At 37.5% G+C, this 107,265-nt stretch overlaps 5 protein-coding genes across 9 annotated transcripts in view; 3 read left to right on the forward strand and 2 right to left on the reverse strand.

Moving 5' to 3' along the window:
• The window catches only part of LOC115427074 (uncharacterized), an 18,479-nt gene extending 5,647 nt beyond the window's left edge, over positions 1-12,832 (reverse strand). The window contains exons 1-4 of the mRNA XM_030145461.1: positions 12,408-12,832; positions 2,750-2,794; positions 2,330-2,374; positions 2,069-2,216 (exon numbers count right to left, since the gene is read on the reverse strand). Of these exons, the coding sequence (XP_030001321.1) occupies positions 2,069-2,216; positions 2,330-2,374; positions 2,750-2,794; positions 12,408-12,458 (289 nt within the window). The 5' untranslated portion in view covers positions 12,459-12,832. The remainder of the gene's footprint in view (positions 1-2,068; positions 2,217-2,329; positions 2,375-2,749; positions 2,795-12,407) is intronic.
• A 32,284-nt stretch (positions 12,833-45,116) lies between these two features.
• Positions 45,117-71,793, forward strand: mxd4 (MAX dimerization protein 4). Its single transcript, XM_030142801.1, has 6 exons — positions 45,117-45,328; positions 45,927-46,026; positions 49,371-49,400; positions 63,245-63,359; positions 65,720-65,882; positions 68,374-71,793. Exons 1-6 carry the CDS (start codon positions 45,265-45,267, stop codon positions 68,535-68,537), a joined length of 636 nt encoding a protein of 211 aa, XP_029998661.1. The 5' UTR covers positions 45,117-45,264; the 3' UTR covers positions 68,538-71,793.
• Positions 71,794-75,581: 3,788 nt separating this feature from the next.
• LOC115423341 (PRELI domain-containing protein 1, mitochondrial-like) lies at positions 75,582-93,786 on the reverse strand. 5 transcript variants are annotated; one of them, XM_030140107.1, is made up of 7 exons: positions 93,621-93,785; positions 92,100-92,309; positions 89,917-90,142; positions 88,175-88,288; positions 86,248-86,326; positions 83,659-83,684; positions 75,582-77,189 (listed from the first exon to the last, which is right to left on the reverse strand). In XM_030140107.1, the coding sequence occupies exons 2-7, from the start codon at positions 92,189-92,191 to the stop codon at positions 77,154-77,156; spliced, it is 573 nt and encodes a 190-aa protein (XP_029995967.1). In that variant the 5' UTR covers positions 92,192-92,309; positions 93,621-93,785; the 3' UTR covers positions 75,582-77,153. The 5 variants fall into 5 exon arrangements, with proteins under 5 accessions (XP_029995967.1, XP_029995955.1, XP_029995947.1 ...); XM_030140095.1 differs by having other exon boundaries at positions 83,659-83,741; XM_030140087.1 differs by lacking the exon at positions 83,659-83,684 and having other exon boundaries at positions 93,621-93,784.
• A 2,356-nt stretch (positions 93,787-96,142) lies between these two features.
• ndufb6 (NADH:ubiquinone oxidoreductase subunit B) lies at positions 96,143-99,380 on the forward strand. The gene is made up of 4 exons (XM_030149423.1): positions 96,143-96,416; positions 98,656-98,748; positions 98,968-99,012; positions 99,239-99,380. Exons 1-4 carry the CDS (start codon positions 96,237-96,239, stop codon positions 99,302-99,304), a joined length of 384 nt encoding a protein of 127 aa, XP_030005283.1. The 5' UTR covers positions 96,143-96,236; the 3' UTR covers positions 99,305-99,380.
• Positions 99,381-101,419: 2,039 nt separating this feature from the next.
• toporsa (topoisomerase I binding, arginine/serine-rich a) lies at positions 101,420-105,617 on the forward strand. Its single transcript, XM_030144796.1, has 2 exons — positions 101,420-101,558; positions 102,648-105,617. The coding sequence occupies exon 2, from the start codon at positions 102,651-102,653 to the stop codon at positions 105,102-105,104; it is 2,454 nt and encodes an 817-aa protein (XP_030000656.1). The 5' UTR covers positions 101,420-101,558; positions 102,648-102,650; the 3' UTR covers positions 105,105-105,617.
• The last annotated feature ends 1,648 nt before the right edge of the window (positions 105,618-107,265 follow it).

A 107,265-nucleotide genomic window follows, 5' to 3' on the forward strand; every position in this document is an offset into this window, starting at 1 on the left:
CATAAAAATTTTGCATACTGCAAGTAAACGTCCTTTAGTATTAGCAGAAAAATGCAGCTGGTTTGGTTCATCTGACTGTTATATTACTATACATTATATTACTGTATGTATACATATAATATTAGACTAACAATACTGAATAGAGTTGGAGTAATAATACAATAATAATAATACATTGGTTTTATATAGCGCTTTCTAAGTACTCAAAGACGCAAGTAGCATGTTAATGTTAGAACCGCTGGAGTCTACTACTTTATATTCAGTTTTATTTATAGCAGGGTTCTCAAACTCATTTTCTTTCAGGGGCCACATTCAGCCTGATTTGTTCTCAAATGGACTGGACCAGTCAAATAATAGCATAATAACCTATAAATAATGACAACTCCAAATTTTTGCCTTTGTTTTAGTGCAAAAAATAACATTAAATTATGAAAATACTTACTTTATAAAGTATTAAAACAAAAAAGATGGGAATAACCTGAAAAAAAAATTATATTTCTTAAGAAAAATAAGTGCAATTTTAACAATATTATGCTTCAACTTATCATTTGTACATGTGCATTATGGATCGGATCAACAAAGACACTAAACACTTAGTAATAGGCAGAAAATAGTTAAAATTGTGCTTAATTTTCTTTAGACATTTCAGGCTGTTCATATTAGTTCTCATTTTATTGTTACAGGATAGTTTGTAAATGTAAATATTTTCATACTTTAATGTTATTTTTTGTACTAAAACAGACAAAAATTTGAAGTTGTCATTATTTATAGATATAATGTAATATTTTTTTCACATCAAACCAAGTAGAAAATAAAGTCATTATTTCTGGTAGGTTATTATGCTGTTATTTTACTGTAGATCATATTGGTCTGTATGTAGAACCTGAACTAAAATGAGTTCCACAGCCTTGACTGTGGAATTTTTGCACTTTGCAAATTCATCCCACGGGCCAGATTGGAACCTTTGCCCCCTGAGCCGCATATTTGAGACCCCTGATTTATCGGAACGTGAGATCAAATCTGAGGCCTCATCATGTTCTTATTCATGAATATCTTTTCAGATTTTGGTGTTTTCTTGAACCTTTGATGGTTGATTACATATTGGATGACCTTTACCAAAATGAAACTACAGGGTGGGGAAGCAAAATTTACAATGAACATTTAGTTGTTTTTTCTCAGCAGGCACTACGTCAATTGTTTTGAAACCAAACATATATTGATGTCATAATCATACCTAACACTATTATCCATACCTTTTCAGAAACTTTTGCCCATATGAGTAATCAGGAAAGCAAACGTCAAAGAGTGTGTGATTTACTGAATGCACTCATCACACCAAAGGAGATTTCAGAAATAGTTGGAGTGTCCATAAAGACTGTTTATAATGGAAAGAAGAGAATGACTATGAGCAAAACTATTACGAGAAAGTCTGGAAGATACTATTAAAGAAGAATGGGAGAAGTTGTCACCCAAATATTTGAGGAACACTTGCGCAAGTTTCAGGAAGCGTGTGAAGGCAGTTATTGAGAAAGAAGGAGGACACATAGAATAAAAACATTTTCTATTATGTCAATTTTCTTGTGGCAAATAAATTCTCATGACTTTCAATAAACTAATTGGTCATACACTGTCTTTCAATCCCTGCCTCAAAATATTGTAAATTTTGCTTCCCCACCCTGTACAATAGAAGTTTAACGGTGACACCTCATCAACAGCTGAAGTGACTACACACTGCTTTTTGTAAGACGTAAGAGGAAAAAAAAAAAGGCAACTACTGGTTAAATCTTTAAAAATGTCTTGGATTTCAAAGTTTTATATTTTTAACCACGGTGAGAAATCTTCATCTTTGTAACTAAAGCCGTCAGATGAGTGTAGTGGAGTGAAAAGTCCAATGTTTCCCTTTGTGATGTGTGGAGTAACAGTCAAAAGCAGCATAAAAACGGAAATTCTCAATTGCTTAAATGCAGAACTTGAGTAAATATTCTTAGTTACATTGGAGGCCTGGGTGATAAACATCCTGCTTTGCGGACAGGGACACAGCAGACAAAAAGCCAGTCGGTTGACTCACACCAGAGTTCATAATAGTAGGTACAGCAGCCTGTCTCTCCACAGCAGTGTCCTGTTTCACATAGGTATCCAGGATTGTTGTTTACCCCAGGACAGTACTTGGGACTGACTACAGGCTGGCTACCAGAACCCCCGTGATTCTTCACCACCTAGTGGACAAAACACCACACAACATCATATAAGAACAGCAAGACTTCACTGAAGAAAAATGCTATGTTTGACAGATGGCAGCATATTTTATGACACATTAAAAATCCCCCACCTTGTTAACTGTGCGGACATCTGCCTCCTTCTGAGTAACAGTCACCTAAAAGAAAAAAAAAAAAACACAAAATATCTCTTTACAATTAACACTTTGGTCATAAGCAAGAGGAAACATCTTTAATATTAAATATGTTTGACAGATGACAGAAAGATGCCAAATCTCAACACTCAGGGAGAAAAAGTGAGTTGAGCAAAGACATAAGACATGATACATGACACATAATGCTGCATGAAGAGGTCGGTATATCTATGTTGCTATGTCCAGTACATGGTTACCGCACATGAGAGGAGTGATAAATAATTGTGCGTCACCATAGCAACCATGCTGGATTGGCTTGAGGCTTTTTGTATTCATGTGGGCAATGTCTCTTACTATGTAGCGGTAACAAATCCTTAGTTGTGATTGAAAGGCTCCTACCGTAACAGTGTCCAGTCCTACGAGCCCCTGCAGGGACATGGTCATCTGGTGAAGAGGTAGAATAGTAAATGAATAATAGAGAAATCATGCAATATAGTACAAATGTAGTGAATGAACAGCACTTTAATAGTCAAGGACACATACTAGAAAAAGGGGGTAGAGGGGAAGAAATGATACTGCGTCGTCATTCTGTTAATTAGGCATGGACAAAAACAGGCCTAGTTTCACGTCTGAAGGCACTGTTGCCGTTTCAAGGAGCTAGGAAGGTCAGTGACTGTTAAACAAAACCAATTTCTCCACTGTGGGAATTGCAGACAGGTGGCACAATTCACACACACTTCCTGATAAATTTTAGAAATGTCATGTGCAAAAAGGCAGCAAACTCTATTTCAGAACCTATAAGTTGCTCATTAATTCATTCAATCTGGTTTAGATTGTACAAAACATCCAATCATAGTAAATTCCCTTTGCATTTTCTGTAAAATAACAAAAGCATCAACTATGATAGAAAAACCTACCTTTAAGCATCTAACACAGTTGCAACACAAATAAAAATCATTTAATGTTATGTGAATGTTAATTCTCACCAAATATTGAGCAGATTTCAGTATTCTGTGTTTCACGCCTCTGCACATGTCATCTGTGAAGCATGCCCACCACACATACTGTACGTAATGTGTGGGGCCTCTGTCAAAAAAAAAAAAAAAAAAAAAAAATGTGTGGAAACACCGGGGGCTCGCTTCTGTGCTGAACAGGGGTCATGAAAACCAGGACTCTTTAGTTAACAAAAGGGCTGCTGATACGTTGTCAGCAATGATGAACAATGTCAGCCCTGAACTGCACGGTGTGTCTGTGTAGATATGCAAACATTCCAGTGCATAATTTGCTATAAATACGTTCAGAATCACAACTACGACAAAATTCAACCATAAAAATCATCAGACACTGATCAGGGCTTTTACAAATAGCAATACCATTTGTCACTTCAACATAGTGTATCATTTACTACATTATGAATCACAGCATGCAGCCAAAGAAATGGGTTAAATCAGTGGTTTCCAACCTTTTTGGGCTCGTGACCCCATTTTAACATCACAAATTTCTGGTGACCCCAGATATTCAAAAGGAGCCTTTTTTATTGCTGAAATTAATTTGTTTTTGATCATCTTAAAGTTTGCTACACTACGTTGCAAATAAATGTTAATTTTAGATGACATTTAGTCTATATAACGTATATTATTTTGGACGGAGGCAGAAAAGCCAGGTGTAGTTTACTGCACAAAGTGAGAATTTTATTTTCCTTGGTCAGGATATGTACAGTCAGTCCAGCTTGGATTTACAAGGCTGACAATTAATACTGAACAAACAAGAACTCAAACTATGAATTATGAAAGAGCTGCAGCATCTGAAACCGACCATAATGAACATTTGAAAGATAAACAGAACCACAGTACCACAGTGCTTCAGTTTCAGCTTCACAGTTTGTCTTGTCTTTTATGTATTGGGATTTTTTTCTGTCAACTCACCATATCTTTTTTATTAGTAACTGTTTTATTTATTTATTTTTTGTTTTTTTTTTAAAATCAATTACTAGAAATTTCAGGCGACCTCATTTGAATTCCAGGCGACCTCATGTGGGGTCCCAACCCCAAGGTTGAAAAACACTGGTTTAAATCATATATGGATGCAGCTCATGAAAGCTATGCGTACAAGGTTAATAAGTATATCTGACATTAGGAACATGTATTCTTTAAATCCTGTCATTCATAAATAAAAGTGGTCAAAGTTCTTGTTAAATCATATAAAAAACATATACAATACAGGTACCTTTAGATCAGTGTTTTTCAACCTTGGGGTCGGGACCCCATGTGGGGTAAAAATTCTCACTTTGTGCAGTAATCTACACCTGACTTTTCTGCCTCCGTCCATAATAATATACATTATATAGACTAAATGTCGTCTAAAATTAATGTTTATTTGCAACATAGTATAGCAAACTATTACATGATCAAACACAAATTAATTTTAGCAAAAAATAAAGGTCTCTGTTTTGAATGTCTGGGGTCGCCAAAAATTTGTGATGTTAAAATGGGGTCACGAGCCATAAAAGGTTGGAAACCACCGCTTTAGATGTTGAATTATGAGAACTGTAAGAAACAATTATGGCATCATTTTGTGCTCAGCAAAAATTCTAAATACAAAATTGATGCCCGGCTAAAAAAAGTCGCACATGCAATATTTCACTGCACCTCCTTTGGTTTTGATTACAGGAGATATTCACTGGATTTAACTAAGCAAATAATTCAGATCTATCTATGGTTGAGTACTGCAGTAGTTAAAAGTGTTTCAGCTGGAACAGGTTGTTAAACTCTAACTGATACAGTGAGTAGCTTCTCATTTCTTTAACATCAAAAATATTGGCTCAGCGTGACGTTATATGAGATGTTATTCAAATGGAAAGACTGCGCCTGTACAAACCCAACAGACAGAACAGATTTGAGAGAATTTGGGGACCCTTCCTAGTACAGTGTCAGATGTGATGCTTGACTCGACTTTTCACATGGTACTTACTGTACTTTTACTGCAACTCTGTTATTTCTGTAAGTCTATTTATGTGGTTTATAACTGTCTGGCAGAGTCTACGTCTGTCTGTTTCTTTGTTGTGGCATGTTTTTGTACAGTTTTTGTAAAGTTAAAAACTGATAATAAAGTATTTTTAAAAAAAAAAACATCAAAATTATTGGACAATGCCAGGATTAATCAGGATCATCAGGTTTATGACAGAATGGTTCGTTTTCACACATGGATTAGCCTCCATAAAGTCCGGACTCTAATTTAGGATGTAAAAATTGATGCAGCGGTCCGATTCTTCATCATCAATAATCAAAACTTAATGCAACTATGGATGGAAAAGATATTATGAACCTTATGACACTACGTAGGCAATATGTAGCAAAAAATATGACACAGTGAATGTCTCCTGTAATTAAAACCAAAGGTGGTGCAGTCAAATAATTGCATGTGCGACTTCTTCTTTAGGCTGGACAGTGTATTTCTTTAGTCAGTCTTCATCACTGGGCGATCTATTTTATGAACATTCATTTAATTTTTTAACAAATAATGAACAGTGACACTTGTCTGCCGCAATTATTACATAATGGTCTCACTGCAATTCCTTGGAATAACAGTGATCATTTTAAATAATAATCCTTTCCATGCACCTGTATGACTGCAGTAGATGAACTAACAGAAGTATGAGATTTTATCATTATTTCCACTCTTTGAATGGTGCTCTTTTAATGATACCATGTTGTTGCTGCTCATTACTTTTCAACAAATTTAATGGGGAAAAAAAGAAAAGAAAAACACTTCATTTAGATTTGGTCCCTTGGCTGAATATTCAGTTAAATCATGTTGTATTGGCCCAATTTACTGTTTTAATCATGACCTTCTTTCAGCCAAAGTACATTAAGTTTGACTTTGCACCATAGTTCAATATTCAGTAATGGGATGTGTATATTTCAGTAATATCATATCTACCACGCTCAATATTTAATTAACAACAGGCGAACAGAAATAGAATTCTATCCCATTAAAGGTTGCTTCTTGTTCAAGTGCATATGTATCATTAAGCTACTATTAAACCTACACTACACTGGGGAAATAAAGTGAACAGAACAGACTGTAAAATTGACTGAAATTATTTCATTGCAAGCTAAAATTTCAAAATTGTGACAGCTCTACTTGCAAGTTTTGCTGTTTTGTCATTGTTGATAAGTGATTTATAAGTGCTTCTATGAAACTGGGTTCATTTTGGTACCTGACACTTTGCCAGTTTTTTAGAACCAATAATAAAAGAGAAAATTAGACATATTTCCCCCCAGGATATACCTAATGATGACCTCAGATAAATGCAAAAAAATTTTACTCTTGCTCTGAGCCATCCCAAAATTAAAGAATTTTTAATAAAATATCGGGGCCAAAAATGGGACCAAAATTGGGACATGAAAAGCTACCTAGGTGTCAGTGCATTTGATCTGGAAAACATGGCTGGAAATGGTCTCATATACCACTATAAATAAAGACACTGTTAAATTTGAGGATCCCAGTGGTTTTTACCCCTCGGCTGAAGGGTATTGTAATCGTTTTGTCGTCTGTCCGTCTTTCTGTCCATTCAACGACATAATCGCATTATCTGAAGAATGCTTTGACATACAGTATCTGCACCAAATTTATACTGTGGATGCATCTTGGCATGGAGCAGAAGCCTGTTGATAATATGTGACCTTGACATACTTTTTCAAGGTTAAATGGCCTTGTGCAGTTACAACATCTGAGCACGGTCAAATATAAATATGTTTGTAATAAGTTTTTCACAAAGACAATCTAATCTAATTTATAGTGCAGGAACTTTCAACAGAATCTTATACTATAGTTGGCTGAGGGGGATTAAAAGTGTGCAGCATGTTATGTTTTAATCCAGATGTCAAAGTTTTTCATGAATCTCAGTCTCATTCATGATTTTGTGTGTAACCCGTTGCGTCCACTCGCGTTACATGCGGAACCTGCACATTCAAACAAATATAAATCGCGAGTGATTTTGCAACAGCGGTCATTTTTGTGAAACACTCTGCCTTGCATAATTAGTTCAATTCCCAAAATGTACCATTGAGAGAATAAAAAGATATTAAAAAAAAATAGTAACGTGTAATTTTCGTGTCCTTTTTACCATGTTACATGTGGATTTTTGTATAAAAATAACAGAAAAAAGTGTTTTACCTGAAAAAAATGTCTTTTATCTTACTAAATATTTATTTTTAAAATAGGCCCAAAGTGCTTCCAAACTTGCTTCATAACATTAGTCTACATCTTGTTTGAAGTTTTAGCCCTGCTCTTCCTGTTTTTAGGGACCAGTTTCATAGAAGCACTCATTTAGAGTTTTACTAAAGAAAACTATTTGTGAAAAAGTTTGCTAAAATTGTGTATCTTTAGTAACACAAGGTTATAGTTTACTGGTCATATCTCCCAGCCCTCTGTACAATGAAGTTTAACCCTTTCACTCACACTTATGGACACTTATGCATCATTTCATAAACTGCAATTCATACCATTATTGTAACTTTGCTGTTCTTGATTGGTTCTTGAGTGGAAATCAATTGTTAATATTTATTTTTTTGCATATTATCTCTATGAAGTGAGTTATAACTAGTATTAGAATATGTTAAAATGTGAGAAAACATCAGATTAGCTGCATTAAACATGGTTTCATTTCACTGTTTTTCATATCACTTTATGATATTGGGTTTTAAATACATGTTTCTTTGCTTCAAGAATAAAATTCATGGTGTAGCTGAGTGGACATTTTTGTAACTCCATGAAAAACAGGTTGATTAAAAAAAAAAAAAAAATTCAATCACATTGTTTTTGTTCATGCCTAAAGAGGAATAAAAACACTCAGGAAAAAAAATCTTGATTAAGGTTCTCATGATTCATGCATGAAAGGGTTAAGTAACGCAATGTCTTTTTGTGTTTTTGTCTGTCCCCTTGTCTTTGTAATAAGATGTTAAATGTTACACAAAGGCATAACTTCAGGTGATTTATAACTGTATTATCAGGAGGGGAAACATTCTGGTGTCACTTGTGTTGAGTTCCTGTGGCATGCCCACCACACAGCATGTGGGTGTGAAGTGATCGTTCAGGCTTCCCTGGAGACCACACACTAACCACAAATGACTTCTACTCATGGGGTCCTGAATGTCTACACGCACACACACACACACGCACACACACACACACACACACACACACACACACACACACACACACACACACGCTCTTATTTTTCACAATTATTTTGATATTCAGTTATAGATTAATTTACAGATTGGTTTATGTCAGCAGGTGTTTTGATATATTACTCCACAGTTACCAGGTTTCTAATAAAGTCAGATATTTTATCTACAACACGGCAACTTTTTTCTGGGGTGACACTGGCAAAGTGAACAGCTGTTGTCTTTTTCTACTCCATGATTATTCCATGTGCTTTTAAAAATCCACAGTGACTGGATTTCTTCTGAATATCTCTCATCTACAGATTTGTGAACAGTGCTTCATTTTCATTTGATGGTGTAAACTATTTGTTGGGTTTCACTTTTATACTGTCATTTTAACCCATAAAGTCCCAGTGCTACTTCTGTGGCAGTTAAATGAATTTGTCTCTATTTCTACCATTCTTAACGGATTTATCACCAATTTATTAAAGAATATTATCCTCTGTATTTTTCTTTTTTTGGTGTAAATCATGTGTTTTCCTATATTTAATTCCCAGATCATGTAAATGTTCATGAAAACTCAGAGTAAATTAAAAGTTAACAAGTGTTCAGAGAACGCAAACCTTCGCCAAGCACCCCGAACGGTATGCATGTGTGGATCGACTATTTCTTTTTAAATTAAACAGTTTCAAGGTTGTTCCATACAGCAAAAAAAGTTGAAGCTTGGTACGAGTCATGTGTATGTCAAATTATATTAAATTCCAATCAATATTTGTTGAGTTATAATGAAAAATGTGTCGGAAATGGGATTTTCAATGTTAAATTGAAATGTCCACAGAGTCCACACTCCACAGTGGATGTGGACAATTTTGTGCCAGATACAAGATATTGTTATAAGCTATAAGTGTATCAAATTGGAGGCTAATCGGAGTCGTTTTGAATTTTTTATGAATTTTCGAAAACTGCTCAATGATGAGAGATAGGAAAATTTGAGATTTTGTGACCTTGCTGTGACCTTGAACTTTGGCCTACTTGGCCCAAAATGTAATGGGTTCATCCCAGGGCATAGGCCTATCTGTGGGTACAATTTGGTAAAGATGGTTGTAATAGTTTTCCCGTAAAGTTGCTAACAAACAAGAAAACACGCAAACAAACAAATACACAAAGCAAAGTGATCACAATACCTCCTGGCAGAGGTAATTATATCAAAACAGAGAAAAATGAAGAAAAAGTTATTTTTTCAACAAAGATATTGCTAACTGAATGTAAAAACAAGTGTGCCCATCCACTGTCATTAATCCAACTCCATACATATAACTGGTGAATCAATGTTGGAGAAGATGACGGTGTTTCCACGGTAACTATGGAGCCTCAGAATGTCCAAATGGGTCATATCTGATGCCCATAAAAAGATGACAAACTGCATTTTACATCAATTATTTACATGGATTGATAGGATTAGTGGATCAACAGGTATTAAACAGTTTAGATCTGTTGATGGTTTGTGTCATCGGTGGCTGTTTGGGTCTCTATGGGTTAAACTTGTACAAACCGCTTAAACCACACTGGTCAACGTTATACCAACACTGCATTCTTTTATGTACTGCTTTATGTTTTTATACACAGTCCCACAAAAAAACTAAACAAAAAAAAAAATCAATGGTAAGTCACTACTTGGATTTAACTAAGCAAATAGTTCAGGTAATTCCTCTTGATAATTAATGTAGTAATTAATACGTTTTAGCTACAAAAACTTATTTTACTCATGAACTGATGCAGTAGCTTCTCATTTTTTAAACATCCATCAGTTTGATAGAGGATAAAGATTTCAGTGGAAAAAGGTCATGTGGTCTGATGAGCTCAGATTGACCCTGTTCCAGAGTGATGGATGAGGTGATTACCCATCATGCCTAGTACCAACAGTACAAGCCTGTGGGGGCAGTGTTATGATCTGGGGCTGGTTCAGTTGGTCAGGTCTGGGTTCTGCAAAGTTATGTGTGTATAAAATGAGTTCAGGTCTGAATATCAGCAGATTTTTTCTTCCCTGGTGACACAGACATATGAAACATGAAGAAGATAAAACATCATTTTCACACATGGATTGGATACTCCAGAGTCCAGACCTGAACCCCACTGAGAATCTTTAGTATGTGATGGAGAAGACTTTACACAGTAGTCTAATCCTCTACCATCAACACAAGATCTTAACCAAAAAGTAATGCAACTGCAGAGACATAAATGTTGTGACATTTACTGTGACATTCCATATCCATTACCTGGTATAAACGATGCCACAGCAAATGCATCCACTTATCTCAACTTAAAGGGGTCGTATTTTGCTGAACCCACTTTTATTAGTCTTTGGTTCATTTATTTGTGTATTTGGACCCTAGCAGTTCCTAAAGTTTGAATCTGAACCCTCCAGGTGCTGCAAAGCTATCATTATATTAATTCTGGCAAAAATCAAGTGGATTTCCACAACTGGTTATAATTCCTTCTTCATTTGTTATGTCTATAACTAGTTATGTCACAACATTTACACATATAAGGTCAAGACGTCTGATGAACATTTCTCCGAGTACAACATAATCATTTGTCAGCAGCAGCGGTTGTAGTCCATACTGAAAATATGTCCAAACTTTATGCAGATTACCTAAAATGTTCAGTAATTGGTTGTACTAACAAACACAACAGTGGCTAAACAGGACAGAACAGCACAGTCAACAACCTGGAGAGGGTGGGGCGTGAAGTGGCTCATTTGCATTTAAAGGGCCAGCGCTCAAAATGACCTTTCTGGTGTCATTACTCAGAAATAGGGTTGAAGATGGATCTGTGGAGTTGAATTAATGAAGAATTCTGACCCAAGCATAGCATTTACAGTTTATGTAGACCACAGAGAAATGTTTTAAAATGCATAATTCAATTTAAAAAAGCAAAATATCACTCCTTTAAAGCAGTCTAACAAAATATTGAATGCCTATTTTTGGCTAAGCAGTGTATATATATATATATATATATATATATATATATATATATATATATATATATATATATATATATATATATATATATATCCCTGTTTGTTACATTTTGGTTGCATTAAATGTGACAGTAGACTTCCTGTATACACAGGTCTCCTTCACTACTTATAAAACACACTAGATCCAAGTAGAACCCATCAAGTTTTTTTAAATACCTTGGCTTGAATATGGAGGTTAATGCCATAGTAGTCGAATTCTGAATCAGCAGTTTAGTGTTCATCTGCTCAATAAGCAGCGTACGTCCAATTTATGAGGCTATAAAAACTCTTAATCATCCATGCATATATTTGGATTACATCCATGGTGCATTAAAACAAATCCCTTAAAGTCTTTGTGAGTTTAAGCAACACATCACCAAGACACAGACTACTGAAATCAACAATATGTATAGACATTACTTTGAGATTGAAAATCCAAGTTGACTGTATGCAGCAGTTGACTCAATTACTTTTTTTTTTTTTTTTTTTTGCCGGTGACATTTTTACAATATGAGACAAATAGCCCACATTAGAATAGCCTGTAAGTGCACTTTAAACTTGTGTGTTGCATTAACCGCAGAGACACAACGAAATAATGCGGCTGACTTTTATCAACAATAAATAGGTTTGCTGCAGTTTAACGACAGTATGATGGAAGAAATGTGTCAAAAGGCAGAACACTGACTGAAAAGACAACAATTATACGGACCGTGTTGAGGCCAGTGTTTATCAACAACAACGCAGGCCGTGGAAAGCATGTTGTTCTGCAGAGGAGCTGAAGCCCAGCTGTTGACAGCAGCCTGTGCGCGTGCATGTGCGTGCGTGTGTACGTGCGTGTGTGTGTGGAAGCTGTGCAGTAACACCGTACCTCCTCAGCCGTCAGCCCGTGGCAGAATGTCAGCGTTTTCTCCGGATCCATAGCGAGAGCTGGAGATCAAACTCAGATAATAAGAGTAATAATAATAATAATTATAATAATAATAATAATCAAAAACGCTGTGATGTTGGATGTTATTCTGCTACACCGCCGCTGTCCCACTCCATAGATACGGCGGCCTCCCCATCCGCCATTCCCCCGGACAGACGGACAGACAGACAGACAGAAGGACAGACGGTCTGACGGACGCCCCTCCCAGACTACGCGCTACACACGCCGGGATCTCAGCGCGCAGACTGCCGGTGCATCCTGAGTGTGGGCGGCGGAGTGGAGCGGGGCGGACCGGGTCTGTGCTCGGCTGTTGTGAGTCTGTTTGACTCTTTGTTTTCGCAGGAAGGGACGGAGCTCCGCATGATGTCATGCTTCTCCAGCCCCCAATGTACTTGTGTAGGAGCGCAGCGGCTTTGATTGGCCGGAGCTCCCAGCAACAGCCGCACAGAGGCTGCATCTGCGGGGCTTCAATACACACACACACACGCGCACACACGCACACACTGACACGCACACGCACACACACACGCACTCTGTTGCCTCTTCAGCCACAGATGGGCACGAAAAACACATGTGCATTTCATAGTAACAGGGGTGTCTCCATAGATTTTGGTGGAAAATCACTTTGGGCCCCATCATATCAAACCTGTAAAACAGGGGTGTCAAACATGCCGACCGAATGTGGCCCGCCAAAGGCTACAATCCTGCCCGTGGGCTGAATTTACAAAGTGCAAAAATTCCACAGTCAAGGCTGTGGAACTCAGTTTAGTTCAGGTTCCACATATAGACCAATATGATCTACAGTAAAATAATAACAGCATAATAACCTACAAAAAATAATGACTATATTTTCTTCTGGGTTGATGTGAAAAAAATTATATTACACTATGTCTATAAGTAATGACAACTTCAAATTTTTGTCCTTGTTTTAGTGCAAAAAATAACATTAAATTATGAAAATATTTACATTTACAATCTATCCTGTAACAATAAAATGTGAATAATCTGAACAAATATGAACAACCTGAAATAACTAAAGAAAATGAAGCACAATTATAACTATTTTCTGCCTGTTACTAAGTAATTAATGTCTTTGTTGATCCGATCCAAACTATACTTGTAGAAATGATAAGCTGAGGCACAATATTGTAAAAATTGCACTTATTTTTCTTAAGACATTTCAGTTTTTTCAGGTTATTTAAATTTTTTTTGTTTGGATAGTTTATAAAAGTAAGTACCTTCATAATTTAATGGGGTGTTTTTGTACTAAAACAAAGACAAAACTTTGGAGTTGTCACTATTTATAGGTTATTATGTTATTATTTTACTAGTCTGGCCCACTGGAGATCAAATCGGGCAGAAAGTGGCCCCTGAAAGAAAATGAGTTTGACGCCCCTGCTTTAAAAAATAGGACCAACGGCCTTGTATCGCACCGGTATGTTCTATCAAGAATCAATAACAAACTGAATTGGTGAGGTTGTTTAAAGAGACACTATGGAGTTTGTCAGCCTTTAAACTATATTTTCAAAGTCATTGTGGTGGTACAACAACTGACAACAGGTTCAGTTACACTCACTGCTCCAGAGCATCTGTATCACCTGCACTGGCATTAGGCAATCTGGTCTTGGGTTGTAACCCCTACACCAGGGGTGTCAAACTAATTTCAGTTCAGGGGCCACATTCAGCTAAATTTGATCCGCAGTGGGCCGAACCAGTAAAATAATAACATAATAACATATAAATAATGTCAACTCCAAACTTTTCTCTTTGTTTTAGAGTGAAAAAAAAAGTAAAATTACATTATAAAAATGTTTACATCTACAAACAATCCTTTCAAACATTCTGAATAACATGAACAAACTGGAAAAAATAAGTGTAATTTTAACAATATCATGCTTCAGTTGATCATTTACACATGTACATTATATTTAACTTACAGATCACAGTAGGTCTACAAATGCACAAACCATTTAGTAACAGTTGGAATATTGTTAAAATTACACTTACTTCTCTTGAGACATTTCAGGTTGTTCACATTTGTTCAGGTTATTCACATTTTTTGCGAAATTATACTTTGTTTTAGTGTAAATACATGAAAATATTTACATTTACAAAGAGAAAAATTTGGAGTTATGAGTATTTATAGATTATTATGATTGTATTTTACTGGTCTGACCCATTTGAGATTGAATTGGTCTGAATGTGGAACCTGAACTAAAATGATTGTTAATGTCTTAGTGTAATTTTTGCATTTCACAAGTTCATCCCAAGGGCCAGACTGGACCCTTTGGAGGGCCGGATTTGGCCCCCGGGCCGCATGTTTGACACCTGTGCCCTACACAAAAGGAACTACAAAATTTGACTGCTTTACAGCATAAGTCACATCCCCCCTCCACCTTCAAAAGACCAGGCAGGTAAACAAAGTTACAAGTGAAGGAACTGGTTCAAATTCAGATGAAGCAGAGGTAGAAGATAGTCCTGAAGAGATTCCATATAAAACAAACATCATTATGTGAGCAGCAACTGGGACAGTAATAATGATTGTTGGTTGAATTCATACCAAATTGGGTTTGATTGCCAGTGACCTAGAATACATCTGATTAAATTTTGGGAGAAGTAGGTCAAAGTAAAAATTTTTTATGAATTTTGAAATCTTTTTTCCCCATTTACTTATAATGGGCGAAATTTCAAATGTATGTAGTAGCCAAAATATAGGTTGAATTCTGAATTCAGACATGTCTGATGAAGGGCCAATGCCTGAAACCTCTCTACTGTGGTGAATAAATACTTTTTGGGAGCTCACAGGTTGTCTCATTCTTTCATCCACTGTTTTTTTGGGATCCTGCACACCTTTAAGAAACTGGATGTGCATGTCATCACTTCTTTTAAGAAAAATAAGTGCCATTTTAATAATATTATAACTCAGTTTTACACATTTACACATGCGCTTTACATCTTACAGATCACAAAACATTTAGTAACAGGCAGAATATTGGTAAAATTACACTTACTTCTCTTAGGTTGGCCATACATGTTCAGGTTATTCACATTTTTACAACATACACACACATACACACATTAAAACAAGACAGAAAAATATGGAGTTGTCATTATGTATAGTTTATAATGATAGTACTAAGGTGTTGACCAGTGGGGAACCATGGGTTCAAGATCCAGGATGTCATCACTGTCAATACCAAGGGTGGGATGTGAAAAGGGGGGAGTGTTTTTAAAATCCACATCCTGACCTGAGGGGCAAAATCCCGGTCCCCCAGCACAGATATTTGTTGTGTATTCACGCATGCTGTACCGCATTTGTCCAGCAGTTACCACCAAAGCATTCACATGATCCTGGGCATAGTGATGTGATTGTAAGGCTACTGTATTCCAAAATGACTTAAAATATTGGTCCAATCACCTTGCCGTTTTTGCTGCTAGTCTCTTCCTTGACCAAAAATACATAAGTATGTCAAACTGCAGCAATCAGCTCTTTCTGAATTTTGTGTGATGCCTGAGACACACACACACACACACACACACACACACACACGCACGCACACACACACACACACACACACACACACACACACACATGCACACACACACACACACACACACACACATACACACAGAATTCACTTCCCTTTTATGATATAGATTTTACTAGTAGATTGAACTGGTCTGCATGTGGCTCTTAAACTAAATAATTTTAACACTGTTTTTTGATTGTTAATATTTTCAGTGTAATTTTTGCACTTTATAAATTCATCCTGAGGGCCAGACTAGACCTTATGGCGAACCATATGTTTGATATTAATTAAAAAACACAAAAAACACATACCATAATGGAGCAGTTAAATGGATCAAAATTATAATAGGAAAACACCGACAGTGACCATTTTTCTGCAAAATGACTACCTTAACAACTTCAGGTCTCACTTTTAATGTCTGAAATCCATTTTCTTAATAATAAATACATAATGCAGACTTTAGATTTACAGTAGAGCATTTTTTCATTGTGTCATTAGTACTTAAATAAAGGGTCTGACTAAAGCTGAACTTGTTGAAACTATGTCATAACTAGAAAAGCACTTGGAGAGCGCAGACCTCCGCCAAGCGCAAAAATTCCCCACATAATCGGTGATACAAATCCTACATTTATTTTTTAAAATAAAATCCGCCTTCTGGATCAGATCCGGATCAGCCTTTGAAATGTGATAGAGGACCCCATTGTCAATTCCTGAGTTAAATTTCATGAGTTTTGGTCAATAATTAAGCGAGATATTGGGAAACGAAAATTTTGGCCCCATTTACCACAATGTTAACGAAAATTTCAAAGTGATCCAGAATCCAGGATTTCTTCCGGATCAACTCTGGTGATAGTGACAACAGTTTGACTTCACTCACTGACTTAAATGATTTCTGCTGTGAATTCCCTCTGATAACAGCATCTTGTCATCAGTGCTATGATTTTTATTGTTTTAATATCACCATGGACTCCTGATCAGCCAGTGGTACCAGATGGTTACAGACACACTTACCATGGTAACCACATCTAACAGACCAGTAGATTCAAGATTCAAGATTCCCTTCATTGTCATTGTATACACAGAGCATAAACTATGAAATTCTGGTGGGCTCTATAGAGACAGTACTCTTATTTATTTATTTATTTATTTATTTATTTATTTTCACTTTATTGCCATCTTTTTTCCATAACAGGCAATTAACATCACTTATGAAATAAGAGAGAAAAAAATGATGTATATAAAGATAAAACATGGCAGACAGAGAAAAAAAAAAAATCTTGAGATTGGGCCTCATCCATCATGTACAAGCAACAATGCAGAGGTAGAATACACACCTTATGAACGTAAATGTCCAATTATATTAACCCTGTAAAACCAGACCCATCAGAAACCAGCCACAAAACTCCAACCCTTGATTTTTGCTAGACCCCTTAACAAAATCCAAACAAAAAATCCTAGACACGGTACTTCTTGAGTAAAAGAAAAAAAGAAAGAAAGAAATACACAATATGAAATGCAAAATATTTAAATAATATTAAATAGTAAAAAAAAAAAAAGAAAGAAAAGAAAACTGTAAAAAAAAAACAAACAAAAAAAAACAAAAAAACACACATATATAGAATATAACATTTTAGGAATGAAAACATGCTGATAGGTGGATAAATGCTATGTGACCAATTTAACCATTAAAATTATTTTTGTGGTGACTTCCATATGAATTTTCCTCTACATCTAACCATTCCTGAGTGACTTATCACCATTTATATTCTGTACTTTTTTAGTAAAATGTTTGTATTTTCTATTCAATACCTGTTTTATTTACTGAGCATATAGATGTTCATAAAAGCACAAAGTAAAAAATAAATAAATAGATAGATAGATAGATAGATAGATAGATAGATAGATAGATAGATAGATAGATAGATAGATAGATAGATAGATAGATAGATAGATAGATAGATAGATAGATAGATAGATAGATAGATAGATAGATAGATAGATAGATAGATAGATAGATAGATAGATAGATATCAGAACAGAGAAAACTGAATAAAAAGTGACTTCAGTGACTTCATCACCTGAGTGTACTGATGAATGTTGCAGAACATGACAGTGTTTCCATGTTCACTACGTCCAAATGGGTCATATCTGATGACGATGAAAAAGCAATTCAAGCAGTTTTAACTTTTTAGCTGGAAGTGAAATGTACCACAATGGGACTATAAGGCATTTCTGTGTCACATGTTTGCAAATTTCAAATGCCATCTTGAACCAATATTTTTAACGAGTGTTTTTTCATATTGCTATTTTTGCTTGAATATTCTTTTTCTTTTTTTGTTTTATTTAAAGAGGGTGTTCATTGAAATTGATTATATGCACAGGATTTTACTCTAAAAGTATGTGGACTTCATAATAAAAATGGATGAGCCATCGCTTGTCAATAGAAAATAATACCAAATTTATTCACAAGAGGGCAGCATACTACAGTCTTAGGGGTTTTTTGTGGTTGAGGAGTGTGAAGTTGTGTTGAATTAATAATATGTGCCAAAAATAGTTAGACAGGTTCAGTCAGACAGAGAAACAGCTGATACTGATGAAGCTTTTACTCATGTCGCATTTGGGCGTAACCCCATATGACCATGTGGATTAATACACAAGGGCGTGTTGGCATCTGAGAGGTGTTAATTGATCAGTAACCACATGATGTTTCCTGCCGTACCAATGAGGAACATGCATGAACAAAGAACATCTCTGATAGGAGACATACTGGTCACCATTTCCAACGGACGCAGGCTGTATATTTGCAAACCTTGAATCCCTCCTCCATAAAAAATGTAAGCGTTCCTCTCACGTGTTCACTACTGTACTGCTGTAATTTTCCCAATGCGTCAAATTGAAAATATTTGGTCAACTTGTTTGCTCACAACATAATGACACAATATGACTAACACACTTCCTCTGACCTGTCTTAGCATATCCACATGCGTGTGTACGTTCACAAATGCACACCACAAAACTCATCTATAGACAAGTAGAGTTCTGCCTTTATATTTTCCAGTAAAATACCATGTATTTACCTTATATGAACCACACAAAACACCGTTTTATTCATAACTATAATAACTATTTTAGATTTTTACGTTGTAAAGCTGTAAATGTAAGTCTCACAAAAATATGTATGACATAAATAAATAAATACTCCTTGTAATTACTTTAGAGCAGGGCTGTCAAACTCATTTTAGTTCAGGGGCCACATTCTGCCAAATTTGATCTGATGTCGGCCAGACCAGTAACATAATAACATAATAATATATAAATAATGTCATCTTTACACTATGTTTCACAGCAAAAAAAAAAGTAAAATTACATTATGAAAATGTTTACATCTACAAACTATCCTTTAAAACAGTGTGAATAACATAAACAAACTGAAATTTCTTTGACAAAAAAGTACAATTTTAACAATATTATGCCTCGGTTTATCATTTACGTATGTACATGACAACTTACAGATCTACCAATTCACAAAACATTAGTGACAGGCAGAATATTGTTAAAATTACACTTACTTCTCTTAAGACAGTTCAGGTTGTTCATATTTGTTCAGGTTATACACTTTTTTTGTGAAATGATAGTTTGTTTTAGTGTAAATAAAGTAAAATTACATGAAAATATTTACATTTAAAAAAAGAAAAATTGGATTTGTCATTATTTATAGGTTATTATGATCGTATTTCACTGGTTCAACCCACTTGAGACTGAATTGGTCTGCATGTGGAGGATGATTGTTAATAACTGTAATTTTTTCATTTCACTTTCACTTTCACTTTCATTGGATCCTTTGGCAGGCCAAATTTGGCCCCCGGGCTGCATGTTTGACACCACCCTGCTTTAGAGCCTTGTATAGTAACATGAAGTATATATGCAGATAAATAACTGGCATTCAGTGTGTAAAATGTGGCTCTCTTACTAATCTCACATCAGAGTCACCATGCATTTCTATTCACTAACAGAGGGAGAATGTACTACAAATAAATCCAAAAAATGACACAGAAAATGTATGTCCTCAAGCAGTTACATGGGGAAAACTGACAGCTACTCTTCAAGAGCAATATGCTTTTTAATCAGGAATACTTGAGGGAACACTTTGACATAACACCGATCAAAGTTCCTTTGGCACCAAGGCTTTTTTGGGTCAAAAAGTGCACATGAGGTCCAAAAGACATGCTTACAAACATTAAAGCCTTTCTTGGCTCACTATCATATGCTGTATGATCTGCTTTCCAGAAGCCAGTCACTGGTAAGAGCTGATATACCAGTACCAGTTGCACTTGTGACAGATGTAGTGATAAATAACTCAATGCCTCCTTTAAACTGTTGATTAAAGTGTTCAGGTTAGATTTGTAATAATTAATTTATTATGCTGTTTTAGTTCTCAGTGTCTGACAGATGCTGAGCTATACAACAAAAATAAAATTGTTTCCTTTTTATTTATAACTGCTGATAAAATCATATTCTGTAAGTGCTTGTGTTAAAACTTTCCACTGTCGTATGTGAAGCTGCACACTCAATGGGAGCTCTGTGACAGTGTGTGGAGGATGAGAAAACACAGGCTGTTTATGACAGACAAGCCCTGGCCCAAACTCAAGAGTCTGTGCTTATAATGCATACTTTGACAGAGTTGTCAAAAATAAAACATATGACAGTAAGGAATGTTTCCTGTGGCTACAGGGCTCTGTTATTTTAAACCTGCTCACCAACAGATAGGCATAAGCCCTGACAGTGATGTCACCATGGAAAGCAGATAGGGTAAAAATACAAGTCATGCAACTTTATGCTTCCTATTTCTCTTTAAATGCCCAACAGAAAGTCTACAAAGTCACCAATAAAGCTTAATAATTTGCTAATGCTGGGAAATGCAAAGTGGTCCGGTGTTGCAAAAACAACATGCATCTGCCTGCACTTACCACAATGTCAAGTCACATCCTGTGGACATGTGACATTTAAAAATGCCACTGTAAATGACAGCACTATGCACAATGGGTTCATGAAGAGGAGAGCAGAAAAATTCCATAAACTTTGTGTCACCACTTTTTACAAAGGCATTAAGCTTTTTCTTCATGTCTTGTTAAATCTAACCCCTGTATGCTTGTCTTTGTCTTCGGTGACATCCTCTACATTTCATGTGCTACAAGCAAGTAACCATTTCTTTTAATTCCTGAATTAGAGCTTCCTTTTGCGTCGTATTTGACACAACACACGCAATCAGCGATAAAATAAATCTGTCTTCAATTTCACAGTGGACTGATTCAACTGTACACTGTGTGTTTATTCTCCATGAGTGACTAAAAAATATAGCATGAGATTCAAAAAAATTCAATCCAATCTTTTATGTCATGCAAGCAATGCAATACACATTGCAAAAAACATGTAAGGTCAAAATTCAGATAAATGTGTAAGCAATGTGAAATTACTCACTTATTTACTCATTTAGAGAAAAGCAAATGACATCTGAAATACTGTACGCAAGAGACCGCATGTTGAATGGCCTTATTTATACTGAGTAACGTGGGAAGTGGGTTGTTTTTTTCAGTCAATACCTATGAGACACTGGTTTTGGTACCTTTGACAGTGTGCTAGGCTGTAAACTGCATGACTTTCTCAACAGGTGGTAATTTTAAGACAGCTAATAGGGAAAGATTTCAGACACAGAAACCGGTGACAGTCATCAGCTTGTTTGTTTTGTTGCCATGGAGATGCCACTGTCATTCAAGTTTGACTTTTAGACACACAGTCGGAGGTGGAGGAAGTTCTCAGTAAAAGTAGCCATACTAGTGTAAAAATAGTCAGTCTGTGTTGTGTTAGTAAAAGTCTTACAGTGCTTGTTGTTGACAATATCGTAAAAGCACCAAAAGTAAACGTGCAGACATGTTCATTCCAATGTTGATGCATTATTGTGTTAATCCTAACTGTTGGGGCACTATACAGAGAAATATTGTGTATTTGTGTGATTATGTGAAGTGATGGAATCTGTGTCGAGCTATTTCTAAGCTAATAGTAGCTAGGGCTGCACAACGTTGGAGGAACAGCAGAAACACTTTGAAGAACACATGAGTGAGCGCAAGGATCTAGACGGAAAAACTGACCTGATTCCTGTGCATATAGAAATCAGCGCCCATAAAACCAGCTTGAAAATTGAGTTAGCCTAAGACAAGAAATGAGCTCATAAATCACACATTGTAGTGCTGTAGTGAAAATTATTATACTCTTTACTGTCAACTCAAATGATCCAACAGTTCATTATGAAAGTTAGTGATAATGACATTCGCTCTACTTTCTACTATCAGTCCCATGATAGACTATGCTGCATTATATAGATATAACATTTACTGTTGCATGAGTCCCATGCTGTCAGTTATGATGAAAAATACCCCAAAGTGTCTGAAATCTGAATGCTACTATCAAAAAAGTGAACTATTTAATGGAGTAGTAAAGTAGTGAAAAAGGGAGTCTGATAACCATGATGTCCAACAAAAACTTCACATGAGCTTACATATTATCTTATTTTTATTTATTTATTTTTATTTTATTTTATTTTGAACATGCAAAGAAAATAAAACAAAACAAAGCAAATTAAGACATAAACAAAATAACATTTAAATGGACAGAATCTATCTTTCAAGCACATACAAATCTGAATTTTGCATGGTCGAAAAGGAGTAGGAAGAAGTATAAACTTATTTAATCCTACCCCTCAGTGCTTTTACACCTTTATCGTTAACTAAAATCGTTATCTTACAAATTAACCCTGTAAAGTGTACCTGTTCTGGTCATGTTTACGACATTAACTGTGCTTTGTGTGTTACTTATAAGCAACAGAGGTGCAAATTTAGCAAAAAAACATATAAAAATCGGCATAAATGCACCAAATTGGACCTTTTATTATGTGAATGATAGGCAGGGGCAGAACCTATGGGGAGATGCCATTGCAGGCCAAAATTGACGTATCCTCTGTGACTGAGTGTGAGTAAACAAGCAGTGAGCAGATAGAGTGGAAAGCACGTGCTCACGCTTGTTGTTTGTGCAGCCGTAAGCTTTGCATTCTGCTGTTGTCCTAGAGACGTGACCCAGCATTGGCCAATAATGTGTCATCTTAGACCGGTGTCTGCTACACGGGGTCAGTGATAATTGGACAATACGGCGTTACTGCATCACTACCGGTGCTAGCTAGCAATGAAAATTCACTACAAGTACCCTTTAATAATACAAAGTTAAACAGTGAATAGTAACTAATTCTGGAATTTGAGACGTAAAATTTACTTATTTTAAATTAGCCTTAGTTTTAGTCGATTTTAATGTATTCATTTATTTATTACCTCCGCCAAGGAGGTTATGTTTTTGCCAGGGTTTGTTTGTTTGTTTGTCTGTCTGTCTGTTTGTCTGTCTGTTAGTGTGCAACATAACTCAAAAAGTTATGGACAGATTTGGATGAAATTTTCAGGGTTTGTTGGAAATGGGATAAGGAAGAAATTATTAAATTTTGGTGGTGATCGGGGGGGGGGGGGGGGGGGGGGGGGCGCAGACCAGAAAATTTCATCAAAATCTGTCCATAACTTTTTGAGTTATGTTGCACACTAACGGACAGACAAACAGACAGACAGACAGACAAACAAACAAACAAACATACCCTGGCAAAAACATAACCTCCTTGGCGTGGGGGGGCCCACGGGGGGGGCCACTGATCAGCCTTGGCGGAGGTCTGCGCTCTCCGAGTGCTTCTAGTTTGTCTGTTTGTCTGTCCGTTAGTGTGCAACATAACTCAAAAAGTTATGGACAGATTTGGATGAAATTTTCAGGGTTTGTTGGAAATGGGATAAGGAAGAAATGATTAAATTTTGGTGGTGATCGGGGGTGGGGGGGCCCACGGGGGGGCCCATTTCCAACAAACCCTGAAAATTTCATCAAAATCTGTCCATAACTTTTTGAGTTATGTTGCACACTAACGGACAGACAAACAGACAGACAAACAAACAAACAAACAAACAAGCCCTGGCAAAAACATAACCTCCTTGGCGTGGGGGGGGGGCCCACAGGGGGGGCCACTGATCAGCCTTGGTGGAGGTCTGCGCTCTCCGAGTGCTTCTAGTTTGTTATTTATTTTATTGATATGGCAAATATGGGTCCTCAGAAACCAGTTTCGTTCTCTTCTTTGTGATGAAATGACAAATAAAACTCCTTTGAATCCTTTAAAGCTACTTATAATGACTAGTGGAGTAAAGAGAACGATGCAATTGGTAGAAATTAGAAACTACTCAATAACACATACCTCAAAATCCCACTCAAGTGTAAAACTGAGTAAATGTACATAGTTACAATCCACTACAAAGTTCGGCTAAAGCACTACTCTTTGAAAAGTGTGTCTATAACCAGTACTTCAGTGTTTTTCAACCATGGGGTCACCTGGAATTCAAATGGAGTGGATTGAAGTTTCTAATAATTACAATTAAAACACCACACACTTTTCCTGATAAAAATCAAGTTCAAATAAAAGGATATAATATCTGAGAGGGTATATAATGTGTGTTACTATGTTTCAAACTGCCTGGATACAGTCGTAGTCAGAAAACCAGACCAAACAGAGAATGGAAAGATTTCTTCGTCCACCTAGCTCCACTAAGACATCTCCAAGAGAAACTGAGAAGCAGACACCAAAAAGGTGCATTACACTGGTCAACGACAAATTTATTGTTTAAGTTTTTTGAGCTGATTTAGGATAATTTTGGTGTGCTGAATCCAAAAATCACATTAATTTTGCTCAATCAGGTCAACTTTCTGAACTATGCTACATATTGGCTTTTTAACATTTTTACTTACATTTATGGGCATTTTCACATCATATGATACAAAATTCTTTCATATTTCTTGCAATACATGAGTTCTGAAGATTTTACTTTTGCCAATTTATGATTAATGGGTTTTTTAATATTACAGGTGAATGAAATGGCTTCGACTAGAAGATCTTGCAAAAATAAGCCTGACGTATTCTTCTACATCTGCGGTGAATACATAATAAATATATTGTGTTAGAAAATGATTTTTTTTTCTCTTAAAACCTATTTTGGGTGAGAACTATACAAAAAATCAACTGATAAAGTCACAAAAATGTAATCAATTTTGTGAGAAGATCAAATTTTTCCAAATCAAATTAACAAAAAAACCTGACCTGATTGAGAAAAACAGATGTTATTTTTGAATTTAGCGGTGCAAAATGGTCCTAATTCAGTTGAAAAAACCTAGACAACTTGCAAAATACATTTTTTTGTAACCCAGTGTTATATACATTATATAGACTAAATCTCATCTAAAATTAACATTTATTTGCAACATAGCATAGCAAACTATTACATGATCAAAAACAAATTAATTTTAGTAAAAAAATGTCTCTGTTTTGAATATCTGGGGTCGCCAGAAATTTGTGATGTTAAAATGGGGTCACGAGCCAAAAAAGGTTGGGAACCACTGCAGTACTTAGACACTGCGTCTCACTTGCATCATCACTCATACAGAGATACCTGACATTCAACACGTGGCTTTCATACCGTTTGCCCCCTAGAAGACCTTCGTCCAGCTGTCACCGGTTAAGGCCTACCAATGCAGCGGATTATTGCATAGAGGTCTTTATGCATGTTTGTTTGAAGGGTGACAGCAGCGGGTTATCAGTGTAAAATCAGCTGTCCCTGGGCTAATATACAACAGCTGTCAAACAGAAACGCAAAGAGATGGATCACATGACTAATCTATGTGCAAACACTTGTAATTACGTGCAAGTGGTCCAGCCCTACAACAATCACATGCAAACCAAACAAAGGAAAAAAACAGGACATTGTTATACACCTGTGCATGTATATCTCACTGCACAGAGATGATAGGCTGTTTTAATTTCATGACATTTCCTCATCTGGTGCCATGTGAGCAGACATCATGAGATGCTTAGTGGGAAATGTTATTTTGCTGATGTGTGACCAATCAATGTGCGGTATTTTGTTCCAGACAGATGCAACAGTTGTATTAATGTGACTCATTATCTGTTGGAAAGGGAGCACACCCTGACTCTGCTAAACACTGTAATGTGCTGGCAGTAGAGCGGCTAAAGATATGCTGTTTAAGCACCAACATAATCTCACAGCAGCCCGTCCGACCATTTCATTTACCTCCTGTTCTTTTGTTTTTGTTAATGAACGTATTAATTCCACACGTAGGCTGCTATAGTACACTGCATGTAATGATCTGTAACTCTCATTTCATTCACAAGGAGACAAACCGGGCTTACATACAGAGAGAAAGCACACGTGACTGGATGTTTTGTACCTCTGCTCTCCAGTGCCTCTGACAGCGGATTAAACTGACAGACCCTGCCCCCCTTAGCACACACACACATACACATACATACAGTCTGGAACTACAGGCCAAACAGAGGTTCATGACAAGTCCTGGCAAGCCAACCATAGTTAACTTAATGAGGGGAGTAGAGACCTTGACACCACACATACACATACAGAGCACGCATACGTGTACACACAAGTGTATGCTATCAAACATGATTATCATGTTGTTGAGTGAAGCAACCAAAACATCATCTGAGAAGACTTGCATCGGGTTACCAAACTCTGCCTTCTGAGGTCTGCCTGAGGTATCATAACCTAAGCATACAAGCAAAACCATGTACATTATAATCCAAAGACTTTATTTTGGACATGCTTGTTTACTTCCAGGTCATAAAAGATTAGCTACTAAGCTTCATGCAGCTCTGAGAAAGTTTTTGACATACATCCAACAATAAAAAGACAGATTACAGACTACTACAAGGTTGTCTGGAGTCACGATCTACACACAAGGACCAATATCCTATGATTTCCTAATGTAGTAACTAAAGAGTGGAAACAAAAAGTAGTACAAATGGTAAAAGTATTGCATAAAAGGCTTGAAGCTATCATAATTTGGGGGAAATTCTGATAAATTACTCAAGCAAAATAGATTTGGACTCTATAAGTTTAGCCCTGATCTTTAAAGCTGTGTATGATTTTCGTCACCAATTTTTCATCAGATCTTTAAAACCTGAGTCATAACCTGAGTATCACAAATCTTTAAGTCTTTCCATGATTATGCACCTGAATCTCTTCTCTCAAGATGAAGAATTGTGAAGTGTACTCCACCATAAACACTCAGAACTGGTAGGTTAATTGGACATTTTCGGAAATTTGTTGCGACATGCACTGTGGGAAGCGAAGTTCCACACACCCGATTCCACTTGGTTGACATGTTTGTTGTTGCTGCTACTGTTGCTGCATGGAACTCCGCTTCCCACAGTGCATGTCGTGACAAATTTCCGAAAATGTCCAAGTGACCTCTGTTTGTAAACACATGGAGTGTTTATGGTGGAGTACACTTCAGAATTCTTCATGAGGGAAAAGATTCAGGTGAGTGATCACAGAAAGACTTACAGGTTAGTGATGCTTGGGCTATGACTGGGGTTTTACAGATTTGATGAAAAATTGGTGATGAAATTCATATGCAGCTTTAAGATACAGCAATCAATATAAAATACCTAGAATTTGTGGTTTGCGAAGTCAGTTGAATTTGATTATTGGTAGATGTGCTGTGAATCATACTCATCATCATGGGTATGACTGGAAAGCGGTCATGAGTGAAAAGACATAAGCACAGGAGTAAGATCCATAGGTCAGTATGCAAATTATTTTAAAGTAAAGTTCACTTTTACAGTCCCTGTTCTGCATTAAAGCCATCCTAATACAGTGGACTAACTCCAGATCTGAAAGGAGAATTAACCTAGCATAGATAGAAGAGGAAACTGGAAGACCGGAGGAAACCACATGGCACAGAGAGAGCATGTAAACTGCACATAGAAAGGCCCTGGTCCAACTGGGAATTGAAAAGCAAACCTTCTTGCTATGAGGCGACAATGCAAAAAAAAAAAAAAAAAGAGCTGATTTTAGTAGTATTTTCAGTTTCTACTTCCATTTTATTATCATTGTGTTAGTATTTTCAAAGTCAGTGTTGCTATGTGAAACAACTTCCAAACTTACCAACATGCTGAAAAGTTTTGACAAAGATTTGCATTGAAATAAGGCAGGACTGCTGATGTCTTTGTGTTGTGTTGTTCTTTTATAGTGATTCAGGCATGTTAATACTAGGGCTCACCTCTCCACATGTAAGTGTACCACAAAAACAAGTTCTGCCTAATTGGGACCGGTTGAAGGAAATACAAACAAGTCAGATTCCTTTTAGAGATTGGTGTGGTTTTGCAAGGCATGTAAATAAATCATTCCAGATAATATATACATGTATAAGTAGGCTATAGATGAACTTTGATGATGAAGCTTAACCACGGCCTTCATATTACTGAAGTTCAGCCCTTTTCTCTTTGCTGTTCTTAAGTTTTTTGTCTTAGCCCAGCACAAAAACACAAGAGGAACCCAGAGGACCATCGTAGACAGAAACAGATGCACAAGCAGGACAACCAGTGCACCAAGGTGTATTACAACACTGACTGCAGCACCCGAGTCAGCAGAGGAAACTCAAACACAAGCAGAAGAGCCGGTTCCCAATGCAGGTCTGCAATTTGTGACCGTTTCCCCATTACTTGAGTTCAGTGACAGTGTTTCAAAGAGAACTAACTGATTCAACACTTCTTGCTGTAGCCACATGGTAATGGATAATAATACTCTCCTGCCGTACATAAAAACATGTTCATACACAACATCAACATTCACAATGTTTTTGCTTTGCGGACCTTGTACTTCTACTGACAAAAGACATGGTATTCTGCTGAAAAACTGTTGATATAGTATCTATAAAAAGGGACTGACTGAAATTGAAACTTTTTCTTATGTGCTATATTGCAAACAGCTTTTTGAGGCTTGCAGTATTTGTGTCACACCTGCCTTTTGGTGACACAACACGAAAGTTTGCCTGTGAGGAGTAACGCTTTTGCAAACACCAGTAATTTGTTGTTTTCTCTCTCTTTGTGACTCACACTGAGATATTTTCAACTTATCTCCTGGTTCTCCTTCACTGTGCTGCTTTCCTTGAAGATTAGTTGCTGCACATTTGAGTCCAGTGGATTCTTGGCTTGCCACCACTGACTTTCTCTCAATTTTCCCTTCTCCCCCACTCTTTATTTTGTTTCTTTTATTTCTGGAGTCCTGAGACACAGTGACCCACTTCCAGTTCCTTCCTCTCTTCGAAGCAATGTGTGTGTGTAAATGGTAACGGTTTTTGTTTTTGCAGATTTTTTTTTTTTTTTCTTACAGAGCCCCTCCCCTCTCTGGCTCTTTCTGTGTCTCCCATGCAACACACCCACCCCCACTCACTCTCGCTGCGTGACCCAGGGAAGCGTCCTGTTTGGGAGTAGGAGTGGATAGGAATCTTTGCCATGAGTCATTACCAGGGGACCCCTGGCACTCGGTTGTACCCCTCCTCTGCATGCAAGGAATGTTAGCTAGATGCACTCTTGCCTTAATGAAAGGGAACGCTCATTCAAATGCAGACGGCAGCAGAACTTTATGAAAGTTTGACAGACAGCAGGGTGTTGACAAAGAAAAAGCAATTTTGAAATGTTTTGCAAGATTTTCCAAGCGTAACAAGTCCATCCAGAGGACCAGAAAACCGACGGTCGGGAGGTTTTTATGAGTTTTATGAGTAGGTGTGCACAGCTGCACATCAGGGCTGTGGAAACATTTTGCAGGCACGCACAGGGCTTTGGCTATCTGACATATTCTGTCATTAAAAACATGCATGTCATACAACCTGGTTTAGACATAAAACTGCACAATACATTAAATCATGAAAATCAAACACTTCTTTCTTTCTTTCTTTCTTTCTTTTCTTGCCCCTCTTAACTCCAGCCTCTCCACCCTCTTGTTTTTCTCCCTGGTTCTCTCTACCTTCCCCCATGGCTGAGTCTGGCAGGGCCATGGGTTCAAAGACGTGCAAGCACCAGAATGTAGGTCAGCCATCGGTGCTGAGTTACCGATTAGAAACAGCTGTGTGTTTGTGGACCATTCTGTCTGTCTGCTGAGGCCAGCACCATCACAGAGCAGCACTGAGTTCAACTTCACTGTTTAAACTCACCATGCTCCAAATGTGCTGTATTTTGTTCCATTTCCCTTCACTAGAAATGCTAAATAAGGGGATACCATGACTATGTGTAGGTTTTGGTCAGCTCATGTGATCCAAACCAATCTTATGAGTCATGCCCATGGTCTATCTGTTGTGCATGCAGAATATTTAAAATGTTTGTGATTTTTTTTTTCTTTCTTCTTTTAACGTTCTTTCACTTCCATCATAAAATCACCCCGGGAAGTTCATTGCTCTTTTTTCTTGCAGCCCTTAAAAACAGCTTGGCGTATCTGTGGTTCTGCCCATTGTTTTAGAATGAAAACACCGCTTAGCTGCAGAATGTGTTTCCCTCCTGCTGCTCCAGACAATGGCCGATGTGTTGCATGAATTAACCAGGGGGTGCATGAGCTGAGTTAGAACTGTGGTGGTCCTAAAGGTGACACCGATATTAGCTTGTCTAGATTAGCCCTCGCTGCCCCTCCGGACATGCCCCTCCTCAGTGCCAGTGCTGGTTCTAATGTGCACAAATACAAACACTGGCTTTAATTACCTGTCATGGTCTGTGAGGGTTTCACCTGTCAGGCGCCTCTGTGTGTGTGGATAAAGAAAGGACAGTGCCTTGTAATCTAAAATCATTAAATTTAGTATTTCACACAGAGACAAAAACACATAAAGTAAAATAGGCAGTTATGTGAAGAAAGTGAGGAAGCAGAGGAACGCAGCAGGAGGGAAGCATTGATGACTCTTCACACTCTCTAGACCCTGTAACACCCCTCCCCTCTAATGCCAACTCAGCACCGGATATGAGCCAAGCCCTGTACCTTGCAGCTGTGGGCCTGCAATGCCAGATGGGCAAAAATAATGGACGCAGACAAACGCAGACACCCAAACACACACATACACACATCCGCATATAGCGCATGAACAAAGCAAGTATTTGTACAAGTGCTTGAAAACACATAAACAAAGGTTTCACATGCGATCAGTCACAAAAACATGTGGTGGTGTATGTATGCATGTCCCTGTGAGATGGCAGTAATTACAGTGGCTGTCACTGACATTTGTCTCCGACACACCCTTTGACCACTTGTGAGCTTGCTGATGAAAAGCTTAAGTTAGACATTTCAGCAATGCAGGTATTAACGCACACGATAGCTGTTAATTACCTTTGCGTTGTGTGGACATGTATGGATAATGACGACTACTTTCATAGGGAAGAGTATGACTGCAAGTGGTATCCAACAGTGTAGGTTCTCTAAAATATGCAGCCATATTGTGAACATATTTGATTTAGTTTGCCTGGAACTAGCGCCTGTAGTGACTGAATTGTTAATTTTTATGTATGTGTGTAATCTGGTCTCACATCATGATTGCTTTTTTTTTTTTTTAATCAGTATTTTAGTATTTTTATTAGTATTTTATATTATTTTCTAAATGCTGCTGACAATCAGCAGGACCTGAGTACAGTGTTTTGTTTCTGTGTATTTTATGTGCTGAAATGACAAATAAATCTGAATCTGAATCTTGAAAAATAACATAAACAAAAATAAAGTTTAGAAGTAAATAATAAATATATATTATACATTAAAGGATTCGTAAAGATCAGGGTGACTTTCATTTAGAGCTTCCCCCTAAAACTGAAAACATGGAAATGAGAAGATCTAGACTGCTAGACAAACCTCTCTTTACTTCATTCCTGTATTTATTTAAACCCTTTAAACACATTGAGTGAAACCCTCATTTTCAATAGAATTAATGAAATACAGACAGAACATAAGGCATAAAGGGGTAAAAACATGAAACCATACATGGCAATAACAACTCCAAGAACAATAGCAATAACAACTCCAAAAGTTCCCACAGCTGCACAGAGATAACATTATAATAGTAAAATGAAAAGTAAAACTGTTAAAAATAAGAGCAATTAAAATCAAATAAAATTCTCTATTAAACCCTTGAAAATGCCTCCGTGGTACTAATGAGAATAGCTTGAAGGACTATTGAAGCCCATTCCAAGTATGTGGGGATAAATGACTAAAAGTAGACGTTCCTAACTCAGTGTGTATGTTTGGCTCCTGTAAAGTGAGAAACAACTAGGTGTTTTCCAGGACAGTAGGTCAGATAGGTAGGGAGGGAGGGAGCTTAAGTAAAACTGCTTTATTAATAAATAAAAACATCCTTTCTTGTGAGGGCAGGTAAGCCAGTTTTCTGGTGAAGTAGGTGTGTGCCATACTTATCACACGCTATCATTATTCAGTTAGATTCATGAAAAACTTCCTGTAAGTCAAGTGTTTAGGGAAGTTTTTGGGGGTTTTTCCAAGCTGTATGCCACATGAAAAGGAAATAACAGCTTGATGGCTATACGGCAGCCTCTAACAGCACACATACTCAGAAATATAAGCGACGACATTCACAGAGGGAGGGATCACAGTGGATTAGAGGGCTCCACGCTCATTTCCATGATGATCAGGAAAGAAATGTCATTAATCTGGCTTTAGTTTTGTTTATGCACCGTTTGTCTTGTCATCTTTCACAAATGACCAATACTCACATGATGCATGGACTATTGTGATGCAAAATGAAAAATGAAAGACATTTTTCAGTAATGCAGTGGTTCAAAACATGTTTTTAACAGAACAGTTTGGAAAAACATTTAATGTGTATAAATTTCAATGAACATACCAGTACTTAAAGCTTGATTGCACTATATAGCATTTACATCCAATGGTATTTCCACTCATTTATTTATAAGACCATATACAGCATATATAGCATATATGTCTGTGTTTATCTATTCAAAGGTTTTTCACCGTGAAATTTGAATACATAACTTTTCCAAATAAAAGGAGGAAATGGAAAAGAAAGAAGTTGCTTTAGTTATGGAGTGGAGTGGAATCTCTGGGTATTCAATCTCTTTCAAGTGTGCAAACCGAACATGTTATTAAAGAACAACTTGACATGCTTATTCAAGAGTTTTTGTAGATGAGAATAGCACTTACATGTCTGCGCATCGTATTAAAACTGGAGTCGCGTGACAGTAAGTCAAGTACAGCATGTAACTCCCTTTTTATATTTCTGCTTTTATCTGGATTAAACAAACGAACAGTAGAGATACAAGTCAGTGAACAGTGTTGCTCTCTATCAAAAGACGTCGCCATCTTTCAAGGCTACAGGGGGTGTTTGATGCACAAAGAACATATGTTGGGTGGGGTGTGATACTCCCCTATTCAAATGAATGCACGGAAATGCACGGTAAACAAGTCACAAAGTGTCACGCCATGGATCTGTGACTCCAGACATCCTGACATGAATTCTCAGCTGGATCTCAGACTCAAATCTCCAAACCCAGACAGGGGCTTCAATTCAATGTTTTGTTTTAACAAAAGAGTGCTTTCATTTTCTAATATTCATCCATCATCAGAGGAGAATCACATCAGTGGTGGGTGGTCTGTCACCTTCCCTCTCCACTGCCCTCCCACAAGAGGAGATAGGCCTGGTTTGCATATTTATAGGGAGGATGTTTGTTGTTAGAGACCCGCTGTTTGAGTGTATGAATTAGCTTAAGTTCACCAGTTGCCATGGTCACGGATATGGTTGTTTTATTTGAGCCCATTCACCCTCACATACACACCCCAGCCCCCCTTAACCCTTAAACACGAAGAACTATTTTTGTGGCAACATCCAAATGAGTTTTTCCTCAACATTTAACTTTTCCTGAGTGATATGTCACAATTTATTATTTTATCATCTCCATTTTTTAAAAATGAAAATCCAGTATTCTCATTTATTTATTTATTTATTTCAATGGTCATGTAGATGTTCATGAAAGCTCAGAATAAATGTGATGTTTATTATGGAAAACAGAGAAAACTGAAGGAAAAGTATAGCTTTATCAACAAAATATATCATGAGACAAGCATCTACAACCATTGTCACTGGTCAAACTACATGGGTTTGTTGGTTAAAGAAACTAACAGTGTTTTCATGTGCACTATGGAGCCTCTGAATGTCGACAAAAGACACATCTAATGCTGCTAAAAAGTTGAAAAACTTTTACTCAAATTATTACATGGTGGGGTGGCCATGGCTCAGAAGGTAAAGCGGGTCATCCAATAACCGAAGGGTTGGTGATTCGAATCCCGTTTTATCCCAGTCATGTGCCGTTGTGTCCTTGGGCAAGACACTTCACCCACCTTGAATGAATGCATGTGAATGTTTGGTGGTGGCTACAAATGCAGTTTACCACCACCAGAGTGTGAATGTGAGAGTGAATGAATAATGGATTAATAATGTAAAGTGCTTTGGGTGCCTTGAAAAGCGCTATAGAAAACTAATCCATTATTATTAAATGTATTGGTATGATTAGTGGATTAAAAATTGTTAAACATTTTAGATCAACAGATGGTTTTGGACAGCAGTGGATGTTTAGGTTACTGAGGATTAAGCTGCCCTTAATTTCTGTGACTGAATAGCATTTTACATGACCTTGGTGTCTGTTTTTTTTTTTCTCACTAAATGCCCCTATATATATCTATATATCTATATCTATCTCTATCTATCTATCTATCTATCTATCTATCTATCTATCTATCTATCTATCTATCTATCTATCTATGGCTATGTGGCTATATATACACACTCACACACACACACACACACACACACACACACATATATATATATATATATATATATATATATATATATATATATATATATATATATATATATATATACATAGGACAGTGGCATCAGTGGCACAAAAACAGCTAAATGTGGCAACCCCGTGCACTCGCTCAAGTTCCACAGGAGTCCACGGTGGGCATATGTTACAGCAACATGGTCCTGTCATGCTTTTATGTGGTTCAGGGGGAGCAGGTGACTGTCTGTGCACTGTACAGGAAGGCAAAGGAACTGAGAAACCCAGGAACTTGGAGGGAATCCACTTGGGCAGTGCTAGACACAGGAAAAGGTGCAGGCCCTAGAACTAGAGGTACAGAAAGAAGGTTGGACTGTAAGACAATGTGAGAGTGCAGTATAGGCGAACAGTTTGCCACCTCTCAGAGTCTTGCTGTGTGAACAGCCGTCCGCTCTGTGGGCAGAACCACACCGATGCAGAAAGCGGAAAAGTCTCAACAAGCATGACATCAAGAGACGGACAGTGAATGGTGCAAGAAAGCAAGATGTGAGCTAATAATTTGAAGGGCCGATTTAAGTGCAACATGCTTGACTGTAAATAAAACATTTAGAGTGCTACATTTAACGTGGAAAGCTCAAATGTTGTCTAAAAGTTAATGATAAGATTAAGTTGTTTAAACACAGAAAATCTGACAATGACTGGATACTGAAAATCTGGTGGGATCTCCGACTAGGTTTCACATTAAAACAGCATATTAGCTAACTATTAGCTGTAGTGCTATGACCCAAAAAGGTCTGCATTTGGCCTAAGTCAAATATAATATAAGCATAGAAAATCTCTAACATTTTGCTGGGTAATGAAAATCTGGTGGGATATGTGTCTTGTGGTGCTGTACATTTGACTTTCCTCCTTAGGGGATCAATAAAGTAGCTATATCTTAAATATCAAATAAAAGAACATATTTGCTAACATTAGCATTCAGCCACTGCTGCAGCTAGTCAGCAATGATACTGTCTGTCGCTGTTAAATGATATGGCAGGAGAGGCATAAATTATAACTTTACACGTTGAGTGCTTCTACACACTTTTGTGTCAGATGTAACTTGAACATGTCTTCAACTGAGTTCAATGTTATGTAATGTTACTGAACACCAGAGCATTTCTTAGTCATTGAAAAGACTGCAGTACATTTCAAGCTTGTTTACATCCAGTGTGTTTTACTTCCAGGCTCGAATGGATGTTTTCTGATGTGTCTAAATTCATTTCAATTCATTTTCCTCCTATATCACATTACTCGTCACTCTGTAATGTTAGCTATAGTCATTGTATGGTTACATGTTTCAAATGTATTGTTTTACCTTGAAATACGCCCTGGATTGTTATTATCCACTGTCTTTTTCATATTGATAAATAAGGACGTTTTAAAATGACAATATATTTTTTGGTTCCTTACATTTGAATACATCAGCACAGTTTTCTTAACAGTGGTGATATTTGAGATTCCTATCCTGAGTATGACATCAAAGCAAAGCACAATGGTGTGTGAATATGGTCTAATGGTTATTTAGTCTATGTTTTGTCCTTGTACTATCTACAGCATATCCTCCTCCTCATGTGACAATGCATAGTCTTTTCAGGCCCTTTAAAAATGCATGTCTTCTTAAAATTATCAGTCTTGATCTACCAACAAACGTTGCTGTGCATACATGAGCATCAAGCATGAAGATATGGATTACATTGTATGTTCACATGTAGGGCAGGCCCTGTACATCTTCTGGTAAAGAAAAGACGTATAAGCCCGAGACTGAGGTTTGTTGTTGAAGAGGATCAAAGGTTTCACATAAAGGGTTGAGATGAGTCTCAGATTTAAAGAGGTTTCACAAACATTTTTTTTTGAAGCAGATGAACAAACAGAATTAAGTGGTGTGTTGTTTGGGTTGTTGTTAGCCTGTGTAGCGGGTGCACAGACTCAACCCCTTTGTGTACATGCCCCACCTCGCCCTTTAGGAGCATTTCTAGACAGTTAGCTCCTTGGTATTTCTGATCAACGTCACCATCTATGACACACAGGAAGCTCAAGAAGTGAGATGAGTTAATTTCAGTGACTAAGGCGAGCTGCTTTAGCGTATGCAACAACGCAAGCCACGAGCTGTATTGCATCAAGCTAAAGTGGAGTGAAAAACTGAGAATTGCAGGTAATACAAGCAGAATGTCATGGGACGTAATTAGTTCAGCGAACATGACATGTTCAAACCAATTAGAGCGTGCTCAGACTAATACAATGTGACCTTCGTTCAGTATGGGCATGAACACTGGGTTTCTGATCTTCGGCTTTTAATAGGCTTTAACTGTATCAGCTCAGGGTTTAGCATCTTCTCCACTGCAAACAAGTTTTGAATGTCTATTTCAGAGAAGTATTTACCATCTGATCCAGGGTCAGAAAATGCAAAAAGCATCCATGAACCTTTGCCCTCTTTTTAGTGGCGGAGCAGAGCAGCATTAACAGGCCTAATCCTGTTACATGGACAACCAGAGTGGTGGAAGGCAGACTACAGTAAGTGACCTTTGTCCTAAAGAATGGGTGGGAGGTGACTGAATATGGGAGGAAGGTAGTCAGTAAGTGTCAACAAGATAAACAATGCTCCAGTTTTGCAGTCATGAGCATTAGCTTTCTTGTCATCTCAAGAAAACATGGACTATAATATAGATTGAAAAACACAAAAACATGATTTGACATTGATGTTCAGCAGGAAAACCATATTAGATCATAATATTTGCTTAGAGAACAATAGAATGTCCATAATACAAATGGAAAGAGATGCTGATTTTAAAAAATTGCTAATACAAATGTCATAAACAAATGACTAAATAAAAAAATAAATTAAAAAATATATATATTTATTTATTTATGTATTTATTTATTTATTTATTTTAAACCTACAAGTGCAATGCAGTGACACTAACTGTAGAGTTCCATGTAAAGACAAACAACCCACTGTCACATACTGAAAGCATTTCGGTTATTTCCTGAGAACATCACTTTGATTGGGGGATTATCACTTTGAGACTGCCTGCCTCACCCGAGGAAGCAGAAAACACATGTTGCTGATATTCTGTTCTTGCCTAAAAATGGAAATAGACTGAAGCAGGCAAATAAAACCACACATTTCTATATAAACTAATTATGTTATGATTAGTGACTAGGGTATCTGTATGAAGTGTTAAAAGAAAAACCATTTACTCTCAGTTCTAAGTGATTATATGTGAAAGGCTACAAATTAGTGCTACATGTATTATGTATGAATGCACAAAAGAAACATGACTAAAAATATGTGTGCACACAAAAAATAAGGGATAAAACAGGACTATGAAATGCTTTGCACACTCCAAAACTACATGTAGTTTCAGTTGTTTTTGATTCTAGACCACTAAATATTTGATGGTTTAGGAAATTATCTCACGCAATAGTGACCTACATTACATTCTTACTTAAAACAAACTGAGCAAAAAAGTGTTGATTGCTTTGAGATTATTGCTGTTGTAGTACCTACTTGACTGGAGCTGGTTACTGGTGAGATTGAGATACTTAGGTAAAAGAGTAGTCAGTTGGCTGACAGGCCCAAGGCAATGAGCAAAGCAAGGCCTGAGCCACCATGATCAGAGCGCATGCAGATGATAAGTCTATAAATAGAAACATGCAGTGAGAGGGACAAAGACTATTTCCTTTCAGACGATGCAAAATGATGGTTAAATTTCTGTACCGTAAACAAGGATGCATTCACATAACAGTTTTGTCTTTGCACTGTGGCTCTGTGGCTTAAAACACAAGACCATGATTACCATTTTGACTAAAATGACATTTAATACACACATGTTTTCAAAGAAAGAGGATTATGTGTCTACCATCCAGTCTGTTCCAGTCCGGCTTGACGAAAGTCCTATTTGCTCCTTCATGCCTGCTGATCACCATTAATTAACCGTACTAACCCATTCTAAAAAAGTATGCTCAAAATAACTGCCATACACTGTCACTGAAAGTTATGTCAGAAAAACATAAAAAAGCCGCAGTAAGACGGAAAAAAAATACAACATCTACAACTGTGGTGAGTGTACAAATGTTAACATGCAATGGCCATTTCATTCCTTACACATAATTGCTTTGTGGAGCCTCCAAAAATAAAACAAAAAACATTTGGAAGCACAATCCTGAGGACATGTATTTTCATTACTAATTTTATAAATAAGAAAAACAGAATATCACACTATGCACACATGCAAAATAAACCAGTACCTACAAACATGTAAAGTCTTCTTCAATAAATCAAAATTCCCATTAGTTAATATTGTATGATATTTTTGCATCTATTTTATCTCAAATCTAATCTATTAACCCTAAACCTAAACCTATAGGTAGGTTCGTGTAATATTGGGGTCTAAACCTCAAAAAGTAGTTTTAGTCCCAATAAGTATAAGTTAAAATACAATATATAGTATTATCATTCTTATTATTATATTTGTTGTTGTTATTATTATTCTTATTGTTACAATTGTTTTTAATATCACTATGTTGTAGTGATATGGTAATAGTGATGTTAACAGCAGTAATGATAATGTGTTGTATTAACTGTCACTATTGTATCATTGTTAGCAGTGAAAATGGTTAGCACCCAGGTATTGCTATTGATATATTGCAATACTGCAATAATATAATAATTATGCTAAGGATGATAATAGGTGAAGGTGATGATTATTATTGCCAGTATCATTACTGTGGGGATGCTAATCCTTATGATAGAGTGATGGTAATGTTATGATAAGGACTATTATTATGTCTCTTACTACTGGTATTTAGAAGTGAATGCAAATATGTGTCTATTCTATTCTATTCTATTCTATTCTATTCTATTCTATTCTATTCTATTCTATTCTATTCTATTCTAGTCTAGTCTAGTCTAATCTAGTCTAGTCTGTTTTTTTATGTACAATATAATACACTATTTCCCACTGAGTTGGAATAATTTTGTTTTCTGACACATTCCTCTTACTTTTCCTATTTATATACATCAGTAATCACTTTTGACCTGGTGCATTGATTATATATTGAGTCCCAGCTACTAGTGATGTGCAGCTCGATACTGAAATATTGATATCTCCAGTACCAGATCATTACACTATAGAATCAATTCACAAATCAAAATATTGATACTTTTGATACATCGGTCATTCGAGGTAATGTACATCAGGAATGCAGTGGAAAGTAGCTAAACTATTGGGATCTTGTCCAAATGATATATGATTGGTGGGAACTACTTCTTCTTCCACCTGGGTAAGTGTGTACTGCGTCACGCTTCTCAGTCAGTCCTTCCCAGTCCTAAGATACCTGGAAAAGCCTGCCACTTCTGTTCCAGCAGTGAGTCTTTTCAAAGGCAGGAGAGGTTCTGAGCAAAAAACAGAACAGACTAAAGGGAAAACAGTAAATATGCTATTGTTCCTTAACAAAAACTTGTGAAAAAGGGAAAGTGTTAATGTTGGATCCTTTTGTTGAAGTTTTACATGTTCAGTATTTTTATGTTTCATGTTAACACGTTCATGTAACATGAATTAATATGCAAGTTTTCATTTTTATAATAGTTCTTAATAATTAAACAATAATTACTCTCATGTCTTGTATTCTTTATAAAGTTATGATTGGAAACACACAATTTTTTTTTCCAGACATTAAGTGTATTTGTACAAAGTATCGGTATCGGAATGGTATCACTGATACCAACCTGAATTTTACTCTGTATTGGATCGGAAAGGAAATCCGTGGTATTGAACAACACTACCAGCTACACTTGATCTATCAAGGATAAATCACATTATCACAATCCTTTCATGAGAAGACTGGCTTTTAACCCTTAGTACTGAGACAGTATTAGGTTTGAATCTGTGGTCTCTTTTATCAATGTGTGTTGTGTCCTATCGTTTTATGCATATTTATGGTACTTGTTCTTACTTATAATTTTTTAATCATACTTTTAGATGTAAAGCACTTTGGGCTTTGTTATGTTGTTGTAAAGTGCTACATAAATAAACTTTGATTTGATTTGATTTCAGAAGAGGTAAAAATATTTTATTCCAACTTCATGTGCAACAGTGTATTTAACAGAAAATGGAATGTTTTCAAATTGATAGGAAGTTCAGTTCATTCATGATCGAGGTATGGACTATTGTGTAGGTGAGGGAGGAAATAAGTTTCACTTCTTCACACTTTTTTTGGGTACATAATATAGAACTTAATCAGATGTATATATGTATGATAATGTATGCATAGGTTTAAACATGTATGAATATAAATGGATATATATGCATTTTGAGATCTTTGGAGGGCCAAAGTCTGCCTCATACACTGTGAAGTCAAAGTAAGACTCACACAGCAAAGCCTAAAAAGACAAATATGACACCATATGACTAAGGCCTTATGGAATCCAAATGAACAACAGAGTCCCATTACATCAACATGTATGTCTGCATGTGATAAAAACAAGCACAAGTTGCATAATGTCTTTATAATTACACAACAAATGGTCATGAGATGCAGTCCAAATGCCATAATGAACTTCACCAAACAAAATGAAATAAATGAGTTGTTGTGAAACAGCTTCTCTGAGTATGTAACTGCATTTTCGTCACTGTATGACTGTTTGCAGGCCGTTGTGTTTCAAACAAGGATATCAGTAAGCCAATTTGTTCCCTTTTTTACTGTGGTCTTGTATCTCAGGGCATACAGGCTGAACAGTGAATTTCAGTCTGCTATAAGTTGCTATCACAACCCCCATAAATAAATGATCCTATTAAAATAAGTTTAAGAAGTGAAACAAGAACAGCAAATATCTCCCGACTCTGAGCTGAGCTGTGAATTAAAATTGCATGGGAACAGAAATCATTATTCATCCTGCTGATATAGCCTCGCTTCATAAATAGATATTAACAGGACAAACACAAAAGAGTTACTGCAACACAGAAGATATCCGCATCACTCTAGTCTTTAGAGTTTTTCTATGTCACACCAACACTAAAGTGAAGTCAAGCAAAACACAGGAAATAGAAGCATCTAACTTACATACTGTAAGCTGTAAGAAAATGTGATTTCTGCATGGCTTCACAGATCAAATAAATATCATCAGAAATTTTAAACATGTCAAATCTTCCACCTTTGCCTCCGTTCTAAATGTCACATGACAATTGACCCTGTAAAGCCTGAACCATTAAATCACTGACAGAAAATTCCAGTTGTTTGAAACTGGAGCCTTTACTGGTCCTCCTGAACAACCAAAAGATTTTTGTTTCAAATATTAATTTTCATGTGTGTATCATATTTGATACATTGGGTCTCAAGGCTCAAATATTATAATTTTTGATCAAACAAAAACATAATATGACACAAACATATCTAACAAATTGGTAATTCCTTTTCAAAATTGCCAAAGTTTTGCCTCCTTCCTCATTAATGACAATCTTGTAGTGTCACTGGAAAGGCCTCTGGTGAACAAATTCCTCCCCCCTGGTGGATTATCCATGTATTGCATGTATCTAATTGTATACATCAGGTTTTTCAAGAAGTAAAATATCACACTGATCATGAGGGCTTCAAAACTCAAGTATCAAATATGATGTTATGGTGTTATAGGGTTAAATGTACTCTAAGATTTCTCTTTGTAAGCTACATGAAGATAAAACATTTGCAGTTTGTTTCTGCGCTGGCCTACTTTTTTCATGAGGGTTGAAATATTTTTTAGAGTCATTCTAGAGGCTGTGGACTGTATACTTCTTTAGATATCTTAAATCTTTCTGTGAGGTATTCCTACTTTTTTTTGCAACTCTGTTTATTTTAAGTCAGACAAACACATTTTTAAAGGCCAGGCATTCAACTTCCTATTTATAAAAGCAATAAAATCAACAGCAGATTCAACCAGCAATTTACTTCATCTAAATCTTGTGATATATGACAAGCTCTCTGCAGTATACATGCCCAAGAAGATCTTATATGACACTTATTACCGAGAAACGACAACAAAAACAATGTTTGTGGCTCCAGCCAAAGCCCTTGGGAACCATGAAAGACTATTTCCTCATCATTCAAACTAAGAGTCACTTCCCCCCGTAGTACGCCTTTGTGATTTCCTTAGAATGTACTTCAACCACCTATAGCATTAGTATCTGCCTGCAGAAAGTCAACATACATACTTTACTGGCACTGCTGGTGACTTACGCAAAACTTTTCAGTTTGTGACACTTCGCTCATTTCCACAGTTGAATTCATTCATATGCACATAGCTGATAGTTTGCAGGGAAAATATTATGCGACAAAACATTGGTTTGAAGATTTTGAAGGTATTTGCCTGCTGAAATTAAATAAAGCACTGAATCATAATGTCACCAAAGATGTACTTACATAGTCACAAATGAAGGTTCTAAGTCAAAACTTCAAATTTGTCTTTTAAGATGCTGACTTGTGACTTAACATAGACATGATGGTTATGACTCAAAATGACCTTTATCCTCCCCAATATCAATGAGTAAAAAGGATTTATAGTTATGCGTGTTATCATATTCCAGGCATCCATTCACATTTCACATGTAGGATATTTTGAAGACCAATAAACAAACAAAATTGCTTCTGTTAGACATGTTCTAATTGTGTCATTGTGTGAAATTTAGTGACATCTAGCTGTGAGGTTGTAATTTGCAACTAAGTAAATACCCTTGTCACCATCACCTACAGTGGCTATAAAAAAAAAAAAATTCAAGTCCCTTTTAGAGTGAGTGTTTATTTTGTTGACGGGATAATAACTTTGGTGCACACACAGACATAGAAGGAGACAGTAATGCACATTATTGCTGAATAAAAATGTTAGAAATAACAAGAGGAAGTCTGTTCTGAGCCACTGTAGACCCTATTTACATATATGTTGTCTGTCAATTTAAAAGCTAATTTTACAAGTCAATAAAGCCATCGCAACTGATAAAGTGTCAGGCTGTGAAAATACACAAATACTACACACTCGAAAGGTCATGGAGGTGACGTCATCATAAGTGTCTTTCTCATCATCTGTTCAGAAGTGGTAAAAATATTACTGCAGCTTCAATAGTACCAGGCTTTTAGTGATTTTCACCTCTTCTAATACTTCTTCGTCTTGCTTTAGAATACTAAGGTAAAAGCCAAGTTGTAATTTTGGTGTTTGAGACGTGCATCATTTGTGACAGGATATGCAGTCCATTAAGTTGTTTAACATAAAATTAGATGTTTATTATCTTTGCCACAAACTGTGACTTTGATGGAAATTATCTTTTAAATTGACATACATCATACTTGTTAATGTTGGTGCACTTCAAATAAAAAAATTGTGTCTGACCAATGTCCATATTTTTTCCAAAGTCAGGTCCCTTTGGACACATCTAAAGGGACAGAACCTCTGTTCTCTAAGGACTATTCTAATGTCACAAAAACACATCTGTTTTTATTTCTGCATGGTCATACACTAATAAAAACATAATTATGAGTGTTACATTCCATTTCAGTAGTGAAATCTTCCTTAGTCCTACTCGGTCTTGAGACACTGGACCTTTAAAGGCGGGGACACTTATGGGAAAAAAAATCATCACTTTTTGTTTTTGATGAAAATAAACTAACATACAAAGAAAAAAAAAATCATTAAAAAGAGGATCTGAAAAATTATTTGGTAACTGTAAAACAGAGGCTTTATTCCACCTGTGGCTGATTTAACCCGTTTCACAAAATTAGGCTACATATACTGTCATAGAAAATGTTTATTCAGCTCTTAATTTTTACAATATTCTCATTATAGAGCATTGCAGCTTATTTTACAGTCATAACTTAAACTAACATTTCCTGGGGTCTCATTCCAAACTTTCCTAATGACTAGGGCAGTGCCTCTCTAAGTATTTCTGCCTCCTCATTCTTTATGGAGCTTTACAGTTCCGCACAGTAAATGTTGATTGAATGTAGTTCACAACACAACCATACTTTAGGAGTTGCCACATTTGGCAACCTAAACAACCCAAGTTCAACTATGAGACACGCCCCGTCTTGCTTGAACCCAATCAACGGCTGCTTGTCTGCGTAATGAACCAATCCGCAATGGGGAAGGCGGGCACCTTGACTGTTGCTAGGGCATGTCCTTGATGACTTTAACACTTTACAACCAATAATATCGTAGTTCACAGTTTTGAGACTCTTCATTGGCTAAGACACAAACAGAAGCCCTCCCAGCGGCTTCTCGCATTGGACAGACGTGCGTTCAGTCACGTCCCTTTAGTTTTAGTTAGGTGCTGTTGATACTGTAGTTTGGAGTCGTCAAGACTCAGAGCTGAATATAGCACCGTATATACATCGCTCTGAAACAGTTTTAATTTCCATTCCATTATTTTATGATTTGTACATTAGTGTAAATATACTGTTTCTATTTTTGTAACGAGACAACAAGATGGAACTTAATTCTCTTTTAATTCTGCTGGAGGCTGCAGAGTACTTGGAAAGAAGAGACAGAGGTATTTCATGCCAAATTGAGAAGTTAAAAGGATATTTAACCCGATATTCTGTGAATGGAGAATCAAGCTAGCAGCTAGCTCAATATTTTCATCATGTGTAAAGTTTTAACGGACGTGGCTTGCCATAGTGCAGGTATGATGTCACTTTATAGACAATGAGACCAGGCGATGGGTGCAAACAGCATCGAGTAGCATTTACACCAGGAAAGATGGGTATTATTTATTATTTAAAGTGTGTCATGTATTAACGAACTGTGTTTATATTATTTCACAAATAGTACAGGGGTTACATTCTCTTCTACTGCAGTATTTTTAGTATTAGCTGTACGGAAATGAGTAAACAAGAGTGACATTGAAAATACTAGCTAGTATCACAATGACTGATACTCATAGATGACCATCTAATATTGCATGTCAAAGATATAGATATTTAAGGATGCTATGAATCTGTTTTAGATACGACTGATAGCCGATGACAATTGCATAGCCTTTAGAGATATTTTCAATTCACTGTTTCCACGTTTGAGGCATTGTCAGGTGGTGTTTTTGCTTGCACAAACAGTAAATTAACACTGATTTTTGTTTTGTTTAACAATAGAGGCAGAGCACGGTTATGCATCTGTATTACCATACAGCAGCGAGTTTTCCAGAAAGAAAACAAAATCCTCGCCAATTTCCAGAAAAACTCAGAACAATAGGTAAATATGTTGTTTGCTTGTTTTTGCTTTTTGTTTGTTTGTGTGGATGGTGGCATGTGGAAGTAGTGCACACACATAACAGGAGCAGAGGTGTTTGCATGCATACTGCCATGTCTGTGCACTGCTGCTCTGGGCTGGGCTTTCTGTTTTGGTCTCTCCAATAAACACTGCCACGCGTACACTGTCAACTCCGCTGCTCCCACTCCCTCTCTGTTTCACGCACACTCCTAACCTACCTCTCCCCACGGCGATGCAGCCAAACACCTGACATGTACATAACCTTTCAGTCTCACAAGGGGACTTTCACCTTTTTTTTTAAAAAATGTGGTTTGTGTGATTTGAAGTTAAATGAAAGTCACTGCCTCTTGTCTCGAGTGGGGTCCCACGACAGGAACCGCAGACCGTCACTTTCCTCCCTTACACTGAGATGATGGTTTTCCCTCTGCCAAGTCTGTTCTGGTTCCTCTGGAGGCCATGGATTAAGCTGATCCACTGGTTGTCCAACTCCATCCGACTGTAAAACTAATATTTTTATCCGTACATTACATTTAAGTTTCAGTTTCATATAGAGTCTGGTTTCTTTAAAAGGGAGAATTTGTAATATGTACTTTCAATCACTCAAAAGCCAAGTAGGTTGTGAGGAAAGAACAGTTCTGATGTTCTTTTTTTTGTTTTGTTTTACTTATCAAGGTTTTGTTTTTGTATCAATATCTGGCAAAAGAATTTAGGATTAATATCTCATTTTAAAAACATGCAAAACACCACTGTAGATGGCACTTTGCAGGTGATAACATGAACTCACATAATTTCATCTGTACCGTGCTGGTGAAATGCGGTCTCCCTCTGTAGATAGTTGGAGTTAAGTTCTTAATCTTAATATCGCACACTGCTCATTTATAGGTCAGACCAGCTTACTTTTTACCCTATAGATACAGCCTCATTTAAATATGGCCTGTTAAACCGTAAAGATCGACTGCCACAGTGTTGGGTCGAATTGATTTAATCTATTAGGACAGGGGCACGCCCTCATCAGCAATAACTCTCTCTTGACATAATCTGAACTGCTTTGGGGGCTTTTACATCCCCTTGGCTTCATGCAAATTGTTAAATAATTGGCCAGGTGTGCAGTAGCAAACTTCGTTGTCCATTAACTACCCGTACTTTGCAGTAAAATGTGTTTTAGTGAAGCTCTCCAAGAAACATTTGCATCAGCTGACTAGTTTGAAACATGATGAAGGAATAAAATTTCCTGTAAGCCTTTTTTCAGTTAAGGGAAGCACAGTGTGCCTTGTTTCCTCAGTTAGAGTTACATCATTGCACGTACAGCTTTAGACTTTTGGTATCACTGCAGTCATCACAGTGTAAAGTCCCTTTTAGTTGTGTGATTAAGAAAGTGATATTGTAAGTACGTGTTTGCCATGTTTGTCTCATTGGAAATATGACTTCTCCAGACTTCCTGCTGTGCATTGACTGAGAGACTAACACAGTTACGTGTGTATTCATGGTAGGGGGTTGGGGGTGTGGCAGGTGGGTGTGGTGAATGAAAGAGGCACCTACACTCAGACAAACAGCAGCTCACTTGGCTTCGTACTGCAGACCTACTGCTCCCCCCCATATTCCTGTGAATGTTTGACTGCACTGTGGGCAAATTCCCCAACTCCCTTTATATTTGCCAACCACACTCAGTTTTTTTGTTTCTTGAGCATCAACAGGAAGCTGGGGGGCACTGAAGTAAAAACATGTTTCATGTCTGAACAGTATTTTTAGTTCAAAAGAAGCTGTGACGGATAAAGCATAATGGTTGAACAAACACAAAAGCATGTTACTGTTTGAGACTAATCAGCAAATTAAAAAATAGTTTTGAAATGGTGCAGTCAATATGTGGTTAATTTGAAAAAAAAAAGAGTCACTTCTGCAGAAGAAAAGAGTTTCATTGGGTTGTCTTCATTTATTTGTATAGTGCAAAATCAAAATGATCACAATTTCAGAAAAAGTTTTCCTGTTCACATCTCAGTCACACTAGATATGAAAGTATAAATAACTGAATCTTAAAAAAAGTCTGTTTCTTTCAGTACATCAGTGTATGGAGAAATGCGAATCAAAGACAAAAGAGCCTCAGCATAAAAAAAAGAAAACTGGTGCAAATGTAATTTACTTCCAGTTGATGAAGAAAGCTTAGGCTCAGTTTATCACTTTGTGTGTCAGACCGCTTTATTACATAACATTTAAAGGTGTGTGCTAACCTGCTGTTACTACAGGTTTCCCTTGCAACCTGATGAACAATTTCCAGTGCTTTGGTTGCAACATTTCCGCATTGTTTGTGCAGGATTAAGGGGAAAAGTTTCCACTATGACTGAATAAAATGCTGTCAGTCTCCTGAAAATAGTGTTTTTATTTGATAAAAATTATTAGTAAAAGGTGTAACAGCCTGTGCTTCTCCTGGCGCTATGCTATCCCAGTTGTTTGGCCAACTGTAGTAAGTCTTGTGGTTCTGTGAGCAGCATCACTGTGCAGATGCCTCAGCCTTCTCAGCAGCACAGCTGTGGGAACCACTGCTTCACAAGCACAAGGGCTCTCAAACAGCGGAAAATCTGAAAAGGCTTGTTGTCTGCCTGGCCCTTTGTTGTTGCTGTTTTTGTTTTTATTGCCGTGGTATCCATGACGGTCTCATGAACAGAGGGCCTGTTTCAGATGGACTGCAATGGCCTCGCTGATCCCGGCTGCACATCATAATAGAGGCTAGCCTTGGAATAGCCCACACGCTGAGGAATTCTGCAGCGTCTCGGGCCTCCAGACGTCTGAGTGTGTTTTTATCCGTGCTGCTGTTCAGTCGGCGTGCACCAACAACAGCAGTGTGTGCATGCCATTTGTGTGGAGCCAGCAGGGTAGGGGGTGCAGTGTCATAGATACTGTTTTCTCTCTGGGTCATTTTCGCCCTCCGCTGCACTCTCACTGACAGTTGTCACACAGAAGCTGAATAGAGACTTAAAAAACACTCAGCTTCATTTTTGCATACTTATACTGGATATCTATTTCCAGAATGTGTGCTCAAGTCTTTATAGTGCATGTGTGCCCTAATTCTACTACAACCTCAAGTATTCAGCGACCAGCCAAAGAATACAAAGCAGATAAGACCTGTTTTGCAGTCTCTTTGATCTCATGAATATATATTTTTTTCAATTCTAGAGATGTTTGTCATTTTCTTTCAAACTTTAACCTATCCATCTAACCAGAAAATTCACTAACCAAAGATTCAGAATAGGCACATCCTAACTTTCATGTCGTATGATGAGTTGATATCTGTGCATATTATGACATTCATCCTTGCTTTTTGTTCTTTTCAGATCGTCACACAACGAGCTGGAGAAACACAGGTAAAGTGAAATCTGATGCTCTCTGATCTACACAGTCTCTCATATTTGTCTCATTTGTATGCGTCTTCCGCCTGTGCTTCCTCGCTTTCCTCATACACAGAGTAAAAGGATGTTGGCTGCAGGTAAACGTCAGATCGTTTCCCCTTAGTCAAAAGAGGAAGAGTTGCACACCGCATCGGAGGTCATCTTCAAAGGGCCGGCGATTTCATCAGTTAATTCCTCTTGTCTGAAAACGGACAATAAGCTGATTTCAAAGCGCACCGGCTCGTTGATTAGATCTGTCTCCATTTCACGGATGAAACTTGTTACCTTGTATGGAAGGGGAATCCTGTCAGTAATGTGATAATCCTGGCCAGACTGACGCTGCGAATGGAGGCCGAGTAAATCCGGCCTCGGCTGTCATTTCTCCATACTGAGGAGCCCACAGACACATAGTGATTCCGCTCTACTCCCAGCATGCATCTCACCGCTCCAACTATTTTTTTCCTCCCTGTAGGCACCTCATGTTGATGTGGTATCGCTGCCCATTAAAGGCGTATGTGCTGTTTTTTTTCTTTTTTCACCATCAACAGGAGAAGTGACTTCACAGATCCAAAGTAGTCTCTAGTCTCGAAACAAAACACGTCTTTGATACAACAAAGCTTGGATTATTTAGAGAAGAGTATTTAGTGGGAAAAAAAAACAAGTTTGTTTCTTATTTCTGGTTCTTTTTTCTGCTGCTCTTGCTGATTCTTAGAAAAGGGCTGCCAGAGAGGATTTAGGAAACAGCTGATGTGACTATCAGGGTGTGAGCCAAGGCTGAAATGGGTGGGTTTGGCTGCATGTGTGTAATGCGCCGTCACACAGGTTGAGGGATTGGGGTTTGCCAGTCACATGTCATATCATGAGTAATGGATGTGTGTGGTGCTGTAAGGAACATGTAGGGACATATTCCTCTCTGACCCGACGCACTGACAGACGTGAGTGTTACGCTGCAGCAGGTGTTGAGACAGAGAAGTTACCTCATGTCCGATGATGGGGTGTGGTTAGTTAGAAATGAAGTGACGTCCAGGCAAACTGACATACATCTGCCAGTAAAAAGTTCCATAATCAGTTTAGTCACTTCCTTTGTCATCACTGTGGCCACACAAGTGCAATGTCAGGACTGTACTAGTAAAATGTGAACTTACATTTATTAATAACTGATGTTTTGGTCATGACATTACAGCATAAAGAAATTACACATTCGCTCATCCCCTAGTACCTGATGACAGGGTGAATCATTATTTTATATATATGTTGGTGCTTTGTCGAGCTGTTTTTAGTGTAAAAATACTCTGTCTGTTTGTAATGACAGTCCCTGCAGTGATGAGGTGTTATTGTGATCCTTTGCAACACATTGCATCCTGATTAAATCCCTGTCTGGACCTGCGGTTGCAAATTACATGGTCATTACACCGACATCCAGGTGTTAAGGGCCCAAGCTGTGACATCAGGTTTTCCCACCTTCATCTCTTCCTGTCACAGTGCATTATCATATACAAGCAGAAATAAGGCATAAATTCCAAGCGTTCACTTGTTGGAATTTTCTTTTATGTGCAAATTTGCTTTTTTCTGTTAAATACAATTTGTGATGCAAGAAAGGCTGAGACTTTCAGCTTCTGAGGGGTATCTTTCCCACAATTTTTGCACAATTTTATCATAGAAAGCATATTTTTAACATGCAGGGAGTCTCAGATAAAACAATAACAATAGTTTTAGTGGTAGATAATGTTAGGCAGACATGTTCAGTCATGTAACCATATCATTTCATTCTTAATAGCAGAAAGTTATGTTAACTGAAAGGACACAAGAGCAGGCGACTAATGAAACAGGCCCATAAATTGAATAAAACTTAAGTCATTCATTGAAATCTGAGAAATGTACAGTTGATATAATGTTGGCACACTGCAAAATAATAGTTGTTTTTCTGTATTTTAATGTGGACAAATTCTAGTTTCAGGTCATGTGTATCTGTATGATTGTGATGAGATTTTAATCATTGTATGTAGATGCCTTGACAGATCTCAATCGGCTCTCAATTCATAAGGAAACCGAAAGCCCCACAGCTGCCCTGTTGAGCCAGGTAAACCAGAATGTGACCAGTCTGGAACGTCCTCTGTCAGATTCAGTCCTGTCTAATCCTCAACAGTCACGGTATCACTTCCAGAGGCTTGACCTCGCTCACGCCCTCAGACGCCACTCCAGGGAGGTGCTGCCGTTTGAGCCCTGACTCACTGTCTTTGTTTGGTCATGTGTTGGTGCGTTTGATACAGGACAGAGCCATCCTTGTACTGTATGTTCACGAGGTAGACAAGGTGGCTGAAGAGTGTCTGCTGTACAAGCCCCGGAAGACTTTTAGTATATTTTTGTTTGTTGTTTTGTTTGGTTTCCTAAAATTAAGTCTGATTACAACCAAAATAGATGCAACATTAACACATAGAAAAGATGATTTTGTGGCGTGTCTATCTGTGCACATCACACACAACAAACAAAAGATGACAAAAATTACATTAAAGATATAGCTAGCAGACATGTAATCATTATTTTCAATAATTTTTTTCTTTTGTTTAAGCATGTGAGGTTCAGTTAGTATTTAATATTTAGTAAGTATTGCAAACTTTCAGTATTTGACGGTCTTTGATGGATTTTAATATTCAGTGTTGTTGAAACATTTAGATTTTAATACCTGGTTGTACTTGCAAACCATCTGTCCATTTTAGGCCCGTGTCATTGTTTAATGTGACAGTTTTCTTATTTTTCCTGTGAATATCAGACTCATGCTGGTTCAGCAGCTGCAGGTCAAGGTTCTCATACATGTGAGATTTCTGCCATTAAACTGACTGCTGCCTTGATTGCTGTTCAGGACTCACCGTGCGTGCATATATTTGTGTCCTGTTATCAGAATGAGACGTCTGGGTGGGAGCCAGTCCTGTCCCAACAGGGTTGTGTCCTGACACAACCTGCTTATCTTTAGAACCTGAGTGGAGCCATGACAGCTCCATACAGGCCACGCTGAGGGTGACTTTTTTTTTTTTCTTCTTGTCATTGCATTGGCACAGAGCAAAGCTGCAGAGCATCAGCTTGACGTTTTTGTAAAACCAAACGCTACTATGCGGTTGGTCTCCGCTGGCATTGCTTCCTTCTTGTTATAGACTTCATCCGCTCTTGATCACGCCTATGATGATTCGTATGTGCCACAAGTTTCCTTTTTAGCAAAGGCCAGAAATTATGAAACTGAACATATGTGCTTTCCCACATGTCACCTGTTTACAGGAAATCTTACTTCTGTTGCGTAAAGCTGAAGTATCTGGTGTATTTGTTGCTTCCCTCTATTGAAAAAAGGATTTGCAGCTCTATTTTTATCTCTCCACACACTAACACCACCCAGTGCCACCAGGTGCTATCAGTTTCATTTCTGATAATACACACATTGAGAGTTTGTAAATTGTTGTCACAGCAAATTGATCATATTTCCAATAACGCTTTAACAAATCTTAAATCTTCCTGTGGTCATTGAAGAGCAACTGTGTGACATCTACTGCTGTTGCATAGAAATTTACATGGACACAGGAGCAGGCCCTCCGTTTGTCATGGTCTAATCTTCTCTCTAATTAAATTTACTCTCCCAGTGTCTTGTACTCCCAGCTGTGATGAATGACTTATTTGGCTTTGAGAAGCTCTTTACCCAAGAGTGGGACGTGTGTGTGTGTGTGTGTGTGTGTGTGTGTGTGTGTGTGTGTGTGTGTGTGTGTGTGACTAAAGGCCGAAGCAGCCCCTCACAGGGCTGTTTGAGTTATGGCACTGTGTCAGTGGGAGGGAGAGCGATCTACAGCCCTGTTACTTCACTTCTTTGCCTTTTTTACTCTTTGTCTCTTTTTTTTTCTCCAAAGACCACATCTGTTTTTTCTGTTATCTCCCCCCCTCCTCTCCTCGCTCTGTCTCTTCTTTTCTGCCCCTAAAAATTTCTGAGTCAGCAGAAACCTGAGGCAGTAAGCAGAAGGAGAGCTGCTTGCTCTCACAGAGGGCTTTTATCACCCTTTACTTGCCCTCATGCCCAAAATCATTGTGTGCACCTTCCTCTTTTGTTAGAGTGGATTTATCAGGAAGATGTCGGGCTTTGATGAGCCTGCTGATCCTGTCAATCAGCATTTTAACGTGCATTATAAATGGTACATAAAGGGCGAGGTGGAATAATGTCCATGTCCTCCATTCAAATCTTGGTTTCTATGTTTCTCCAGTTTGTGTGACATTCACATGCTCACATGTGTGCATGTTGCTTTTGTACTTCCTCAAATGTCACGCTGTCAGTTACATTCCTTGTGTGTTGTGACCCAGAGTCATTAGCCCTGCATGTGCAGTTAATCACCTGCAGTAATGAATCATGTTACTGTATGGGGTCTGGACCATTAGAGCTCACATAAACCATGTTTTTATTGACACCGATCATTACTTTCAACATTAAATACAATTGAATGAACTCATCCCTAGTACAATTCAATCTTTTATGTAATTTTATACTGTCATGTACAGCTTGATTTTTCAATAAATAGTCTAAGAAATGTTTATTGAATCATAAATTTAAAAAAAAATATTCACGGTTAAGAAAAGGGGCCACTTGAACCTTTGTATATTAACAATTAAAACTTACATTTTCCTTAAATGTCAAATTAAATTGAGCAACTTTTATAGATTTAGCAAAAAATGAATATCTGTATTTGACTGTATTAATTATCATTGTGTGAAAAATCGACACTAAAAATTAAACGACAGCGATTACACCTAGGGAACTCTTCCTTTCAAATCAACATGGCTGATCACAAGTTTCTCATTTCTCATGATATATTTTGTCACAATACCTAACTTTAAAAAAGATCTGGTTTGTCTTCTAAAGTTATACATTTAGTGAACTTAATGGCTTTAGCCTTAGGACAGTTTGGGTTGTAATTGGCGTGTTGAAAAAGCAGAGGCTGTATGTGCACAAAGAATAAGAAACAGACTTGAGCTGGTGGTGGTTAGCAGCAGAGGTCACATGTGGAATTTCTCCACCCTGAGGTCACTGGGCGCTAAGAGGCTCCTCAGCTCTCTGAGGTCAAACCCATCCATGGTCGCAGAGTGGCTACATATGCCTGTGGAAGATATGTTAGCTTAGGTTCTGAGGAGGATGCTTACAGGCTTTTTGTGATATTTGAGCATGTGAGTTTCGCCACCATAAACCCATATCTCAGTGAGAATGTTCTCCCTCCCTCTCAGGTATCGCTGCTATGTTTCTGTGTCAGTAAAATTGGCTGAACCTCATAAAAAGAGCAGTACAGGACGCACTTGAACAAGGTGCTTGCTTATCTTTGGGGGTTTTCAAGGGCAAGGAGAAATAATTATAGAAAGGAGTGAAAATGTAAGAGTGCAGACCGAGCCTTTCACGGTTTGATCCCAGGCGTTGACGAGGACGAGGCATTCTTGAGCGTTGCCGAAGGGTGGGACGGGAGGCAGAGTAGGACGTGGCCTCTCTGCTCTGTGTGACGAGCAGGCAGCTTGAAATTCAGGTCAGCGGAGTATGCACACATACGCTGGAATGTCGAGTTAAGTAAGAGAGGCGGTTTGGGGGGGGCGAGTTTGCGGGAGGATGAGGGTCACAAAACTAGCTGCCCGAGTATTACTAGAATGCAGCTGCAGCCGTGAACGCTGCTGCTTTTATTCTCCACCGAGAAGTTTGCATGTTTTGCACTGCCAAACAGCAGCTCTCAAAGTTTTAGTCTTGAAACCATTACAAATGTCTTGCTTTTAACTCCTTCTCTCCTCTCTTTTTAGACGTAAACACACACACTTTTACAGTAAACATAGTGTCGTCTCTCACGCCATGATTTTCCTGTGTGTTAATCACTGACAAGGATTCATTATAAAAGCAGAGCTGCTCTGTCAGGGGAATGTGTTTATTGAGCTCACTGAACTTGTCTCTGCTAGTCTGTCCAACATTTGCAGATGTACTTCTCAAATCACACAGCAGAAGGCAATTAATGCACGGGTCTGTCATTACGCTTTGTGTTATTCAGAGATGCACAGGGAAACCTTCTTTTACCTCCCCTTTCCTCTTCTTCTATTTGCTCACACGCTCAACTCTTTTAAAATTGTGTTTGACATCTGTTTTTCAGTTAACACCAGTGTAAGCTGGCTGTGCTGAGGAAGGGATTTTGTAATGATCCATGTGCACAGAGGGGATTGTTTCAGTACACGAAAAGAATCAAATGAATCTAATTACAAGGCATTCCCTAGCATGCCCTGTGGAAAATCCAGTTTGCTTTGTGGAAATACTACCAATGAGTGAACAACAGACTACCTAATTCTGCAGTTTCCTGTTGCTTAATCAGCAGTAAAGTATGCAGAACTTTTTCTTTAGTGTTATTCTACGAGTAGTGAGCTAGCCAGGCCCCTCCCTTAGTCTGCTGTTGTGGCGTATTCAGGTTTCTGTTTGCGTGTGAGAGCAGAGTCATGTGAGAGTTCACTCCATGTTCCTGCCGTCAGGAGAATGTGTTTACGGGGGACTTGTATCCGTCTGTCTCGCCTTGCAGTTGTCAGAACATACAGTGGGTGGGTGTGGCATCCTCGATGACAGAAAACAAACGACTGACATTTCATATCAGCAGTGATAAAAGCCTCTCATGTCTCCCTGCGTGTCTGCCTCCCTCAGTTCGCCTCGCTGGCGTGGGCAGCGTGGTGAACCACTCTGCTTCACATGTTCAGCGGCGTCTTATTTTTCTACTCTGTTGCTCTTTCAGACGGCACATCAGATCTCTGTTAAATGTAAACATGTTGAGGGCAGGGCTCGGGGGTGACAGGGAGACTGATGAAGGGCTGCTGAAAGGCCCAGTGTGTATGTCTGTGTGTGTTGTGTTTGTTGGCTTGGCCCCTGGGTAGGGACCCTCAGCACCTCAAGCCCTCCTCCATCTGTCTCATACTCCCCCAGGAACCTGCCAGCCAGATGTGGGACCACTCCCCTGGCAACCCCAAATTCCACCACCTCACTATGGTGATCCACACTCACGCAACGCCGCCTCCACTCTCACTTCACATGACACAGTCAGGCTGTAAACAAAGTGCCAGATGAAGAAAGGCAAAGTTTGGCCTATTTTTCACTTTTGGCCTAAAAACCAAATAAGGAGTAGGAATCAAAATAAAGGATGAGTCTGTTTTCTTTCACTAAGCACTAAGAGTAAAAATATCAAAGAAAACTTCAAGATGCTATCTTTTTAAACAATCATTGTTTTTGTATTTTCTTGGGGTTGTCAGACTAAGGAAAATATGTACGTTTTCTTGCATTTTACATCTATACACATCCCATCCAACTGCCAAATGAAGCATTTTTGGATAAGTTTTGGAGACGCAGCACAACAAAGTTCAACAACGCAAAAACCTGGGATGTCATATGATCATATGGGTTTTAAACAAACGTAGCCAGATTTAAACCTTAATTTGGAGGTAAAGCAGAGTGAGCTCATCTGAAGCACTAATTATAAACCCTTGCACGAGAAAACTGAGTTCTCACTACTGTGCCAAATATGGTAGGTCATATTTAAGCCAAGAAAATCAGTATTTAAACTGTAATAGATGTTTACAGCTGGAAGATTGGGTTATTATTTTGTTATTCTGTTATACCTGCCTTTTCCCTCTCCCATAAATGTTACCAAGAGTTTGTTTAAAAGTTGATGACGTCCAGTCCCTGCCAAACTGTGTTAATGTTGCTGCGTTTGAGGTTCTCTGCAAGAAGTCAATGACAAATGATCTAAATTATGACCCTGTTTTTTGATATTACATTACTCAATAAATATTGGATGTGTTTTCATACATTACTGTGCTTGGTAAATGCTGAGTAGAGCAGTGCATCCTTCATGCTGATGTCTTCTGGACTGAAGTCAAAACAACACCAGAGGCATGGTATCACGTTTTCTTTTCTTTAAACCCAGTGGGGACGAACTGAGTCGGCTCTGGCAGTGAGAGGAAACATTGCAGTAATGTTTTCTAATGACCTTTGACACTAGTTGAGCGAGTTTGGATCGGTGCCAGTCCAGCCACCCAGTCCTGTGCGTACGGGTTGAAGAATGCGCCGGGCTGCAGCAAGCTCATTAAACAGTCCAGTGAGTGAGGGGTGAAGGCCTGTGTTTGCACTGGCCTGCCTTCTCAGGGCCTGCAAATCTTTGTGTGCCGATAGATCCCCGATCACAGAACGTACTGCACTGGACGAAGTGGAGCGTACTGTGGTTGCTAGGACAGAGTGTGTGTGAGGTCACTGTAAAATCTTTTCCCTCCTCTGGTGCAGTATGGATAAATGTTTTCCACTATGCATCAGGCAGGCAACAGACATTTCTTCAAATACACAGCTTCATATTGATTTCAGCAGGAAAAACAGATTGTTCACAGTTGTTCCCCTTCTAAAGCCCAAAGTGTGAGTAGATCTGTGAGAAAGGCCTGATCTGTAGCTCGGAGCATAAGTCAGCAGTTTAAATAGTGTGTTCCAGTTTCAGCAGAGTGCAACTTTCAGAGGAAAAGTTCCTTTTTTTTCTCTCTCTCCTCTGCCTTGGCTTTGTTTTGGCACGAAGCCCCACATCTGATGACGGTGGGAGGGTGTGGGCTGGGGGGGGGGTGAGAGGGTGAAGCCAGAGATCAGACACAAATCATCCCGTGGTACTTTGCACGTGAGAACAGTCAGATGGTCATTTCTCTGCAGATGTGACTGCTGAACCAGTCCAGTCGCAGATTTCCTATTAAATCCTCATATTCAAATTTGCTACAGACTGCTTTGGTTTTGCTTTTTTAGTCATTGTTATTTTCAGCAGTTTCACATAAAGTTTGGGTGATTAAATTCTGCTGATACAGACTAGCACTGCTACGATGTTGCCCGTGGCCTGTTGAAAACTTTTAAAATCCAGTCTCATTATTATCATATGTAAAGAAACCTTGTCTGCTGAAACTCTCCATAAACTACAAACCCCTTTGTGCCACTGCAGTGGCCATCACACACTGTGACACTATTCATGAGTGTCATTTCAAAGAGTGTCCTATTTCCAACCCAGACAAATTGGAAAACTTGATATGATTCAGAACCACGTGGACCAGGTAGTGTGAACTTGTGTCTGGCACCCCCCCACTCCCACCCCCTTCATGGACGACAACAATCACGTTCCTCTGGTGACACACTTTACATGGCTGTTTGAGATAATCTGATAAACATTGCGTGACCAGAGCTTGGCTGAGGAATAACAAACGTGAATGAGGGAGGGTCCAGCGCTGCTCTGAATTGCCACTTGAAGAAAAATAGTGAGTGTGTCTCTCAGCAGGGGAACACGTGCTGCTGTCAGGGACATGCTATCAGGTTAAAACCTGGTCCCGTGTAATTAATATGCATCAGAAACAACATGTAAAGAGACTCAGTCCAAACCATCTGAAAATTAAGTGACACTGAAAGAAGTGGCATAGGTTGACATGAGGTTGACATCAGGTTTATTTGGAAGTGGCATTTCTTTTTCTATTACTTAGACTTTAATTCATTTTAGGTAAGACATGAAGATAGATATACTTGATGTACCATAATTGTGTTTTTAAGGGGTCATATTTTGCTAAACCCACATTTATTAGTCTTTGGTACATTTATTTGTGTATTTGGACCCTAATAGTTCAAAAAGTTTGAATTTGAACCCTCCATGTGCTGCAAAGCTATCTTTATATTCATTCTGGCAAAATAGAGTGGATTTCTACAACCTGTTTTAATTCCTTCTTAATTTGTTTAATTCATTTCTTCAAGCACATCATATTTATCAGCAGCAGCAGCGGTTGTAGTCCATACTGAAAATATGTGCAAACTTCGAGCCAATTACCTAAAATGTTCAGTTGTTGGTTGTATTAACAAATACAAGTGGCTGAACGGGACAGAGCAGCACAACCAACAACCTGGAGGGGGTGGGGTCATGTGCATTTAAAGGGGCAGTGCTCAAAATTACCTTTCTGGTGTCATTAGTCAGAAATAGGGTTGAAGATGGACCTGTGGAGTTGAATTATTGAAGAATTCAGACCCAAGTATAGCATTTACAGTTTATGTAGACCACAGGGAAATGTTTTTAAATGCATAATTCCATTTAAAAAAAGCAAAATATCACTCCTTTAAGCAAGAGTTTTTATATGTTAGGTTAAATTGTTACCATTACAGATGTTCTGTGTACGGCCAGTGAAGAGGAGTAAAAACAAATATCACACAGATCTGAATGAGTCTGAATCTCGGTATCGTTCGGTTGAGGCTGAAATTGAACATGAAGAAAATTCTTGGCTACATTTATTGGACCAATTCCATTTAATGTCCAAAATGACAACAGCGTCATTGAGCAGAGGAAGCTCTGTTTTGTCTAAGAATGTATTCATAGCCACTCAGAAAAACTCACTGTGACTATCCAACTAGAGTAACAACCTGTGGCTCACAAGGTTTTCTTATTTCATCCTCAGCTACATCCACACCAGAGACATTATCATTCTAGCTCAGTTAGTTATTATGGTAATTTTGTTTTTACTACTTAACTTTGCAAATACATCACAATAACTGAACTTTTAAATAATTTTGCCTTTAGTACTCTTCACACCTCAAATGTCTGCCTTGTCAATTGTCATGACAGCACAGTTTTTGTTAAAGGCATATTCCAAAGCACCTTTCACACTTGTATTTACTCTGACATAAAAAGGATTTGAGAACATGGTCAGGGTTTGCATATAAATCGCTACATAACACCAACACGGCTGCTGAGTAGTTAGATGTCTGCTTTTGATTTCAGGTGCAGTGAAAAGAAGTTGTGAATATTTGAATACTAAACAGTGCATTCATTTCTTCTCATGTGGTTAAAGGGCATCTGTGTACCTCTGTGTGCCAGGTAAAATATGTGGTGAGCACACAGGTGGGGCCCACGGTGAATAAGTCGGTAAAAACGGCTGTTTTTTGAGGTGGTGGAGGTAGGTAGTAAGGCAGAGTATTTGGGAAACGCCTTGTTTTTGTTTTTCATTACAAGAGGGAGAAGGGTAGGGGTAGGGGGGTGCAAGATGGTGGCCTATTGGCTCAAGTTACCCTTGGATGATGTGTGTGGAGCACTGCCTAGTGCAGCTGAGCACACTGCACTCAAAGAGCCCTTTTTTCAACCCAAGAGAAAGTCATCCACTAGCTCGGACCCCACTCCCTTCCAAAAAAATACCTCCCCCCCTTCTATCCCCCTCCTTTGCTGCAGACCTCCAGCTCCTTCCTGCTTGCTTCCCCTGGCCGTAGTCCAAATGCTTCATGTGGCTGTGACTGGGGCAGGTTGAAGGTGGGCCCCCGCCCCTGTCCTCAGAAGACACTTGTTTTCCAGTGGGACGAGGGTGTGTTGGTGTTGGCAGGGTGGAGCAGAGGACTGGAGGGGTTCAGCGGACGGAGGGGGGTTTGTGAATTGCCCCCTGGGAGAAGAGGAAATAAAAGAGCGAGAGCACTTTCACACGGCCTTTTATGGGAACGCCTGTATGCACCTGTAGAGAGGTAAAAATAGTTTAAAGGTCACTTTTGATAATCTCCTGCCTGTATGTTACAAATTCCAATCTGCATTATATATCTACAATCAAATCCCTAAAAATGAAGGATGCAGTTATCATTAGGCTGTTGGATTATTATCTTTAGCTTTTGAGAAATGATGGCTTCCCCTGTCTGGTTGCCCACAGGCTGTGTTTGGCTGACCTCTGAATGAAACAGACAGGACTACTGAGAGGGTCCTTATGCGCAAAACACAGGCAACGCCCTTCCTGGAAAAAAAAGGAAAAAAAAGCATGTGGTCTCCTGTGTGATCTCTCTGTAGCCAACCTCTGCGAGCTTCATTTCGCTGATTAGGTTTATTGTGGTTACAGTGATGGCTGGTGGAGACCTCGTATTGTTGGAGTTTGTTTACCGTTCAGTCGGAGTTAGCCAAAGGAACGGGAGAAAAGGGGGGAAGGTTAGCTCAGAACAAAGAACTGGTTCATGGACTAGCTTGACTAATGGAGGATTGAAAGGCCTTTATGAACAAATCTGAATAGACCAAGGACAGGGAGGGAGGTAATCTGCCGATAAAAATGTTGAGAATAAAGGCGGTCCTTAGAAATAATGTACAATATCTATACAAAGTTACTCCAAAGTCCAAACAGAGATTATCTCCACTTTGTCCTCACTATGACTGAATGAAACATCCAGATGCTGCATCCATCGAGCTGTTTACTCATGGATTCAGGGTTGTTGGCCTGTCAGGCTTTGACAGGATTTTAGGGTTTTCTGGGTCATAGTTTGATTCTTTAGTTTAGCCAACAGAATGACCAGAACATTTTGTATATATGGGTGTGTGTGTGTATATATATATATATATATATATATATATATATATACATATATATATATATATATATATATATGTATATGTATATGTATATATATATGTGTGTGTGTATATATATATATATATATATATATATATATATATATATGTATATGTATATGTATATGTATATATATATATATATATATATATATATATATGTATATATATATATATATATATATATATATATATATATATATGTATATGTGTGTACATGCATCCAGCGGCTGTAGTAAAGGATATTTAAGGACTCTTCTGGAGTTTGTTGCAGCAGAAGCCACATAAAATTGGGAAAAACACATAACCCTACACTACAAAACCTCAGCTCTCAAAAACAATGAACAAATAAAACATTCAAAATCAGACAAATAATCAGCCATCAGAACAGGAAAATATCAAAAACCAGTGTTACTTTATCAAATAAAAGTATCTTGACTCAAAGAACTCAAACATATCATAAAAGTACTGTAGCCAGACAAAAACCATTTATACTAAATACTTAATATGTTCTAAATATTTTTGTCTTTTGACTTTTAAGACGATTATCTTGAAATAAGAACTGAATTGAACTTCTGAATCACTTATCCTATCAATACATTAAATAATTCAGGTAAAATGCAGTTTCTCAAGTTTTCAGTAGCATCAAACACGACCCATTTGGACTTTCAGAGGCTCTGTAGTGAACCTGGAAACATGATGATTTTATGCAACATTGATTCACCAGTAAAAACCCAAGTAGTTGGTACATGTCAATGGTTGTAGATGCTTGTTTCTACATTCAGTCACTTTTTCATTCATTTTCTGTGATTTGATATAATAGCCTCTGAATATAGTTTTATATTTTATGAACACCTACATGATACCTGATTTGGACTAAAAAATGTTAAATGGAAAGGAAAATACTATAATAAACAGTGATAAATAACTCAGGACAAATTACATGTTGCCTAGATAAACATTCATTTGCAGGCCATCATAAAACTAGTTCTGTGTCTTTCAAGGTTAACTATGAAATGACTCAGAACCATTGAATTGTGACAACAAACATAATACAGTCCAAAAACAAGTAGAAATGCCCCTATTTCAGACACCTCACTCAGATTTTGCAGTGTCACATTTTGTGTTGGCAGTAGAGACGTTTCAAGTGGTCTGCTGGTGTGATTTCAACCCTTTGAATACATTGCATCTCGTGGTCAAACTGAGAACTGAAACCAAACCTGCAGAGCTCTAATGTATCATGTCTTGTTCAGTCCCCATTCTCATTGTCACTGTCTGTTTTCCAGCACAAAGACAGAAAGTTCATATACATGTTTCTGCCCTTGAGGAACATGTGGATAAGCTCTTGTCAGTGTGTTTGTCTGTCTGCCTTCTCACTTTTCTGCCCGTGGATATTTGCTGAATCTCTCTGTGCTTGTGTGCTTGCAGACGTGCCAAACTACGGCTGTACTTGGAGCAGTTGAAGAAGCTGGTGCCTTTGGGTCCAGACAGCACGAGACACACCACACTGAGCTTGCTGAAAAGGGCCAAGATGCACATTAAGGTACTGCAAAGCACAAGTGTATGAAGAAAATCAGAGAGACAGGGGTTCTGCAGCAGTTGGTTCAAGCTATGTGGGCCAGTTCACCAATTTAAGTTTTCATTGAGACCTGAATTAACCCATAAAGACCCAAACATCCACTGGCGACCTGTTGATCCACTATTCCTATCAATACATGTAAATAATTGGTGTAAAATACAGTTTGTCATCTTTTCATTTTCATCAGATATGACCCATTTGGACGTTCAGAGGCTTCTACAACATTGATTCACCAGTAAAACCCATGGAGTTTGATCAATGACAGAGAATGGAGACACTTGGTTTATGTTCAGTTAATGATACATTTTGCTGAAAAAGTCACTTTTTCTTCCGTTTTCTCTGTTTTTGATAAAATAACCATCAACTTTAATCTGAGCTTTTGTGAACATCTACATAATTCATTAATTAACTTTAAAAGCACTCGGAGTGCAGACCTCCGCCAAAGGAGATCAGTCCCCCCCCCCACACACACACACACTTCCCTGATCACTGCCAAAATTTTGTTCCTTGTGCCAATATCAACATTTCCTGAAAATTTCATCAAAATCCTTCCATAACTTTTTGAGTGATCTTGCTAACAAACAAACAAACAAACAGACAAAGACAAACAGACAAGCCCAGATGAAAACATAACCTCCTTGGGGGAGGTAAATCTAGGAAAATACCTAATGTTCACTCAAAAAATGCAAAATACAGAGGATAATATTAGAATAAATGGTAGTAAATCATTTAAGAAGAGTTAAATATAGAGAAAAAAATATTTTGGAACTGCCACAAAAGTAGCACTGGCTCTTTATGGGTTAAAATAAATTCAGATTATAATTAGCTGCTGTTGTTTGCAGTGCGGTTTCTAGTTTCACATGATTTTACACAGCTTCTTTATTGAGGTGACATCAAACACAACATTAGTATTAATTATGTTAATAATAAATAAATGACAGTGGATGGACACACTTTTTTTGATGTTCAGTTGATGATATCTTTGCTGAAAAAGCCACTTTTTCTTCAGTTTTCTCTTAATAACCTTTGAACTTACTCTGAGCTTTCATGAACATTACATGATCAGTGAATTAAATATAGGAAAATACCTGATTTTCACTGAAAAGAATGCAAAATACAGGGGATAATATTATAATAAATTATGATAAATCACTTAAAGGTTAAATCTACAGGAAAACTTCATTTGAGAAGTCACAAAAGTGGCACTGTTTTGGGTTAATTGAAAGTTGATCTAAAACATGGCCTTTCAAGTGAGAATTTGCTGATTTCTCTTTTATATGTAACTGTAAAGTGAATATCTCTTTTTTTCTGGGCAGATAAAATCACCATTTTGAAGATATCTAATATTATTTTATGGACTAACTGACAACTTATAGTCTTTAAAAACAGAAAATGCTCCTTTCTGCTCTTGTAAAAGCACAACCACATTTATGTTTTGTTTTTTTCCTCATCTTCTTCAAGTGGTATAATTTTCTAATCTATAAGTTTTAGTTCAAGGCCTGCTAGAAAAACTGCTCCTAAAAACTGACAGAAAATGAGCTTAAGAAATGAGAAAAATATGTTGCTGATCTTAAGATATGTGAAAGCAGATATTTTGTTTTTTTTTAAGGCCACCCCTTCCTCTATGGTTGATTAACTGTCCCAGAGATCACAGACAACAGATAAAGAGGGGTTCAATAACATCAGTAATTTGTTTTTTTAATGCTTGTAATGAACTTTGAAATGTAAAGGGAAAACTGTAAATGTCTGCACATGGTGCACCGCCGCTGCTGTGTACAAGCAGCAGCAGCAACAGCAGTGCAGTGTGGTTGGTGGAAAATTCACACGCAGCCAGTTTTAACCCTTCATTTCCTGTTTATCATGCATGTTCTGTCTGCTCAGGCGATCTGCGCTACTTCTCGTCACTGTGCTGTATCTTCTCGTATCACAAGGGCCCACAGGAATTTTGCCATGTTTTTGATTCACCACAGAGCTGTCGTATGCAAATCCAACCCCACACTGAGTCGAACATCTTAAAAGATTTTAATATTTATATCTGCCTTCCAATCCACAGTAATTTGGCCCCTTGCATTGGATTATTACATGATTAAATGTGTCATGGTTGAATTAGGAAGTGTTCTGTTGAGCAGTAGATCATAGAAAACAATGCTTTATGGTACAGTTTTATGGAGTAGCAGCGGTAATAGTTAAGTAAAGTAACAAAGGGAACACTGTATCACTGTAAAAACAGACAAGAGGCAGAGTAAGGAGGGGGATGTTTGGGTTCATCAGGCATTATCATTCAATCTTGCCCTTTATGTGTGTGTGTGTGTGTGTGTGTGTAGAAGCTGGAGGAGCAGGACAGGAAGGCTTTAAACATGAAGGAGCAGCTGCAGAGAGAGCACCGCTACCTCAAACGTCGCCTGGAGCAGCTCTCTGTGTCGGGATCAGTGGAGCGCATCCGTACCGACAGCATGGGCTCCACTATCTCCACCGACTCAGAACAAGGTACACACACCCACATCTGACAAAGTACACTGCTCACACCGCAACACAAATCAACAGAAGCTCCTTTGTCTTTATTTTAATGGAGTGGCTGTGAGCTGGTTCCATGTTCAGGCTATAAAATTAAAACTTTGACTTAATATTTACATCAAAATAGTGGTGGAATGTAATAACTGGGCGGAGTCAAGGGAAGGTTAACATCTGGTCAAAAAAAGTTTAGTTACAATAATCTACACCAAACTTATATTTTTGGGTAGGTAATTACTTATATTTTCAGGAAATGTATTTTGAAATGAGAAAAAAATTGTGAAAAAAAAAAGTGAGTTTTATGTGTGGGAATGTTTGGAAAGTAACAGTTTTGTGCCGTTATTCTGGGTTCATTTTATAAATTGTCATAAATAAACAAAATTTATTCCAAATACACTGATTTCGACTTCTGTACTGTTAATGACACAGTAAAATGATTCCAAAAACATTATATGTAATAGTAAAACATTGACCATTTTACTGAGCATGACTACTTTTTCTACTTTAAGTCCAGTTTGCTGTTAATATGTAAGTGAAGGATGCAAATAGTTCTTCCAGGACTGCATCTGATTGAGTTCAGAGATGTTCTGCTGCAGGGGCGTGGAACTCATTTTAGTTCAGGGGCCACATTCAGTCCAACATGATGTCAAGTGGGCCTGACTGGTCACATAACAGAGAAAAAAGTAAAATTACATTATTGAAGTGCTTACATCTACAAAGTTCCCTTAAAAATATGAATAACATGAGCAACCTGAAAATTTCTTTCTTTTTTTTTTTTTTTTTTTAATTCCCTTTTTATTGTATTTTCCATAGTTCACATGTTTATTCACATAACAATTCACCATTCTCATCCATTTATCTGAAAATTACAACTGAATCACAAGGCATTACCCTCGTGAGTCCACAGACAATACAGATAAGGATGATTGGTCCTCCCTCAGCAAGACAAAAAAATTTAATTTATACAACACAAAATTAAGAACCAAACCACCTAGAACAGGAATGCTGGGGTCCACATTTGTGATATTTAAAAATTAAAAGAAAAAAAAAACATCGATACAAGAGCAACCTGAAATTTCTTAAGAAAAATAAGTGCAATGTTAACAATATTATGCCTCAGTTTATCTTTGACGCGTGTGCATTACAACAAATACACAAAACATTTAGTAACAGGCAGAATATTGATAAAGTTGCATTTTCTTCTCTTTAAGTCATTTCAGGTTGTTCATATTTGCTCTTTTTATTCACATTTTGTGTGAAAGGATAGTTTGTAAATGTCGACATTTATACGGAATTTTATTTTTTACACTAAAACTGAAGAGTAAAATTTGAAGTTGTCATTATCTATAGGTTATTGTGTTATTATTTTACCGGTCTGACCCACTTTAGACCATATTGGTCTGCATGTGGAATATGAAATAAAAAGATTTTAACACCCCTGATTGTTAATATCTTCAGTGTAATTTTTGCATTTCAAAAATTCCTCCCACGGGCCGGATCGGACCCTTTGGCGGCTTGGTTTTGCCCCACGGGCTGTATGTTTGACACCTGTGTTCTACTGTTTTCAAAACATTCTGAATCTGTAACATGCTGCTCTCCTTTACCATTTGACCAGCTCAGGGACATTGATGTGTTGGTATGAATGCAAATAAACTGCAGATCACACTAACATGATGCAAATCATCAAAAGCCAATATATATCTCTTGGTAGGACATGCACATACATTCCCTGAAGCTGTTGCCGTTTGCAAATTAATAACCAACACATCACCGCTGCTACTTTTGTTTGTATGTAAAAGTATTGGATCCATTTGCATTCTTGTCACTTTCCCCTCCTGAACTGCACCACGCTGTAGGCAGGTGAAAGGCCACTGATGATTAGCTCGGGCCGTACTTGTAGGTGATGCTCTGGGTCAAAGGTTAACACCTCAGATTAGAGATAACAAATCTGGGCTTTCTTTTTAACTACCAATGGTGTTATGTGTTTTTTCTTTTGTTTTTTTTCGTTTCAGTCGGCGTGTTTAATGTTCTAGGTCTGATTCGAGCTCAACAGCTTTATTTTATCCTCAGAAATGTAATAAGTAAACTATAATCAGCTTCCAATGTCAGGAGCATTACCTCAGGCAGGTTTTATTTGAATGTTATTATCCTGAAAGTCCAAGCGGTGGTGCGGACTCCCTTGAAATACTTAGCTCAAAATGTTACAGTATGTTTACTAATCCTAGTTGAGGTAAACACACATGCAGTTGTTTATCAATGGATGAGGATTAGCTCTTGAAGAACAAAGATCTGCCTGCTCGCCCAGAGTTAATGGCTGTCTAAATCCAAGTTTAATCCACAGGCGCAGCAGCCTTCCTAATAAATATGCCCGACGTTGGGTGGAAGTAAACAGTTTCCTCTCTCTTTGCTCTGTTTTTGCGCAGCGCTGAAAATAACCCTGTGTATTTTCTTTTCTCCCTGTGTGCAGAGGTGGACATCGAGGGCATGGAGTTCACCCCTGGCGAGGCAGACAGCGTGGATAGCATCAGCGACGGCGAGGAGGAAGACCACTACAGCCTCCAAAGCAGCAGCTCCAGCGACACCAGCTACTCAGCCACACATTCCCACAGACTGCAGCCACACCACTGTTAGGCGCCGCCGACATCCACCCCCAGGCCTGATCCAGCTTCTTCAAACCCCTGTGCTTCTCCCAACCAGCGACCTACGTCAGACCACAAAAGGCAGTACACCCCGAACACGTTCTTCCTCCTTTTCTGGTTCGGTTCTCCAGGAAGCATACGGGGCTGAAATGCCACTCGAGCCTTCCTGACCCTAACCCCCCTTCCCCTCCTTCCTAAACCACTGACCCTACCTCACCCGACTGTATCCTGCCTGAACCTGCCCCTTGACTCCTGACGCGCCCTGCCCTCCCACTGCCCTCACAACCCCTACCCAGTTTTGCTGCAGGCTCAGAGAAAGCAGAGCAGAGCAGAGTTTGTGGTTTTTATTGGGGTAGACTGCAGCTTTGACTTGTTAATCAGGATTTTAGAGTGCGTTGAGGACAGGTCAAAACCAAAATGTGAGCTTCATGTCAGAAATGAAAACACAGACCAAGCTCCACAGAAAGGTATGGGTGAAAGATGTTCTGTTCTGTAAAGCGTACAACATCCAGACCTCGAAAACCAACATTCAGTGTCTTCCCTTAACGAACAATAAGACGGACAGAGTAGTTTTATACCTGCGCAGCGGCACTGAAGTGGCAAACTGAAAAAGTAACAGAGCTCTAGTAGAGAAAAATTAATGTATATAGATGTACAGTTACTGTCGAGATCCTCATGTCTCCCTCTGGTTGGGCTGCCTAACCACTAATCCACACTACTGACCACTACACTATACCACCAGATGGTTGTGGATGGACTACTATGTCAAATAAAAAGGAGTTGCCTCACAACTAAAACTCTATTTCCTAAAGATTAATTAAAATCTTTTGTTTCCTTCTCAGTAGCTCATTGATGTAGCAATAAATAGAGGAGGCAGGTGCTTCCTTTAAGTGTTGAAATGGTGGACAATGAGGTGTTATGGGAGACTTTTTTTGTTTTTCTTTTGAGCGTTTTACCCTGTGGATGGCAAGTGAGTGTTTAGTCAGAGTGGACCTGCAGAAAAGAAGGGTACAGTCGTCCTTTAGTTTTCACTTAAAGGATCCTTCCCTTTTTACTCACATCGCCATCCTGTCAGAATTCGCATTTCTTTACAGTTCTGTTGCTTTTTCAAAAACCAATGTGTGTGGATTTGTCAAAATTTGTTCAGATTAGCAAGTCAAAGCTGAAGTTGAGGGGGGGAAAAAAAAGTGAAAATTTAAAAAAAGAAAAAAAAAGCCAGCTCTAATGATTTGTTCTCTGTAGGTGCACTTATTTTAGTTAACTTAGTCAAACTAATGATTTTCAGTTGTACTTTCATTTCTGTAACAAGACTAATTACCTGACTTTCTCTCTTGCCAATATTCCTGAAGCTTCTGGGCACTGCTGAAGACCAATATAGGTGAACGTCTTTGTTTTAACTTGTCTGTAAGGTTATGCACAATAGTCACTATTGACGGAGGAGGCGCTTCTGTCGCTCTCTGACCATTTATAAATTCTTAGGCCTCAGTCTCTGAAAGTCCTTAGAGCTTGGCATCCCAATACTATGAAGAAAAAAGGGCCAGTCCACCACGGCAGGTCTGACCAAATAAAAAAATCCACAAAAGACTCAAAAGACAACAAAAAAAACAACAAACTTGCATACGAAAGAAGCTACTTGTCACTTAAAGTGATATTAGCCAGTGTAGTCTATATTTCTTGTATTAAATTTTGTATTATATTTTCCTAAATGTTCTCTTGTAATGAAAAGACAAAAAAGAGTGAGTATATCTATATCTATCTATATATAAATATATATATAAATATATGAGCGACAGACAGGAGGCCAGGCTTGTTAAAGGGAGAGTGGGGGCAGGGGAGCTGATACACTGGCCCCTCTCCCTGGGTGACTCTCCTGCTGTCATTCTGTGCCTTGGTGAGCCTTCGACCTCCTTGATCCCACCCCACCCCCCTCATCCTCCGCCTCCCCCCACCTCCCTCGGTCCCTACTCAGGTCGTCACCCCTGCAACACACTCCTCTCTCCTCCGTCTTCTTCTTCGTCGTCTCTGGTGGGGCTGAAAGCTTTGATTTCACCCCTTTACCATGCCAAAACACTTCCAAAAGCAAAGGGGCATGTGAAGAGGAGACCTCATTAAAGAAAAGAAAAAAAACAAATCCAAGCCCCTACCCTGTCCAGGCACTCCCCACCTCTCTTTTGACGCCCACCTGTCTGCCAGTGCAGCATCTGTCTCAGAAAAATTAAAAAAAAAAAAAAACACACTGGTGAAACTCCCATGGCAGCTTCCAGTCACCCCAAACAGTCAGCAGTAACGGGGTTCAAAACGTCTGGGCTTGAAGCGTGTTTATCTTTTTTTTTTTTTTTTTTGTCATTTTACTTATATTGTATGTTGACTATGTGTTTGTTCATTGGGAGTCACTGGGAGAGGAGCGATAAAAGAATAATCCAATCGATGGCAGCTTAAGGTGTTATCCTCCGTGCTCCCGGTGAGCTGTCCCATATAGTGTTACCCATTGATCAGGGGAGCTCTTAAGACACAGCAATATTACCATCTTGTGCTTTCTGTGGGAGGGTGGGCGGGCAGGATTTTTAGACAAGACATGGTGGTTATACTTTTTTTTTTTTTTTTGACTCTGTGGTGCATTTTTGGTGACCAACTTCTTTATTTTGTTTTGATGAATTTTACCTCCTATCTGCACTCTCTCCATGCACTGCAGGAGGGCAAAAAAAAAAAAAACAACTAGAGATGAATTTTCAAAAAAAAGCTGTTCTTTTTGTCATTGAGAGTTTACATTCATGTCAATGATTTGTACATGACTGTTGTAGCAAAAATGTCTTTTTTTTTTTTTTCAGTTTTAAATGAACAACTGAGTAAAACCATATTAATGGCATAAGATAATTCTCTTGCACAGAACCTCCCCGAGGAAAAACGACAGATAAAGGACAGATTGAATGGATGATTCGAGGGCCAGATAAGAGATTATAATTTTTCAGTGGCATCATTGAAAAATATACATAGCACAAAGTAAAAGTGAGGATGAGTGGTTTGGACGTGGTAACATTTTGTTTAAATGCTGATGGATGGATAGTTGTTATGGGACTTTTTTAAATGATGTGCCTTGGAAAAAGTTATTTTCTTGAAAAAGCAGAGATTGTACCGATGATTAAGACTGTTACATCAGTCACAGATGCTCTTATTTCTAATCTGGAGTGGCTTCCTTCTTTATTGCAAAAAAAAAAAAAAAAAAAAAAGGGTAAACATTTAACCGAAGGTAAACGTCGAACTATTAACCAAGTCAAAGTTTAATTTCGACGGCCAAGAGTCTTCAGAGAGATGAGGGCTCAGTTAAAAACACTGTTGACTTCAGAATAAATGCACGCAAGGTTTGATTTATGCCTTCATGTGACTTGTTGCACAGAGATTTCGCTCAGTTGCGTGGGTTTTTCAAAGAGCACAAAAGCAAAGTTAGTGCAAGACTGAGACAGAGAGACAGAAGGCTGTGTATGGGACGAAATAACAGTACATAGCAGACCGCAAACAGAAAAGAAGACACCATCCTGTCGTGTCCCTGAGCATCCCGCTGAGTGACGGTGCTCACAAAAATCAACAGACACTTCCTTGAAAAGATTATTCCTGCCAAATAAATAGTCACTTTTGAAACCTTCCATGCAGTTAGATTAGTTCTTGTATGTAATTCCACATGGATAGCTTTAATACCAGTGAACTGCAGGCTTTTGGTCAGCATCCCCTTTTCCAGACCTCAGCCTACTATATTCTCTCCCTGTTTTCTATCTTTAAGTGATGCTTCAGAGCCTGAGTGTCACACCAGCATATGCAGTAGGTCATCTTTCAGACGTAGAGGCAGCACAGAGGGCGAGCCGGTGGTTAGTACATGAGGAGAGAGGAGGAAAATAGCGCATACTGTTCAGAGTAGGGAGAGTTCTGTGCCAGAGACCTGTGAATATGTTCCTTTTAGCGGATGTCTTATATGCATTCAGAAGATGTTATATAAGTTCCTTTTTTGTGTTTTTTTTTTTTTTTTTTTTTTTGTGTGTGTGTGTGTGCGAATGCGTGTACACGAGTACCTGGTGCTGGCTACACTTCGGCAAACACTTGAAGGTATTGTGTATTCTCTCATTGTAATATAATTAAAATGTTTTATACATAAAGATGCTACTGTCTGATTATTGCCTGTAGAAATGTTTTGTGATGAACTGTGTGGAGGAAGGGAGGCTGAAAGTAAAGTAAGAAGTGAGGAGTGAACGAAGCAAGAAGGGATGAGCAGATAAAAGCTGTAAAGATGTGATGGGATTTCCTGTTTGTGCAGCTGTGAATCTTAACGTACAGTCTGTAATATTAACCAGTTGATAAAGGTCTGGGTTCACTTGCTGTCACTGCTGTAGCACAAACAAAAATAGAACCAGTGGCCCTGTATGGCCTATCAAGGATCAACAAGTTAAATTTGTGAGGTTGTCAGGTTCTGCCGCTATGTTAGAGTCCTGTGGTCTTGATGCAGGGGCTCAATCTCCCATTAGGATTGGGTGGTACTTTCATTGGAGGAGAACTCAACTAATTAAATGAAAGTCCGTATATGACAGGGGTCTCAATTTCATTTTCTTCCAGGGGCCACATTCAGCCCGATTTGATCTCCATTGGGCCGGACCAGTAAAATAATAGCATAATAACCTATAACAGGGGTGTCAAACATGAGGCCCGGGGGCCAAATGTGGCCCGCCAAAGGTTCCAATCCGGCCCCTGGGATGAATTTAAAAAGTGCAAAAATTCCACACTTTTGAACTGAATTAAGTAAAAAAAAAAAATCAGCTTGAATTAAAGAAAAAGATCTTGAATTAAGCCAAAAAAAAACCCCATCTTCGATTAGGTAAAAAAAAATCTTCAATAAAGCAAAAAAAAAAAATAAAAATCTTCAATGAAGTAAAAAAAAATCTTCAATTAAGCCAAAATAAAGTCTTCAATTAAGTTAAAAAAATATTGAATTAAGCCAAAAAAAAAAAAAATCTTCGATTAAGTAAAAAGAAAATCTTCAATTAAGCAAAAAAAAATCTTCAATTAAGTAAAAAATCCTTGAATTAAGCCAAAAAAAAAAAAAACATCTTCGATTAGGTAAAAAAAAAATAAAAAATCTTCAATTAAGCAAAAAAAAAAAAAAAAAAATCTTCAATTAAGTAAAAAAAAAAAAATCTTCAATTAAGCCACAAAAAATCTCAAATTTAGCAAAAAATCTTGAATTAAGCCAAAATAAAGTCTTCAATTAAGTAAAAAAAAAAAAAAAACTGAATTAAGCAAAAAAAAAAAAAAAAAAATCTTCAATTAAGTAAAAAAAAATAATATTGAATTAAGCCAAAAAAAAAAATCTTCAATTAAGTAAAAAAAATCTTGAATTAAGCCAAAAAAAAAAAAAAAAAAAAACATCTTCGACTAGGTAAAAAAAAAAACTTCAATTAAGCAAAAAAAAAAAATCTTCAATTAAGTAAAAAAAATCCTCAATTAAGCCAAAAAAAATCTAAAATTTAGCAAAAAATCTTGAATTAAGACAAAGTCTTCAATTAAGTAAAAAAAAAAAAAAAAAAATATTGAATTAAGCAAAAAAAAAAAAATCTTCAATTAAGTTTAAAAAAAAAATCTTGAATTAAGCCAAAAAAAAGAATCTTTAATTAAATAAAAAAAATCTTGAATTAAGCCAAAAAAAAAAAAATCTTCAATTAATTAAAAAAAAATCTTCAATTAAGCCAAAAAATCTAGAATTAACAACTTACATTTTTTTTGTTTTAATGCAAAAAATAAATTATGAAAATATTTACATTTACAAACTATCCTGTAACAATAAAATGTGAATAACCTGAACAAATATGAACAACCTGAAATGTCTAATCAGAACTGTCGATCAGTGGGCACCCCGTGGACCCTCCCACCTATGATCATCACCAAAATTTAATCATTTGTTCCTTGTGCCAGTATCAGCATTTCCTGAAATTTTCATCCAAATCTGTCCATAACTTTTTGAGTTATCTTGCACACACAGACAGACAGACAGACAGACAAACAAATCAGTGCCGACAAAAACATAACCATATTGGCGGAGGTAACGATGAAGACAACGACAAAGATGAAGACAACGACAAAGATGACCACGATGAAGACAATGCTGAAGATGACAACGACCAAGACGGTGACGAAGATGGCGACGAAGACAACAACAACAACGAAGACAGACAAAGCACCTTCACAGTAGCTCATGGCCTATGAGCCAGTGAACTAAAAATAGGACCAATGGCCCTGTAGCTTACCGGCCAAATTAAAAGCTTTGGGAAATGTATCCAGATGCCATTTATTATCACCCAGTTCTGTGTATTTATTATATTACAGAAATAGCCCATGTTTTGGTCATATTCCAATCAGATCTGTAAAAAATTCAAATTACAACTTGATATCATTGATACTGATTTATTGGATCAATCCACTTCCTATCTGTTATAATGGGAAAATTTGTCAAAGTCGGACCAAATCCAGAATCAGATCCGGATCGAAATAATTTCAATACCTTGTGTTGACATCATCATACAGAAGCTGTATACCAAGTTTGAAGTCAATCAGAACTGTAGTTTGGGAGAAGAAGACGATTGGAATTTTTTCTCCATAAGAGCCCATGTTAAATTTTCCGTAAGTTCCCGGATCCAGAAGAAGATCCTGATCAGCATGTGGACCTTATGTTTTGGTCATCTCCCCATCAGGGCTGGACCGTAGAAATTTACACTTGATATCATTTATATTTACTGAGTTATTGCATCGATCCACTTCCTATCTCTTATAATGGGAAAATTTTTCAAAGTCGCACCAAATCCAGAATCAGATCCAAATAATTTCACTAACTTTTGTTGACATCATCATACAGAAGCTGTATACCAAGTTTGAAGTCAATCAGAATTGTAGTTTCGGAGAAGAAGACTGAAAGTTTTGTAACGGACGACAGACGCTGCATGACGACAATAGCTAACGTCATGTCGGCCAGTAAGCTAAAAATGGACAGATGACAACACTGTATAAATTACATCAAATTTTATTTAACTCCATTTTCACAATGAAAAACAAAACTTATACCTGCAAAGTTAAAGATGATCGGACTGTCCTGCATGACTAAACTAATACAGATGGACAAACACCTTTAACGCTTGCAAATGCTGTTCTGAGATATGATGTAGACAAAATATCTGGCTACCTGGCTAAAATAAAGACCCAGTAATACAAACTATGCTAAAATAATCATTCAATATAAATAACATTAATTATTCAACTGTAATTCAAGTCTTGCAGCAGAAAATCCAGTTAACTCTATCTATAAGGGAATGCAATCATTGAAATGTTAAGAACAATGTCATTTTCCTAAAATAGTTAAGCTTCATATTAACAGGCAGAAATAATCAATAGTGGCTAAAACATCTCAGAGACAGTCGTACAGATAAAGGCTAATCACAGACATGGTTCATCATGACTTCTCACATTAAGTCACTTTGGTATGTTTGTATTATCAGTGTTCCAGTACAAACTCTGCAGGCACACACACTAACCGCTTGCAATATAACAGAATATATTGCATGCTGTTTGATGAAAAATGATATTCTCCAGCTATGGACATATCTGCCTTGTATTTACCCATTCAGTTAAAATCGACGTTGTTTCTTGCCGAGTAAAAACAGTCACAGTTTCATTGTTTGGTCGAATCAACAATAACTAGAACGTAATGTGGTACTCGCTACAGCTGATCAGTCGATAAGGGGAAAAACTAATAGTTTGATAATTGATTATTTTACTGACTTTTCAAGCAAAATTAACAAACGTTTGCGGCTTAAATGTGACAATAACCAAATTTTCTGCCCTTTCTTTGTCTTCCGTGAGAAGCAGTGACTCATCTTTACATGTTGGACGGTTACTGGGTAAAAAAAAAAAGACTCTGAAGGTGTTCATTTGAGGCTACAAGAGATTTTTTTTTTTTTTGATATATAGTAAACCATTAATCAAGAAATACAGAAAATAATCTGACAGCTTCATCAATAATGAAAATATCTGTTAGTTTTAGCCCTAGCTACTTGCATTGTCATTGGCTGTTAAATGAAAACCCAAAGTGCCAAACTGTTCATGAAAAATAGAATCATCTTGCATAAAAACATCTCACTAGGTTCAAATACTAGATTACGTGTGCGTCTTACATTGGCCAAAGTGTGCATTTCCAGCTGACATTGTTACAGTGTTACCAGATTGAGCTGGTCGACGTCTGAAAGTTAAAACAAAGGCAGTAGGTTTCATACAAAGGCTCAGCACCTGAGATTTAATGAAAGCTTCAGTCGTCAGAGCAGAGAACGAAGTCGGTCGTAATCTAACAGACACAGCACAGAAAGATCGCAAAGTTCAAAGACCTCAAGCAGCGTCCATTGATATCCCCGTACGACCTCGGTCCGGCCGTGATGATGGAGATCATCAGAAGGCGTTGGGTTGATTTCCCGTCAGCGGGCAGGGCTTTGCATCCTGTCCTGTCAGACGTACTGCTGTGGTTTCTGAGGGACTGTAGCTGAAGCCAGCGTCTTGGCCGCCTCCTTGGCCTTCTCTGACGCATCCTTCACCGTGTCCCTGAGCAGCCGCTGGGGCGTCTCTCCTGTCAGACCAGAGTTTATGTGAGGAAAAACGAAGACAAGAAAAACAAAACAAAAAAAACAAGCAAAAACAAAACAAAAAAAAGTTTGAAATCATCCTCTGGAACAACACAAGTCAACGTGTGTTTGTCTGTAAGCTTAAAGTGTGCCCAGAATCTGTAACGGCATGCAAGATGGAAAGATGAACGAACTTAGATTATTATGAACTTTCCTCGACTCTGAGGAAAGATCAAGGTCAAAAGAAAACAGTCACAGCTGTAGGCAGTTATGAACCGCTACATGAGTCAGTACCATGGGCTGTGGAGTCTATTTGTGTCTGACCCCAGTGTGAACCCTGGATTTGAAAGTGCCTCATGTGAGAACAAAAACACAGAGAGATGGAGTAAGGGGGGGGGGGGGGGGGCTTCTTCCACTTTTGCGTGCAGTGGATATTCATTATGTGTTACACCTGAGAGGAGGCAGCATGCTGGTGGAAATGGAACCAAGCACATTGTAAAGGCTAAAAACAAGGACCTGAAGCCACACTAATACCAACACAACAGCTGATTACCAAACCTACAACGCACTAACCTTACATTACACTGGGTGACAAAAAAATGTTTTTTGCAAGTTGTCTAGGTTTTTTCAACTGAATTAGGACCATTTTGCACCGCTAAATCCAAAAATGACATCTGTTTTTCTCAATCAGGTCAGGTTTTTTTTTTGCTAATTTGATTTTAAAAAATTTGATCTTCTCACAAAATTGATTACATTTTTGTGACTTTATCAGTTGATTTTTTTTATGTAGTTCTCACCCAAAATAGGTTTTAAGAGAAAAAAAATCATTTTCTAACAGGATTCCTGTTAGGTACAATGGTGTATTCACCGCAGATGTAGCAGACTACGTCAGGCTTATTTTTGCAAGATCTTCTAGTCGAACCCATTTCATTCACCTGTAATATTAAAAAAAACATTAATCATAAATTGGCAAAAGTAAAATCTTCAGAACTCGTTTATTGCAAGAAATATGAAAGAATTTTGTATCATATGATGTGAAAATGCCCACAAATGTAAACAAAAATGTTAAAAAGCCAATATGTAGCATAGTTCAGAAAGTTGACCTGACTGAGCAAAATTAATGTGATTTTTGGATTCAGCACACCAAAATTATCCTAAATCAGCTTATAAAACTTAAACAATAAATTTGTTGTTGACCAGTGTTATTGATGTTAAAGCTATACCTACTGATCTGGCATTTCACACAGCACTTTGTAAAAATTTGAACATGAGCAAATCGCCTCCCTCCAAAGCCCTGCCCGCTTCCTCCTGCCTGAGCTCTGACGCTCCCCTCCTCTCACCTGACGCGTGCGGTGGAAGCGGATGGGGAGGTCCGGTCCCCTCAGCGTGGCCGCGGACCCCTCCCTCAGCAACCAGACACATCATGCAGCTCCTGTTTCATTAGGAGACCCTGTATTTAAGGGTCTGGTCTGTGCAGCGCTGGGACATTGTCTTTTTTTTTTTCCCAACTTTTGTGTATTTGGAGTTTTATAGAAATTGGGCAATACAAACATTGTATCATATGTGACATCAGTTGAAAATAAACTGTTGCACAATTTCCTTTTTTTTTTTTTTTTTTTCATGCAAACAAACCCAAGAACAAGGACAAGTGCACAAGTATACCAACCTTCTCCATTAACAAAAGCACACCAGACAAAGACAACAAACAAACAAAAAACAAAACAAAAAGCACAAAAAAATGTCAATAAATTAAATTAAATTTTTAAAAAACAAACAAACAAACAAACAAACAAACAAAAAAACGTCTTGAAAAGTTCACATTTAGAATATCGATGCGGTATGTGTTACACAAGATGCATTACTGAATAGATAAAACAAAAAAGAGGACCAGGCTGAAAAATTACCATAAAGGTCAATCTGGAACAAAGGGGAAATTTGTTTTCCTGACTCGTTGAAACAAAGGATTCCAGATTTGTGAAAATTTATCAGCAGAGGCATAAAGTGTCATTCTAATTTTTTCTAATTTGAGAAAATATAGGACGTCTCTGAGCCAGTGAATAAAGGAAGGGGGCTGTGGTGATTTCCATTTCAGGACAATTACCTTTCTCGCTAGAATAGTCATAAATGCGAGAGAATTACTTTCAGAGGTGGAGAGGGAAGGTGTCTGGACAAAAATCGCTGGATCATTGTCTCCACTGCACCACATCACCTGGGCGGAGTGGGCCGTACCGTGAGCGCGCGTACTTCGCTACTGTCTGTGGATATTTGAGGTTTCATAGTCCATACATTTATCATCCTACATAATCCTACACTGAGTGACACCTAAGTGCATTTACGCAGAGTCCTGCAGTCATAAATATTGAGCTTTGGGTGGACGTGTCTGTGGAGTCAAGTACACCAGACTCCCAGACTTTATCTCTATCCTTCTTTCACCAGACTCTTGACTGCTGCTGTCAGGTTTTTCTGTTTGTTCCTCTTAGTTGTTGTTTCTGTTAATAAATCTGTTTACTTCCCTTCGACACGTGCATTTGAGTCCTATCCAATCACATCCCTACACAGGAGACGGCAGTCAGTGACAGGAGGAGCAGCGCCAGTGAAGCGTCAGATTCAGAGGTACCCATATTAGATGCGGGACGGCGGGAACAAATGACTGACAGGAGGCTCAACCAGGCTCGGCCAGTCATTTTATTCGGACCGAATAAAATGATTGGTCAGACTTTTATCAGAAATATATGAGAATTGAACATTTTTGAGTTTCAAAACATTGTGGATTTCTTTTACATTTTAGTTTGATACATGCTTATTTCAAGGTGACAAAAGAAAAGTGTAAAAATGCCACATCATACGGTATAGCTTTAATTATTTGCAAATGGTCAAATTACAAATTAGCATTAAAAATCAATATGGCTAATGGGTCATATGTACATAACACTTCCACTGAGATTTTTAATCATAGGTATTATTAAATATTTGGACGTCTCCCTGCAGTCAGTATAGATCTTTCTTCACAAATACTTATTCATATGAAAACAACTTCCAGTCTAAAGGTATTGTGTGATCTGGACATATAAATGAATCTCAGCGTAATAATGATCTTCTACCCATCTGAATGAACAGATGATGTTTTGTTTACTTTTAGCCAAAAGATTTACCTTAATTATTTATCACTACTGTATATTCATATGTTACTTGCTTAACCCTTTCATGCTTGAATTACCTGAACCTTAGTAAACATTTTTTTTCGTAAGTGTTTTTATTCCTCCTTACACATGAAAAAAAAAAACAATGCGATCGATTTTTTTTTCATGGAGTTACAAAAATGTCCATGCATTTAATTTTTGAAGTAAAGAAATGTGTGTTTAAAACCCAATATTAGAAAGTACGGAATAGGATTAGGGCCACTGAAAAAAATACAATAAACTAAGGTCCAATATGTATTTCTTATTATTATTATGAGAAAAAAAAGTCATAATTCTGAGATTAAAGTCAGAATTCGGAGAAAAAAGTCAGAATTCAGAGAAAAAAGTTAGAATTCTGAGATTAACGTCAAAATTCTGAATTTAAACTCAGAATTCTGAGAAGAAAGTCAGAATTCTGAGTTTAAAGTCAGAATTCGGAGAAAAAAGTCAGAATTTGGAGTTTAAAGTCAGAATTCTAAGGAAAAAAAGTCAGAATTCTGAGATTAAAGTCAGAATTCTGAGTTTAAAGTCAGAATTCTGAGGAAAAAAAGTCAGAATTCTGAGTTTAAAGTCAGAATTCTAAGATTAAAGTCCAGTGGCCCTAATCCTGTTCCGTAAGAAAGTAATATGAAAACAACGAAATAAAAACATTTTTTATGCTGCAAATCTGATGTTTTCTCATATTTTAACATATTCTAGTCCTAGTTATTATTCACGTCATGGAAATAACATGCAAAAAAAAAACAAAACGTGTCTAACAAATAACAGGTGATTTAAATTTTTCAATTTAAATTTAAAGATTTTTCAAACATGTTAGTGCAGATCAGGTTTATGAAGAACAGCAAAGTGACAGTAATGGTCTGAATATCAGTGTATGGGATGGTGCGTAAACAGCCACTGTGGTGGCTGATACGGAACTAAACCAACAAAAACTCATGAATATACAAGAGAACAGCTGGAGAATAACTGTCCACTGTAGTGACCACTATGCATGAAAGGGTTAATTACTTATTATTCACATGTGAGGGAATATTTCATATTTATTTTTGCTAACTCACTAAACCAAACACTTGTTGTGCAAAAGACCCTAAAACCTCATTAATGCATCTCCTTCCATTCTACTGCTGGATAAATCTAGCTATAACATCTTAACTAACATAGTTACAATGATCTAAGGTTCATAATTTTGTGCCAGCGTTCACTTAGGGTCAATGATGCTAACCACCTTACACATTTAACTATGTATTAACACAAAAGAAAAGGATATAAAAGAATAGAGAGGAAGACATGTGAGCACGATGCTGAAAAAAGTACAAGAGATGCATACTCAGCCAACTTCATTTCAAGTGTAAATCATGCAATCAGTGCATTATTCCAACCCACTGCTTTGTCCAACCCTCCCTCACACGTCTACACATCACATGATTGAGAACTACATCCTTCAAAGCACAAAACAGTACTTTTCTTTAAAACAGTAACAAACAAGGTCTGCTTATTATTGACTACACTGCCATACAATGGCAGCAAGATACAACTGACTATTATTCAGCCCCATTTACCATCATGTATTTCAATTAAAATGGTGACTTTTTCCACCTAAATCACAATGACTGCAAAAAAGAAATAGAAAAGAAACCTGTAAACATCAACACAGACTGGAATTTCCTTCTACTTGTTTGTATGTATTTAAATGATAAAGTGAAGGTAATAATGAGTACTACTAAAACTTAATGTCAGGTTTAACGCATAAAGACCCAATTATCCACCAGCGGCCAAAGTCATCAACTGAAATAAAATGTTTAAACCCCCTTGACACAGGGGTGGTGATCATTGAGCGTTGAAAAAATGGCCAGATCTCTCAACGATCTTTTAATGAGCGCCCAGCTATCACCAAGATCTCTCAAGGATCTTCCAGTGATCTCCATGGTATACTCAAAGTTTTGACTCAGTCCAAAACAATCTCTCAACGAATGCTCAAGAAGCTCTCAACAATCTCCCAGTGATCTCTCAGCAATCCTTCAATGAATGCCAAATTTTTCCACCCCGAAGGTAGAGAGGGTTGAGAGATCAATGAGGGAATGGGTATGACTATCTCGATGACCCCCTTGCCTGATCTGACTGACCAGACAGTTTAAAGTAGGGGACAAAGGCACAATGAGCGCACAAGGATCTCCCAAACATTTACACAGAAGGGGCTTTTTTGACGCTTAGGAGATTGTTGAGCGATTGAGCCAATTTTTGGATCGCTCAATGGTCACCCAACAACTCTCCATGCTGTGTAAAGGGGCCCTTAATCACTGCTGATCCATTAATCTTATCAATCTATGTAAATAATTGATGTAAAATGCAGTTTTACATCTTTTTTGTACATTCCATTTACATGACCCATTTGGACTTTCTGAGGCTCTGTAGTGAATGTGGAAACACTGTCATCTTCAACACTGATTCACCAGTAAAACCCATGGAATTTGATTAATGACAGTGGATTGAGACACTTGTTTTATGTTCAGTTAATGATATATTTATTGAGAAAATGACTTTTTTCCAATTTTCTGTTTCTGATATAATAATCCTCAACTTTACTCACAGCTTTAACGAAAACCTACATGATCACAGAATGAAATACAGGAAAATATGTGATTTTCACTGAAAAAAAAAACGCAAAATACAGAAGATAATATTATAATAAATGGTGATAAATCACTTTAAAAAGAAGAAATTTAGAGAAAAATTTATTTGGGAACCAACACAAAAGCAGCAGTGGGTCTTTATGAGTTAAGTGAAAAAGGAAATATTATGATTGCTTGTGAATAAAATGTGATTACAGATCAAAATTTAGAGACTAATACAGAGCAATGAAAATAAACATAACAGTAATTGTCGCAAGCTATTTTTTCCACTACCAATAAGTACTAAAGATTTTTTTACCTGGAATATTTTATTGTATCACTGTTGGGAAAGTGCTGTAACTATTCTTTTTCCAGGAAGTGAAAAGTGATAATGGTTTTCTTTTTATATTACATCAAAATACCATCCTAAACACAGACATCAGTTAAGACTACACACTACTATCTACCTCTCTACAAACACTACTGAGCCACATTTGACAGTTTTAATATTCAGCATCACTGATCTCATCTTTACCAGACGAATATCTGCAAATAGAGCCAACGAGGACACACAGTGGCTACTTCTGCTACACAGGCTACCATGGCAGGCTCATATACGGCATCATGTGACAACCCCGAGCAAGGCCTGGGATGGCAGATGGATGCCCCGCTGCTAACATACTTACCATGACGCTCAGCCTGATGCCAATCCCTGCAGTCCCATCAACACAGGGGCAGTGGGACAGAATCACAACAATGGGAGAACGTCCTTTCAGACAACAGTACGCTGCATCAGCACAACATACAGTTTTGTAGCACAGCACAAGCCTCATTTGCCAGGAAACATTGCTAAACGGGACTCTGATAATGACCTTTCTTCCCTCTTTTTTTGGACATTTTGTGTCGCTCAGTGGCAAAAAGCAGAGAGGAGACAGGAAATCAGGCCAGAGAGAGTAGGATGATATGCAGCTAATGTCACCCAGACATGAAATTGAAAGAGGTGTTAACATTGAAACTCTCACCTTGGGCACACTTTGACTTTTTTTTTTTTTTTTTTTTTTACTTTAAAGGGGTTATATGTAGTATTAATGTTTCATACTCAACAGCAAGAGGACGTTATGCACCAAAATACACTTAAAACTACTAAAACCACCAGTGTATCAATGTTATGTTTCCACAGATTGTATCATTCTCTGAATAAAGTATAAAGCTCAGTGTTTACACACATCTGTATTATTACCTCTGCCAAGGAGGTTATGTTTTTGCCGGCGGTGGTTTGTTTGTCTGTCTGTCTGTCCGTGTTCAAAATAACTCAAAAAGTTATGGACAGATTTGGCTGAAAATTTCAGGAAATGTTGATACTGGCACAAGGAACAAATGATTGAGTTTTGGTGGTGATTGGAGGGGGGGGTGCGACTGATCTGCCTTGGCGGAGGTCTGCACTCTCCGTGTGCTTCTCTAGTGTTAAGTTTTTTTCTTCAAACTAAAACTAATAGCCAGTTGTTTTGACAGTCGTTCAAAACCACACTGGCTCATAAGCTTAACGTGGTGTATCCGCTGATAGTTTACATTGTACCTGTTATCTTAGGTCTGTTTTCAGATACAAAACAGCCACAGTAAAACCATAAATTATCTCTATTTTCTGTATGGTTTGTGTTGTCAATAGCTGCACTAAAGATCTGTTTGGAATCATCCAAACATGGTAGGAATTGTCACAGTTTAGTCTGAACTGTGGATCAAAAAGCAGCAAACTTACGGAACAGAAAACGCTGCGTCTACCTTTTATTTGTCACTTTCTTTGACTCTAAATATCTTTTCTTTGTGGTTCTTGTCCCATCTCGTCACTTTCTGACACTTAAGTCAGAGGGCCATGTGACGTTTTCATAACCATGGGAGACAGAGTGTGTCATTATTCCCTCTAGCAGTCATCTAAATCCCTTAGATCAGGGGCGTCAAACTCATTTTAGTTCAGGGACCACATTTAGCACAATATGATCTGAAGTGGGACCAGTGAAATAGTACCATAATATATGAAAAATGTCAACTTCAAACTTTTCAATATATTTTAGAACGAAAAAAGTAAAAAATACATCAAGAAAATACTTACATCTACAAACTATCCTTTACTCCTTTTACTAAGAAAATTAAGTGGAATTTTGACAGTATTATGCCTCACTCTCTCATTTGCACATGTTCACACAACATTTAGTAACAGAAATAATATTATAAAAATTGCTCTTCATTCTCTTAAGATGTTTCGGGTTGTTCATATCTGTTCAGGTAATTCACATTTATTGTGAAGGAAAGTTTAGAAATATAAACATATTCATGTAATTTAACTTTTTTTTTTACCCTATAACAAAGAGAAAATTATGGAGTTGTCATTATTTATAGGTTTTCATGATATCTTGACTGATTTGAGACTGAATTTGGCTCTTGAACAAAAAGTTAGTAGTAGTTAGTATCTTAAGTGAAATTTTCATATTTCACAAGTTCATCCCATGAGCTGGATTTGGTTATTTATTATTAGTTATTTATTTCAGGTTTTAACTGAATGTTTTTAATAGAAATACTACATATATCCCCTTTATGAAGGTCTATGAATTAAACGGCCTGTGAGATCATATTTGCGGGCTGTATCTGTAATTAGCATGGAGGTTATGACTGTTTGTGGAACTAGATAATTTGTGTTTTGACACACACAAATAAGTATTTGCATGTTTTGCAGGACTTCCTCTAAAATACAACAACACTAAATTGTTTTCTGATCTGAACCTAAACCCAGAAATCTGTGTTGTTTTTCACTGTGGTTGTCGTTTTACAGTATATCACTTTGCAGTAACATGGTACTTTTCAGCGAAAACACGGACCTGAAGGTTGGTGTAAATTTTAGAAAATGCTGACAGACCCAACTACTGCTGCAACAACTGTGGCAGTCTGTTCAATTAAGCAGAAATGAAAGTTGCTATGACACCCCATATGATGGTAAATGTTGGTTTGTACTTGCATTGTTTTGCATAAGTTTATATGATCTAATCTATTTTAAACATCCGTCACAACACCTTTTTTTTTTCTACCAATAACATCTAAATAATTTGAATCAAACAACACAGAATATTGAGTTGTCTAATGTTTTTTTAAGAAACTAATCTCAAACTTCCTGTATGAGTTCCACTTTTCCAGAAATAACAACAGCTTAAAATAAACCCTTTGGTTTGTTTGTGCTCTCTCCCTTGCACCGTTTCCTCATGTTTCTGTTGGTGATGTGTACGTACCTTGTAAATTCGACAGCGCATATTCCAGCCCTTTCATAGCCTTCACCTGGTTGCTCTTAAAGCGTGCCAATCCAAACTCCTGGGAAAAGATAGAACAGGAAATGGCTTTACATGGGGGAGAAGTCTGAAATACAACACTTCGCTAACAGTCTCAGTTCTCATTCTTCCCTCTAGGGATACCACTGCAAGCCTGGCATTATAACAATAAGAACAATTTTAGGTTGACACATTTTTGGCAACCAAATTTACTTCTTTCCTCAAATCGCCTACTTCTTTATTTTGGCAATTGCGCAGTCTCCTGTGGCTCTGCTGACCTTCAAACCGAGCCACATGATTCTGTTTGTTACCTTCTGTGATTAAAAGCAAGTATATCTACTTAAAAGGTCTAATATGTAAGATTAAGGATGCTCTCACACCTAGTTGATTCAGTCTGATCTAAACAACAGTTCTATGGTGTGAAACCTTCTCAGATCACAATAAAGGCTAACAGCTGGTCTCTGCTCTGACCCCGCAGGATAGTCTCAGCTGGATTAAACTGAACCATTGTTCAAGTCACAGTATGAAAACAGTGTACAGTTTGGTGGTTCAGACTTTCAGACCAATTTTGGGAAGTTAAGCAATACCATCACTGCCAAAACACAAATATAACACAGAAGATGTTAAAGCAAGATGCTGGTATATCGAGTAAAGTTAGTTAGTCCACTCCAAAAACTGTAGTGAGAAAGTAAAACTAACCACACAAAGTGTTAAGAATGTGGAAAAAAATTACTTTCAGGCTATACAATGTAAAGATGCCCTAAAATAGAAAAATGAGCACCTAACTGTCAACAGATGAGAGCAGCATTTCAAGTTGAGGTGTTGGTGCCAAAGATGACCAATATATCAACTCATATGCATTATGTTGTGATCAGACAGCCCTTTATTAGAGGGGACTGATACCATGAGGCTCTCATCATTACCACATGGCTCCTTTGACAAAAACATAAACCTCACAGAACACAAGAGTAACCTCTGCCTAAATATGTGAGTTTGTGTCAGTAACCCCTTTTACACAGCACTTTTGTTACAGGAATATTTCACCTTTATTCCGGAACGACGTCTGTGTAAACAAAATGGTGGGATCATTTGGTCCCACCTTTGTAATATCTCTGGAGGTAGTAACAGAGCCGTGATGAAGGTGGAATCATGATTTAGGAGCGCTATGTAAAAGGAACACCTCTCGTTCCAGCGTCTGTCGTTTTGATGGCATATTGTGTGTGCGACCCCCCTTGCCGGGGGATTTAAAAGTGAGTGCAGGCCGTGTACAGTAAACAAACAAATCAACGCGACCAGATAGATGCTGAACTGGGGAGACGCCGAGATCCACAAGCTGTTGTCACTTTGGGCGGTAGACTCTATCCATGCTAACATTTGTGGAACAATGAAAGATTGAACGACTCTGAGGGGGTTAGCAACACTGCTATGCTAGGGATATTCCCGATTCACAAGTTATACGTCACACTATACACTGCGTTGCGTCACCGCTCTTTTGAATCTGGAATGCAGGTCGGCTGTGTAAAAGTCCAGCCTGTCTCACCTCTGTTACTCCTTTGGCTTGGCTGTGGAAATCAGTCAATGGTGGAAAAAAGGTGGGATCACCATCTCACCTTTTTTCTTGGTGCAAAAGTGGATTTTGTGTGACTTTATTCACATTAACACGATAGTTTGAGCCAAAATAACAAACCAACTAAACTATTGACCCAGTGTTAACCCAGCAAATCCACTGTTGTGAGCGCTTAAATCAGTATTTTTGTCAAATGTCTGTGGTAGCTTTTAAGACAGTAATGCAATACAGCTAATAATACTCATCTATGTACATGCCGGTCTGAGAATTCCCCCTCGTTGATTCAAGCATGGTTAATTTATTTCACAAAAATAGTAAATGTACCTGGATAGGTCTGGAGAAGCCATAAATGCTGGAGGATATCCAAGCCTCCCGTTTCAGCTGGGTGCTGGCTGGCTGCTCCAACGAGTCTTGGAAAACACAACGTTCTTCAACTGACTAATGAGAGAGACCAAAACCAGGTCATGTTTCAGTTAAGTAACATACCATCAGAAGTCATGTCTGCTGATACAGAGGTTATGTCATCTTCTCATATTCATTTTAGTAACATATATAGTGTTTAGGCTGGGTGTGTTTCGAATCACTGACTTCAAGACAATTTCTTGTTTCATATGCAGTTCCATAATGCAGTGGATTAAAAACATAACTTGCATAAATTTATGTAGGTTTAGTGTAAAGTTGTAAGAATGTGAAAATGTCACATGCTGTAGGACTCCTGTCAAAATCGTTCTTCCTGTTTAGAGACTCATCTTTCTGAAGATCTGGCTGCCTGCACAAATTGTGCCTTCTACACAGTCTGGTTATCAGCTACACCTGCATGCACTGCGCAGTTCATGGAGATTGACATGGAGACCAGTCATCCTGCCAAACCACTGAGAAGCATTAATGCAGAAACGGTCCCTCTACCAAACAACTGTATTTTTTACATTTGCAAATTACTGCTGAATTTCAAGTTTTTAGTGAATTAACTGGGATCAAATGGTCTTGCCACCTGCATGACCATCTCTGTAGTAAAAGAAATATATAAGACAAGTATGAAATTTTGGCAAATACATCTAGGACCTAGCCACCACAAGATCTTATGATCGATCTTAATTTACTATATCCTCCTGAGACCCAGAAAAGTACAATTTGTGTCTTTTTTACATTAAATAATTACCTTGATTGGAAAAAGCAAAATGCAACAGTTTCTTTAGAAACATTTTTTATGGAATGTCCTTTGTAGTGGACACCATTTTAATCATTTATTTTTTTAAGTAAAGCTGTGAAACTCTTATCCCCTAAAAATGCACTGCTGGGTCTAAGGAGGATATGATCTACATTTCAGAGGGATGATGAAATGATGTCATTTTAAAAAAAAAGAAGTAATAACAGTGCTTTCTAAACTTTTCTGCTCAGCTAACATTTATTTCAAATGGACCATTCATCAGAGTAATTATGATATTTTACAGTGTGTTGCACTAACCTGGTTAATGTCACTAGCACAGGCCGCCAGACTAATTAATTTATTTCAGCCTGTTTACAACAACACTTAAGCCTCTTTCCATGCCTCAGTGCTTGGTGCTCAGTTTGTGTCATGTGTTTGAAGAAATTATGAAGTCCGTCAGCTTCTGAACTTAGACGTGCAGCGAGTCTGATTCACACAAATGCTTAAGATACTATTTTGAAAAACATAACTGATTCAGTCTGAAACTCATAAAGGGCAAAAAAGGTGTCCAAACTATAGGTAATTACAGGAAAAACTGCAGCTATATCAACACAAAAATATGGATGTGTTTGTTTATTTCATCTAGTGTAAAAATATTATAATAGTAAATTAAAGCTCAAGAACCCAGTGAAAACTAGAGGGAAACTTATTGGTTGTAACTTTCCCCCATTTTACATGAGTGAGAACATTATCAGTTGTGATTTTACCTTAAATATTGCCATAATCTTTTGCCTTAATCACCCAGACCTAACTACATCCATAATGAATAAAAAGGAAATTGTGTGTGTTTTTTTTTAAAAGATGTATACACAGTTGACAGCAGTGTGGTTAATATGATGCTGAAAATAGCAGGCTTCACCATGAGTGTAGTGTGGTTGAGGTTCCAGGTGTATGTGGTCAGGCTCCTGTTGACCGGGTCCACGATAGAGTCCTCAATGATATACACGGAGCGAGACATGCCAGAGGGAAAGAAGTGCTCTGCCCAGCGAGGCAACCGATTGGTCTTCATCAAGAGACGCCTAGAAAGGAGTCGATGGTCCGCAGTCACCTCCCGGTACACAACGTCCTCTGTGAGAACATGGGTGCTAAACCAGACACAAAGACAGACAAGTCGAATCATGTTCATTTTACTAATATACCGCAGCTCGTAAATTACAAAATAGAACTGTGCCTAAAAGACTTTACTATATCGACCATCATTAAATCCTGGCTCCACAACGGATGATCTTACTGTATATCACCCACTTACTTAAACTTTAACCCTTTAAACATTGAGCCTAAAATGATTTACCTGGATTTTTTTTTTATTTTGACTATAAAAAGGTTAGAAAATATGTTGTGAGTGAGTCCTTCTGCCCATTTTTCCAGACCACTTAGAACTTTCAAAATCTTGCAGTCATTTACAATTTACTGCATGTCATAATACTGCTAAAACGGCTTCTTCTCCAGCTCTAGTACAACTGTGAGTGAAATTACTGTAATGACCCAATAAAGCCTATAAAGTGCAATGTCTCAGGTTTCAGAAACCGTTGGAATTTTTCCAACTGCACAAACAATGAAAGAGTTACAGCCATCCAAACTGCATATGCGCAGGGTGCATCAGCAATGACACGTCAGGTTTTAAGAGTTAAAGTTAATTTCTATTCGTCTTCTCTTATAAATCAGCATTTCCATTTCAAACATCAGTTGTATAACATGATTTTTAGGATCCAACACACTTCTCTGTTACTAAAAATACTACAATTTGTTATCTGATGTGTTTTTTCCACTCTCTTGTTGTTGCTGCTTGTCAACAATAATTTAATAAGTTAACTGTAAGATAGGACCTTCTTTTTGGGAGGGATCCAGCATTATTCTGATTACTTTTAAGTTACTTTCGAGTTTTTGAATCTGTGTGTGGTCGGCTCGGGCTTGGCTCGGGGGGTGGGGTGTCCCTGCTGGGCGTGGGATGCAAACTAGGGGCTGATCACCCTGTAGCTGGCCGCCTCAGAGGAGGGTGTGAATGGCCGAAACACCCTATGACCCAGAGGAACACTCCTGATGATGCGGCCCCCCCGCTTACCCTGGAGGGACGTCCTGTTCCCTGGGTTGGGCCTGGGCTGGAACCAAGCCTCCTGGTTATGTTTCAACTTTCCGACATTCACCAATGAACTTTTGTACGTGCTCGCACAAACGCTATCAACATCTTATCCTGTGTTTTGAAATCTAACCAGGCTACCTGAGAACAATTCTAAGATGTATGTATTTTACCACCAATAATTTCATTTCAAGACTTTATCCTAAAGCTATACTGACACTTCGGAAGTTGTCCATGTTTATAATAAAGTTATAGATTGGTTGTAAGACATAGTAGCCAGTGAAGAATTACAAAGATGTTTCCAAAACCCACAGGGTTCCTACAGGTTTCTACAAGTTAAATTTAAGACTTTTTAAGACATTTTGAAGATTACTTAGAACAGAATTTAATACCTATTTAACAGGCTCACTGGCAAAAATCTGTAACTCCTAGAATTTAGGTAAACGTATTAATTTACTCCAATGCCTTGATTCCCACCGTTCAGAGTCATTTCTCACCGGGGGCTGCAAAGTTATTGATAATTGGTTCCTAATTTCAATATAAATTGTTGGGTTGGACAGGTGGAAATGAGTAGACTAATGTTACTTTCTTTGCAACTTGGACATTTCCCAGTCACAGTTTATGGCAACAGAAATTAAGACCTACCATATTAAATTTCCCATATCTTAAAAGACTTTTTTTTAAGGTATTAAATATAGATTTGTAAATTCAACACTTTAAAGACCCCGCAGGAACCCTGAACCAATGGATGTTCTTCAGGTAAAGGTAAAGCACATGAATCAGATTAACCACACAACTCTGAATATGCTAAACTTGGCTACACTTCTCTAAACCATGTTCTCAGTTCTCCATATCAAACATGGCTGACCTCTTCGGATATGCAAATGATACTAACACTTTAACATGTTGTGTAACCTGCTAAATACCCACAGCGTGTGTTTATCCAAACAACTGTGATAAAATACCTGAATGGGTTAGGATATCTCTGCCAAAAAGCAGAGACAACATGGTCCCATGTACTCCTGATGTCTGTGCTGTTACAAAAGTATTTGACCATTCTTTTCTTGCTGTTGTGACGGATGGCAAGAAACCTTAATCTTTAAGTCTCTTGCTGCTGCTACTACACAAGACAATGAAAGCTCAGGTGTTGACTCCATCCACAGACTATAAGGGTCCTGCAGAGATAAAGAGAGGAGATTACCAATACCATCATGCACCAGCAGCACGAATATATTGAAGGTACACAACAGTAAATTTTGAAAGGCTGACAATACTGACAAAAGTTTTAAAGGAGGAAAAAGCCATCTGATCAACCAGTATCACCTCCATAAAGAACATCTTTGACTACACTGGTCTAAATTTTTTCGAAATGATTTGCTTCAGACATTAAATGTGCTAAATGTTACGTATTTTAATAAGATTAATTGGAAAATAAATGACGAAAGTGCCAGTTTGCTGATGTTTTCAAGGTATATGATTAAGTGTTATTACACATATATATTGGTTTATGTACATTTAAATAATAGTTTTAGAAATCTTCCACTAAACAGAACCTGTAAAGTGAATGTATTCTAATGTGCAGACAGTGTTTTGAAGTAGATCTTGTAGCTCAGAGACAAATATTTCTTTTGAGTCAAACCCATTCTCTCATTAATTCTTGAGTTTCACATTTTGACCCAAGGCTGTATCTTGGAAAGTTTAGCCAACCAGCATTTTTGACTTGATTTTTCTTTATCAGTGACTCTCATGTGGTAAAATTTCATTACTTTTATTCTGGAAGCATTTTCCTTGTAGACCAGTGCTATAAGACTAGTAATAACATTCAAGGTATAATACAAACCCTACATTAGTAAATAAATGAATACATCTTGATCATTTAAACATCACACTCAAAGTCAGTGTCTATCTCTTATATGTACTTACTTGTTTGTTTAAAGTATTAAGTTATAAAATGAATGCATCTTTGTATTATCAGGATTCAAAACCAGGACTTTAAATTTAAAGAAATGATGCTTTAACATTTGTCAACATCGACTGTTTTTTACAGTGGCATTTTTCAGCCGCACATCTTATTCTCCAGAGGTTCAACATACATATATAGTGACAAACCACTGACTGCTGTGACTTAATTACGTAACCTTGACCATTGGCTTTACGTGGGACTACCTGCAACTTGTTAACGCAACAGCTACCGTTAGCTATTGCTATGAACATGCTAACGGCTAGTTAGCTTCTCCAAACACTCAACGCACTTATCTCATTAAAGAGTTTGTCGTTAAACGGTGACAATGGGATGAAATGGTTATTAGACATGGCATCGATGACTGTATCCGAGATGTGACAGCTAATATATTAGCATAAAAAAAACAAACCAAGCTTAATTGATATTAACTGGCTAGCCTGAACAGTCAACACATACACACAGTTCACACTAGCTAGCTACTTCAGTTTTAATGCTCTTCTTAGCACGAAACACTGACGCTTACCTGAAGCTTTATGAGATGCTAATGTTAGGCCGAATGATGGATAAACATGGCCTGTTTATTGTGCCTTCAGCCACACATTAACCAGCGGATATTGGCTAATTAAATCCATTCTGCTGCATGTGACGGACGGGACAGGACCGAGGATATTTTAGACAACACAGGACTACTTCCGGTTTACTATGTCAAAGTAAAGTATACAAACAAGAGTACACACAAGGACAGGACAAATGCTTTGTCTCTTTTGACATCTTGATGTTTGTTTAAAATTTTGTACTGTATACTCAAATGTTGTTAATAAAGTTATTAATAAAAAAAAAAAAAAACAACAACACAAGGACATGACCTCTATTTGTCTATGGAAACGATATAAACGGTGGTTAAGGACAGAATGAGTCATGAAAAACGTTTGTGATTCTCACCTGTGGCACTGTAAATATAGAAAAACACAAAATAGAATAAAACAAAATTATTTTGTGTTTTTCTATATGTTATTGTAGTTATTTATATCTTTTTTTTTTTATTCTAGATACTTTTTTTTGTTAATTAGGCAATTATTGTATCTATTCTGTACTGATTGCTTGTCAATATTAAGTTTACTTCTTTTGGGTAGGGTGGGATTGTGGGTGGGACCAAAAAAAAAAAAAAAAAAAAAGAAAGAATGGAAGTCCTTTTGGTCACATTGCACTGTCATACCTGTGAAATTACTTCCAATAAAACAAGTTAATAAAACAAAAAGAAAGAAAAACACAAAATAACAATAAAACAACTTGGTTGATATAAATAAGGTATAACAACAGCAAAAAATAGTTTTCATAAGTATACAATACATTCAATGAAACAAGTAACAGAAGACATTGCAAAAATATTTATATAGGGGTAGCATTTAACAAACAATAAAAAGAAAATTGATGTAAATGAATACAAAAACAAAAGCTGACCTGATTTTTTTCTCCTAATTGTCCCCTAATGGGCTCCGCACAAACATACACATTTATTAATTTTTTTATTTATTTATTTATTTATTTATTTATTTTTTTAATTTTGCGCACAATAATAAAACAAACATTAGGACAAGCAAGATAGTGCAGGTGAGATCAAAAAACCCCATCGGCCTTAAAAAAAAAATTACCTTATCTATTATATCATTAGCATAAAGAAAGACAATAAAAATAAAACAATAATAGACTAAGTACAACGAAAATATAAACAAAGAATAAAAGAAAGAGTATGTGTAAATGTGTGTAAGGGTGGGACAGTGTATGTATGAGGAATATTTGAATTTGTTTAATCACAAATGTCCATGTCCTAAGCCTATACTTGACTAAGTGAAGTAGACCAAGATGTGATTTGAATATAACTGTTCCATAGCTGAGCCCCCCTGAACCTCAGAGAGAACTGATCACATCCATATACACAGTGCTTAACAAATGTATTAGACCACCACCCAATGTCAGGTTTATTTCACAGCCACACTAAATTGTCAGCATTAAAAATTACCGAAATCATGTTTTATGTTTCTGTAAGCATTAATACACCCATATGAAGAAGCTCTTTATCTGAAATGATAACTTTGATCCTAAAATGTATTTATTATGCTCTCCATGAATTTTCAAATTTACTTTTTTTTTCCACAAAAAAAAAAAAAAAAACTTGAAAAGATTTAAAGCACATTATTATATCTTGGTTAAGATATCAAATTATGGTCTTTCACTTGCATTTCTGAGCAGTTAGTTTTGGTGGCTGAATGTTATGATTAATTTGTGAAGCCCAGTGACACGGCTCGAATTTGGGAATAAAATTGTGAAATCAGTCTGAAATTCTTCATTCCTGTTCAAAGTGGTAAAACATCAGGTGCTCACTGACAATGAAAGAGTCTCATTTAATCACTGTCATCACAAGGCTGTGTTGTCTCTGAGACAAAGGCAGTCTAATAAATGTGTTAACCACTCTACAGATAGATAGATAGATAGATAGATAGATAGATAGATAGATAGATAGATAGATAGATAGATAGATAGATAGATAGATAGATAGATAGATAGATAGATAGATAGATAGATAGATAGATAGATAGATAGATAGATAGATAGATAGATAGATTAGAAATAGAAATTCAAGTATATATATACATCCATAGGTAATATGGATGGTATGCAAATAACTATAAACAAACATCAGGTTTGCATAAAAGAGAGATACATAATTTTAATTTTAGTCCAAAAAGGAACACCAACATCGGAAAACATGTCCTGCTCATATTTGACAGATTCATTCAACCTCAAAGAAAGCCAAAAACCCAATACAAAACTTGAGGAGATGAATTTCAAACTGACTTTTAAGTGGTTTACTGCCAATGAATATTTGCATGACTATATACTAGCTGAAGTAGAAATAAAGTCAAGTTTTTAAAGCATTTTTACACATTATGGTAGCAGTCTGTGCTTGTTATCATTTGTAGTTCGTGGTCCAGTCCAGTAGGTGTCGCCCTAACATTTCCTCCGCAGTAAAATTCGTGTCACCTAGTCTCTTTGTCTGTCGGTTCACTTCCTTGCTAAGGGAAGCGTCCTCCATGGTGTCATTGTAAGTCTTGGAGGTTGAATATCTTTGAAATAAGCGATGTCTGGATACACGCCAGACGAAAAGCTCCGCGTCGAGCAGCTTCGAAAGCTCCGGAGGCAGTGGCTGAAGGACCAGGAGCTGAGCCCGAGGGAGCCCGCGGTACAAGCCAAACCTCCGGGCGCCGTCGCTAAGTTCTGGGCAGGTTTTCTGGAGCCCAAGAGCCTGTGGAGGCTTTACGTGAGTGCTCAGTATATGTGGCTAAAGCTAGCATGCAAACAACAACCACAAACCAGAGCATACTTACAAAATACCGTGGAAAAAAGGAACGGTTTTCATGGTGTATGTACTATTGTATGTACTACTATTGTTTTCTATATATGACCGCTAGGCTAACTGTTAGCTTGATGTAGTAAACTGTTTATTACACCAAACGTGGCGAATATAGTTGGACCAGGTAGCTTTACGTTGAATGGCAGAGTTGTTTGTGTCTGCAGCCTGGGCTTAGATTTAACATATGGATCATGTAATTGTAAAATCCTGTATTTATGCTATAGTTTCCACTCACTACAGAGATAAGGCTCAAAAAGCAACATGCACAATGTCCTATCAGACCCACGTTATTGAAAATATGACCGTATGTTATTAGACCCCAGGTTTTCGATGGTAAATTAAAGTAACATTTATGTATCTAGCACTTATCACAGAGAAACCTCACAAAGTGCTTTACAGATTAAAAGGATACAAAACAGCAAAAAATAAATAAATAAATAAATAAATAAATAAATAAATAAATAAATAAATAAATATATATATATATATATATATATATATATATATATATATATATATATATATATATACACATACAAAAGGGTCATTCCATATGAAATCAACAGATTTTAAGAAAATTTCCCACCCGACCCTCTCAGATTTTTCTGAATTTTTACATACTTATAGAACATTATATATGATGGGAAAATGCAAAATTTCAAGGCTTAATTGTAAATAGTTCCAAAGTTATGACCATTTGAAGTAGGTAGAGGTACCCTAAAATTGCGACCGAAATTAAGACTTGAAAGCAAGTTGTGCTTGGTGTCAAAATTTAGGGCAAGTCCTGTACTTTCACATGGTGTCTTCTATTTTGTGATACTACCTATCCTACATGCTGATATTGACCTTTGAATCCGAAGGTCGGACAGATATTTTTTATTTTAAGCTGTTCATATATCATACATAACATAACATAGGACCTTCATTTTACACAGATCCATTCCCTAAGTAGCTAAGATATAGCACATAAAATTTCTAATGAATATTATGATTATTTTTTGTGTAATGAATGGCCAAATGTAGCATTTTAGAAGTTTGTGATGGATAAAATCTCAACTTTGTCATTCTCTGTAACATGCAATTATAAATTTTAAATAAATATTTTCACATTTTCTGGACTATAGATTCCTGTGAAATGATTCTGAAAATTTCAGACCTCTAGCTCTTGTTGTTCAGAAGTTATAGAAGCCTGAAAATAGCCGAAAATTTCAAGTCTTAATTTTGGTCGCAATTTTAGGGTACCCCCTACCTACTTCAAATGGTCATAACTTTGGAATTATTTACAATTAAGCCTTGAAATTTTGGATTTTTCCATCATATATAATGTACTAGAAGTATGTAAAAATTTAGAAAAATCTGAGAGGGGCCGGTGGAGACCACTTGATGAAATTATATGGAATGACCCAAAAATGCTTTACAGATTAAAAGACATAAGGCAGCAACACAAAAAGAATGTAAAATGCAAAAATATAAAATATGAAATTCTATAATAAACAATAAAATCAAGGAATACCCATAAAAGTAATAGAATAAAAGTGTGTGTTAAGATGCCTCTTAAAAAAAAAGTTGGAATCTGCTGCTTGTATCTTAATCTGTTATCAATAAATAAATGTGTTTACATCATTATTCGTTGCTTAAAACAAACAGGTTGCAAATGTTTGGATTTGCAGTCCTGTGGCATTTTTTTGCTTTAGATGTTATACGTAATGTAAAATGTTTTTGAAAAGTTAATTGAAGGTGTCTCAACTTTTGCCATTCTGGGCCATTTTTAACAATGTTTTTTCAGTTATTTATGTGCCACAGAAACCTTAATTAGAAGTCTATAAGGTCTTCGCCACAGTATCTTTGCGTAACAGTAATACCAGTACAACAAATTTATGAAACAAGCATGAATGCAACACAACAACAAATATGCATCTGCCTTTGTAACTGGTGAAATGTCCTCTTCATTGCCAATACCTAATGTCAGTGAAAAAGACCAGTAACTACCAATACCAATGTTCAGCCAAACTGCCCCTGCATCTCCAACCTGTTGGTTAAATTGAGTCAATATTCTTGTGTTTAAGTTGATCTGTAAACCTGTCCTACATGATTTGTTTTTCACCTTCAAGTTTCTTACCTGCCTCTTATGTGTCTCCCCTTTCAGACCTACAAATTATACACAGGTGGAGTTTTCACATTAACACGGCTGTTAATACCTGCATGGATTATCCACTACTATGTGAAATACCATCTTTCTGTAAGTTACTTTTCATATTGTACAATAAAATGTGTTAGTGTGCCAAATTCCTGTCATATGCTATAAATATACTATATGTTGTGTTTTAGTTCTGTGAATTTCCTCTCATTAGCTGATATTCTGGTTTTGTTATAATTCTGATATTGATTTACATTTGGAGAATGCTTTCATATAACTGTGGACACACTAAATAACAGTTTCTGGCTTGTTTCCAAACAGCAAAGACCATATGGTATTGTGGAACTGAAACCCCGCCTGTTCCCAGTAAGTATGGTTTATGTAGCAGTGTATTGTTTTCTGTTTTTCGTCCTGATTTTGTTTACATGTACAGAAGCTTGGCTTTATCTGCCATAGCCATACCCTGACCAATGTGGCTCATCATCGCACCTGAAAGTGCATCTTTCCTGAGATGTTCCACTAGTCTAGTAGAAGAGCTACCCTTTGATATGTCCTGAGAGAGTGAATATTTCATCCTTGTCTTTGTACCTAGGGTGACACCATCTTGGAGACGGGTGAAGTTGTTCCAGATCTCCCTGAGACCCACAGCCATCACTGAAGCTGAAACAGTTCAATAATTTCCTTGAATTTCTGTTGTACAAACTGTGTATATGCCATTAAAATATTCTAAGTCATTCATGACTGGAGTTTTGCTTTAAAGAAAAACAAGAGAATGAACTGCAGAATGAACACAGACTTTTGACATTTTAACTACATTTGGCTGATTATACAGAGTATATAACTTACTTTTAGTGGAATAAGTTTTGGAATACAGTAGTATTTCTTGTAGTACAGTATTTTCACAGTTTATATTAGTGCTTTTTCTTAAATAAGTGATAAAAATATATTGTATCTCCTCTAGTGGTTTAAGTGTCACTAAATGCTGACTTTTGTCTGAGCAGGATGATTTGTTAAGTCATCTGCCACATGCCAAAGTCACTGAGTCTTTCATCAAAGTGAAGTGAGTAAGTCTCAAATCCTAAAAAATTGTGATGAATGTTTGGCTTAAAACATGTCAGGTGTCTGAAGTCTCCAATGTCTGGCTTTTTGAATATCCGTTCCAACTTGAAATTTGACTCATGCCGATCTAGTTCTCAGACCTAAATTTACAGAAAAGACATTTGAGAAATGTATGTTGGGGATGCTTAATGGTGCTGATTTGTTGAGGAATAAAACAAATACCAGTTATGGGCTCTTTGCACAGCTTCACTACTTCCTGAACCTAAAGCAGCTCCTTTATTTCCTGTCTTTCATTACACTGGTCAACAACAAATTTATTGTTTAAGTTTTTTGAACTGATTTAGGATAATTTTGGTGTGCTGAATCCAAAAATCACATTAATTTTGCTCAGTCAGGTCAACTTTCCGAACTATGCTACATATTGGCTTTTTAACATTTTTGCTTACATTTATGGGCATTTTCACATCATATGATACAAAATTCTTTCATATTTCTTGCAATAAACGAGTTCTGAAGATCTTACTTTTGCCAATTTATGATTAATGTTTTTTTTTAATATTACAGGTGAATGAAATGGCTTCGACTAGAAGATCTTGCAAAAATAAGCCTGACATAGTCTGCCACATCTGCGGTGAATACACCATTGTACCTAACAGGAATCCTGTTAGAAAATGATTTTTTTTCTCTTAAAACCTATTTTGGGTAAGAACTATATAAAAAAAATCAGCTGATAAAGTCACAAAAATGTAATCAATTTTGTGAGAAGATCAAATTTTTCAAAATCAAATTAGCAAAAAAAACCCTGACCTGATTGCAAAAAACAGATGTCATTTTTGGATTTAGCGGTGCAAAATGGTCCTAATTCAGTTGAAAAAACCTAGACAACTTGCAAAAAACATTTTTTTGTAACCCAGTGTTATTTGACATACTGATAAATCCATGTGTGTCTGTTGTGACAACTGTGGTCAGACACTTGTGTCCAATAATGAAAGACAGGAAATAAAGGAGCTGCTTTAACCCTTTCATGCATGAATTGTGAGAACCTTAGTCAAGATTTTTGTCTTCAGTATTTTTATTCCTCCTTAGGCATGAAAAAAACAATGCGATCGAGTTTTTTTTTCCTATGGAGTTACAAAAATATCCATGCATTTAATTTCTGAAGTAAAGAAACATATGAATAAAACCCAATATCAGAAAGTGATATGAAAACTATGACATAAAAACATTTTTAATGCTGCTAGTCTGATGTCTTCTCACATTTTAACATATTCTAATGCTAATAATTACTCACTTCATGGAGATAATATGTAAAAAAAAAAACAAAAAAAAAAACTTCTTCTCTAACAAATAACAACTGATTTACACTTAAACATGTTAGTGCAGATCAGGTTTATCAAGTATAGCAAAGTTACAGTAATGGTCTGAATGTCAGTGTATGGGGTGGTGCTAAGTGTCCACTGTGTTGGCTGATATGGAACTAAAACAACAAAACCCATGAATATACAAGAGAACAGCTGGAGAAGAACTGTCCACTGGAGTGGCCTATACATGAAAGGGTTAAGTTCAGGAAGTGGTGTGGGGCTGTGCAAAGAGCTCATTGAAAACCATTTGTTTTAGTACTGAACTGTGAACTTTGTGTAATTACACCATGGTAGGCTAGGGGGCGGTAGTGGGAGCACAACACAAGTTATCAACCAGCATTAAACACGAAGAAGAAGATGTTGGAAACGTTACGAAGCCCAGACTCTGGACAGGAAAACACTTTCAGTAAAATAACTTGTTGGAAATGAATAGTTTCCTAAACTTGGAGGCCAAGCGGTTGTAAAATACATGAATGTCTGAGGAAGTCAGAGGTAAATATTACACAACTTTTTACAAACGTTCTGACTAGCCCTTACCATTTATGTCCTAGCCATATATCCTAGCTAACTTAGCTACTAGCTAACTTAAACGAAGCAAGTGAGCTATGTTTTGTAATCTAACAAGAAGACGCAGTTTTTATAGAGACGACATGAATAGTTTTCCGGTAGAGCTTTTTTTTTTTTTTTTTTTTACAAATGACAAATGAGGTTTATCATTTCAACACTAAAGTCCTTTAGTCTTTACCAATACTTTATCATACTTGTGACTTTTGTGAGAAGACAAACAGACGGTTTGTTAGGCTCCTGTTTTAGCCTGACATGCTAAGCTAAAGAACAGAAAACATGAACACGATCGACGGTTTAGGATTGCTGTAATTTAAAGTTTAATCGTAGAGTTATGTATTTCGACGAGGTTAGTTGAGCCGTAGCGTTTCTACCAAGAAGGAGTATGATTGAGAAATTGTTAAACATTTCTTGGTTCCATTTTGTACGACTGTAAGATTACTGTTGACGGTCACACCACTAAGTTGCCTTCTGTCATAACGATATAATGTAAGTGGTATATCAGTATTCATGATCGGATCGACTTACGTACCGACATTTCAACCTTGTGTATGATATAATTAAGTTAATTAGCCAGCTGTTATTGTGAAAGATAGATTCTTATTTTTACGCATTTGTACCATACTTATATACACACATACATACATACTCTGTTACACCGGAAACAAATATCGTTTTGTTTTGTTCTTATTTTTAGGAGTATATTGCGAATGTGTATCTATACAATAGGTGCAGATGATTTCAAGGAAAAGGCGACAACCTGTTACTGTTGTAATTACAAAGAATTGCTACCATTATTATGAAAACGGAAGTACTCTTTTATTATTTTGAAATGGTAAAAAAAACCTTATTGATCAGAAAACTTACAAATATCAGCCAACAGGTTATTTTGGGTATCTTTAGGTCTTGGCACATCAGTGCTTCAGTAAAATTTCCTGGTCTATAAAGACTTCACAGATGTTGGTAAATGCAAGGTCTGAATTATTTTTTTGTAACAATACTGTTTTCTCTTGTCAGATCATGTCAGCAATCAAGATGTTTGCCCTGCCACAGAACCAGAATAGTGGTAAAAGAAAAACTTCTGATGCAATGTCTGCAGAATTATCACCAGACTCAAAATGCCCCATCTGTTTGGATATTTTTAACAACATTTCCTACTTGGACCTCTGCCTGCACAAATTTTGTTTCCGTTGCATTCAGGAATGGTCCAAGAATAAAGCAGAATGCCCTCTGTGCAAACAGCCTTTTAATTCAATCTATCATACAATTAAGTCAGAACAAGACTTTAAGAAGTATGACCTGAAGCCTTCGGATACTAACTCTTTTGGGACATATGGGGGAGTGCGGTTTAGATACCGCACAACTCTTACCGGGGTACATCGACAGATGCAGGGAAGGACTACCACACCCCCACAAAATGGAATAATATTTGAGGCCTCTGCAAATCCTCGTCAGCCACAGCATGACCGTTATGTCAGGCGCATAATGATGAAGCTGGCTGCTAAGAGGAGAGCTGCCAGTGAAGGCAGGGCTGTGCAAAATGTTAGAGAGCAGGAAATGATTAACTTCAGGAAGGAGCTATACCGCCAATGTGTGAGGGTTCAGAGTGTTCGGGACAGTGGCCGGTCCAGAGACATTTCAGCTGAGTTCTACCGAAGAAATCCTGCATGCCTACATAGACTTGTTCCCTGGCTAAAAAGAGAACTTATGGTGTTATATGGGGCACATGGTTCTTTGGTCAACATAATTCAACACATCATCATGTCACGTATTACCCATCTTGACCTGGATGATTCAGCTATTCAGGAAGAGCTCCGTCCTTTTCTCCAGGGGTGCACAGAGCACTTTTTACATGAGTTCATCAGCTTTGCAAAGTCTCCCTTCAATATGGAAGCCTATGACCAGCATGCTGTCTATGACTTCCCAGCCCCCTCCTCCAGTGAAGACGGCAGCTCTAACTCATCAGTAATCGCCATCTCAGAGGATGAGGAGCACTTGATGGAGCTTGACCCTCCAGGAAATTCCACAGTGTCTACCTTGAGCCACTCTATGTGGGATGATGAGACGCCTGGGCCATCTTATTCCACAAGAGTTGAGCAGGGCAGGAAAGAGCGGTTGTCACTCCCAGACTCCGACTCAGACAGTAGTCTGGAGGACGACACACAGCCACAACATTTGAGTTCGCATAACCAAAAAGAATCAACTCAGGATGATTTCAATAATGACGAGTGCTTTTCCTCTGATAGTGATGACTGTGTCATTGTAGGTTTTGTGAAGCCAACAGCAGAAAGGACCCCTGAACTGGTGAAGTTATCCTCTGACTCGTCTGATGACTCTGCCTCTGAAGTGCCTCATTTACCTCAACACATTCGTTTCATCAGTCTTAGCCCTCCAGCTTCACAAAGCAGTGCTCGAAGTGATGCTGGACAGTTAGAAAAAATGGAAACAGACAGTGTTCATCAGTCAGAATCAAAAGAAAGGTGTAAGTCTTCAGCATCTGGCAAACAGAGAACGCGAAGTAAGTCAGAGAGAAAAAATAGAGGTCACAAAGACAAGAATAGATTTGATGGTAATAGTAAATCTAGACGGAAACACTATGATGATGATAGAGATCGTAATAGAAGGAGAAGGTCACGAAGTGGAGAGCACAGACACTCCAGCAGGAGCCCACCAGTCTCTCACAGCAGTGGAAGCGCCCTCTCTAGGGAGAATGACTATTCTTATTCTAGTAGCAGAGTCTACACCTATAGTAACTATAAAAGGAGGGACTGTGACTGGAGCCATAGCACATCTTCACAAAGCTTCCACTCACAATCATACAACTATTACAGCAACGATAAAGATGACAGAAGAATGCCTTACACTCAGAGCCGTTCGCACTATTACAGTCGTCACTCATATTCAGGTCGCCACTCATACTCGCGGTCCAGAAGTCGCAGCAGGGAATCTAGACGACAGGGCAGAGAACGTTCACGATCCAAGACCTATTCTAGTAATTGCTCTCCTTCAGTGAAAAGGAAGTCTCACCATGACAAGCCTGGGGGGAAGAGGAAATACAAAACCAGACATTTGGAGGAACCACACAAAAACACATCTTCTAGTTTTTACCCTGAATGTGATTCCTCCACTGCATTAACAAAACACAAGAAAAAAAGCAAAGATAAGCATCATAAAAAATCAAAGGAGGAATCTGCGAAGAGCAGCAGAAGCCTCAGTATGGAGCCAGGCAATGTGGAAAACTCTTGTGAAAGAAAGCGTCACCATAAGAAAAAAAAGAAACACAAGAAGAAAAGTAAAAGGCACAGGACTAATGAACACACAGAGAAACGCTCACCCACAGTCATCACCATTGAAAGTGATAGTGATTATTGTGTTAAGGACAGTGTCACCCAGGCCAGTCGCTCCAATACGGACAACTCCAAGAATACCAGTGATGATCCAGTTGAGCCCACCCCCCTGGACACTGTAGCATAATTATGAGGAGATAAAATCCCACTGTGGGGAGTTGACACAGATGGATTCACTCTCAGTTGCTAATGCCTGCCAGCAGTATTTTAGTATTCAGGATAAACTGAATAAACATATCTCTTTAATTACTACAGATGTTTATGCTGCAGTTTATGAGATGCTGGTGTATATGACAAATACAGATGTGTTGAGTTAGACTGAGTGTGTTTATTTACTTCATATTTGATTTTATATGCAAAATACCACTATGAACAAAGCAGAATGACAAAATCATCAGTCACTTTTCCAAGTTGTGTTATGGAAATTCATTTGTGTAATTTGGATATATTTTTTATTTTAAAACTGCTTGCAGGGAAAATGTTGATTACAGTGATTTTTTTTTTTTTTGTTAAAATATATTTTACGGACTAATGTTTACTTCCTCAGAGAGCACTACTTTTTAATATCAAGAGAAGTTCTTTGGATTTATGCTATTTTGTATTCAATTTTATTTAAAAATAAATTGCATTAGCAACTGTGGGTTGTATTATGTTAATGCTCATCTGTCTGCTGTCAGTATTTCTAAATACATAATTAGACTAGATGTTTATAAAGGTCCACCAAACTGTGTATTATGTTGCATTTTAAAGGAAAGTTGTGCAAGTTGTGAATTAAGGTGAAGAGAAGATTAAGGATTGAACAGAATGTAAACAAGATCATGAATTATGACATTTTATGTACAAATTTCATAAACTCCATTCCTGTACTTGGATAGTGTACCTCATTAACAAAATAATTTATTACAAAATTAGGCTCCTATCATTGGATAAAACCATTTTTAACAACCTCCAGCTAATTTTGCAGTGTACAGGGTGGCCCATAAGTCTCCATACATAGGAAAAATAAACGTTTCTTGACATAAACCATTTTTATTTATATAATATGCTCTATATGACTGCCATTTTGTCGGGAACACATTTCAATGCGTGTCTTCCACTGCTGAAGAACTATAAAGAAGAAATATGAAGAAATACATGTTAGAACCATGGAATGTATTATGTCTCCTATGTATGGAGACTTATGGGACACCCTGTAGTTTATGTCAGTACTGGTTCCCAATGCACTGGAGCAGTTGCTCTCTTTTGTACGGTCCACTTAAATCTTAAATTGTTGAAGCATGTATTTTATCCAAGATCTTGTTTGCAAATGATTAGAAAAAAACCTCAACTCTTGTTGATTTTTTAAATCACTTTTTGAATTATTCATTCATTCATTATCTGAACCCCAGTTATCTTCACTAGGGTCATGGGGGTTGCTGGACCCTTTCCCAGCCACTTATGGGTGAAGGTGGGGTACACCCTGGACATGTCAGTTCATTGCAGGGCTGACATACAGAGATGAACAACCAATCACTGTCACAGTCACACCAATGGGTAATTTAGATTGACCTTTTTAAATTATATATTTTTTTTATGGTTTTATATCGCATTGGAGAGAAAATTCACAATATGAAAAAGATGATCAACTTGTGCAATGGATATACATATTACATACTGAAATGCATCAACACGTGTGTTATGTGTTGGCACTGTGGATGGATTCACAAGGATGCTGTTTGTGTTTTTTTAATGTTCTTCATATAGATGTGCAGGGGGTCATTCCACCGCTGTAAACAAACCAGTCTGTATGAATTTTGATTTTTCTGATGATTTACAAACATAGAATGTAGTTGTGGAGTGGCTACAGTCTCTTGTAGGGGGAGATAAAATAATATTAAACACTGCTTTTTACCACAGTTGTCAAATATATGGCCTGTGGACCAAACCCAGCCCGCCAAAGGGTCCTATCCGGCCTGTTGGATGAATTTGTGAAATGCAAAAATGACACTGAGATGGTAACAACGAAGGGTGTAAAAGTCATTTTAGTTCAGGGGCCACATGCAGCTCAATATGATCCTAAGTGGGTCAGATGAATAAAATACTATAATAACCCATAAATAATGACAATTGCACATTTTTCCTCTTTGTTCTAAGATAAACAAAAGTAAAATTTTATGAAAATGTTTTTACATTAACAAACAATTTTTGTTAAAAATGTGAATAATCTGAATAAATAAGCACAACCTGAGATGTCTCAAAGGAAGTACAATTTTAACAATATTCTGTATGTTACTAAATGTTTGGTGTCT

The sequence above is a fragment of the Sphaeramia orbicularis genome, chromosome 1, assembly GCF_902148855.1.
Source record: "Sphaeramia orbicularis chromosome 1, fSphaOr1.1, whole genome shotgun sequence".
NCBI classification, from domain to species: Eukaryota; Metazoa; Chordata; class Actinopteri; order Kurtiformes; family Apogonidae; genus Sphaeramia; species Sphaeramia orbicularis.

What these genes read in the sequence shown, in the direction of transcription:
- mxd4 (XM_030142801.1), top strand. Translation starts at nt 45,265, where the DNA reads ATGGAACTTAATTCTCTTTTAATTCTGCTGGAGGCTGCAGAGTACTTG. An exon ending in CTTGGAAAGAAGAGACAGAG is followed by an intron (nt 45,329 to 45,926) that starts GTATTTCATGCC and finishes GTTTAACAATAG; the next exon opens with AGGCAGAGCACGGTTATGCA. An exon ending in AACGAGCTGGAGAAACACAG is followed by an intron (nt 49,401 to 63,244) that starts GTAAAGTGAAAT and finishes GTGTGCTTGCAG; the next exon opens with ACGTGCCAAACTACGGCTGT.
- LOC115423341 (XM_030140078.1), bottom strand. Translation starts at nt 92,191, where the DNA reads ATGGTCAAATACTTTTGTAACAGCACAGACATCAGGAGTACATGGGAC. An exon ending in AGATATCCTAACCCATTCAG is followed by an intron (nt 90,143 to 92,099) that starts GTATTTTATCAC and finishes TGTCTGGTTTAG; the next exon opens with CACCCATGTTCTCACAGAGG. An exon ending in TGCGCTGTCGAATTTACAAG is followed by an intron (nt 83,742 to 86,247) that starts GTACGTACACAT and finishes GTTGTCTGAAAG; the next exon opens with GACGTTCTCCCATTGTTGTG.
- ndufb6 (XM_030149423.1), top strand. Translation starts at nt 96,237, where the DNA reads ATGTCTGGATACACGCCAGACGAAAAGCTCCGCGTCGAGCAGCTTCGA. An exon ending in ATGTGAAATACCATCTTTCT is followed by an intron (nt 98,749 to 98,967) that starts GTAAGTTACTTT and finishes GTTTCCAAACAG; the next exon opens with CAAAGACCATATGGTATTGT. An exon ending in TGAAACCCCGCCTGTTCCCA is followed by an intron (nt 99,013 to 99,238) that starts GTAAGTATGGTT and finishes CTTTGTACCTAG; the next exon opens with GGTGACACCATCTTGGAGAC.
- toporsa (XM_030144796.1), top strand. Translation starts at nt 102,651, where the DNA reads ATGTCAGCAATCAAGATGTTTGCCCTGCCACAGAACCAGAATAGTGGT.